This window comes from Amia ocellicauda, chromosome 22, assembly GCF_036373705.1.
Source record: "Amia ocellicauda isolate fAmiCal2 chromosome 22, fAmiCal2.hap1, whole genome shotgun sequence".
Lineage (NCBI taxonomy): Eukaryota > Metazoa > Chordata > Actinopteri > Amiiformes > Amiidae > Amia > Amia ocellicauda.
In genome coordinates, this window is record NC_089871.1 from 14,476,116 (window position 1) to 14,619,801 (window position 143,686).

Below are 143,686 nucleotides of genomic sequence, written 5' to 3' on the forward strand. Positions count from 1 at the left end.
AGTTAATTTTGCTCCTGATAGAGAAGGAAGGGAGAGACTTCCTTAAAAATGACGTTCATGCTTAACTCTTTTCTTTCTTTAGTGTTTGTTTCTTTCTTTCGAACTCTTGCAGGCCAGTCTTGTTGTGGTAAAAGTTAGGTTAACCTTAGGATACCCCACATCCTCTTGAGATCCATTAGATTCAGTTGCCATTAATGGGAAAAAATACAATTCTGAAACTGATTCTTGATCATATTGCACATGAAGATTTAATTCTTAATTAATTTACTTTCTGCTGCAATGTGAAGTAAATATATTCAAGTATATGTAGCGGTTTCAGCCCACTGCACGTATTAGGACACCAAGTTCCTGTTGTTAATAAAATAGACATTTCTTTTTTGGCATCTTTTATCATTCAAGTTCTTTTATGTTGAGTTGGGTATTTTCATGAAGAATTGTATAAAGATACAGCCACCGAAAATCAAACTGTGGGAGTCAAAAAGTGTTTTCTCAGGGCTGCACAATATTTCCACATACAGAAGCAGTTTCTGATTTTGATTATTGTATTTGAAGCTTTGAATGTGGAACCGTGAACTGATGCTTGGATTGCTGTACATGGTTTCAGGTCTAGTGCTGCTCCAAAGCATACTGAGTTTCCTCAACAGTTACAGGCCTTCCTGAGGTGCTGAGAGTCTGCTAGTGCAATCATTTTCAGCACTGGCACTGGATTTATAACTCCTAATTGAAAAAACGTGTAGGGTTGCGAGAAACATTTGAGGCAAGATGTCAGTGTGTGTAATGCTATATTTTGTAGACCCTTGCTGTATTCTCTGTCATACCTCCCCTCCTGTCCAGTATAAATCTAACATCTTGTTCCTGCAGTCACAAAGGAAGAATCGCATCCTATCAACTACAGTGTCTGTGTGTTTAGGCAAACCTTCTGACATTCCTCACCGGACCTCGATGAAGATCTCATGTAGCCTGAACTCTTGTAATGTTCCGATTAACCTTTTTGGGAGCGGATCGTTTATGTGCGGATTTCACCTTGTATCTGTGAAATAAATCAGGTGTTCGTGACTATGCAAGTTTTTCATTGAATCAAACAGAAATGCCCACGTCATAGACCAGTGAGGAAACAGGTGCTACAGGGGTCAGAGAGGGGTCTGCTAACAATGAGAGAGACCACCCTTCACCACCTGCCTCCCCTTCCACCCTCTGCCATTTCCTCCCAGCAACACCCCTGGCAACTTGCTGTCAGCTATACCACCACAATAACCAGCAAATACTGGATCACCGTAGGGTATTATAGGTGTGGTTTGGTGAGTAGTTGATGTTAATGTATCAGCATTGGAGCCCAACGCTGGTTCAAAGCTGGATAGCAAGGTTGGGGTCTATCTAACACATAACTTTGCTCATCTTGGATCCATAGTGGGTTTGGTTCTGATGTTACTACAGTTACCGTACAGTGGACAAATATATACATATTTATCCGGGAGATAAAAGCCATGATGGCAAAATGTTATTGCAACAGGATAACCCCAATTCCACAGACCAGTGTCTGTCAACCTCCCCATCGTAAGTCAACTGTCTCCCAGTGCCCCCAGCCTGCTTGCACTTTAACCTCTCTGACCTCACTCTCAGCAACCAATCCCAGCCTCTCACCTGATCCCTGCATCAGGCTGGAATATTTACTCATCACAATCTGAACACAAGGTAGGCACACACACATGCACACATTAAACATGAGTATGTTTCACACACACACACACACACACACACCCCTACATACACACGCACATACATATATTGGAAGTTGTTAGATGTGGTCAAGCATCGCAGTCCACCCAGTAAGCTAGTACATCAAATGCTTGTAGTGTATTTATAACACACCCTGGTGTGAGGTTGTGACTTTCTTATTATGATTTAATGAACACACCCTAGCTCTAACTACACATATAACTCATGGGACTGTGTCACGTGTCTTGCATGATACTTGTAAAATCAACAGTTCACCTGGAAAAGGCACAGACAAGAAAAATTTTACACTTATTTATTACATTGCATATGGAATGCTATGGATGTAACACGGATACCTCAAGGCAAAAATATTACCAAATAAGGAAGACTCCTTTCACCAGTGAAAAAGGGTTATATTGTAATGCCTTCCAGAGGTATGTTGTGTAATGTTTATGTTTCTTCCTGGCTTATCGTCAAAGCTGGGCTGAGATGACAATGGAGGATAGGGAAAATCACACATCTTGCGTGATCAAGAGCTTTCTCTGGCATGAGCTCATTCGTCTGACAGTGGCAGCTTGTGTCTCAGAAACTCAGTAATTGCAGTGACTAACAAGGTGATTTGTTTAGCTATTGCTCCATTTCCCATTTCACAAGTGTCACTAATTCTGATCCAACCTATATAGGTTGTAGAAATACGTATTTATGTTGTTGATTTGTAACAGTATCTTTCAGTGATACCTGGAAATGACAAGTGATTTCAATGTGTTTATGAGATATATCAATGTATTTTAAACTGAGTATATACACAAATGAGCAACCCTCTGTTGTAGCATAGCATAGTAATCGTCCAGCTATTTATCAAAATGGTTCCAGCATGCTTTCAGGGCAAAGGTGGGCCAAACCCTTATTAAATACACAATGAACTGTTGCCTTTTGTATTTGTCAGTACTTTGCAGACAGTGTCACCCACGTGTATAATGGCAACCATCCTTGATTTAGAGGAAAATTAGTTTGCCACCTGGATAGGGTAGCAACAGGCCGCTTAGAGAGCAGCAGGAATCGGCAGACCCTCAGCGAGCCCATCCACACAGCTGAGAGGGTTTCAATTCTTGCTGTTGTTTTACCCGCTATTAAAAAGCCCTTTGAGCCAAAGCCCCTGAGGACCGCCAGCGATTGTTCAGCTTTATTAAGTCCGACGCACACAGAACATCTGTGTGCTGCCGGAGGCACAACATTAGATAATACAGAGGGACCGGGAGAGAGTTGCTATTACAAGAGGGGGGGGGCGGTACATGGGGTGAAATGAGGTGATTTGTTTTGTTGAAGTGGGATTGGCGCTGACATTGGTCTGAGTTCAGAAATAATACAAATACATTTGGTGCTTGGAACCAAAGTGAGTGGACCATATCACATATCACAGAACACTTTGGTATTTCTGACATTATTACGTGGGTGGATTGCTTGAACTGAGTCCTTTATGGCACCTAGGTGAAACAAAACCTTTTTTCCACCAAAGCTGCCACATTCGTCAGCACTCTGCTGGGTAAAAATGTGACTTGGATCTACGCAAGTGCGAGTTCCCTTTTTCTCCATCTGCAAATCAACATCACAGAATCCCTGTAGGCAAACTTTTACATCTCAGTACATCTGTCCGGTACAGCCTTTTAAGTGGATAAACATGTCTTCCTTTAGCAGGGACATTTCTCCGCAGCAGTGATTGATTGTGTAAAATTGAAAACAGCGTTTGGTGAAGGTTTTTTCCCACTTCTTCTTCAGAGGGAAATGTCTGTATTCCATGTTGCTTTGGACATTCGTTTGCGGCCGTTGTACACACTTGGCGGAAATTTAGGAAGGAGATCTTAGAGGTACAATATTAAATTATACAGTTCCTGTCCATCCACAGCAGCTCCACACTTCTGTATTAAACCACATGACGACTCTTCAGCCCATCACACCGCACTGCTAGCAGGAACAATTCGGCCTCCTCCACTGCCTTCATGGAAAGAAGACGATGAGGGAAAGGAAAGGTCTGACACTGTAGACGGCAGATGTTTCCACTCGCTGAAAATCACAAATATATTCTGTTCAGCTTTCTGCGTTCAGAGAGGCTGCGTAGCGTTCAGCGAAATGCAGGAGGGTGAAGTGATAGGGGGTGTAATAATTCAAATTGGAACTATTTTCATTATTCGTCTGATGGAGAAATATGTGCTTGTGTTAAAAGTATATTTAAAGGTGTGTCTCACACAAATTGTATCAAACTAGAATCGTGTATGGTTGGTGCAAGTCATTAACTGAAGCACGTAGCCATGGTAAAATCTGAGATAACCGAGCAAGACTACATTCAAAGGCAAAGCATATATAAAGTTAATTAGGTGCAGTGTTATGCATTTTGCAGGATGGTCTATTATAACATGAATCAGTTGCTTTTGCCCACAGAGATGTTGGGTAGCTGTCATGTTTGAATGCTGGCTGTGACGGCTGGCACATAGTGTTAGATTTTGCACTCAGTTCCTAACCTTTACTGAGCAAACACTGCTGACACTGTGGTTGGGCATGGCATACCCCTGAAGTTCATCACATTTGCACCCCAACACTGTCTCCGAAAACAACCCTTCTAATGTGCCTGTTATCTACTAGTTCCAGAAGCACGGAGAGAGAGAGAGAGAATGTGACAGAGAGGGAGATAGGGAGAGAGTTCAGCTCTCCAGACAGAATCCAGTAGAAAGCAGAAAGTCATCCCATCATGTGCTGATAGAGAGATTAGAAGAAAGGGAGCAATACAATATTTTTTTTGTAAATACGCCGATAAATACTTTGTGGCATTCCCACACCGAGTCTCAGACATTCAGTCACAATGTGTGATTGCTGATTAACAGTACAGAGAAAAATGTCAGGTATGATGCAAAGCATTCTGGGAAATATCCAGCAGAGGTATACTGCACGCTTTATGGAAGCAAATTCTCATTGCGATGATGATACCTTTTTTTAGATTCACCCTTGCTACTCTACGTATCCACCATTGTGTTACTAAACCACGGCTCCGCAGTCCCCAGTGGGTGACAGAAATGGCTCCCATTGATGCCTGGCCCCCTCTATCAAAGCACATCTAGCCAGAGATGCCCCATGCCCGCCTGACGCCCCCTAATCCCAGTGACAATCGACCGACCCTGCAAAAACACACTGGCCGACTCAGTTGGTGAGTGGCACGGTCTGGCCTCAACACCTGTGATCTCAGAACGATAGGATTTTATCTGAACTTTAGGCAGGGGCTTTAACTTGATTAGTCTATTGAACCCAATAGGATGGCATGTTGGAATAAGAGGTAGGCTCAAGCTGCACAAAGGGAAAGTATTACGTTAATGTTTATGAAATGCATCTTAGCTGTATTCATGTCCCGCAATGGTCAAGCAGCTGCCCTCTAGAACGAAAAGATTTTATTTGCCTAGGGCTTTTGATACACATCCAGATAACACTGTAGAGTATTACAGGATACAAAAAAAACTGTTGTAATGAAGTAGTTACAGTTACGTTACAGTTGTCACCTCAGATTAAATGTGCCAATCCACCTCTAAGGTTTCTTTTTAAAAGGTTTAGTGCTAATTTCATAGTGTTGAAAATCCCTCGGCGAACTGTCCAAATATCTTTAGACATTAAGCTGATCCCTTTGTTAGGCAATGTGGACGCCAGAATGTGGCTCATTGGACGAGCCATGTTACTGTGGGGACGTTGTCAACGTTAGGGTTTCTTTTTTAATGGGTGTGCAACCTCACAATGTGCTTGTGTCTGGAGTATATTTCCAAGGGGGTCCAGGGATCAGAGGATGGCAGTTTCTAATAGAAGGGAGCTGCAAAACAAAACCTGTTCCCACAAGAAATGAATAACAATGTTGACAGTTCTGGATTTCAAAGGACAGATTAGGAAGGATTATGGTTCACATTTTTAATTTATAAAAGGCTAATACTAAGAAAACTGAACTACAGCAATCACCAGTATAAACAGAATGTATACAGTACAGCCCTGCAGTTAAACCAAGGTTAGCATTTATAAGGAGAGCTGTAACTTTCACTTTTTCCATTCCCTTTGCCTTGTGATTCTTAAATATTTACAGTGTCGGGTAGTAATAATTTCAAGAGCCTCAATGTTTCCTTTGGAGCTGTTTGAAGATTACTCTCTTCTGAGTTAACCTCAGCAGACAGGTCTGTCCAGTCACAGACTCTGTCTCTCGCTCTCTTCTTCTTCTTTTTAAGCAAACATTATCATCCAAACACAGACACTCGATTCTGCTTTTCTTTGGCATGCTTTGCAGAGGAATAAAAGAGGAAACTTTGGAATTGTCATCACCTTGGTCCAGTGCCTGGGGGTCTTGTGGAGCGTGGAGTGGATTCTAATAATGCAAAAACTGCCTTTTACGACAGGCCACCCCAACCCACTGACCTCTTGGTGATCGTGCATTTCTCTCATTAAAATTTTCAAAATCACCCAGTCTCTGAATCTGACCACCTCACTCAGGGACATTCCTCCACATATTATTTTACCTGGGCATAAAATGTCATCTGACCAAACTCCTAAGCAGCTTCATTATCTTATTTCTGCAGGTTATCTTTTGCTACGGCCCTCCTATTTGTTTGTATCATCTTTTAAGCACGTGTGATTTCTAGACATTTGAAATAATTTCCTTTCCATTCTCCCTCTATGTGTTCCCTCAGCAGCAGCAGCAACAGTTGCTAGGGGAGCAAGAGATACAATTTATCGATAGAAGGGATTATTTGTTAAATAAACCTTACACAGTTTTAAGATCCATTTGATACACATGTTTATGTACATATACCAACGTGGCAACACACCTTGTCAAAAAGCAGGGAGAAGAATAGTACTGAAAACATTTAATTTGCTTGCTGATAGTCCGTTGTTATAATGTATATAGAACACCCCTGGGATGCACTTTAAATTATATCATATAGAACACCCCTGGGATGCACTGGAATGAGAAAGAGGGAGAACAACTTCTCTCAATTCCCTAGGAACAAGAGCATGGAACACAGACAAGAGTATGGAAAAAGTGGTCCACAGATATTATCAGAGTTTACAGTATCCTATACAGATGTTCTCTATCCAGTTGGATGTGGATTTTTATGTACATTATACATTATATTGAACTATATCATGTAGAAATTAGAAGCAACACAACATAGACATAGTGCAGTGTGATGTATGGCTGGGCAACATTGTAGTGTTTATAATTAGAAGCACATAAGCCCTTTTCTAAGCTGCCATGCTGCAGATAGGCTGGGGTCTATAGGAACAGGCTGAGGCCCATACCTAATGTTTGAGATGTTTCAGAGATCTACTGGGATTTCTTTTCTGAGAAGAGAGCCGGAGCGCCCTGCCGTGGAGTTAACTCAGTGCTTTGTTTAAAGCCATGGTTGCAATTTCAGGCTTCTGCAGCTTCCATTCAACTATGGGTTTACATGCAAACAATAGCATGATATTGGGGGGGCTCTGCTGCCAAAATACTTTATTGTGAAAGAAAAAACAACAACTTGAAAAGCAGACAGAAGCTTTCAGTAATCCGATGGCTTTCAGACAGGACTCATATAGGTTGTGAATTTGAACTTTAAACAAACATTGTGGGATATACATAGATTAAGCCAAACTAAAACCATAATCAAACATTTGGAAGATAATGTTGCTCAGTTTCTATGCATTACAAAGTCCCTGTGTTAATTTGTCTGCTTCCTCTTGCTGTTGGAGAGCAGTGCAAATTAAATATCAGTTTGTAACCCACCCCCTAAATTATGCATCATTTAGATTCTCAGTCTAAAATATTACTCCCGGTTTTCAGAATTAAATACATAAATGTGTTCTTTAATAAAATATTATAATACAGGTTTCTTGATGCTTTATGAACCTGTGAAATACATTTTGCGAACCTGCAGTATTTTTCAATGAAAACTTGCTGTCTTGTTTCAGCCTTTTCAGACAATAAGACTGACCTTTCAACATGGGACTGGACACATTGCTATGCCTATCTGAATAAAGCCTTGCAATTTACAGACATCCAAATAAACCCTGCTACCGAATCAGATCAACTGTGTCCTTTGATGAAGATGACAAATCTGAAAACAAATGTGCATCTCAGTGAGAAGAGAGAAAACGTTGACAAATTAAGAGTACACAGCTGAAACTCTCAATATGAGCTAGATAAGAATAACAAATTAAAACCAGAGCAGCTGTATATACACAAGATAGCAAGACAAAAAGCAATTAAAGGATTTAAATGGATACGCCTTATAGGTGATGATGAATGAAAAAAATAAAGACAATATTTTCCTTGGCAGGCATCTATCTTTCTGTAGCACAACCCTGGGTTTCCATTTTTGGCAAAAAACAGATTCATGTCATCTACCACCCACTCATAACTTTGAACCTAACAGTTTGGAGCATTCCTGCACAAGGGAAGGGAAAACCAGAAGAAAGACCCCAGATAGCTGTCAAACGATACACGTGAGTGACTGAAACAAGAGCAGTAAGTAAAGGCAATGCATCCTTTCCTTTCCTTTCCTTTCATGATCTGAGATCCCCCCTTCGGCTGCCCACATCCTACTGAATTAACAAAGTTCTTAAAACGTAATATTTCCTCTCTGCTTTTTAAAACATTCCCAGCCCCCCGGGCTCTAATTTATACTTCAGCAGACGTGTGCTCAGGACTGTATGTCAACACCCTTATCATCGGTCACAGGGTTAAATATGGAAACTAGACCTTTCTCTGTTTCTTCTTTCTTTTTTTTTCTTCTTTAAGAAAACACAGCCATCCAAATAAGGAGATTGGCTGAGGGCTGTTAGGGAATCCACTCCAAGCCATTCCTTAGAAAGGCTTCAAATGAAAGATCTGGAGGGGGGGGCATTCAGGGGGAAGGGGAGATGCGGGGGGGTCACCGGGGACCACGGCTCTCTCCAAAACCTAGAGTCGGGTGTTTGTAGGAGTTTAAAGCTATCTAGGCAGCACTGGGTCTCAGTCTGTATCCCTGGTGTTCTCTCCCTTACTCTCTCTCTCTCTCTCTCTCTCCCTCTGTTTGTGTGGGGCTCCAGCATTACCATTGAAGGCTCTCCGGTCCTCTTTTTCTCCTGATTTCTTCTTGTTGTCGACTGAGCTGCTTTGATTTAATTTGATTTCTTTTTTTTTTTGGTGTTTTGGTTTTTGGTTTTTCTTCATTTCCTTGAGCAACCCCAGACCCCCAAAACAAACGCCAAAATGGAAGCCATCAAGAAGAAGATGCAGATGCTGAAGCTGGACAAGGAGAATGCCATCGACCGCGCGGAGCAGGCAGAGTCCGACAAGAAAGCTGCGGAGGACAAGTGCAAGCAGGTAAGGATTGGGATAGGGATGGGGAAGACAGGGTGGCTGCATGGTTCAGGAAAAACCCAACTGAATGCACAGGAACTCCAACCTTCACGCCCCCTTGCACATATTTATCTTATACATCAAGTCACCATAGGATCTGCTGACTTCGAACATGGTTTTACAGTGGTTTCCTTTGGCTTCAGCATGCCTTTACTGTGATTAACTACACTGGTCCGCAAATAAACTGCGGTCTGCTATTGTAAATAGACCCATAAAATGTTGCACAGACTCCGTAAAAATCCTACAGTAAATCTAAAAATGGTGAACTTGCATAAGGGTGGGTGAATTATATTGAGAATAAGTCTGGTTAAACAAAGGTCTTTAAGAAAAGGAAACCCACAAAAATAAACTATAAAAAACTGAAGTGTGTCATCATAACACTTGTTTTGTTTGTTTGTACATAACAGAAGTCTATGACAGACCATTCGCATCTTATTACTTGTGATCCTCTAGTGATAATTTCAGAGAACCCCCTTTAAAGTCATGTATTCTCTAAAACATGATAAAGTCTGAATACATAAAAGAAGAAGAGAAAAAGAAAACTAAATAAAGCTGATGAACATGTACACAGTGTATCTGTGTTGCACCACTGCTTCCGCTTTGAAAGCCAACAACAGAGATGTCTATCCATACGGTATGTGCTTGAACATGAACTTCTGATTTCTCAGACCAAATCAGTCATCAGGCTACGTCATGAAAAAATACTACACATTCTTCAGCTACTTTAAACTGCCTTTGTGTCATAGCCTAACCCTTTCCTGCTGAGTTTTGTACTGGGCTCTGTTTATTTGTAACGCAGCCAGCCAAAGTAATCAAACCCCATATAAGGAGAAAGGACTGTAAAAATGAGAGACACCTGGTGACTCTATTGGCTGGCAAGGCATACTGTAGGCGATATGACTAATTGTAGAGAGTTTGGAGACAGTAATTAGCACACTGTGAGTAAGAGTGTCAACAGGTGGTGATAGATTTGTTATTTCAGCAATTTTAGCATGAGAACATAATTTGGCACCTAGTCCCAATCTATCCACAGCCTCTGTGTTTAGTCTCGTCTTGACCTAATTGCTTGACCTAAGCAATAAATAAATACACATACATATTTTATACAGTAAAAATAACGCCCCACACACATCCCAAGCTTTGTCCTATATGTTTAACTCACCTGAGCTTTGTCATTGCTGTAATGTTGTACCAGATTGGAATAAAGACTACAGAAATAAAAAGTACTTTTAACAAGCTGTAAATTGAAAGTTTCCTCCTGCATTGGTATAAATGCTCTGTTCTTTTTAATGTGCCTTTACCATGGCTTTGTATATGAAGCTCAAATTAGAGAAATTAAAAGAATGTACATATGCAAATATTTATTCTGGGAGCTTACTGGCCACAAACACACCCAATGAAAAGGTCAGAGGTCGTGAGTGTGCTGAACCCATGCTGGTGTTGGCAGGCTTGGAGAGAGTGTGTTTTCACCTCGCAGCTGCAGGCCGCAGTCTCCCTGTCAGGACAGGGAAAGTGTGAAATTGCACACATTCTTGAAACAACTTGTTAGTGGGACACAGGGAAACAACCAGGATCTGAACTTGAGATGTGCTCTTTCGCCGGCTACAGAACTGTCATTGTTTCAACAAAACGGCAAACACAACTTTTGCTATTTTATTCAAAGCATATCAAGTCATCAAATCTACAACTGTGTCTTTGGAAGCACACAACTCTCTGCCACAACAGACAATATTCCTATTGTTAGTATTATTACATACATTCTTTGTAATGAAAGGAAGCAGAGAGACACAGCGTGCGACTGGGATGGGAAAGGTATGGCTGGCACCCTGGAATCCAACATCACAATGCCAGCTGCTCCTCTGTTCTCTCCTGGCTGAAAGTTGCATTTCTTTGTGGTATATCATGTGTTTGTTTTGTTTGTTTATTTGGGGCACAACTCCTGAACAGACTCTTAGGTTTCCAAACTACATTAAAGCGTTCGGAAATGCCAACGGGACAATGGACTTTCAAAGGCATGCCAGAACTTTCTATCAAGTTTGGGTCTTTGCAAAGACGGCCACTGAGTTTGTAACACTCGCTGTCACTCAACCCATGGTGATGTGGACAACAGCTCCCCCCCCACTTCTCCAGCACAGAGAAGGGGAGTGAAGAAACTTTTCATACATGACTATACACTGAATCCATCCATTTTATTTCCAAAGTGCCGTCCCAAATTCAACCGCACCATGTAGAACATGCCACAATCAGCGTCCATTCCTCTGCCACCATCCCTTAGGATTCCGATGAAGGTATATTTGGACGCACATTAGGAACTACGAAGGTCATTTATTCATATTTCATCACTAATTAATTAAACTATTAATTTACAACCTCAATTGAAATCATCCGCGATTAAAATGTACAGGGTTAGAAAGAACAGTGGGCACGGATAGAGCAGCTGTGCCCTGTGGACAGACGCACCACAAGAGGAGCTGGAGTCCTGCCTGACAGGTGTCTCCATCACCAGCGATATGACAGCAAAAGTGACGAGCAGGCTCAAACAACACCGATATTTTTAGCGACGGAGAGATAGTCTGCCTGGAAGCCTGGGGATTATCAAGGGCCACTGGCGAGAGTTAAATACACAGAGCAGACTTTGATAAAGGATACTTAACTGCTGTCGTCTTTGAACATTAAGTCAGCAACATTCTGGAGGGCTTGTTAGTGGTAACTATAAATATACTTAGCAATCAACACCCCAGAACAGTGGCAGACATTCAAACAGGAGTCATCCAGGGTTGAATTTACATTTTTGTACCCATCCACCATTTCAAAACTTTCCAACTGGAATGTAAAGTTATATATTCTTGCAGGAATGGCTAAAATGTCAGATGTAGCCTTCCTGATCTCTCCTGAGAATGTCCTTTATACTCAAGATAATGCCATTTTTATTCTGCAAAATGAATACAGATGAATCAGGATTGTTAACAACAGATTTGTGTTAAATTCATGGACAACCAACTGAGAGAATCGATCAACTCATGAAAGAATTAAAACCAGTGCCCTGAGATGGTGAAAAATGAAAATCATGGAAGATTCAACTTAATTTGATTTGGCATCCAGATCTTTGACTCGGTTGTAGATGAAGCACTTCCTTAAAAGGAAAAGGAAACAGTTGATGTGTTATTATTTTGAAACAGATTTAAAGTGATCTAAAGCACTTTTCCATTGAAATCATTGGGATTCGTGAAATGGAAAAAAAGTGCAATTACTTTGACTGTATGGCCTAATTTGGGCCTGAACAGCAGAAACTCACCAAGGACCTCTTTAGATGTTTTCACTCAGACTATGATTCTAAAAATATATACACTTTAGTATACACTACAAGTCTCCTTTATTTTCCATCCCTTTTAGACAAAGTTTGTATAGGTTTGTATGCAAAAGCTGAGACAATAAAAGGCATTCTTCATTAGACTAATCAAGTAATAATGTTTAATGAGGCTGTTCAGCTCGATTGAAAGCTTGCAGGTTATAAAACCCCACTTCTTGACTTCTCCGGGTCACAAAAGCTAATGAGGGATAATTCCTTTAAATCTTTACAGCCTTAATAATCGGCAACTTAGAAAGACAGACCCGCAATCTGAAGCAAATCTAACGGAAAAGAAAGAAAACACTCTGCTGCGGGACACACTGGCTGTAGCGTTGGCTCAAAACCACACATTTTGAGTTTTGCACAGTTTAACATCAGGTATGAAACATGAGAATACACCGTGAATGAAAAAGAAAGAAAAGAAAAAGCCGCAATCAATTGATCTACTCACTTTTTTCTTTTTACCATGTGTTTCTATTAAACCGCTTTGAAAGACATTTTTTTTTCTTTTTATGTCAATGTTCAGGCTGCCTCAGAAATATTAGGGAAAGTTAGAGCACAGAAAAAGGGAAATGTGATCTTTGGTACCTTGCTCTGACATCAAGGCATCATGCTCTGTACCTATTGTAATATCCCATTAGCAAAGCCATTATAGCCATGATCAAAGAAATGATATGCTCAAACTTGCACACAAAGACAAAAAACAACAAACAAAAACTGTGTATGTCAAACAACAAAGATTAACAGTCCATATACACAACCTCTGAACTTCTCCAGCACAGACCAGTGCATTTTTAAAACCCTTAACCTTGAATTGCTTAAAATGATAAATATAAATGCATCTCTCTCTCTTTATCAACACCTAATTAATCCTAATAAAATATAACTGAAAAGTATGAGGAAAGTTAGCCTTTTAACATTTAACCTCAAGTCCGTTTTTTATCAATTAAGGTTATGGTGAGAAGTAGAGATTGAATTGCAAATAACGCATAAATCTGCAACTTGATCAGCTATTGTTCTTTCTGCTGACACTGGGAAAGGCAAATGGGGCCTGATGTTTCCTTTCATGATAAATTATGACCATGAAGGGCAAGCTTAATGAAATATTGTTTTACAAGAGAAACAGCTTCAGGCATTTCCACTCTCCCTTTTTCAAAGCGATTTTTTTATTTTATCTGTGTCTAACTCTTCCAATCCCTTTTCGACAGAGTCTCCCATTCCCGAGTCTTACTCACCTTACTGACTCTCTCTCCTTTTCTTTTTCCTTCCCCTTAGCTGGAAGATGAGCTGATTGGCTTGCAGAAGAAGCTGAAAAGTACTGAGGACGAGCTGGACAAATACTCTGAAGCATTGAAAGATGCCCAGGAGAAACTGGAACTGTCTGAGAAGAAGGCCACTGACGTGAGTACAGGAGCCTGGGAGTCAACTGAGCCATCATCCCTAGATACACCACACCCTGCCACCCCACCTCCCCAACTCTAGACCAGGGCTTCTCCACAAACAGGCCATTGCACAGCAGGCATTTATAACAGTCATTTTAGTCATTCATATATATATCAATATAGGTAAGAAATGAATAGTTTGAGACAAAGTGCCAATATGGAACAGATCTACCGAACTGATTCCTACACTTTCTTGCACACAAATGCATTTCATCATGTTGTGAAAACAATACATGTGAATAAATTGAATGTGCAATAGTATTACATACAGGGTATCGTAGTCCAAACTTCACTTGCAATTTTATGAAATTTCTAATAACACTATAGACATTTTACTTGGCATTGTTAAACTGGATGGATACCACCTGTTTGGACTGGATTTATTTATTACACTCTGAGTCAATTAAAAGACAAGCCTGACTACTGTTAACAGCTGTGAGTCCACTTTGATCACGCTCAGACTCAATCATGCTCCTTTCAGCACAGGTATTTTACATTCTTCTCTTCGATCTTGAAAGATGAGAACAAGAAATGCACACAACTTGGGTGCAGAATTAGGCTTGGCGAAAGCGATATGTAGTATATATATTGTTCCAGTCGACAGGGAATCATGGGATTTGAACAGAATCTGTACTTTGTGTGCCAGCATTATGTGTACCTGGCAAAGTGATTGTTTTAAAATAACATCATAATTGTACTCTTCAAAATAATATTCACTGAATTGATGGATACCAGTTTTATATTATATAAATTATATGATCCACATATTAATGTGTCAAATCAAATTTAAAACCTGATTGTCATTTCCTCACCACCAGACCTATTTTAACCCTTACAATGACATTCTTAAAATAGTAAAACGGTCATTAGAAAACAAAACAACCACTGATTCCAAAGATGTAACAGAACAAAAGATGTCATTGTATATTGCCCGCTACAGAATGCTCTCAAATGGAAAGATTAGCTAAACTGATTGAGTCCGGGGTCAAAGGGTAAACATTTTAATTCGCTGCCTACGGGAGTCATGATGTCACCCGACTGGAGTATCACTCACATACTTCAGCTATCTTCCACTGGCAGACTTTGATATATATATATATATACCTTAAATAAATGTCTAGTACAGTAACTTGAGATAGAGACAATTATAACAATGAGATTAAGGGACACTGAAAGCCACCAGGCAAACTCTAGGATTATTGTTGTTTTTAATGTTGCAGGCAGTCTATCTGAGTCAAAATGTACTGTGCCTGAAAGTTAAAATGTATTTTTTTAAGCAGCAATTAAGCGAATATAAAATGTAACTCACCGTTGCCTGCCCTTACAAAAAATTAAATAAATGCTTGCACTGCGGGAGTGAGCTTTATCAAGTGAATGCATTGGTTTCACAGCTCTGTGGCTGACAGGCATAAAGCATGGGTGAGACTCCCCTCCTTGCCTTGTAGAAGTTGAGGAATTCCAAGTATGCAGTTAATGCAAACAGTGAACCTCATACTCCTATGCTTAATGAAATCAATGCTCTGCGCTTTTCCGGTGGGTAATGCACAGGGCTAGATTGTTCTGAGCCATTGCCCACATTTCCATTGGAAAAGTGTCAGGGATATACATTAAAATCCTGTGGATTCTTCAGCTCAAAGATAATGGGGATGGGGATTTAGTCTACACTGTATGGACTACTTCAGTAAGACCAGCACACATTTGACACAGTGTACATTCCTAATAGGGAAAAACAAACACACACACACACACACACACACACACACACACACACACACACAAAGGCAAACATCTAGTTCAGACTGTGGTGCTTTTAAAGCGATTTATATTTTCTTTTTTACTTCTCTTTTTGTTAATGATATAGAAAACATGAAAGAGTGACCACTGCTCTCATTTCCTCACATTCTCTTTATATTCACCTGAAAATGAGTCTACATGCTTCTGCTCAAAGTTAGAACAAAATTATGTTTTTGTTTATTCTGAAATCATTTTTGGAGATTGAAGAGGGGGTGATCCAGGGAGTGATCCATTAACTGGGAGGGAGAAACCTTCACACAAAGCCCCTCCAAGGCTCTGAACAAAAAATACATGACATTAAAAATGAAAACTTATGAATATATGTATAACTTGGTCTTCTTGTGTTAACTCGCTTATCCCACTGCTCTGTGATGTGGGCTCATGCTCTCAGTGGGCCTTCAGCCTCAATAGGGAGCGAAAGGCAGGAGGTGTCACTGAGATAAGACAGACTTGGGGTCAAAGTTCAACTTGGGTGGTGTCTCTTTGTAGCGGACCCTTGTAGACTGGACTTTTCTTTTTTTCTCTAGCACCATTTTGTCTTGGTGAGGTATAGAACAGACAGAACACAATTCTAGACAAATGTACTCTAGGAATCTGATACAGCGAAGTCTATTGGATTTCTGCCTGGTGAACAAGAGAGACACAAGTAACTTGAGCATTACATTAATGCAGGTGGGAAAAAAGAATGGCAGATTGATGTCTGCATAACTGGAAGAGACAGGTCAATATTTTAGAGGTGGGCCAAGAGGGATCATAGGACAAACGAGATGTGCTTGTCAAAAGTAAGGCCATGGTTGAAAGCCAGGAATTTCAAGCCTGTATACCTTTGTTTCTGCACTGGTTGTGATAATTGACCTCCCTTGTCTGTGCCCCAGCCTCAGAATACAATTGCAAAACTGAAACCTAGTTTAATCATTACTGTCAATGTGGTTGGTGACGCTGCGTTACGTTGGTTTCTAACTGGAACTAAAAAAACTATGCAAACAAATGGAAATGAAATAGGAAAATAGCCTGCTACATAGCAAATCCGAACTGTAGATTAAATTGGTCGGTGTTGCAATTGCAAATTGGTTTCCTGCAAAAACGTAGTCAAAGGAAAAAACAGAAACAAATCACTTGAGGAATGTGTCGCCGCCTCACGGCTGCAGAGGACTCAGCATTGGGAATCAATTACACATTCCTCAGGAGCTGCAGGGAGCACAGCCAGACACTGTAGGTGTGTCTGTGTCTGGCTGAGATCACTTAAGGTCCCTCAACCCTTTAGAGACACTGGACCCCTTTGTCCCAAGAGAAACCCTCCATCAAGTTTCATCACGACCTTGGCTGACTGTACCAAAACGGTTACTGTGTAGTTACAAATAATGCCCCTCTATAATGTATTTTTAAAACTTATTTTAATTGCACTTGCACTTTATTAGAAGCCCCTGACGCATCCACTGGCATTTTTGCTCATACGTTTTCAATGCAACCGGATATTTCAAAACGTGTATCGGACAAATAACTCTTAATTAAGTAGATTCTCCTTTTCCCCCAAATAAGTGCAAAAGGCAGCACATTTCATTGGGAATCTACACCCTGAGGAAAAGCATCACCCAGACACGCCCCGCCCACTTTTAAAGCGTGACGTCAGCAGAAGGAAACTTCTTTCCCAGGATTGGAGGGGTTTAGGCTGAACTTTTCTTGAGCAATCCTGCTTTTTTCCCTTTTTCTACACTGGAAGGATCCCTAAGCCTCCCTAACGCGTTAATATTGCATTCCAGAGAGTCAATGAGAGAGGGACTTTAGCGCTTTTTGTATTGAAGCCATCCAACCAACATAGCCGCTGAGATCATACTTAAAACAACTTTTATTTTGGGGACAATCATTTTACTTTCTGGTTTTTGCACTTGAAAAGTCGATTTAGAGAACTTTTGCACCATTCCAAACCTTTTTATATATATATATATATAGATATATCAATAAGAAGCTGTATATATTGAATTTTTGTGAATACATTCCGGTTTTGTTAAGTAGTTTTATTTTTTTAATATAAAGTCCTATACTGTAGATTAGCCTTTTTTTTTCCCGACTCGTACGGAAATCATGGCAGGTTTGAATTCTTTGGACGCGGTGAAAAGAAAAATCCAGACTTTGCAGCAACAAGCCGACGATGCAGAAGACCGAGCCCAGATCCTGCAGAGAGAACTGGACAGTGAACGCGAACTCCGGGAGAAAGTGAGAAAAATGACTTTATTTCACTTTATTCAGTAGAAGAGACACTTCTTGTTATGCTTGCATTCCTCGTTTAATTTATTTATCATTTTCTAGGCAACTGCACTTGTGTTAGACTAACAATGCGCTGAATAACATTCCTAAAAGCCACGTACATCCATTGATAGGACCGGTTAGCGCTCTGGGGCGGCGCAGCGCGCACAATGCAAGGCGTTGGTTCTTAATCAAAGACTGGCAACATTAAGGTCGCGTCCGTGTCCCGCTGTGCTGCGCAGGTCTGCGCGGCTCCACCAATGGGATCGTCGGGATTCTGCAGATCTGCGCAGAACTTCGGAGATCTGCGCTACACGAAATTGAATTCCCACAGGTCCAAGTGCGTGCCGGTTGTAGAATACGTGTCCAATTGTAATAGAAATATGAAATTTACAGGTATTCGTGTTTGTAGTAAAGTCGATTTTATTTGAGTTTGATTTCACATTCGTTTCTACTTTAATTGCATTTTTAGAAAAATCAAAAATCAAATCAAACATCACCAGAAGTTTAAATTTAAAGTGGATCGATTATAAGGACGCGAATTTAAAGCATTGAACTTAATTAGTATCAAGAAAGGACACAGTTTCGCGGCCAGGTACTTTTGCAAGGCGGGTAACACCGTACTAAAATATCCACCGACTTTGACCTCGTTAGAGAACAAACAGAACAAAACTTGATTTTCAGTAACAAATCATGAAACTGCACGGTTACCTTTTTTGTGTGTTTCGGTTAACGATTTAGTGGTAGAGCATTAAAAAAAGAGCACCTGGATATTAGTTACTGTAGTTGTCTGAGTCACGGTAAAAGGATGTTTGTCTTGGGATGCAGAATTAGCCTGTATAGCTTGGGAGTCAAAGGGCGATCAAACCATTCAGAGTACACTAATAACTTAATTGTATATTCTAAGATAATGGGCAATTATGCAACATCTTGCATAGGTTCAGACCTGCAGCTGTGCAAGTCATAGCCACAGGTATCCAAGTATACTAATTGAAAACAGAAATCAGCTCTCTGTCACTGCAGGATTACTCTTTTTGTTGTAAGAGATGGGTGTCTCCACTGGCCACATTTGTTGATGAGTACAGATCAATCAAACATATGAATGTGTACTCCTACATACCTGGTTGTGTAAAATGCAACTACTTGGCCAGATGTTTTTGGTTTTAATTGTGGGCTATTTCCTAAACTTATTAATTTTAAGGGTGGTGGGGGGACCAATTAAGTCTAGAATTGTAGCAGATAAATTGTAGATAACCCTAGGGATGGATTATTCCAATTTGAGGACTGTATGCGAGGTCTGAGAGGGGTTTCGGAACTGCAGATGGGGTGGGGGGGGGGCGGGATGATGTAATCTGAGCAGCACTGCAGACAGCCAAGGGGGGTGTACAGGAAATTTCCCAGGAAAGCAGCTCCTGAAATCTCTGCAAGCTCAACTAAATAAACCTCATAAAGCCTTCTGAAAAAAACATAGTCCAATGCAATAGAAGCCTCCTGGAATTCAGTTCTGATCATTTGATATCTACAGTATTTGAAGCCACTGGTGAATCGGCACCCTTAGCATTGAGCTGGTGAACGAAAGTGTGGTTTGAACCGGGCCATCTGCGCTCAAGGCCTTCAGACACACCGCAAAGCCAGCTAAAGTGACAGACAGACCCATATTGTTAACCATAGGGATGATCAATGTACTCTGTGGCCTCCCCAGGGGTCCTAAAACCTAATTGAGAACCTGTGTTGGTGTTTAGTTTCAGTGTTTAATTAATGGCTGCCATTCTTGCAGAACCTTGAAGGATATTCCTGTTGGTGGATTGTCTTGTGAAGCCAAAGTTCATATGCTACAGCTGCAGAATGTCTCCCAAAAAAAGAATGAGAGTTTATTTAGGCATCATATTTTGCCTCTGAAGTGGCCTTAGATGCCAGCAACACCCTCCAGACCTAGGCAGAGAGAGATAAGACAGGACTTCTCCACATACTTTTAAATGGGTGACTCACTTTTTGTGAGATTAACTGCTTTCTCATAAGCTCATAAGGCTATGAGTTCATTCTATGGGGTAGGTTAGGGCACAATGATGTGTCATTTCCTTCATAAGAATTATTTGGCTGCTGGTTTTTTTAACGAATGACCATGCGGATGCCTGTAGCAATGAGGTTTTTGTGCTTCCCTCTATTATATAGGTGAAAAGTGCTTGCATATTTGCTGCCCTGATTGCATTTGGAAAGCCCTCTGAATGTGTTGCTTGCTGAATTTTCCATTCCAATTCATTTTCAAATCAATTCAATTACAATTCCAGAAGAGCCTATTATGTCAGTGGCAATAAGAACTGGAATTGAAAAGGGAATTGCAACTGAAAAAGTGGAATTGACCCCAACCCTGGTTACTTGGAAGCCGCGTTGTTAACTTTATGGAAGCTCTGGGCCTCTTTTGAATAATTAATTACTGTAAAGGCTCTGTGGAACAACTGCTTCTGGTTTGTTTTTTAAATTGATCTACTATCATTTGTATAGACCTACTGTATACAAAGTATGTAACATGGACATTCTGAAAAACTGGATTTTAAAGATTAATGTGAAATTGGATTATATTAGACCCCTACTTCTTATTTTTGTCACCCCTATGCTAATTGTAACATCAAACAAATCTGTGTTACTTTATTTATTTTTGTAATTGCCCTGTTCTTTGGGGGGCTATTTCCAGAGGGGAGTGGCTGCTAACAGACCTCAGTACATCCCCTTCCTCGCCTGATCAATCTTGAAAGCTAAGCTGTGATTCTTACTGCTGCGTTTCCTGTCCTCTCTGCCCTGGGCCAGATGACCAGCCAGATAAGCAGAGGAATTCAAGACAGGATCTATAGATTGAGGATGGCCAGGGATATAACTTAAGTTTAACATTATTTCTGTGAAGAAACTCTGGCTTGCCTGGCCCTTGAGTTTACGAGGTTCTTGCGAAGAATCCCAGTAGCTTTTGGAATGGCAGAATTCCAAGTCGTCCATTCTGGATGTCAATCTGGAATTTCACAGTTGCGAATGTTTGGGGGTACACCTTTTTAATGCAGCACGAAGTTCATCTCCAATATCAAGCACTATTCTGTACAATAAAGTAAGATATTCAAAAGCATGTGCCAATAATGAGCTTAATAATTTTCAAGAGTGTTCACCAATGCATGAGTTGGAAGGTATGCAGTCAATAGATTCCAGATGCATGTGCCTCTCCAGGACTCTGAAAACAAGCAGAGGACTTCCTACTCTGGGCTGATTGAAAAGGCTGTCAGTACTCTCCTTAGTGTCCCACAGGCTGCTTGGGTGAATGACTCTTGTCTCTGGGTTCGTGCTGCCGAGGAGTGTAATGTTGTACACAAATCTTATGATGCTTGACAGATTTGAGATGCGTAAGATAACGGCCTTAAAAGTTGACATGAAATACCTCCTATACATCGCCTATACGGATTGTTTTGCAACCACGAAGGATAAACACATGAAATGATTGCATGGCTTGGAAAGGCCACCCTTCCTGGTTTAATGGCATGTTTAATTTGGAATGGGTCTATGGGAACATGGCAACGCTCCAGGTTTAGTTTCTACTGCTCTGCAGCGTGGAAGCCAGTGTACGACCACTCATTATAACATAAACATCAGGGCTACGATCTGGAGGGAGAGGACTGAAGGAATGTGGCGTTTCCTGTGTGCCAAAACCGAAACCATGGTGACCATTTGTCCCACTAATTTTGTTACATCTAGCCTCGCCCACTGTTCCACCTTTCACAAATATTGAACAGATATCTTCTTAGATATTATTATGAATAATTTAGTTCCTAGATGTTTAGGATTAATGTATCCCCCCCTGATTTTAAATGTTGGATCTGGATCTGGTTGAAAGAATGCAAATCATTGTGATGCAGGCGATAGCAGGCTAACGTAGTAGCATTCAATACATGTCATGTCTCGTCTTAAAAGTGAGCATTTTTATAAAAATGAAAACGCAACATAAATTAAGACTTGTGGTAATATATTTCTTGGATAGATTTCGGCGTACAGTCTGGTCTTAGGGTATGGAGGTCACTATGTTGTTAAGAGGCTATAATACCGTTTCATCTCTAATTTCTCTCCTCAGTTTTATTATGACCAAGCTGCAGTGAAAGTCTGATACACGATTCTTTATTTTTCAAAGATGTTCCTGAACAGTTGTTAAACTTCCTGGAGTTTGGCTTCTCTGTCTGTTCTTGCTAAGGTCACAATAGGCCTGTGAGCAGTGGGAGGGGAGGACCGCTACAATGTGTCGTAAAACCAACAACCATTTGGGAAACGGCCAGGGACTGAATTAACTATACAAGTCCCAAGTCCTAAATTTAGTTATCGCAGAGGTCTGACAAAATATGAAAGGAAAGCAGGGATAAAAGGGAATCTCTCTCAGTGGGGTGCAGTCTCGCAACAACAGTTTGCACATCTGTTTTCTGAGCTGTGCAGAAACCCTGAGTGAGATGTATACATATTTAACTTTTTGTGTGCTGTTTAGGAAAATCTGCTCTGCAAGGAACAAAAACATGTTTGTTTTATTTAATTTAAGTTCACTGAGGATTTTATGTTGATTGAAGATTGAACTGAGCAGATATGTCAAGTTCTTCAGCTTTTAAAATACCCCCTAGCTACCTGTTTTTGTTTTGTGTTTGTTTGAAATCATGAATGTAATTCTGTGGAATTGTGGTTCCAAAAATGTTCCATGCCTGTATACCTCCAGTTAGTCAATCCTGAGTATCTCAGGTTAACAAGCAAGTAATTTGTTTATATCTACCAGGTTTTTCCTCCACTACATTTCCATACCAATCATATTTGCAGTTTGGGTGTTATAACTTCCAAGCTTTAACAAAGCACCCTTTGTAGAGACCAGCATGCATGCATGTAATGTTTAAACACTGCTTGAGACCTCAGATGTGATATTCTAAACACTAGCCATTCTTTGCCTTTCAGACATTTAAACAAATGGTGGGTTGAAGTATATAAATGCAAACAATTTTGCACTGAAGTTATTTTTCATTAACCAAATCAAAGATTAATATGAATGCCTGCTTTGCATGTTTTAAGGCCTGGCCTGTATGCCATGTTTTATTAATGGAACACTAGGTTAGTAGTAGTGGTGCTGGGAGAGTGTTTGGGAACGGAGATTACTGTTGCAGAAAACTGTTCAGAGAGTATCGAGTGTACCTTGTCTGCAGCCAGGGATTTACATAACTGGGGCCCAGGGAAAGGGAATGAGCTGATCTAGATCTTTGTTGGTTTTACGACGCACTGTATCTCTTTGCATTGTGGAGTGAGTATGGCTAGTGATTCCAGAGGATAACGGTGCCACCTGCAAAATAAAACCCCCCAAAACCAAGGGCTTGATTCACAGCCTCATTCCCAATTTTCCAACTTTGCAGTGGCCTGACTCTGAAATGTTAATCCAGAAGCTAGGGCCCTGCAAAAGCAAGCGGTATGGAGGTATTCGTAGTGAGCCAACCCAACATTTCCTGATATGGGAGCCAGTGACTCATTTTTTTTGGAGCTGTGATAACTGGTTTAAACATGTTATTTTACTGTCACCGTTATAAAGTATTATAGCAGTAAATGGTTAGTGTAGCGGTGTCTTCTTGCCTCTGGCTCATTTCCAGGGAGCCTAGCAGTTTCATGCCATTTTGCTGTAGACTTTTATGTTAAGCAGGTGATAGAGGAAGTATTTCATCTACAGAAAGCTTTGTGAAGTAATTGCAAAAGTCCAATTTTATCTCTGTTTTAGTGCCGGGAATGGATCTTTTTTCTATGTGGTTTTTAAGGATCCACATGTGAGTGGGATTAGTGCAATATAATATCTGTTGCTTTGTTTTTGTGGGGGGTGTTGTGGGGAAGTGTTTTCGGTTTATTTATGATTCTAACTTTGTCATAGTACATTACGATAGTGAAGACGTCTGTTCCAAAAAGTGAGGCTTCACCATTTTGCTGCCCCATTAATTAACATGGGCTATGTTCAGCGATTTCATAAGAAAAGGCCTGAATTTATTTACAGATTCTCCTTTGGATCTGAGAGGTTGAGGCTAAACCATCTGGAATTTGAACGCCGTCGCTTTTATGCTTGAAAAGAAATAATCTTGATTCTTTGTTTGAACATGTATTTTGCCATGCAAATTTAAATTACAAAATTTAAAAAGCAATTGCACAAATACAATGACAAGACCGCGGGTCTTTTTCGTGGCGGGGGTGGGGGGGGCGATCCTGCCTTGTGGTTTCTAGGCATTCTCCACGAAGCATACCAGATTAGACCTGGCCAAATTTCAAAGGCCCGAGATATCTTAAATTAAATGGGCTGCTCAATAGTAGACCAAATTCCAATCTGAGTTGTAATACTTTTATCTTAAGTGCATAATTCTAGGTTCTTGTAGGCCGTTCCAATATATTTTCTTGTTAATTTATTTTGGCTTTACACATTCATTACACCATTTTATTGACTATGCCTTTAGAATGCATGCCTTTAAAAACTCAATTAAGTGAAGAATGATAGTGTGGGGAATTAAAAAAAACACAATGAGTGAAGGGGGGGCGGGGGGTGGGTTTGCTCCTTGTAGTTTGTATGTCTTGCTTTTCCTGATTCCCAGTTCAAACAGATGGTTTCATTTAGATTCTTGTGCGATTACTCTTACATCTTCCTGACATTCTACCACAAACATTCTCTGGAGTCTGTTTTACCATATAAGGCATGTGGCTGAGGCGGGCGGCTGCAGGGGGGGCTGCTGGGGAAGGGGGCGGGGCCGGTGGAGGAGAATGCTGACCCTGGAAAGAGAGGGAGGATGTTAGCGTGGGTTGATATCCTGTCACTCTTCCCTTCCCCAGCCCCCCCCCTTTCTCTTTCCTCTCTCTTTGCCTTAAGAGGGTCACCATATGAGATACAGACTACGTTTTATTTTTTTTAATTAAGCATATGAATCTCATCTTGGAAGTTTCAATCATCCTTTGTGGCAGACTTCACAGCAATCTGTGTTGAAAGCATTTTTCTCATGACATTTATAGTCCCCTAGATTTGTATGTGTATTTGTTTCCTGCTGATGACCTCCCTGCTTTGGGCTCCATATGGAGTGCCTCTTGGTGGTGTCCTTTCTGTCTATATGGTTATATTGGATTGAATAATCAGAGTGGACCCTGCGCTGGTACTTTGTTTTTCTTTCCTGGCCGAAGCAAAGCTGGAGATATGCCACTATCTTTTCTTTTGGATGTCTCTGGTCTGCTCTTCCCTCAGCAGGGAAGTAGCAGAGACACTTCAAAGTTATCTGTAATGTTAGTTCAGGGCAAGAAAAGAACCAGATACATTTCAAAGTCGGTGGTGCCTGTTTAGGCTTTATTAAACCACCTCCACTGTGGCGATGTCACACGTTTAACCTTCATTTGCAGAGAAGAGTATCAGATTACCACAAACTGCATATTTTATATAGAAATATGTGTTTATTTTCTATTACAATGATGTAGCCTAGCTCTTTTTCTGCATTTTTTTTGAAAAAAAAAAAAAAAAAAAAAAAAAGACAATAGCCAGAGGGAATTACTGTAACAGAAGTCAGCTGCATAATTTCCTTTTATTCTGTAGACTTATTACTGAGGTGTTTGAGAACTACTGGAATATCCCTACTTTATTCCACAGGAAACTGGGTAGGGGGAGTTTGGACCTGAACATGATAAAGTGCTTTGAAACAGTCTTGCCTTTATACCGTTGACATTTTTGCATTGCCTTACCATGAATAATGGCTTTCCCCACACTAGACAAACAACTTTGGTTGATATTTTTGGAACGAATTTCCAATTCTTGTCTGGTGTCTCTGTTTTTGCTATTATTAAAGTTGTTCTGCCATTTTTTCAGACATCTTGCCACATATAAAGTTAACACTGGCCTGACAGCTGCATAGGCATCATTCTCTGTCTTTGGTGGCCAGATTATGAGATCATCTTTATCCTTTTCTCAGATTTAACTTCTTTGGCTTGTTTTTGTCCTCTCTGCTTATTTGAAAACCAATCATTGAGGAAAATATCGTTCCTGGTTCAGGGTTGAATGTTTGAGGCCTACTACAACACTCTCCAAGCCAATAGAAACTTGAGTGCAAAACTGAGCAGATGTTTTTGTTTTCATCATGAATAGACGAATAAAACCCTCGATCTAGTGTGAATGGCTGCGTAGCATCCTCTTTAGTTTTTAGTTGCTTTTTTTTCTTCTAATGTCTTAAGTTAAATTTAGTTTGAGCTCAAGAGAATGTTAACCATCAGCATAAATTGGTTCAACCCATTTGGGTGTCTTTAACAGGGGTGCCAGGGTTTGGCTTGGCATGAAAAGTAGTATGAGGGAAAGTTTAAAAAAAAAAAAAAAGAAAAAGGCCACCACCCCTCTTCCCTGTTAATGCATCATATTGCATCCAGTTAAGTAGGAGCTTAGAGAAACTGTTTATGCATTGAAGGCTCAGGAAGCTTGCCACTGCGGGTTCACCAAGCGCTCAGACTGGAAACTGAATGTTCAGCCCAGGAGGGAAGAGAAGAGCACTCTCTACAGATGGCCTAATTACAGTTTTCTCTTTTACTGACTAAATCCTTTCTTTCTGGGGCATCTGAAGTTCACGCCTTAGAATGGAGGTTGCAAATCGAGACTGTAAGCTCTCTTCGGTTTCTGCATACTGAAAGCCTGGGTAACTAGTTGTAAATTATAATATATCTTTTTACAACACAGGTTGTGAAGGAAATGTATTTCTGTCCTTTGGTTTCAATGACTTACAACTACAGCACATACACACGTGCACACACACACACACACACACGCAAAAACGGAAAAACAAACTGTTCGCATTAACCCGAAAAAACAGGAATCAGTTTCCTACCTTTGTGTGTAAGCAGATTTGAATTCAGCACTCATTTAGTGTTGGCCCACCATGATTGAACCCTGAGTTGACCTTGATAATTGTTTCGTAAAGAGATGGGAAAAGTGGAAATAGGTCAAATGTTTATTTATGATTTAAAGGAGGAAAGTTTATCTTTTGTCTTATGCAAGCCTTTCATAAAATAGTCTTGGGTATCATGCTGAATTGGTTTTATTTTCAATAACTGAATATCGTAATTTATACATTTTTATTTAGAGGTAGGCCTAATCTGGAGCAGACTGAGTGGAGTGTGGGGCGGGGTGCAGTGGGGGGCAGCAGAGAGCACAGTGTGACGCGTTGTGCTCTGTTCGGTCCGCAGGCAGAGGGAGATGTTGCTGGGCTGAACCGCCGCATCCAGCTGGTGGAAGAGGAGTTGGACCGTGCCCAGGAGAGGCTCGCCACCGCCCTGCTGAAACTGGAGGAGGCTGAGAAGGCAGCTGATGAGAGCGAGAGGTCAGTACTGGGCAGGGAGCGCCGAGAATGCTGGGACTGATTGCCTTTACTGGGATATAAAGATGAACATAGGAATACACTGACACTTGTTTTTGATGGAGATGACATTCATTTATAGCCAGTTGGTATCATAACCTGTGTGTTGTAAACAGTTCTCTTTTGTAATGGATCCAAAAAGATGTTTCATTGTAGAGTTCCTGTATTGCTAACGTTCAGAGTTTGCAGTGGGGCGTCCTGGTCCTAACTTTCCTCTTCCTCCGACAGAGGCATGAAGGTGATTGAGAACCGGGCGATGAAGGACGAAGAGAAGATGGAAATCCAGGAGATGCAGCTGAAGGAGGCCAAGCACATCGCTGAAGAGGCCGACCGCAAATACGAGGAGGTGAGCAGAGCAAAAACGCCCTGATGTACACTGCCATTAAGTTTCCCACTCTGGCCACCATCTCTCGTCTATTAAGACTGTCGGCTGTACTTCGGAGAATATCTTGACTGTGCTGAGCATTTTGTTTGGCTCTCTCTCAGGTGGCGCGTAAGCTGGTGATTCTTGAGGGCGAGCTGGAGAGAGCTGAGGAGCGAGCTGAGGTTTCGGAGCTGTAAGTTGTTGTTATGCATTTCTGAAATGTGTCAAAATGGATTTTTCTTTTATTTACAAAAAATAGAGCTCCTTTGGTTTTTAATTGAACTGGAGATAAGGTTTACTAGGACTCAGATGTGCATGCAGCTTTCCTTCCCAAAAACCTTTCTCTCCAATGTTGTAAACCTGTCTGACCGCATGTATTCACAGTAAATGTAGTGACCTGGAAGAAGAATTGAAAAACGTCACCAACAACCTCAAGTCTCTAGAAGCCCAGTCTGAGAAAGTAAGTCTCCATCCAACGAGCTTTCCTTTAAACAAACAAACAAACAAACATCTTTAGAGGTTAAAAGGCTTACACCATTAAGCATTCTAGACAATGTCTTATGAGGCTGGGAAACTTTCATTGTGGACTCCAGCAGAGTTCATTGCTCCCTCAAATCAACCGCTTCACCCCTAATGGGGTTAGGTAGACCCTGGACAAAAGCCACAGAGACCTTGATTTAAAGGAGGACTCTGTCCATTTGACGTGTGAGTGTCTGTTTGTGTGATGAGGTGTGTTCCCCACCGGCAGTAGGCCCGGGTGGATGGGATCCTAAAAATGTGTTTTTATTGCATCACTGTCATAATAAACAAGCCTGATGGTTGAACCAGAGCGTCTGTAGACATGATAGAACATCCCTTTACTGCAGGCATGGGGCCAGTTGGACCATGTTTTTTGCATTGGTCATTCAGGGGGGATAACCTGGAGCTTTTTAAATGTATTTCTTAGTGTAGATCTTGATTGTTTCCAAGAGTTCATTTTTCACACCTTTTGTATTTATTGTGCAGTACTCCGAAAAGGAGGACAAGTATGAAGAGGAAATCAAGGTTCTCAGTGACAAGCTGAAAGAGGTACGGATCTCTTGTTTTCAGGAACATGTCTAGTGCTGGCCTAACGTGGCTTTGCTTATACAACAAGTCTTGATCTCCAGTAATGACTAATCTCTCTCGCCTCTCTTGCTCTCTTCTCTCTCTAGGCTGAGACCCGTGCTGAGTTTGCAGAGAGGTCAGTGGCCAAACTGGAAAAAACCATCGATGACCTGGAAGGTAGGATCACCATATTTTTCTGTATTCAGCAGGGTTTGTCTGCTGTTACTATAGAGAAATGCTGGATGTTCGACACTAGGCCATAGCAAACATTGGCTTCTCCGAAGTGACTTTGAGGTCTCGCACTACTTAATTTATTTTATTAAAAGGTTATTTCCATAGTTAACAGTATTTAAGCCACAAGTGTTCTTTTTATCTGAAAATACATTAGTTTTGGCTCCTGGTTGGTTACAATACAATATTATTGTCATAATTAGTGTTACTTTTTGTTGTACATTTAGTAATTTGACAGAAACCAATCTGCGTATTTTGTGGATGCTGACACTCAGATTTATGCTAGCACTTGCAAATCGATATGTTTTTGTCCATAAAAGTATACATTTTTATGGTTACAATTCAGGCATTGGCAGTAAACCAAGAAGTACACTTTACTGGCATTTTTCAAACCAGTATTTGTGAGTTTGGTCCTTCTGGGAGTAAATCCAATTCAGTAAATTCTGACCATGTGGGGCTTAATCATGCATCTGGCGTTTGGATCTAGCTATAGGTGTAGAAGGGTTTTGTTTCCAGATTGTTTTTATTGATCATAAACAATTGAAACTTGCCTTGAATTGCAGCAACTGTCTCCTATTCTGTAGCGTTTGCTCTACCTGAGATGGAACCCAACTTGGGTTTAATGGCTGGAAATGAATTTCCTAAAGAAAGAGGGGTGGGGGGGCATCCTCCTGCTGAACTTGTGGATTTCTTTTTTTCTTTTCTTTTTTAATAAGCCTGCTGTCTCACTGTATCCCCCGAGTAAACTACTATGTGAAAGGAGCAGGGCTGCAGAATGGTCTTTTCATTATCATGCCAGGGGAACTGAAGTACAGGGGATGGGTTGGGGAGGTTACAGATCACACCAATTAATACTAGTGTGTGTGATCAATGTACAGCAGTAAATTCCTGCGCAGAACCTATTCCATTAGAAACACTCTGAGACTCTTGATTTTTAATTTTGAAATTCGAAATCGAGGGCAGAATCGACTGGGGAAAGCAAGTACTTTTAATATAGCCGATTTTAAAGAAACTTTTTTTTTTTAATCTGCCTAGAAGTCGAGGATCTTAACTGACATTTGATAGACTGCAAAATGTACTTTCACACATCATTGAAATTCTTATTTAACGATCGAAATGTGCAGGACTTCAGTTTTAATGAGACCAGCATCTGGGCATGACTGGAAATGGTCTTGCCTTTAGTAAAGTAAACCTCTCCAGTTTCTAAAATCAGTATTCAGTCCCATTCCAGAGTCAACTGCCAATCTTAGCTACCAGTTGCACTTTTTAGTAATCGGATCAAACCTCCTGGAGTATCGGTTATTCTGATGGAGTTGAGTGTGTAGTTTACCTTGTAACTTTTATTGCTCTCTCTGACCTTTTGTTTTTCCTTTTTTTTCTCTCTCTCTGTGTCCATTCCTTGTCTTTGTCATTCCTTCCCTTTCTTCCATCGCTCATCGCTGCCCCTCTTCTTCTTCTGTTGCTGCTGTTCCTCTGCTCCTCCTGCCCTTTGACCTCCAGATGAACTGTATGCTCAGAAGCTGAAGTACAAGGCCATCAGCGAGGAGCTGGACCATGCCCTCAATGACATGACCTCCTTGTAGACCCCCTCCCCCCCCCCCCCCCCCGACTCCACGCTCCACGGCAGCCTGTCCTATTCAGAACGCCTGTCCCTTTTCAAAAAAGCCTTCCCTCTTCCATCTTCAAACACTGGCCATTCACTACCATGCCTTTTCTTCTGACTTGTCTGCCTGCGAGACCCTTTCTGTAAAAATGAAGCTCTAATAAAGTTCTTTCTGTCCTACAAAATACCCATTCATTTCCTCCTTCCTTCTGCTTCATATCCACTCCAGTGTGCTACCTCATGACGTCCTTTCATTAGGCCCCAAAAAAAGAGCATTTGGACACTCATGTGACTGCAAAGTTCACCTTTTTTTAAATGTTTTGAACTCATAGGTTTAATTTTAAATCCATGAATATTTGATAACTTTTTTTTTGTTCATTCCCTGTAATGGAAAGACAGTCAAAGATTAAACCCAAACCATTCAAGGTATAGTTAATTATCAGTTAACTAAATGACCTGAATCTGCTCAAATCCAACAGTGGAATGTGTTTGTGTGACAGGGAAGTATTTAAGTCTTATTTATAGACCTGTATCCACCATATTGGAAAAAGTAAGTACAGAATTATTGGATGTCTGCTTTGGCTTCTTTTACCATTTTTGGAATTCCACATTCGATCCATCAGTTTACCAGACCCACTATACCCCTGTTAGATCTAATCGGGGGTGTTTGTGAGTTGGTGATTGTCTGACCACATCAATCGGCTCCCTGGGGTTCTGTGTTGACTCAACCCAGCCGAGTATTTCCCTCGCAGCTCCAGAGATTTCTCAGGCCGTGATCACAGTATGCTTTTTTTTTTTTTTGGTCTCCAAAATCATTTGGTTTTGAGTGCAGTCATTCCAAACCCACGTTATTGGAATGGGGACTTTCCTTTGAAAGGGCATGGTTTAGACAGCTACATTTTCAGTCCTGCTTCTAACAGCTTGTTACCAGGGCAGTTTGGTATGTTTGTGTTTTAATTTCAAATGAAGGAAAGGTCTTTTTGACAGAGATTCCAAAAGTGTACATTCTTCTTCCTGCCATTGTTTTGCGTTCCTGCCATTTGTAATGCATTGCACTGCCTATACCTCCTAATCTGTAATGCACCTGGTGGTAGAATAAGGAGAGCAAAATACACATGGGTCTCACAAGATCAGTTCTCATTCTAATTTTAATACCACAGTTTACTGCTTTGGAGCATTGCTATACAGGAATGAGTGCGATGTGAATTTGAAGAGATACCTCATTCACAGGCACCTTTTTGAAGGGAAACTGACCAAAGGTGCTTGGCATGGCCCTTGCAAACCAACATATGCCACATGCTTGGGGAGTTAAAAGCAACATAATCATATGGTTCCACTGTATATAGTAGAGATGCTTATAAACTTAAATGCATTTTTTTTCTTTTGGAGCTGGAATCGGTTACAACTAGTGCTGGTCAATATTAGAGGAGAGTTTGTCTACATATATATCCATAAGCCACACTGAGATTATGCTCAAGGTTATGACTCGACAGGGTGCCTTTTGTTTAAATTTGTAGCTCTACATCACTACATTTTGCATAATGAACTTTGACTTTTTTTTGTTCTAGTAATGTATGATAGACTTTAGCTTAGGATGAAATGTAAATCAGTTGTATGACCTGTAAGAGTGTAAGATTTGCCTGCTTTTTTCTCCCTTAAGATATGCCAGAGTTCAAAGTTGATTTGCCTGTGTTGGAGGGTTTCATCCCTTTCATTTTGGTTTTCTTTAAATACTGTATTTTGTTTTTCCATTTACAGAAAAATTATCAAGTGCCAAAGAGGAGAATCTTGGGATGCATCAAGTTTTGGACCAAACGCTGCAGGAACTGAACAGCTTATAAACAATAAATATAGAGACCGGAGAAGAAGAAGAAAAAAAAACTAGCAACATTCCATGGACCTTCCATTTCATTCCAAATTTCAAGCTGCAGTGTCTTAGCCCCAGAAAAAAAAACGGGCCTAAAAAACAAGTGAAAACCTTAAACCTGTATCTGCAATGTTTATATATAAAAAATTAGAAAATACATCGCTTTCTTTCTCTTATCTATCTCCACTGACAAGTACAATACATGCCGCGCCCTAGACAACATGTGCCACCCCGCTCTTTTCCTCCTACAAAGATGTTTACAGAGTTTTGTTGTTAGTTCTGGAAATTGTGCGTTTACAAATCTGTAAATTACAGGGACAGTACACACACACACTCACACACACACTCATTCACTTGCACCTGGGATGTGTTTAGCATAGAGCATGAGAACAGAGGACAACTCTTTGAAAGCAGAATTCAATATTTTAATGGTGAGCAGCTAGAAAAAGATGGTTGATTTGAATCGTTTCTGTGGGAAACCAAACCATGTATTTTGCTGATCTTTTATTTTCATATTGGAGGAGTCTTGTACCTTTTCCTCTGAAGCGTTACAGTTTATTTTCCCGCTCCAAGTTGAAACCAAATAACTTTTGGGCTCTTAGTGAGGTGCTGTCCCCTATGCCTTAATCTTTGTTTTGGAACAGAAATGTGAACTTTGTCACCTATCATGCTCTATATCCTGTCAGGAGAGATGGTTACATTTTGGTTTTAAAGTTATTTCAGGCGCAATTATGATCTAGTTATATATATTTTCTTTCAGAGACTGTCTTTGTTCTGATGCAGATTTTGCTAAATCATTTTCCTGGTGTTGTATTATGAAAAAAGGTGATAACTGATTCAAATTTAACCACAACACTGGAATCCCAGTATAGTAAAATATGGAAATGTATATAGTAGGTGACATTAGTAATTTGACAATTCCAATATGGTTCCACCTGCACAGTTACATCCAGTTCTGCTGGAAGAAATATCTCAAAGCCAAAGCATACTCTCAGTGCATTGTTGTACCAGGAATAATATTCTCATGTTTTTATTATTTTTTAATTATGAGGTAGGCTTTAAATTCTTGGGCCTCTGAACAAGTACCTCACAATTGCCTCACTGAACTTGTATTAAACTGTTTCACTTTTTTCTTAGCTTTCAATCTAATAAATTTTTACAAAAGAAAAACCCACTCTGCATGTCACTGTTATTTTTGCTTTGGTTTGTGTCCATTTCTTATTGTGCCGTAACAGTTTAAGAGGTTTGTTTTTACAGGTCATAATTTGGAAACGATGGTTTTAAACAGGGATATAGGCCTCCAACTAGCAATGGTCCAATTTATAAAATGGGCCAATTAAACAAATTAGTAGAATTAAGTAGTTTAACTCAGCTGGAATGAAAACTTGAAAGATACTGTGGCTGTCCTGAAACAGCTGGCAAATAAGTTCCTTAAATATCCTGAAATTTTTTAGTGTGTGTTTTAAGTTCTGTGCTGCACTGTATTATCGGGCTTTAGGGTTTATCAGTGGTCCTCTTGTGCCCCATAGTGGATATACCTGAGAACTGTAATTTGTACTGGAAGTGGGATAGAAACCTATTACACTTTCTTTGCTAAAGGTCAACCTTTACTTTTCCATAACATTATACAACATTTCCCCTAATTTACTTTTGTTATACTTTGTGCTGATATCCTGCCGGTGTGAACTAGATAAAGGTGAACTGTAGATAATGCTGCTCTCAGTAACTGTTCTGTTTTAGTACTTCAGATTGAAATGTATTGATTGTATACCTGTTAGCTCAGTATAATGAGTATAATAACTCCCTGCTGTTCCTATAGGTTATAGTGACTGTCATTTACTATTTTGATGCATAGATGCATAGACTTTACCTACTCCCTCCCCCTACCCCCGAGTTTAACCAATCAAAGCCGGTTATCTTAACGATTGACAACATGCGTCACCATTCGTGCCGTGCTTGCTCTGCGTCGGCGGTTATTTCTGTTCGAGGCGAGTTCAGTTAGAAATGGCGGGTAAGTTGTCCAGAAAATATGAACAACATTTCCGAGAGACATGGTTAAAGGAGGATGATTTCAAACTTTGGCTGAAGTCTGTCCCCGAACACAACTTAATGTAAGCTTTGTAAAACTACACTGAATGCAAAAGAGTCGGACCTGATTCCGAGAGTCGGACTCGCATTGCAGCGCTGGGGCTAGACCTCAAAAAACTCACTGGAACTGGTATAGACAATGCACCGGTAATGTCAAGGAGAAGCAATGGTGTATATGATGTGGTGTATTAGGGTTGGAATTAAATACTCCATGAGTCGCCTGATTGGGATTTACTTTTTATTTTAACGGTGTTTATTGCAGTGAAGACCGAATGAGTACCGGTGTGAGGTGCAGAGGGCAGAAGGTTGTGGGAGCTCCGGGCGGGTGGGCCAGAGTGGCGCAGCGGAGACGGAGAAAGAGAGGCCCCGGGGGCTGCCCTTGATAACTTGTTTATTTTATTAATTGTCTGCTTTTTAAATATACATGAGAGTACTGTGGGGATCGCAGTCGGTTTAAAAATTACAATAAATTGAACCTTCTGTGTTGTTTATTATAAAGATAACTTAATTTTTTACATTTTTGTTTTTATTCCCAAAAATTGCATCTGATCCTTACAAAAGCAGTAGGATGAATTCTGAAGTGTTCAGGGCTCTATTATCTGATCAGAATCGGCCAAGTGCTTCAAAACTCATTGGACGGCGCTTCACAGTGCAGATGGACAATGACCCGAAGCATACTGCAAAAGCAACCCAAGACTTTTTAAGGTGAAGAAGTGCAATGTTCTGTAATGGCCAAGTCAATCACCTGACCTGAATCCAATTGAGCAGCATTTCACTTGTGAAGGCAAATCCGAAGGCAAAACGCCCCAAGAACAAGCAGGAACTAAAGACACTGCAGCATCTGCTGATGTCTATGGGTTCCAGACTTCAGGCAGTCATTGACTGCAAAGGATTTGCAACCAAGTATTGAAACTCACAATTTAATTCATGATTATGTTAGTTTGTCCAAATACTTTTGAGCCCCTAAAATTGGGGGGATCACATCTAAAAATGGATGTAATTCCTACACCGTTCACCCAATTTGGATGTAACTACCCTCATATTAAAGATTAAAGTCTACCCTTAAAACACGTCTTGATTGTTTCCTTTCAAATCCATTGTGGTGGCGTACAGAGCCAAAACTATAACAATTGTGTCACTGTCCAAATATTTATGGACCTAACTGTATATATTAACATTACAAAATATGATTAATAATTACCACATGCACATATGTCACTAAAAACATAAATGCATTTGATAGTTTTAAGTTATTGTACAGAAGCAACCATGATGGTTTAGTATTTTAAGTGCTGAATGCCACTTTCTTTGTCTAGATTATTGATGTTTTTTTGCTGTATAATAACTGTCCTACAATTACTACTGTTTAAGTACTACTTCTACTATCCATATTCCAACTGATTTTATTAAATTGCCTTTCCAATGCCCACTGTCCTCTTTTTGAGCTTTGTATATACACTCACCTAAAGGATTATTAGGAACACCATACTAATACTGTGTTTGACCCCCTTTCGCCTTCAGAACTGCCTTAATTCTACGTGGCATTGATTCAACAAGGTGCTGAAAGCATCCTTTAGAAATGTTGGCCCATATTGATAGGATAGCATCTTGCAGTTGATGGAGATTTGTGGGATGCACATCCAGGGCACGAAGCTCCCGTTCCACCACATCCCAAAGATGCTCTATTGGGTTGAGATCTGGTGACTGTGGGGGCCAGTTTAGTACAGTGAACTCATTGTCATGTTCAAGAAACCAATTTGAAATGATTCGACCTTTGTGACATGGTGCATTATCCTGCTGGAAGTAGCCATCAGAGGATGGGTACACGGTGGTCATAAAGGGATGGACATGGTCAGAAACAATGCTCAGGTAGGCCGTGGCATTTAAACGATGCCCAATTGGCCCTAAAGTGTGCCAAGAAAACAACATCCCCCACACCATTACACCACCACCACCAGCCTGCACAGTGGTAACAAGGCATGATGGATCCATGTTCTCATTCTGTTTACGCCAAATTCTGACTCTACCATCTGAATGTCTCAACAGAAATACCTCGGTTGTAACGAGTGGTTATTTCAGTCAAAGTTGCTCTTCTATCAGCTTGAATCAGTCGGCCCATTCTCCTCTGACCTCTAGCATCAACAAGGCATTTTCGCCCACAGGACTGCCGCATACTGGATGTTTTTCCCTTTTCACACCATTCTTTGTAAACCCTAGAAATGGTTGTGCGTGAAAATCCCAGTAACTGAGCAGATTGTGAAATACTCAGACCGGCCCGTCTGGCACCAACAACCATGCCACGCTCAAAATTGCTTAAATCACCTTTCTTTCCCATTCAGACATTCAGTTTGGAGTTCAGGAGATTGTCTTGACCAGGACCACACCCCTAAATGCATTGAAGCAACTGCCATGTGATTGGTTGGTTAGATAATTGCATTAATGAGAAATTGAACAGGTGTTCCTAATAATCCTTTAGGTGAGTGTATATCTTAAACTGGTGCTTGGAATCATAGTTTCATGAAGTGGATGGGATGTGGTTTATTGTATGACTTTTGGTAGTTGTGTGGGATGCTGATTGTCATTTTTCAGATTATTTTTTATCATTGTAGTGACATGTATACATCCATGAAATTGCCATCAGCGCTCCATTTCAATATTTTGGATATCTTTCGGTTCCGTCACTCTCATGTCTGCAGATGTTTGAAAGAGAGTTATGAGTACATTCACATTACAGCCCTGTTGTTGCTGCACATCTGCATTACGAAAGTCCCACGTCGTTTTTACATTTGTGACTGTTGATTTAATTTTGGATCTTGGTTGTTTTCAGTATAGACACATTCTACACACTGCCTGAATGCTATTCCTGTCTGTTCTCATGTCTTGTCCTCCCCCAGGAGCTGTAGAGACCAGTGCTCCCCCTGACTCTGGGATAAGGGTTCCCATTGAGCAGCAGCACTGGGAGCAGGAGTGGGGCTGTAGTCTGAGGCAGGATAAGGAGCCCACAGGTACTGAAGACAAAAATAGTCTGTCTGAGCAGCACGGGACTAGACAGAGTGAAATTGAATTCAGGGGGACTGCTGTCTGTCCACAGGGCAGAGTCACAGACTGTGGGTTTAACACCGGGACTCGGCACTGTGATCTGCATGTTTTAGTGGAGTACCTATACATTAGGCCTATAAGTAATTGGGAGCTTCTGTTGGAAGAAAAAACAGTAGACACTGTGGCCCCCCAGGACTGGATTCTGACACAACTGCTACCGGCAGCAGGAGGTGCAAATCTGGGGCGACGTCCCGATTTACCGGACTTATGTGTCCATTGACTTGTTCCAGACTCTCCATGGCAGAGACCCGTGACAGATCGGACAGCGACTCCCCTTCCAGAGACGCACGTTGCAGACCACATGGTCAGATTGGCACTGCATAGATGGCGGGGGCATTTTGTTACGACACACACAGCACTCGTTGAGATAAAAATCTCAAAACGTATTTGTGCTCCCCCTGACTCTGGGATAAGGGTTCCCATTGAGCAGCAGCACTGGGAGCAGGAGTGGGGCTCTAGACTCAGGCAGGATAAGGAGCCCACAGGTACCGAAGACAAAAATAGTCTGTCTGAGCAGCACAGAGAGAAATTGAATTCAGGGGATTGGAGTCTGTCCACAGGGCAGAGCCACAGTCTGTGGATTTAACACAGGGACTCGGAACTGGGATCTAAGTGTGGACCCAGTGCAGCTGGTGCTGAGCCAGGCTCTACCAGTACACAGTGTGAGCCCAGTGTTGTGTCTCAGCACACTAAGACAGAGGACAAAGTGGGAAGTGCATACGGTTTTGAAAAATTAACTCTGTTATCTTAGACTATAGAATATTACAGGAGGTCTCTGTATGACTAGGACTGTGTGACACTGAATCTGTTGCCTTGAGAACAGGGACGAGGGAGTGACAGTACAGTGAGGGGTGTGGAAGGCACGGTTCTATCACCCAGCAAATGGTAGTGACCGGTAGCAAGCGGTTTAAATTCCAGATATACCCATGTAGGAATGAGCCTTGGCGAACCCAATGTGTCTATTGCCTTGTTCCAAATTCTCCATCCCAGTAACAGATCGGACACAACTCCCTTTCCAGGGACACATGTTGCAGACCACATGGTCGGCTGGGCACTGCATGGATGGCGGCTGCACGTTGTTTTGACAGACATGGCACTTGTTGTAAAGGGCTCCTCCTATTGGGGAGTAACAAGGTTCGTAGGCTACAGGTCATGGAAATTTGAAAATCACAATATCAAAAATACTGAAAAGTTTTGGACAAGTCAATGGAAAAAAGTCTAATATACAGTCATTTAAGGATGACAGAGTATTGTTTTATTTTGCTCTCAGCAGCATTGAAGTCTACTGACATTTTAATTTTCAAACTGTTGCTGAGTACTGAACTTCACATTTTCCAGTTCCAAAAAGCTCAAATGGACACACCCAAAATCAGGCTACTTGTATTAGACGTATTGCATTACTTATGCCAAATGTATATTACATTTAATGAAAAGCACTCTGAAGTATGTGCACAGGAGTCGGTCAAAGTGTAAACTGCTTATTTTGACATTTCTAATAATAGAAGTGGTGTTTGAGCAGTCATTGGATAGGACAAAATAAAACTAATTATTATTGCTGCCATGCCGGCACAAAGGTTTCTGATTTTTTTCAGATCATCTTCAAAGATGGCTAGTTGGATGACATCGGTATAGTAGGGATGTAAAACAAAATACTTTTCCTTCCTTTTGTTCAAATAATTATGTTTTGGCTCTCAAAGTAATCAGTTCTCACTACTCCTGCAAATCATGTGAGAATTAAGTGCTGAGAGAAAATGTGCATATTTGTGCACTTTCTGCTTAGCACCACATTGTCTTTCACCAATTACAGAACAAATCAAAATGTAGAACAGCGATGTGTTGCTTTTTGATTAAAGCTAAAATAAGCATCTTCAATCTAAACAGCAACATTTCCACTATGGGATCTGGGACAGTTCAGCTGTGAAGTAAGAACAAGACACAGGTTGTGAATTTGATCTATCTAGTGATCTAGATGAAAACAGAGTGGGTGCCTTCGGATTTCACAACCTTCAGTATTACTAGTAGTACAGTGTTTTAACTTCTGACAGTGGAAAAAATAAAAATGTAATTTGAATTTTGTCAATTAACTGCTTCTTGATAGTTTACAATTTAGCTATATGCGTTTAACATTTAACACCTGTAAAATGTCATTATCAATTACTCAATAAATTGAGAGCCAAAACATACATGGAAATATAGATCTTTTTAACATGTTTGTTTGTGTGTGTATTTACATACCTGGTACCACACTGCCATATCTAATCCACTAATCCACTTTCACATCGGAAAGTTTTTTGTAAGAATGTTATCAATAAATCAGTATACATACAAACACACACTTTGATTTATTGATAACATTCTCACAAAATAATATGTAGCCTAGTTACTGATGTGAGAATAACTTGCCCATGGAAATGTGTGAAATTGGATTTGTGTTTGACAGGGATATGGGAAAGTGGTACCAGGTTACTGCAGGACCATAGTCAGGAAATTTTAAACCTTTTTAATTTTTTGTGTTCACAAGATTTTTAATTGAAATTCCTGTGCAAGACAGAGACATCAACTTTTTTCTTGTCATTTTTGTTCCGGCCTTTATTATGTCATCATTTAAAACCAGTTAGTTCATTAAAATAATAATAAACTGTGATGTAAATACTGTATAAAGCAGTTGCTTTATTTTTTTAAACAAGCATCAGTACAGTATAGAATAATAAACTAATTCTTAAAACGTAGAGTAAGTGAGTCATGGAAATGTATTTTTATGTTTTGTTTTTATTCCTGGAATTTATTTGTTCTAAATGTGTATGAACCCTGTTTCAATTAAATTGTTTGTCTGAATCTGCATGATTAAAGCAACATGCACAATCAGCCCACATCTGACCAATATCTTCCCAGATTTTGTTTTTGACAAACAGATGGGTACTTTTGGAACTGTTAATAGAAATCACGTCTTGTGGCTTGAAAGTTCTCTCCCTTTATGCATGTATGTATGTATGTATGTATGTATGTATGTATGTATGTATGTATGTATTTATTTATTAGCAGATGCCCTTATCCAGGGCGACTTACACAGTTTGTAAGATAAAGATTGATAAAAGAAAAGTTAAAATGTGCACTACCAAGCAATATTAAACTATTAAATATTAAACTCCACACTACAATAGAAAGTACACATACATATACAGTGAGGGAAAAAAGTATTTGATCCCCTGCTGATTTTGTACGTTTGCCCACTGACAAAGAAATGATCAGTATATCATTTTAATGGTAGGTGTATTTTAACAGTGAGAGACAGAATAACAACAAAAAATCCAGAAAAATGCATTTCAATAAAGTTATAAATTGATTTGCATGTTAATGAGGGAAATAAGTATTTGATCCCCTATCAATCAGTAAGATTTCTTTTATACAGGTAACGAGCTGAGATTAGGAGCACTCTCTTAAAGGGACTGCTCCTAATCTCAGCTCGTGACCTGTATAAAAGACACCTGTCCACAGAAGCAATCAATCAATCAGATTCCAAACTCTCCACCATGGCCAAGACCAAAGAGCTGTCCAAGGATGTCAGGGACAAGATTGTAGACCTACACAAGGCTGGAATGGGCTACAAGACCATCGCCAAGCAGCTTGATGAGAAGGTGACAACAGTTGGTGCGATTATTCGCAAATGGAAGAAACACAAAATAACTGTCAGTCTCCCTCGGTCTGGGGCTCCATGCAAGATCTCACCTCGTGGAGTTTCAATGATCATGAGAACTGTGAGGAATCAGCCCAGAACTACACGGGAGGATCTTGTTAATGATCTCAAGGCAGCTGGGACCATAGTCACCAAGAAAACAATTGGTAACACACTACGCCGTGAAGGACTGAAATCCTGCATCGCCCGCAAGGTCCCCCTGCTCAAGAAAGCACATGTACGGGCCCGTCTGAAGTTTGCCAATGAACATCTGAATGATTCAGAGGAGACCTGGGTGAAAGTGTTGTGGTCAGATGAGACCAAAATCAAGCTCTTTGGCATCAACTCAACTCGCCGTGTTTGGAGGAGGAGGAATGACCCCAAGAACACCATCCCCACCGTCAAACATGGAGGTGGAAACATTAGGCTTTGGGGGTGTTTTTCTGCTAAGGGGACAGGACAACTGCACCGCATCAAAGGGACGATGGACGGGGCCATGTACCGTCAAATCTTGGGTGAGAACCTCCTTCCCTCGGCCAGGGCATTGAAAATGGGTCGTGGATGGTATTCCAGCATGACAATGACCCAAAACACACAGCCAAGGCAACAATGGAGTGGCTCAAGAAGAAGCACATTAAGGTCCTGGAGTGGCCTAGCCAGTCTCCAGACCTTAATCCCATAGAAAATCTGTGGAGGGAGCTGAAGGTTCGAGTTGCCAAACGTCAGCCTCGAAACCTTAATGACTTGGAGAGGATCTGCAAAGAGGAGTGGGACAAAATCCCTCCTGAGATGTGTGCAAACCTGGTGGCCAACTACAAGAAACGTCTGACTTCTGTGATTGCCAACAAGGGTTTTGCCACCAAGTACTAAGTCGAAGGGGTCAAATACTTATTTCCCTCATTAACATGCAAATCAATTGATAACTTTTTTGAAATGCGTTTTTCTGGATCTTTTTGCTGTTATTCTGTCTCTCACTGTTAAAATACACCTACCATTAAAATTATAGATCATATAGAATCATTTCTTTGTCAGTGGGCAAACGTACATAATCAGCAGGGGATCAAGTACTTTTTTCCCTCACTGTATATTAAAAACATGGCTTGTAAAAAATAGCCCCTAATTGGTTAAATAGCATTTCAATGTAAAGCACTTGGATAAAACTCTATATACATTTTAAATAATAATGACAGGCCAAATATACTGCATATACCAGGGGTGTCAAACTGAGTTCCTGGAGAGCCATAGTGTCTGCTGGTTTTCTTTCCAAGTTCAGGTCTTATTTACTTAATCTAACGATTTACTGAATTAATTTTGTTTGGCAAGGTTGATGGTTTAATGTATGCATTTGATTCAATTTACAGTTGCATAGACAATATTAAGTTATATCCCTTCCTGGGATGGGACAAGGGTATTTGCTAATGGAGGGAGACAATTACAAAAGGGCGAAATATTTGTGGTATTGCTTTTGTTGTGTTCTATGGTCTGTTCTTCCAAAAACAAACAAAAAAGCAACAACTAACAATTCAATTGAAGGTTGAATTAAGTAATTAAGAGCTCAGTTAGAACTAAACAAGAAACACTGGGGGGGGGGGGGGTGTTGTGTAGTAACAGGAGAAAATGTAAAGTTCAACAACTTTATATTAGAGTCCGCAGGGAACACATGTACGTGGATCATAGTACGATATTTATCTTCTTCTACTTCCAGACCTAATTACTTCCTGTCCTAACTTGTATTTAGTATTAGAAATGACCCCACCTACTGACCACATACGGTAAGACATCAAGGGGGGGGTTGGCTCCATGACCGGGATTTAGAATCAGTGATGCATACATCTTTTTTTTTATTAATACAATTTTCTAACTGTACTTTAAAACTTCACTTGCAGTTGTGCAAGCTTTGAGTTTGTAAAACAAAAATTCTATTTCATTCCTGTCCATTGGATGTCCCATTAACACCAGATTCACTTTTTAGCAGCCTTCAGTTAACAGCCTGTAATATTGATGGACACAATGGTGAACAACATGTCCTTTTTACACTTTAAATACACTGTGATGAGATCATATTAACATAGATATATTTTATTCCTCTACCCCCATGTCTCCTATCCTACCCTCCCTCCCCCATCATTCCTCTACCCCCACCTTAATCACATAGCAATAAATGTCTGTTTTTAATGTTCTGACCTGCAGTACATGATACCAGCATAAAAGTATTTCAGACTCTGGGAAAACATTTGCCAAAGCATTGATTTTAGCAAAATCTTTGTCCACCGTAAATGACCCGAAGTAATGAATGGCAACAAGTTATTAAAGGCTGATGTGTTCTAGCCACAATAAATAGTGATGTGCAAATTCATATTCACAACTATTCAGTGGTGTCTTATGGAAGGGGTATGGAACAACACTAACAATAGAAAAATATATTTGCAAATGAAATACAGCTGCAGTAATTTGTGTCGATGAATCAGCAAAGTGGGAAGAAATTATGGAAACTGGTTCACCTGGCAAGAGAGAAGAGGACTTCTTCAGATAGCAATGATTTCACAGTTTGTCTTTATCTCATGCCAGGTGAATCAGTTTCCTCTGTGTGTGTGTGATCTGTATTATGCATGTTGGCCCAATGTTGCAGGCACTTCTCCATCGCTAATTATTTATGTGATTGTCAAGGGTACTTTTACTTAAGCTGAGGAACTACAGGTTCACAATCCCTTATCCGAAACCCTTGGGGCCAGATGTGTTTCGGAATTCTGAATTGTTCGGATTTCAGAAAGGTAGTACAGTAGCCTATATGTACTGTATATTACGGTAACACCCCAGCACTGTGGCAGAACCCCGTATGCAAACACATTCATATTTTTTCAAGAAACCTTCAAACATAAAAGCAAACAATATCGGAGAGCACCTGACACACTGTGTCTGCTAGGAGCGCTGAGACACAACTGACACCACGTACCTTCGGTTTTCAGAGTTTTTTGTATTTCAGAATTGCGCATTAGGGATTGTAGACCTGTACTTCTGTTAAAATTAGCAGTCTAAATTTAAAAACATAATGTGACAGTACAATTAATAAATTAACAATTTAGGGTCTGCATGAATTGTTGTACAATTAATCTTATATGATTACATTTGAATTAGTGTATTAATACATTTAGTGTATTTGTAACTGTTTGTAATCCCTTCTCTGGAGAATATTGCTGATAAAAGACAAGATCTTCAGTGAAAAGATGTCTAATGTTTTATCATTGTCTTCTGCTCTTCCTTAACAACAACCTTGTTAATAAGCTCTTCCATTTCTGTAATATGCAAAACATGAGAATGTATTACATTATTGCTCTTGATGTATCACATACAATTAAAACATGATGCATGATTCACCTGTATTATTGTTATTAAAATGTTTACTCAATTACCAAAGTAAACAAGGTGGTTGTATGATGTTGATTCAGGATCTAACACACAGTATGTAGACCCTGGGACATTATTATTATTATTATTTATTTATTTATTTTTAGACACCCTTAGCCAGGGCGATACAAAAGTGCCATAAAACAGTATAGTTAAAAAAATAATGCAATTACAAGACCCAAATTACACAAGTTTATATGAAAATATATAGTAAGCACAAAATAGAAGTCCTACATCCTACATTGTAATGGCTAATAAGTGCATACAAGGTGTGAAGTCATATTTAAGAGTTATGGGGAAGGTGGCATGGGGAAAATCAAAATAACAGGAGTGCATTGTTGTACCAGAAATAATATTCCCTTATGTATTTTTTTTTAATTCCAGTCCTAAAGTTTATATATAGTCCAGCAATGGTCTAATTTATAAAATGAGCCAATTAAACTAATTAGTATAATTAAGTAGTTTAAGCTCAGCTTCAATGAAAACTTGAAAGATACTGTGGCCGTCCAGAAACGAGTTGGCAAATACATTCAGGATATTTAAGAAACCTTTTTTAATTGTGTGTTTTAAGCTATTTGCTGTGTTGCAGTATTCAGGTGTTATCAAACTTTAGGGTTTATCAGGGTATCAGCGGTCCTCTTGTGCCCTCTAGCGGACAAACCTGAGAACTGTAACTTGTACTGGAAGTGGGATAGAAACCTGTTACACTTTCTTTGCTGAAGGTCAACTTTTACTTTTCTGTAACATTATACAACATTTAATACTTCATCCTAAAACAGACACACTGATTCAGTTGAGTTTAAAACTGAGCCTTTATTAAGTTTATTAAGATGTTTAGATACAGAAAGTGCAAATGCAAGATATGTTCCCCATTAACAATCCCATGACACTACTCAAAAATGCCTTGGGAGCATTTCAAGTTGTAGAGAGAAGAATTTTACGGAGTGCGTTCTTGTGCATAGTGCAATCACAGATCCATACAATTCGCAGTAAAATCAGTCTTCATTCAGAACCACCTCCCCAACTCACTGATTTCCTTTTTATTCATTTTTTCACCCTTTTCTTTTCTGAATCATCGCCTTTGTGTCGATCAAGCCTGGCCAGTGGCGACTGCCCCAAGTAGAGACGCAGGCAGAGAAATGGACAGATCTTCCGGTAGAAGTGTGGGATTAGAATGGCTCAGTGTTGTTTTCTTCTGAAAGAGCAGCCTGTGGGGACAGAAATCCAATCCAAAATCTATTAAAATCACAGAGTTAAAGCTAGACTGAAAGCAAGGCATGCCAGAGAAGAGTGCTGGTGGATTCGTAGTAATTAAGAACGATGCCTCTTCTGAGGCTACAGGTCATTGTGTCATGGATTGGTGAGGAGGATGCTGGGTAAAGTCAGTATAAGGGCCCATATCTCCTACCTTCAGTGAGGCGGCACTTCCCTCCTTTGGGTTGGCACAGGACGTAGGAGCAGCCGGCACACGGGACCACTCTGTGCGCGTGGCTGAAGACAGTTGTGATCCTGTAGCAGCCTATGTGTTAGAGGGCAGGAACAGGAAAGTTACAGCATGGATACAAATCCTGATTTTGTGAAAAGTGTCACACACAATACAGTGAGGGAAAAAAGTATTTGATCCCCTGCTGTTTTTGTACATTTGCCCACTGACAAGAAATGATCAGTCTATAATTTTAATGGTAGGTGTATTTTAACAGTGAGAGACAGAATAACAACAAAAAAATCCAGAAAAACGCATTTCAAAAAAGTTATAAATTGATTTGCATGTTAATGAGGGAAATAAGTATTTGATCCCCTATCAATCAGAAAGATTTCTGGCTCCCAGGTGTCTTTTATACAGGTAACGAGCTGAGATTAGGAGCACTCTCTTAAAGGGAGTGCTCCTAATCTCAGCTCGTTACCTGTATAAAAGACACCTGTCCACAGAAGCAATCAATCAATCAGATTCCAAACTCTCCACCATGGCCAAGACCAAAGAGCTGTCCAAGGATGTCAGGGACAAGATTGTAGACCTACACAAGGCTGGAATGGGCTACAAGACCATCGCCAAGCAGCTTGGTGAGAAGGTGACAACAGTTGGTGCGATTATTCGCAAATGGAAGAAACACAAAATAACTGTCAGTCTCCCTCGGTCTGGGGCTCCATGCAAGATCTCACCTTGTGGAGTTTCAATGATCATGAGAACAGTGAGGAATCAGCCCAGAACTACACGGGAGGATCTTGTTAATGATCTCAAGGCAGCTGGGACCATAGTCACCAAGAAAACAATTGGTAACACAGTACGCCGTGAAGGACTAAAATCCTGCAGCGCCCGCAAGGTCCCCCTGCTCAAGAAAGCACATGTACAGGCCCGTCTGAAGTTTGCCAACATCTGAATGATTCAGAGGAGAACTGGGTGAAAGTGTTGTGGTCAGATGAGACCAAAATCAAGCTCTTTGGCATCAACTCAACTCGCCGTGTTTGGAGGAGGAGGAATGACCCCAAGAACACCATCCCCACCGTCAAACATGGAGGTGGAAACATTATGCTTTGGGGGTGTTTTTCTGCTAAGGGGACAGGACAACTGCACCGCATCAAAGGGACGATGGACGGGGCCATGTACCGTCAAATCTTGGGTGAGAACCTCCTTCCCTCAGCCAGGGCATTGAAAATGGGTCGTGGATGGGTATTCCAGCATGACAATGACCCAAAACACACAGCCAAGGCAACAAAGGAGTGGCTCAAGAAGCACATTAAGGTCCTGGAGTGGCCTAGCCAGTCTCCAGACCTTAATCCCATAGAAAATCTGTGGAGGGAGCTGAAGGTTCGAGTTGCCAAACGTCAGCCTCGAAACCTTAATGACTTGGAGAGGATCTGCAAAGAGGAGTGGGACAAAATCCCTCCTGAGATGTGTGCACACCTGGTGGCCAACTACAAGAAACGTCTGACCTCTGTGATTGCCAACAAGGGTTTTGCCACCAAGTACTAAGTCGAAGAGGACAAATACTTATTTCCCTCATTAACATGCAAATCAATTGGTAACTTTTTTGAAATGAGTTTTTCTGGATTTTTTTGTTGTTATTCTGTCTCTCACTGTTAAAATACACCTACCATTAAAATAATAGACTGATCATTTCTTTGTCAGTGGGCAAACGTACAAAATCAGCAGGGGATCAAATACTTTTTTCCCCCACTGTAAATCATGACTGTGATTATTATTCGTTTTCTGCATTGTTTGTTCACATTTAAACGTTTTGAACCAGGTTTATTTGGGAGCTGTGCTTTGTATTTAAAGTACTTGGGAATACAAACTGGACTTCTGTCGAAGTACAAGTCACCATCACAGCTATGAACTACAAATCAGCCCTAGAACAGTGGACCCCTATCCTGCTGGTTTTTGTTTGAACAGAGCTCTCAATTACTTAATTGGACCCTTAATTGAAATAATCTTTTTACATTTGACTTTTTCAATTATGTAACAGGTAAAACGTTGGTTTCCTAATAATAATTAAAAAATCCTTATACAATTTAATACTAAACTTAAATCCCCTACTGTTTACAATATTTAAAAGACAGATTTCAGAAATTAATTACATTTAGGTTTCAATTAAGTAAATAAGAGCTTGGTTTGAATTAAAAACAGCAGGGTAGGGGGTCCTCCAGGACCAGGGTTGAGAACCACTGCCCTAGAAAACCAATCCCCCCGGGGAAAGTCTCACCTGGACACTTCACGTCCATGAAGTAAGAGTTGGGACTCTGTACCAGCCTCTTCTTCTTGTGCCTCCTCCTCTCCGCCTCATAGGAGGGGTGCATCAGGTCCATCGCGAGCTGCAACAGAAAAGAGGGTCGTTTCCCAGTCCGACAGACGTTTCATTTGTTATCGACCCCTAACTTCAGTCATCAGTGTGAAAACAATCCAGAAACACAGCAGAAATAAAAGTGAGTTCATTATTTTGTAACTTATGAGTCTGCTACTGGTTTTGTTTTTTTAATAATTCAAAAGATATCCCTCAATATGTTCTCCCCCGTTTAGTTTTACTCCTCAATTCATGATTTGAAAGACATATTTCAATTACATGGGGGGAATACTACATCCAAGTGTAATACAGTGTAACAGCTGTGACTGCAACATAAACTGCGAAATGATCCCCCTGCTGCTTAACGCCGGTCATTACAGGATTGCGCGCCAGGGACAAGTCAGGACATGTACTGACAGCCAATTTCATACAACGATATTAAACCAATCTGTGGCGTTTGTATAGAATAGAATAACATCACCCAGTCCAGTAAATCAATTCTACAGTGATACAAAACTAAATAAAGATAAATAAATTACACCATCACAGCTGCCACTGCACCCAACTGTCAAAAAGCAAAACCTTTAGCCTAATTTAAGATTTCATTTCGTTTATACAGGTTTTAACACTCGTCGTTGCGCAGATAGGCTTTATGTACTTTTCTAGACTCGTCAGGTCAATATTTTGTATCAGTGACAGCAAGCACTTGATAGAGCGGGCAAACATTTTGAAAACATAATAAATCTCCATTCTCCATCCCGTGTATCACACAACTGAAACTAGCCATTATGATGTCGAGCATTTAGTATACATACAAATACTTTCGATTTACACATATCTAATAGTTCAGATGTGTTACACACTCGTCTCTGTGTTTTAAAGTAATCGATGTAAAACTGGTCATCGGTGCTCAATCGAAATACTTACCGGCATGTTGTATTTGCTGTTGATCAGTGTCCTGCGGTGTGTGGAGGCTCTGTCAAAGTGCAGTAACACTAACACCCCTGGCGTGTCAACTGCACACACACGTGTATTTCATGGGGTTTCCCCGCCTACTCCGCAGGGCAAAATAACAATACGTCATCCTTTCCTGTTTCAAGAATATAGGAAACTTTATTTTACTTACATAAAGGAAATGGATGCCATATATGATGAAATGACTGGGGGTCGGGGGTGCACCATTAATTAATGATACAACCTGGTTATAATTACTATAATTATAAATATTATAATTGGTAATGCATTATACAGCTACATGCACGTATTGAATCACAGAGATTGAACAATTCTAGTTGTTTAAGGTATGTGGCGCCGTGCTTGCCACCCGAGTATTACTTATTATTACCTTAGTTTGTCTTATTATTATATTATGTATGCGTGTGTGACATCGGTACCCGAGCTGATAAAATGATAAAATGCCTGTCCTGCCTTCCTCATCAATTCAAAAGAAACTGCTGTCGCGTTGGTGTTGTGCAGGCGTCTGCAGTTGTGCGCGGAGCTGCGCTGCTCCACCAATGGGTTCTGCACATCTGCGCACATCTGCGCCACAAGAACGCCACCTGCATTTTTCTTTAAGTTCAGAACTAACTTAAAGGACTATCTAACTTAGGAGCCAAAGTTGAAAGCAATGTGTTACTAATAACTCTAAATGTTGTAAAGTAGGTTTAACAGTGTAGTCAGTAGTCAACAATGATTCGTTTAATACAATTTAAAGTGAAACTGAAAAGTGCATTACACTTACAACATGTACACATGTGGTTTATTAACAATGGTGCTGTTGCCCAGTAAAATAAATTACATTTAACAATGTAAGTAGTACAAATTATATTCAAAAGGTTTAATAGCTGCTAATAACTACAAAGGCCGCAGACAGCTCTACCAAGGAGGTCCTGGTGCCAGACTGCGCGGCGGGTCACACTGGGGGCCGGGCTGGAGCACGGCCTCCTCACTGCGGCTCCGCTCGCCGCACATTGGCGCGCAGTTCTTTGTGTAGGGTTTTTACACAACCAAACTGAGTTTCCCGCTAATTTGACCATATTCCATATTCAGCATGTACATGTACCACACACGTCTGGACGGTACATCACGTAAAGTGACAGGATTCTGGGCAGCAGGCCTTTCCTCTGCAGCTCCCGGAGCACGATGACCCCGGGGTTCGGGCCGTCTGTGCTCGTCTGTCAGCCTCTCATCGAGTATCTCTTTGTGCGGCGACTGCGCGGCCAGACGCATCACCAGGCCGCCAGTATTGTTCCTCAGGTCATCAGCTGCTGCAGAAGCTGCGTCACCACATCCATGATGCAATTAGAAGGATCAAACTGCAGCCTTTGCGATGCACCTTCAGCGGCTCCTGCTGGTTATGCAGGTAGGACTTGTGCATCATCAGCTCCTGCTTAGGCTCCTGGGCTGCCCCCTTGTCCTTGTGCCCAGGGGTCCCTGCACTGACAGCGCTGAGTAGAGGCACCTGGGCCGCTTCGGCGGATGGCCTACAGCCTCCTCCTCGCTCAACTCTTTGATTTTACTTTGCTGTGCGGTGAAGGAGCTCTGGAAAGTCAATTAACACACATGTAACAAATACACACACAACGCAAATTGACACAAGCACACAGCCCACTAGGACAGCACAGTAGCACAACTCTTCAGAGCGGCACAGTTCTGCAGATTGACTCACCTTCGGGCGGCTTGGTCATTTTCTTAGCCAACCGGTTAGCTGAGCCTCAGTACGAACACATTTTGGGCTTTTGCAGATCAACTATTGGCCGGCTAACAGTACTAGACAGCAATCTGGGTTATCTAAGCCAGCTCAAAAACAAGATCGGATTTTGTGAACAAGTAATCTGGTGAGTGACTTTCTACATTTGTATAATGTTTATTTAATTAAGGTAACGTATCTGTTAATCTTGCGTACCCGTAATGTGTACAGTACATAATGCAAGCTTGCAATGCAGTGTTTCAAAGCAATAAGGGTACAATAGTGGGGAGATGAGCAACATTAAGAACTTAATTGGTTAATTGGGGATACCATTGTTAATCCATACAGGATCCTGTCAAGATTTCTACCAGGTGTATTACAGAAGAAAGTATACACTGATCAGCCATAACATTATGGCCACCTGCCTAATATTGTGTAGGTTCCAAAACAGCCCTGACCCGTCGTGGCATGGACTCCACTAGACCTCTGAAGGTGTGCTGTGGTATCTGGCACCAAGACGATAGCAGCAGATCATTTAAGTCGTGTAAGTTGCAGGGTGGGGCCTCCATGAATCGGACTTGTTTGTCCAGCACATCCCACAGATGCTCGATTGGATTGAGATCTGGGGAATTTGGAAGCCAAGTCAACACCTTGAACTCGTGATTCATCAGACCAGGCCACCATCTTCCATTGCTCCGTGGTCCAGTTCTGATGCTCACGTGCCCATTGTAGGCGCTTTCAGCAGTGGACAGGGGTCAGCATGGGCACCCTGACTGGTCTGCGGCTACGCAGCCCCATACGCAACAAACTGCGATGCGCTGTGTGTTCTGACACCTTTCTATCAGAACCAGCATTAACTGTTTCAGCAATTTGAGCTACAGTAGCTCGTCTGTTGGATCAGACCACACGGGCCAGCCTTCACTCCCCACGTGCATCAATGAGCCTTGGCCGCCCGTGACCCTGTTGCCGGTTCACTGCTTTTCCTTCCTTGGACACTTTTGGTAGGTACTGACCACTGCAGACTGGGAACAACCCACAAGAGCTGCAGTTTTGGAGATGCTGTGACCCAGTCGTCTAGCCATCACAATTTGTCCCTTGTCAAAGTCACTCAGATCCTTACGCTTGCCCATTTTTCCTGCTTCTAACACATCAACTTTGAGGACAAAATGTTCACTTGCTGCCTAATATCTCCCACCCACTGACAGGTGCCATGATAACGAGATTATCAGTGTTATTCACTTCACCTGTCAGTGGTCATAATGTTATGGCTGATCGGTGTATAGGCTATAGCAAAATACGATTTATTTTTGTGTGGACGCCTTTGTGGCCCACTTCACCAGGGTTTAGTTTCCCACTTATATTTGCACAGACGAGCAAACCAAGACCGACAATCCAGAACCTAGAAATGCTGCGGTCAGGAACACTAAGGATCTGTCTCAAGGTAAAGACTCAGATGCAAATAAGGAGTGTCACAAAGGGGTATATAGACAAAGAGCGAAGAGCAAGTAGATGCGTAGCAGGTGACGTAATTGTTGCAGGGATAATTCAATAATGACTGAGGACGTTGAATATCCAGATGACAGACAAGGGCGGCAACCATCAGTGAATTTGGGTATAGTTGGATTGAATGACAGTCAACTCAGCAGTCGGTTTAATGCAGCAGTAGCAACAGTTGGAAGTGAGTACTGTATTTATTCTTATTTTAAATTACACATTTATACTTGATAAAAAATATATATTTCTAACTTCTGGCAGCAAGTATGAATGTTGTGTAATACCTAAGAAAAACATTTTGTTTAAAAGACTGGAAGTTGCAGACATTCTTACTGGTTTTATTTTATGGTGGTTATTGTAAACTGTGGTTTTAATTTGCAATAGTGTAGAGATTATTTCCTAAAAGTGGCCTGTCCTTACTAGCATCCTGGCCTGTGACGCTGCCAGTCTGCCCCTGATTGGGATTCAATTCTGAACCCGGGTGTGATGGCGCTCTGCCCTTTCTGTGTCATTGATTTAGTGACTGCCCTCGACTTGCTCCTCTCTTTATCATTTTAAAACAGCTTTTTACTGCTCTTAATTTGGATTTATCCTATGAAACTGGACTGGAGAGCACATCTGTTATTGCATCATTGAACCAACAGCAATAATCAATGTAGTTTTATATATATATATGTATATAATTGTGTGTGTCTGCGTGTGTACCGGGATTGTTTTTGGTTGTTTAGGTTTTCTTTTCGAATGATTTCTTAAAGATCTGCTGGGGTCAGAGGTATGTCCATTATGAAGGAGAAGTACTGTTCTACAGCTGAGCAGGGGCCCAGTCTTTGTCAAAGCAAACCCAAATGTCACCCCACCATCTGATATCAAGTTACAACTCACTACCAGAATGGTTTGTTTTGCTTTGTTTTTTGATCAGAAAAAAACTTTTATAAAATAAACCTGATGGCTTAACAAGGCGTGCCGGTGTGTCATTTGTGATTTAGCAGGTGGGTTAATGGTTAATTGTGGAACTTCGCTTTGGTATCTGGGCTCTGGAAATCTAGTCCTGAGTGAGTGACTGGGGATCTGCTAGAATTAGTTTTGCCACTTCTTCAGAGTTCTGGCACACACTAGTACCCTAACCCCACCCATTACCTTAGGAATCCTCAGAGACAGCCCCCCAAACAGAGATATCCAAGCCTGCTTCGTCCTCCCCCAGCAGAGGGGACAGGCACAAGTGAATCAGCCGCTGCTCCTCCAGCACATCGAAGCTCTCGAACTCTGGAAGGAGAAAATCCCCATTATACTGGGAGAAGAGGAGCGGACTTGAACCATAGCTGCTATATACATGGCTGCCTGCCACGCCCTGAGGGACAGTGTGTCGACATCTGGCCTGCCACACACTGATACCTGCGTGTTAGTGTTAAACGAGGGGGATATTCTGTCCATATTCCAAACTATGGATGTTTTTGTGAATATTTATATTGTGTGTTTTTTGTTTGTTCTATTTAATGAGGAGGAGAGAATGGGGGGGTGGAATGGGACCTGTTCTGTTTATTATTATGATGATGATGATGATGATGATACAAAGTGCATCATGCATTTACAAGGAATTAATATTATACATATAATTATCTCTATCAATACAAGAGGTACATAGTGTAATGGTTAAACAAAATACAGCATATAGCATGAAGCAATACATTAATCAATGTATTTGTAAATTTAACAGACAAAAAATGTACATTCTATGTCAAAGTACACTTTTTTATTCTCTGTTTGTTTCTTTCCTAAAAAACTCTCTGCATTTATTTGTATTTCTTTGAAAATATCTATTTCATATCATCACAACTACAGATCATAGGTATATGTTCAAATACTGTCTTCAGTAATGCTGAACTGTAATACATATAAAAACATAGATAGACCTAAAAAAAAAAATCGCATAAGACTACAACTGCCAATCTCAATTTACAACACAATACTGGATATCTGTTTTTAGTTGGGTAGATGTATTGCTATGTGGGCCCATGGCTGAGTACATTACACATTTAATACAAGATATGGTGTACCTAGGGGTTTAATTACATAATTGAACTAACAGTTTGCTAATCAATTATAGCACATTCCCCAGGCCTTCTTTTATGGATAATTCCAAAAGGCTTAGAAAATGCATTAATAAAGGTTGTGCATCACTGCTCTTAAGGTTAACTTAGGTCAAGATACTAAAGGGAAGGGGTATTGTGTTCCTCCATCAGTTTCATTATGAAAGGGAAATTGAATGAGACATGTAAGCAGTTTTTTTATTTCATTTTGTGTATTATTATTTATTTTATTCATGCCATATGCATCATCTCAAAGCTCCAGATGCTCATTCTACAAGACAGAAGAAGTGCAATAGAAGAAGTAACCCAGAAAGTACAATAGCGGTTAAGAGTTGATTTAATTACAAGCAATTAGACAATAAAAGATGAGAAGGACAGGACATAACTCCATGTCAACTATTCACACCACATTATAGGTACAAAACAACCAAACTCTGAGTAAAATTGATAACCTTTCGCTTTTCAACAAAACCTACTGTTACTTAATCTTTGTCACTACCACCCATTTCTGACGTCTCTAAAGGGGGTTGGGCAGGCTGACCGGCTACCCAATCAGAATTTCCCTTTGGTTTGATTGACGCCAGCCACACTGGACTTCCGGAGCCACGACGACGGGGACGGTCCGCGCCGAGATGGACGTGCCCTCTGGCCAATCAGAGCCCACTCTCGCCGGGATTGGTGCTTCTACGCAGCTATTGGCGAGTACCGGGCGGGATTTCCGCACTAGCGAGTAATATGGCGAAGACTTACGATTACTTGTTTAAACTACTATTAATCGGGGACTCGGGAGTCGGGAAGACTTGTGTGTTGTTCAGATTCTCCGAAGATGCCTTTAACTCCACGTTTATCTCCACTATAGGTAGGTGGGGGGCTTGTGCTTTGCTGTGCCGGGCGAGGGAGAGTTAGGGGGGGGCTGTAGCTTACTGCGCCCAGACATCCCAGCTAATGTAACCAGTTCTGTATAGGCAGCAGTCCTGAAGATAAAACACTGCTATAGCAGGAGTTAAAGGGAAACTGTAGTAATACTGTGCAGTGTGGCATGCCGGGTAAACATAGAGGCGTCGTACGTAGCCAGGCGTCGTATATGCCCTGGTCTTGGTTAGACTGGTTTCGATGGAAATCTGTTATGATGGGGCACAAAGGTCTTGCTATTTCCTTGTGCAGTGACCCCGTGGTGTAGACTCAGCCCTACTGTATGCATGTGTGCACTTTCAGCGGATTAAAGAGCCCCACATCGCCGTGCCCTCTTTATATGTGGTCTCTTGAGCTCGTATTTTGCAAGGCGATACCTCCGCTAAAACCCCAAACGACCCCCCAAAAAAGTTTTGTCGGAGTGAACTTCATAGGAAGTGCTGTGAAGTTTCTATCCGGTTTCGTTTTTAACAGCGGCCGGTGGTGGCGGTGCAAATTGCAGGCTGCGGAAACGCAACTTCACCAGGGCTTGTGCTTCCTATCTCTGCCTTTTTCTTATTTTTTTATCAGTGCCGACTGCTTTTTATATTTAAATACATTGGTCTTCTCTGCCTGCATCAGCATTCAAAGCAAAAACGAGCAATCATCCTTGGATATAGGCCTCGGCATAGATTCTCCGCTACTTCTGTTTTGTATTTAACCACATTACCCAACGGAGACATTTGATCTGAGCATGTCTTTTAGGTTTAGGTTCCTGTTGAAGCCTCGTGTTTTAACACCATGTGCAAAAGCCAGACCGAACTGAAATCCATTCTTTGAATTTATACACCCTTTGAATGCACCTGGAGGTCCAGCATATACTTTGAACTGGAGTTAATCTGGTGGTAAACCTGTGCTTGCCTGACATCTGAGCTGTCAGGATTGGGCTGCTTGTGGTGCAGAAACCGTGTGAAGCTGTGTGCCAGTGCAGGCCCCTGAGGGCCATTAGGATGCTGCACTATAATAAAACCCACTTGCTTTGATCGCTTAAACGTCAATGTCTGCCCCCACAAAGAGGAACTTGTCAGAACCTACAGCAAACCCAACACAAATGCATTGTCCGGAGTTATTTGTATTCGTTTCTTTTTTCTTCTCTTGCTGCTGCAGTCTGCAACAGAACTGATGAGGATTTTGAATCATGGAGGAGTGTAAACCGAACTTCCTTTCTATGAGCATAACACCGCACTCGTTAAGAAATGCAGATACAAATCAAACTTTACAGAAAGTAGAACTGTTTTATCTTTGCTAAGCTAGTAATAGGCTACCTGCTTACAGAAGAAAGTATAAATCTATCAAAATACGATTTGTTTTTGTACAGACTCCTTTTTGGTCCACTTCACCTGGGTTTAGCTTCCCCACTTACATTTACCCTCTTCAATTCATATGCATTCTTCATTGGTTTGGCAGAGTATTGCAAAATCTTTCTTGGAATTACAAAAGAAAAATGCTTTGCAAGACCGTGGTTTCTGATGTAAACAAATAAAATATTTTCAGAACATACTTGAAACAAAGGCAGGTGATGTCATGCATTTTGCTCTGCTTCTTCCACAGTTGTGTCATATTTACTCTGACCCTAAGGCTAGAGGAATAACATTGTAAACATGCCAACCATCTGGTTTGGTAACAACCCAGAGATGGGTGGAGTAAAACAGTTTGCATTCTGTAGTTCAAATCCAGCTGTTCAATAAGTAACCTCTGGGAAAAGAGTACTCTTATTTACACCAGTCATAATATTGTGTTAGCAGTGTCGTTTGGTCCTGTAAAGCAGTGCGCAGACGTGTACCCGAGTCCAGAAAGCAAAGTGTTAAAGGGAGTCTTGCGTTTGTGTGTTGTTGCCGGGCAACATCCTCTTAGCCTTTCACTGAGCATCGTTCCTTCTATCCGAGTCTGGTTTAGCAATTAGAATGCTATAGTTATTACTTTTCAATATAAACCTGTGTTGGATGCATGAGCAATAGAAGAATGAAATGTAAGGTACTGCACATCTTTGTTTTGCATTGAAAGCAATTTGCCTCCCATACAGCAGGAGATTTTATATTCTTACAGGAAGTTTCTCCTGTAGCAGCACTAGATATTAATAATTGTATGTAAAGAGGGATTTTTTTTTTTATCAGTGGGTTTCAGTACCTTCAAAAATGTAACTGTATGATGTTGGTTCTCATTACACACCATAGTAAATATGGCACACACTTCACCAGCAAACGTGGAGTAACCGCACCATATACAACAATGGGCTGCCACTTGGACAGTAGTCCTGTTGGGTTTGTGGCGATCATAGAAGCATACTCAGTTGGTAGCCTAGATCTCCTAATGTGAATTCACAGTCTGCAGATGAGCTGTGATTCAGGCTACTAAAACTACAGAAAGTGTGGGTTAGGTATGGACAAGGACAAAATGAACTTCTATGGAAAATAATAGCACAGTTCATGAAGTGCATATCTGTAGATGTGTGTGGGGTGGGGGGGGTACTGTGGTGACTGCCGATTGTCCATTAATAAGAACAGCAGCTGTGAGAGGTATAAGGAAGTACAACATCTGCTACAGTCCTGCATGGATCGCTAAAAGTGCAGCTGTGAGGGGAAACAAGACAGGGTCTGTATAGGAACAGGGATGAGAGGCGGAAAGATGTTGGCAAAAATTGTGGGGGAGGACGAAGACTGGAGCAGTTACATGCCAACCTTGTGCATTTTGTTTTAATTTCACGGTTACTCTGCTGTGTACAGAAACGATTGTGTATTTGCTTATTTTCTTATCCAAAATTTGTTTTGTGTAAATTATTATTGGTAATGTATATTTTTTATTCTCTTCCAGGTATTGACTTTAAAATTAGAACAATAGAGCTAGATGGAAAAAAGATTAAGCTACAGATATGGTAAGTTGTGAGTGGCTGTCTGTCTGCGTATGTAAGTGCTGGACTGGGGGCTTTGTTGAACATTGTGATCTTATGACATTGACTTGTCTCCCTAAGCAGTGATGAAGTATTGCAAATTATTGTAAAGAATTCAGATCTGCGTAAGATCGAAGTACAGGAAGTGTGAGCAGATAAGGACTGGGTTAAGGGTTATGTGATGTGGCTGGATTGTAATTGGACTCCTTTGCAATACACCTGCTTTTTTCCCTGCGCTTAGAACTCCACACAGAAGTGTGGACTGCATGTGGAAATGCTTTTAGTTCGCCCCAGTCACAGTATAATGCTGAACCCTGCCATATTTGAACCAAAACAAACAAAACAAAAACCAACCTCCGTTCAGAGAGATGAATATCACCATGCCATGTTCAAAGTGGGCACACCCTTTGCAGTATCTGGTGGCATGGCCTGATGCATGGTGGAGATGTTTAAACAGATAGTTGATGTGTAACCTGGGCATTGTGTGGCATTGCAATGGTGTGCAAATATGACTGCTTCTTGAAAGAGCTGGGCCCTCAGTTTTGTATTTAGTGTCATTTCAGTGCCCTCTTCTTGCCCTTTGGTTTTATAACGAGATACATTTGCATACACATACAATGACTATTGTTGTAGAGGCACAAGCTCAAGAACCTTATGTAAGCATGGACCAAAATCATTCGCAAAAATATATAAATAGGTGTGGTATTGACTACTAAGACAGACTGCCACTTTCCTATGACTGAAACAAGAATTAGCTGCTCAATGTGACTAGGGATGCTTTAAGAATATATAAAATATAGCTGTTATGATTTTTACTTTGTTGGGCCACACTTCTCTTGTTTTCTGCTGGTAGATAGCAGTGTTGAGCCTTGTTGATGCCATCTTGCCTATGTTAATCCGCTTTGCTTTGTTTGGCAGGGACACGGCGGGCCAGGAGCGGTTTCGAACAATCACAACGGCATACTACAGAGGTGCTATGGTGGGTGACAATGTTTTCCTCGGAACAAGCTTTCCATAACCTATTTGTGAGGATGCCTTTCCCTTTATGCTACCCATGAAAACGAGAAGTAACCAATTAAACTCAATTAAGGCTTGCATTCCTTGGGGGTGTGAGTTATTCCCTTTGTCTGAATGGCATACACCTGTTTCGCTTTGTTTTATATTCTTGCTCCGTTACTGAAGCTCATGTATTCAGATTTTCAGCATGTTAATCTGAAGGATTCTGTCTTCTGTATTAGTGTTCTGGGGAATGAAATGCTTAAATGTGACTTGCATATCAGGTTTTTACTGTGGAATAGCCAATGAAGTCCATAATTGTTTACTGCTTTATTAAAAGGGACAAATTGAATGCTTGCTTCAGCAGTAACCTCCACTTGGGTTGGGTCTGGACTGTTCATGATCGTTTGTAAAGTGGTTGTGTGTAGAGGTGCAATCAAATTGTCTGTATTTGTCTTATTCTTTCTTAATTCTAGGGAATCATGTTAGTATATGACATCACCAATGAGAAATCCTTTGACAACATCAAGAACTGGATAAGGAACATAGAGGAGGTATGCTCTGAGGTTTTAGACCTTGCCTTGAGTTGCAAAATGTGTTCATGGGTCTTAATGGAGTTCATTGCTCCGTTTGTCCGTCTCTGTACTTTTCCTTCAGTATGAATAAACTTAAGTACTGATTTTCCCATCCCTACACATTTCGTTTGTCACCATATGGACATCAATGAACAAGACAAAAGGGAGAAATCCTCTCCAATGATTTATGATGTTATGCTGATTTGTGTTGCAGCATGCATCAGCTGATGTTGAGAAGATGGTCCTGGGTAACAAGTGCGACGTCAATGAGAAGAGACAGGTTTCCAAAGATCGGGGAGAGAAGGTGAAGTCGAGGATCAATGACCAAAGTCTAACTTTTGTGTCTTTGGAAGAGTTTAAATCATAGGGGCTTTTCCACACCTGCAGTTTGATGCGGTTCAGTTCGGTTTGTTAGAAGCTGTATATGAAACCTCTGGCAGTGACGAATCCCACCAGGTTGTGGATCGAACCAGACTGGCATAGACCACTAGAAAAAAGTGGTCTTGGTGCATTTGAAAGCAAATTCTGTACGTTTGTGAATGCTCCAGCAATTTGTTCATAATATGAAAGTAAACTGATTCTGGTTCAGTTCAAGATGCAATCCACAAAGAACCAAACTGTGGAAGTGACAGACTTGAACAAAAAGGAAAAGCCCAACCTTGTAATTCGTTGAAGCCCTAAAGACAACTACAAAAGGAAAGATTTTCATAATCACCTGATTGATTGTCTGTGGTTGATGTATCAACTTTGTTAATACTAGAAGTGCCAACATTTCGAACTACCTTCAAGCGCCATAGCCGGTCATTATAACCGATAGCTCTTTAACAGCTGTGATATGACAATCAAAGGCAAACCATCGTATAAAACTCATAAATTTTATTCATGAACTTCAAATCCAACATTTACATAGCACAAATGTGATCATAAAGCATTAAAATTATTGCTATAAATAACACTTTTTTTTTTTTCTAAACGTGCACACTGCAGTCAAAACATGAACTATATAGCCTACAATAAGCAGAAAGCTCAAAAACAGCATACAATAAGAGAATGAAACAAGTGTAAACGTAAATATTGCAATTTGCAATGCAAAAGCAATATTTTATAGTTCAAAAATTACTATTGCATTTATCAAAACATAATTGTACACTACAGTAAACATTTTCAACATCGTGTAAATACGGTGCTTGTATTCACTGTAGCTTTGTATTTCAAGAATCAATTTACTTAATATATTTAAATTTTTATCCTGTATACCTGACAGCTCGGTACAGTCCACACAGTACACGTTTCTGCACTTTCCCTGCATGAGCTTGTACCTCACACTGGATTTCGACAGCAACGGGTATGCGCAGTGTATTTAGGAACACTGAGTAATTCAAATTTTAATAACCAAAACGGTCATATTGACAGGCTCGCGCTTCTAGTGTTAAAGGCGCGGCTCTGTGATCGCTGCCTTAGTTCACACATTCTAATATTCTTCAGATGTTGCTGATCAATCTCCTCTGAAAAGAAAGTGTTTTCCACTGAAATACGCAATCCTCTTTCAAGAAATTTAAGCTTGATTCAATTTTCTTGGTGTGAAACAAACCAAACGTAGTGAACTCTGTGTGAAAGTGCCCATAGTCAGTTTTTTTTTTATCATATTTTAGCAGTGTGTGATCAAATAGTCTTTTCAGTGGAGTTGTTCAGTATTTTAAAAGGTAATGGACTGTATTTCAACTGTGTAGAACAAGTCATAGAAACAAATATATAAGGTCTGAATTTACTTGACATAATCCAGGTTTATTGCTGTTCAAACTCATAGTGGGAACTTGAGAGGCTTTTGAATTTCTATCAGCAGAATATAATGTCTTTCATGAGCATTACTTCAGGGACCTGGAGACAGGCCATTTTCAGAGGTGATAATTATTACTTGTCACTAGTTTGTTGCACTTCATTAATGCGTAGTTAATTTCCTTCTTCTCTCAGCTGGCGTTGGAGTATGGTATTAAATTCATGGAGACCAGTGCAAAGGCCAATATCAATGTGGAGAATGTGAGTACAGCTTTTGGATATTTAATATGTGATATAGGTTGCCCATGGCAGTTTGGCATGTACAGATTGGGATGTCAGTGCACAAAGTTGTAAAGATTCAGCCCAAAACCAAAGTTTTAAATTAGTTTCCCTTTTTTTATAAATACATTTGCCTTTTATTAACATTTCAAAACACTTCTTTAAGGATTAAACTAGGACACTTGCCCACACCAAGAAATGTTACCAACGCACCCTGATACAGTAAAATAAAAATTGTCACCACCACCGAATGTCCTTAACATATTTTAACATTTATTTTTAGGCTTTTTTGACGCTTGCCAGGGATATCAAAGCAAAAATGGACAAGAAATTGGTAAGAGTACTTTCCACCAAAGTCATTGTTTGAAGTACAGGTTTCAACCCTAAGTGTGGCAAAAAAAAGAGGCCTAACGCAAGTTAAACGGGGATGGAAAATGGGATTTGAAATGTTAATTGCCTCTACCCGTTGTTAGGTGTTGGCCTTTTGTTTATTGCTGCATTGTGCCACACATTAACAACGTCCTGATTTCTGTTGCCTTTGCTTGCCTACAACCACTAAGCAAACAGTAATCTGGAAGTATTGTAGAACCTTGGACTAGCTTTTATCACTGATTCCAGCAGCAATCGCATATTTTAAAAGCAGTAATGAATCTCCTATGAGACAATAACAATGTGTTCAGTTTGCAAAAAGTGTTCAGCCTTTTGTGTTTGGTATTGATTTGATCTGTTTGTGTGTTCAGGAGGGGAACAGCCCTCAGGGCAGCAGTCAGGGGGTGAAGATCACCACAGAGCAGCAGAAGAAGAGCAGTTTTTTCCGCTGTGTCCTTCTGTGAGGACCATGGCCTTACTGTCCACCCGGCGGCTGGACTGAACTGGACTGTGCTTGCTCAGAGCACTCTCTCTCTCTCTCCCCTTCTCGATTTCCTCTTTCTCTGTCCTGATCTCCTCCTCTCCGCACCGTGAGCTGTTCTGCCCCTCTCCACAGCAGACAGCTGTAAGAGATTATGCCCCTTCTTCTTTTCTTCTAGGTGATACTCAAAACTGTTTTTACTTTTGTTTTTGTACGATGGGGGTAGGGGTGGAGAAGGAATCTTCCAAAACCTGAAGTATAGATAATATTTATAGATGACCTTTTTTTTTTTTTTTTTGGCTTCTTAATGGTCTTCTAGAATCAGGTATTCCAACATTCTAGAACATGTAGCACTTTTTAGTCTAGACTGCATGACCCTTGACCCTTTTTGCCATTTTCTGTGTGGCTAAACCGACCAAGGTTAAGGCCTACAATCTGTCTACTAATTATTTGGGTTTTCACAAATACATGCCACATCCAAAGTGAGTTGTAAGGCCAGGGGTATGTGGCACACAATTAAAGATGGGCTGAAAAGGTGAGGAGGTTCCTTTGGATGGAATGATGATGAGTGTTTTAAGGTGCTGCAATTCTTAGGTCTTCAGCTCTGATTTGATTTGCCCAGATGCCTATTTTAAGAATGGCCTGCCCAATATGAAGGCCACCAGCCTTACATTGCTGAAATTAAACTGTAGATTAACAGCTTTGATATGTATGCAGTTGTCAGTCTTTGATTTTAAAGTAATCTTAAAGCACTTCCAGTCCTAAAGCTGCCAGCTCTGTGTTTTTAAAACAGTGAGGGTTCTGTGCAGACTGTTGGGCCATTGCATTGGGTTGGGAAAGGGCAGTTGTGCATCTCTGTAATATAAAATCGCAGAATCTGTCATTTCAAGCCACAGGTCAGCAGTAAGTGGCATTTAATTAAAATTTATATCACAAGTTACCTCATATATCCCACCAATTCTTACTTAAACCAGGGGTTTAAATGCATTCCTACAAAATAAAAAATGATTTCTAACAAATACCAAGTTCTACGCTTCATCCCGACCCACCCCTTTTGCACATGAATATGAAAAACAAAAAAGTATACCCAGCCACTTACTTGAAAATGTCTTCTTTCAGAGCCAGTTTACATTCCATTTTTTAATTTAAGGTGTTTGTGGTATCAAAGGTTTCTTTTTCTTTTTTCTCTCTCCTATCTGCCTATTCTGTACACAATTGTAGGGTAAATCAAGGTAGAGCTTTGATTTATAATGAGACTTTTCTCTCCAGTTAACATTCATTGTAAATTGTGCTCCTCCCTTGAAAATGATCTTTCCCCTGCAGTGCAACCCCACAACTGCTTTGAGTTTCTGAAAAACGCAATACTCAGAAACTAAACTAATAAACAAAAAATCGCATTTCTAGTCCGAAGTTCTTTAATTTATTAAACATGGTAAAGTGCTTTTAAAAAAAATAAATTAAAAAAATATGAAAGCTTATCTTTTCAGTATTCCCAGAGCTGACTGCCACGTTATATTAAGTGTTCGGTATTGCTGAATCACTGCACAGGCCTGTCGAAGTGAAGTGAACCCCAAAGAATGTCCTTACACATCCAGAGTAACATCAAAATGGCTTTTGGTTGAGAGAAATATTGTTTATTTTATTGCTATCGATGTTTCTGCTTGCAGATCTGTACTTGACATTCCAACACCTTGGTAGAAGACCACATTATAGTAAATTTATTTCCCAAATAATGTAAATATCAAAAGAACATTTTCCTTGCCTTTCATGCTTGCACAATGTTATTACCCTCCCCCCCGTCTGTTCCGCACTTGAGCTACTATGTGTTGTATGTACTCGGGGGCCAAGTGTTTTGAAAGTGTAAGAGAATTTGTTTTATGTAGTTGATACATTGAATATATTGAAAACCACTAGTCTGAAAATGAATTGTACATCCCATATTTGATGCATTCTATTCTGACTGTGCTAGTTCTTTTTGGTTCATTTATATTGTTCTTTTTTGTCCCCTTATATCAATGTGTGCCCTGATTTTCTTACTCCACTGATGCAAAGATTCAATCGAATTTGTGGCACCACCAAAGCAGCTATAAAAAGCCAGAGAGTGTATTGTAAATGGAAGAACCTTTCAGAACAGAAACAAAACTAATAAAATTATACAAATTAAAACTGTCTGGGAGGTAGAAGGCCAAAGTCTGCTTTATTTAATGATATGAGATCAATAAAAATGATATATTTTAAGAAAGGGTACTGTTTCAGAATGAACCTTGCTTGTCTTTGACTGTTGGAACGGTCTTGGTGATGGGACAGAGCTTAAACCCCGACCGCTGGGGGCTGATGGTCTTTTAAATGGTCTTAAAGATTCTTCTTGCTTGTTCTCATCTCTGTGTGGTAGGGTGACGTTCTCTAAGCATTTACCAGTTCTGGAAGTCGTATAACTAGCTGATGTTGGAGCCTATGTTGAACAAATTGGTTTAAGACTTTTATTATGACTTATGATTATTACATTACAAGAACAAAGTTTTAAATTAAGTGTTTCTTACCCAAGGTGGTGTTATTTAAGCTTACTTCTCCCACTTACTGCCAGTAATATGCAGGATATCACATTTATGTGTAATGTATAATATATATAACTCCCCATATGAAACCATGCCTGAAGGTTTTTTTTTTTTTTTTCCTATGTATTTTTATAGGATTCCCGCCATTTTACAAAGGGTCACATTTTCTATGGAAATGTGTATATATACAATCAACATTCTGGAGACCTCTGTATTTCAGTCTTGTAGAAAGCATCACAAAGGCTAACCTTCTTGACTTTTCTCCACTTCTGCAATTTAACAGATTTCCACAGAAAAACGTCACTCAAAACTTGATAAAGTAGCTTCTTGTAATTGTATTCAGTAGTTTTAGTAATTAACCCATGCCTCTTCTACTGGTGCTGTGGACATGTTGAGGTTTTATTTTATTCATACATTTCAGTCTGTTACCAGTTTTTCTGTCTGCCTTGAATGAAATCATGTAATAGTTTTGTTTATATCCAGTTTTGCTTCAGTGCTACAATGGTTAGTTTGAATCCCTGTATTTATTGGACTGTCATTGACTGACTGCTTTCTGTGTCATATGCATGGGTTTTCTTTAGACCTGAGGGTGGCGCTGTACTAAAGTCACATTTTGGTGTGGGGTGGGTGCTTAACCGGGCATTACTTCCAAGGAAGGCATTTCAAACCAAAACCTATACATTTCCTTTGAGAAAGTGGGTGGACAGGTGGCATGGAGAGAGCTGTACGGGAATGGAGAAAAAGATGAGTGTTGGCAAATGATTGGCACCAAAATTAGTTTGATTTACCTTTTCTAAGCTGTAGGTGGCACTGTAGGTGCATGGGACACATCCCTTTTCAAACCCTCTGCTTCATGCGTTAACACTCCTATGTGATAAAGGTTTTGGCGTGGTTTATGGTGGTGTGTGGTGTATCTTTATTTTGTGAATCTATGGTCAAGTCTGAATGAACCACCTGGAATGAGTAGGCTGAGAATGTGAGAGAGATGTCTCATCAGGGTTGTCCATGGTCAACAAATCTGCCAGACCTGGTAGAATGTATTGACCATAACCTTGAGCACAGTTACTTTTTTTTTTTTTTTTTTTTTTGTTAAAGGTTAAATACCTTGGTACCTCTTCTATCATAATTTGGTGGTGTTATTATACAAAGTATAAAAGTGCCCCTATGATGTCTGCCCATTTTGTCTCTTACTAATTTACTAAAATGTGTCCTGTAAAACTAGACATTTCTGGACTGGTATTCAAAGGGGACATTTTAAGATTTCCTTGCTCCAGAAATTCCAGTTTTGCCTTTACCTCAGTTTGTCAAAAAGGCTTACGTTACACTCCTAAAATTACACCAGCAAAGTAATCTTGGTAACAGAAACCTAAATACAGATTTGTTTGAAGATTTCTATCCAGAAAGGGGAAGGGATATTAAAATACAAACTGGATGGTTTGTTTCAGCAGGTCTCTGTCTGCTGCTGCATTTAGTCCAGTTCCAGGTTTGCGCCATTGCTTTTTTTTTTTTTATATATATATATATATATATATATATATATATATATATATATATATATATATATATATATATATACTTGTTAATCACCTTGTGGTAAAACTAATGTAACCTATCTTAAATTACCTGATACTTGACATTTCTTGCTCCTTATAACTATGCATCAACTGAATAATAGAAAGCCTGCATTTTTGTAAAAATAATAAAAATTCAACCTGTAGAAGCTTTATATTGTGATGTGGAAAGTACCACATCTGTTGTAAAAACAACAAAAAAAGAAAAACATTCCCTTCTGCACCTTCATCTTTCTGGTCCTGTGAGTTTTCTTTTCTTCCATTTGTATATACTTTTGATTTCTTCACATGGGTTTCAGTGGCACTGTTCTCAGTTTATTTCCTTTTGCATTTACCTTTTAAGCCAAGGAGGAACTTAAAAGGAAAAGGAAAAGCCTCTTCTCTGCATATACAATTCGAAACAATAGACTTAATGATACATTATTAAAAAATGTTTTGAAAACGGTCTCTTGGAAAGGAGCATCTCGAGTAGGAGGATTTGGTGTGAATTGCAATAAATGAAATGTGTAGTTATCTGAAAGTAACATCTGCAGCGGAAAGTATTGGAAGCTCTGATGGAGAGGGTGATCAGAGAAAATACTGTGCTTTATTAGAAGCTGTTACAATAGCCATACCCCCTTAAAATTGTATCAAACTGAACACCCATTGCCAGGAAGGATACTTTGCTTTATTACATGGCTTTTATAGAGGTGCTATACCAGAGTTTACTTCAATAATCCTTCGGTCTAAAACCTTTAACATGAAGCTTGTTTTTTGTTTTTAATCTGACTTTATTTTTTATTTTTGCTGAAGTGTTTTTATTTGGATTATGTCACATCATTGACATTTTTTTGTCGTCACCACATTTTGGTTTTTCATTGTTGCTGATCCTTGGGTATGTGGGGAGAAAATTCTAATGACATTTTGAAAGCAATTGTAAATAACATGAACCTGAAAAAAAAAAAATCTATGTTGATTGTACTGTAATTTCTACAATCTTATGGAATTTCTCTACAGCTCTGTAGATATGTGTACTTTTGATGATTTATTAAAATAAGATTCTTTTAAAGCTTAAGTGTGGATTGGATTTATTTGTGGAGATTTACATAATTTTGTTTTAATGGTAATGTCTGTTACACTTTCAGCTTTTAATATTGCATTATAATTTAATTAGATGCACTGGTCCCCACCATGAAATGTAACCTGTACATAAAAATGTATCTGCTTTTGTGAATGAAGGTTTATGCACCAAGTAAGAATGTATTTATTAAATGTTCTGTGTACTGTGAACCATTGTTTTAGTGAAATGTTACCCATACAATTTTGGTAGGTCTGGCTGTTTTTATTTTTATACCCACGTCAAAGAAACGAATCCTGAAAACATAATAAATTCCATACATGCAGGTGACGTTTGGTCACTACTGTGTTGAAAACAAAATGAGTGTTTCAGTTTACTGTGGAAAAAATGAAAGACTGGTGTGCTGTGAGTAGCTCCCAGAACAGCCGGTAAGGCAGCGCTTCTGACCAGGTTTGAGGGGTGGCTAGTGTGTGACATGGGAAAACATCCAGCAACACAATAGCTGTTGGGTTTTGGGTAGATGTGAGTTAATGATCTTTATCTTTCCAGATTATAGGAACTCATGAATCTTTTCACTCCCTGTCAGTCACAGGTGTAGACTTAATTATCATGACTGTGTTTTAAAAGCACATAGTCAGACCTCTGGGAAATGCCAGTGTCTCTTGGGATTGGGGGGCAGTGTTTTGTGTCTGTTTGTGTACATCGCAGTGTGAAATAAAACCTGGCTAAATGGCCTACATCTATTTAAATATGTATTATATATATTTTGTTTAATGTGCATTTGTGTGTTACAAAATGTTTGGGCATATCTGAATACCTGAAATACAGGACCTGGGAAGTTGTAGCCCTAAAGTAGAGAAAGTGTGTGTGTGTGTGTGTGTGTGTGTGTGTGTGTGTGTACGTGCGCAATATATATGTGTGTGTTGCCTATATATATATGGAATACCTTATCCATAAATTCACCATTGTGTATTCTGTTTAACATTAATGTGCGCTAAATTATAAAATGTAGTCATTTCATATGAACACTTTGGTCCTTCAGCAGGTGTCAGCTAAGATGATTTACAACGTTTCCCAGAAAACGAAACTAGCTCTTTATGTTAGCAGTCTTCAGTCCTCTACCAGGTGGACGATACTATCTCCCCCAGCTGCTGTTAGGCTCAAAAGTATTGTGAACCCAGGTCTGAAAACTGCCAACCTGCAAATCTTGCAATTAAGTTATTAATTTAGCATAGAAAAAAAAAAAAAAAAAAAACCCTCACATTACCCAACAGCGTGCCTCTCGCCTGATTGGTCGCTTTGATGTAGCGCAGGTGTCCGTAGTTCTGCGCAGATTTGCGGAATCCCACCGATCCCATTGGTGGAGCAGCGCAGACCCGCGCAGAACTTCGGACACCTGCGCTCAGCAAACGCCACCCTTGCGTCGCTCCGCCCCTCGCACAGGTAAAGGTGAGACGCAGTGAATGAGAAGAGACTCATTGAAAGGTGTACACATCCTGAACAAGACAGGAAAGGTAAGTCTTTTTTATTAGGGTTTCTGCGCTTTGGGGATAGCAAAGAACGAAACAACTGACAACTCAATTTTAATTTTAAAAAGCAATAAAACATGGAAGTAAACATCCCATTGACTTTCTATTGATTTACACCTACGTGATTGCCCCCGTTGTTTTGGGTTTACTAAGCAGTCGGTGCCTTTTACTTAAAAGTAGTGATAGAAATTGCGTTTTGCATTTCAGAAATATGAGACTACATGGCAGTCTATTTTGTAGATATTTGCTGTCTCAATCACTCCTTCCTGTCACATTTCTTTGCGCTTTCCGCCCGTTTCTACCTTCACGCAGTTTGTACAGTTCATGTTGACTCAGTTTTAGCCTAGTGTTTAATCATGAGCTTTTGGTTTTTCTCTACCTTAACTCAATATGGAGGCCTACTGCTATTACCAAAGTTGTTGTATTCCTGAATGTGGCATGTAATGTTAGAAGACGTAGTAAATCCTTATGTTTGTGTGACAGCATACAATAAATGTGTACAGATGCAATGCATCGATTTGGATTGTAAATGGTAGTGTAAAATAAACGAATGAAGAGTACAATAGGGTAAAACTGAAAACTGGCAAAATCTAATACAGTCTGTAAGGTAAGTAGTCATGCTGTCCACAAAGGAAACGGTTATATTCCTTTTTGTTTCTTTGACAGACAGAGATTAGATTTTAAATATACAGACGTGTGTGTGTGATATATATCACACACACACACACACACACACACACACACACATAGGTATAGCTGGGAGCTAATCTTTGTCATTCTAGAAACGGTGACACTGGCAGTCCTGAGAAAGGAGTTTGTGTATTTTTCTTTCCTGTTACTATAAATAGTTGTGGAGTGGATTGTCAGCCAAGACAGTATGTCAAGCGATCTGTACTCCCTCACCAAAATAATCATTAACACAAGGGACGTTATAATTTCTCTCTGTTCTGGGTGACAGGATTATTTCTTCTCTTGATCTACTAGAGATAAAAAAAAAATGGGATGTGTATTTGCTGCTGATGAGATTTTGAATATTAAAATAAACCAGGGTAAAAATAGCCCCTTTTAGTTTGCATGCTTTGTGGACATGCCACATTCAAATCTGCGTTATGACTTTGAGATAGCACGCCTGGATATTTCCTTTTTCCTTCCTTTGTAACCGTAAGAAGGTGTGAACACATTGTAGTAACAGTAAATAGTCTCTTGTATTTAAACCTGTTTGGCTGAATCTCATCCCAAACAAACAGAGTTGTTTTTTTCTTCAAGGTCTTTTTCATCACATTTGATAGTTTGTGCTGTAAGTCTGTCGTCTTATAGTAGTGGCATTTAAATGTGTTGCTGTGCATTTCCTGTCGATACTCTACCCTCCCTACTTCTGATCAGGTAGGTTATTGCTGGGATACATTATCACCAATGAAACCTGTAAGCAACAGAGCTCTGTTGGGACTTGTAGGATTATCGTTTGTTGTCAGGAAGGGGGGTTGAACAATCCTGAACATAATTTATAAGACGGAAGTAGAGTGCTTCCTTGAGAGAGACACAGTGACTGTCACACCTGCAGGGCTGTAAATCACTGAACAAGAAAGCTTTAGGCAGGACTGTCTTCAGGGCCAACAGTTACTTCAAAGTGACTCTGTGTCATTAACAGACCTGATGATGACCTCACTCCTCCCCGCCCTGGCTTTGAAGAGAGATATGTGACTCTCGTGTTACTTTGTCAGTCCGTAAAGCACAACAACCATAGCTTTGTGTCTTTCTATCCTTCAAGGTGACTGTGGTGCACGTTATTTTCGGGCAGAGGTCTCTTTAAAACCCTGAGTAAAGTGTAGAGGAATTTTAAGATGCCAAATGAAGTTTCAGATAGTCAAACCCTACTTTGGAAAAGCATGGTAGGGGGGTGACCGTGGCGCTAGAAGAAATACTGAGCATGTGAATGCTGAATAAACCAAGTGACAAGCTTGGCGTATCTGACATAGGAGTTCTCTAGGTTCCTTGATAAAGATGGGTACTTTGTTGATTTGTCTTCAGTCTTTTATACTTGCATTGTGACAGTTTCATTCATTTTTATTGCATAAACAAAATGATCACGTGCATGAAAATCACACCCACACTTTTTTTTCCATCTTTCTCTTAATGACTATATCATGCTGTGAATCATGTTTGTGTAAAATTGTCATCTGGTGTGGCTCAGTTTGACTGAACGTGGAAAACTGGATTCATTGTATAATGAAATGCATCAAACCTCATTCAATCTTGAAACCCCTAGCTTGCCTTTAACAGATTATGACTGTCATTTTCATACTGAATATAAAGTTTGCTGTATTTAATTGCCTGCCTGTCCCTAATCCAGTCTAACTGCATTTCAAGGGCCTCACACCTGCAGGACTTACTCTTAAGGGAGATTAACCTTCACAATGGACAGGGTTAACCCCTTTGAGTTTTAAAGCTGTCCCAGAGTTTAAATGCGTGTAGATTATATCCGCAAAACAAATCTGAAATGTTTCTTTTAATGACTGGAAATAGAAATCATTACTTTTTTCAGGTTCCTGAAAAGGAAGGTGATATTTACTGACTTCCTCTCTGACAATTGGCTTAATGTTCTAAGTCTGTCACATGACCTGAGATTTGTATTAATTTTAAACTCCATTCAGAAACAAATTACATTGGTACAAGGTCATAGAAAGGAGTGTCCAAATCAAAACTTTAGCGTACCTGCTATTAGCAAATGATCAGTTTCTTTCTTATTTTTTTAATGTTTTTATTTATGAGCCGATGCTCCTACTTAAAGCTTATTGCAAAATAAGACCAGTAACTGAAGCTGGGTTTGAATATAAGGAAGAGGCTCCTGTCAACCAAAGAGTTGTCATCTGTTACTGCAGTTGTAATCTAGGAAGGGTATGTAGGTGGAGGTTTTAGACTATGTGTGTGTGTGTGATAATTTACAATTTACACAACATGCTACATCACAATACGTCTATAATCTCAACTGTACTCACAATAATTCCCGTTCTCCTACTCAACAAATAATCAACAGTCACGTAATTGATATGTTTTAATCGAATTTTTAGTGGGTTCTCCCAGTGGTTAGTCTTGTTGTCCGAGTGACGCAGTGCTGTTGTACCATATGCTCCCGTAACAGAATCTGCTACACCTGGCACTTTCAGACCCACCCCAAAAGCTTTTCAGTATCAAAATAAGTTATCATCTTGGAAATGACTGTTTGGAATTTCCCATGCACTGCTTGTGATGTGCTGTTAACCTGCTATAGGTGTTAGAGTTGAGAGGAACTCTGCTTTCTAGCTTAGGCTTTTGTTTTTATGCACGGAAGCCAGTGTGTCAGTCTTGCCATTGAGCCGATGCCCTGTCTCTTCAGCAGATCTGAATTGGGATGGACGCAGCACAGTGCCTGAAGCGTGAGGAGTCTATGAAGTGGTTCATCGAGTTCCAGCTGGAGAGCGTCGTCAGCGGCAGCGTGGTGCCAGAGTGGTTTCACGGCATCATCACGAGGAAGTAAGACCCCCAGTTTACTCTTAGTCTCCCATTCTCCCTTGAAAGAGCACTCTTCATTTCTGGGCTCAAAGAAATCACATGGTCCAAAAGCTAAGGCTCAAGAGGAATTGTCTTTTTTGATTAGTTTCTTTTGAGTATGAAATATCAGCTATACAATATTTGTTTCTGTTTGCACCTGTGTGTTTGTGTATATATATTATATTTGAGGCATTTTCTTTACATTTAACACTGAATTCTGGTCTTTACCTACTAATTTCCTTTTTATGTATATATTTATGCCTACAGTTGTTGGTTCTTATTGTTCTCATTGGAAATTAGCTGTTAACAGGAAGCTGTGGAAGTGATGTTTTAATTTGATGTTGGAGATTTATCTTATTTTACTGATGTAATTTCTCTACTATATAAATATTTTAATCTAGGGGTGGGTAGTAAATTCACAAAAAAAAACTCAATTGGGGAGCAATAATAAAAATTAACTAACCCCTGTTTGACAGTACCTTTTTATCCAAAGCAATTTCCAATTTATTGGATGAACAATGCACAGACATTTGCAGAGTCACTTATAATAGGATCTTGCCTTTCCACCTTGCGAAAGCGTGGGCCACAGGGATTGTCAGCATTGGGAATTCGAATCTTCCCTATTTAAAGCCCTCAACCACTGGACCAGCAAACCTCCGTGCAGGATGCCTTTGTCCGCCTCACTACTGCATGAATGTTATTGGGCAGTGGTGCATCTCTGATTGGACTGTGCTTATTTCTCCAGGACTGCAGAAGACTTACTAATGTACAAACCCCCAGGCTGCTTCCTCATCCGGGTGAGCGAGAGCCGCATTGGATACACTCTGTCCTTTCGGTGAGTGAGGCCAGATGTTTACGTGAAGTAACCTAACTGCTGTGCTTGCCAAGAGTCACAAATGATGTGGATTGTGCAATGCTAGTACCACAAAAAACACAATGCAAATTTTTTTTTTTGTAGTTTATTAACTGTACCGTTCCTTTGAAAATGAATTGTGGTTTCCTTCCCCCCACTCCACACAGTGCTGTGGATCGCTGCAGGCACTACATGATTGACGTGCTGAAGAACGGTCAATACACGATCGTGGGAGAGGACACAACTCACAGATCACTGCAGGACCTAGTTGACTTTCACCGTAGAGTCCCCATTCTGCCCTTCCAAGAATTGCTCCTTTCTGCTTGTGGGCAGGCAAGTAGTGTGGACGACTCGTCATGCCATTTTTAATATTGATCAATAATGCAGATTTCAGAATGAGTTCTTTATTGATTTTGGCCAGGTGCTACAGCCTTGTTCTTGTTGGGAGCTGCTCTTGGCGTTGTATTAAAATAATGGACGAAAACCTTAATCCTGTTCTATATCTTAGCCTAGTTTTTCCTGTTACTCCCGAGTGTGTAGCTATGGAATTCTAATAGAAATATTAAATTCAGGGTGGCCTAGTGAAGTATCCTGAAATATTTATGAATTTGTAGATTATAACAACATCTTTTGGCTGAACTGCACTCGTGTGTAACTAATGAGTGCACTAATTACTATTTTGATTAACAACTGCATTAAAAATCAAAATAAATGGGTTCTCTTTAACAAAAAAGTTTCTGTTCCTGAAATCTGAATATTTCTCCTGTGATGCATTAATAGTGGTATCCCTCATTGCAGGTCTCCAAAGACAGCACAGATTATGCCGAATTGCTGTTTAACAAGAAATCTACAGAGTCTCCCTCCACCAATCTCCCAGTGCCCAATACCGAAACCACTTCCTACTTCTTCGACGATCAATCCTCCTCAGATGACCCCCCGCCCCTTCCGTTCCGCTCCTCTGAAAGCGATGCAGGAGGCGTATCCCCCACCATAGCCAGCTCCCCTCACTCCTCTGGTAACCAGCTGTACCCCTGTCTGGCTTATGAGATGGCGGCCATGAACTTCACCGACACTGTAAGTCTTGCAACGTGTGTAGCAGCAATAGTGCCATTGGTCAGACACAGGAGTGGTGCTTTATTTCCCTGTTGTTGCTTTTTGTTGTTGTCCTCTTTAACGGGGTTAAAGCCGGTCAGAAAAGAACTGGCATCCCATCCCACAGGTTAATATGTTCAGGTAGGTCACAGTAGGAGGTGAAAGATGTTACAGTTGTACTTGTGTCTATTGCAGACCAAGCCTGCCCAGCCCCCCAAGCCCGTACCTTTGCCCAGAAAGAAGAGATCCCAAAGAGTGGAGCCGTCTGATACCCAGGCTCCTGGGCTGCCCTCCAGGGAGTCTGTGCCGCAGAGACCGGTAGTAATGGCCAAGGAGACAGACCAGCCTCCGTTGACGAAGCTGGTTTGTGCCGAAACGCCTCTGAAACAGTGCAGTCCAGGCATCAAGTCTCCCTCCTTTGATCGTCCGGGCAAAGGAAAGGGAAGCATCAAGCTGTCTGACGGAGAATCCATGAAATCGACCTTCATCCACCTCATGAATTTCAAAAAGAAATCTCAGAAAACAAAGAAGGCTGCCGAGGAGCACACGTACGCGGAGCTCCATGAGGATGCAACACCGCGGAGCACGAGTGTCGAGACGGAAGACTGCGAAAACATTTATCAGGAGATCTCCGGAGACCACTTGGCCAGCGAGCAGGACAACGCCGATCCCTCAAGGTTTTCCAGAGCCACGGCCTGTGGGCACGATGGTCCCGTCACATTCCCCGAGGAGGGGCAATCTCTGCCTGGGGAGTACCTACACCCGCCCCCCTTTGCCCCGGGCTACTGAACAGCCTTCCCTTGTCAAACTGACTTCGCAGAGCAAAGCATGTTGGGATTTCATTGTGTGTAAGGAAAAGAGCATGCTTTTGAAACTGTGACAAAATGCATCTCTGAAGCTCCCTTTTCCCCTGAAGTGTTGCTAGGAAAGTCTGAACATATTAATTTACACGGCCGAGGAATAGACTGAACTCTAGCCAAGTCAAATCAGAGGCAAGTGCCTCGACCGGATAAAACAAAAACCTTCTCATTCTTAGTATCACATATGATAGTTAGGATCTCTGAAATCACTACTTTTTAACTTCTATATGTTCTATATGTATTGATAAATATAGGCATATCCATCTTTTGGGTATTGTGAATGCCTTATGTACTCCTGTTATGCAAAAAACTTCTGATTCATGAAGTATGTACATAAATCACCAGTTGTAGCAGTGTTAATCTTTGTGCGCCTATCAATTATGCACTTTGTGTGGGGATATGTAATTGTAAACATTCCTGCATGGAAACTGCTATTAACATTTATTTGTATTAACACAATTTCTTAAATATCGATTTTCAAAGGTTTGAGAAGAAATTGTGAATGAAGTATAGCCTACATTGTTTTACCAGCCATATACTCTTTGAAAAGGGGAGGATGTTTTAAAATATAAATACCAGAATTGTAGATGTTGGAATTCATATACATATTGTATATACTGACATCTAAGTGGAAATCAGTCAAGAGTCTATACAATTTAGCTTGCAAGTAATAAATGAAGTATTTCCTCTTTTGATCCATATCTCTGGGTTTGCTGAACTGTGATGTATTTGATTGCACTGTTATTGTGAAATATACTGGGATTTTTCAAATGCTGTAATGGCAGAACTGGACTATTTTATATTAAACAAATCAAACACGAGACATGGGCTGATCAGCAATATGAGAATCTAGTTCCCCAAAGTGCTCAGAAGTTCTAGGGAAGTTATGCCTGCATATTAAAATGTGTATATTGTAATTCTGTACATACTGAGCATTCATCCGTACCTCTAATCGTACCATTTAGATTAGAATTGCACCTGTATTTAAATTGGAAAATGACTGTCAATGTGCAGGGCGTATGTTGGCCCTTTTTCCTTCCTGGCAGTGTACTTCTTGATCGTCAGCCAACAAAAGAAAAGTCTCCACGTGACAAACAGGTAACGTTTCGCATGTATTGGGGAAGCAAACACAGATGGAGTTTCCGCCATTATGGGAAAGTGTTTGGGTCATGTTTGCTTTTGTAAATATTTGCCTAAGCCATCCTATTCAGAATTGGCAGACTGAAGAAATAGCTGCTGCCCAAAATTCATATAACATACTGGGCTTGCAGAGAATTTGCTACACATTCGAAGAAGTGTTAAAGTCCCGACTGATTTCAATATTCTCTCCAGCATTAAAAAAAAATTAAATAACTACATGAAAGGACAGGAATACCATTTGTCAGACCTTGGAACGGCTTGGAAACTGCATGTGCTTTGTAGGCCATTCTAAAACCCCCGCAGTCCAGCAAACATGGGTTTATTTGGCATTACTTCATGAGAGACTGGCGGCCCTGTGTAATTCAATCCTGTAAAACACCTGCTTTATAACCAAGCTGTAGACAATAGATCCAATTAACTGGAGGGGGGAATAGGCATCCTGGTACACCCCTTTTGTGTGCCTTTCCTATACAATAAGACACATGCTTCCCTTATCTTCAGTCATCTTCTTTCACATTCTCTGGTTTCGCTTTCTACGTCGCCGTCGGTCCATGGTCTATATTTCCAGGGCTGCGGTGGGAGCCCTCGCCGCCTGCCCTTATATTCGGATGTGGAAGGTACTGTTAAGGCAAAAGAGTCATTATTAATTAGTATAATAATGATAAAAAAGCAAACCCAGCAGGATGTCTCGGTTACAGTTCACTGGGTTTAGTGCAATTACTACTGTATACAGAGCAATGCTGCCATCAAGTGGAGAATATTTAGGATTACATACATGGCTATATATGGCAAGCCAAATTTTTATTTTCAGATCTCGAAATACAATTTAATATAAATTGAATTGCAGATATCTCAAACTAACTCCATTTCAATATATCTCAAATTCAATATCTCAATATCAGATACATAGGACAGGACGTCAATTTGAGATGTCTAAATATATTTGATTGTCTAAATTGAATTTGGGTTAGTTTGAGATATCTGCTATTCAATCCAAGATCTCTTAAATTGTATTTCGAGATCTCTCTAAATGACAGTTTGGCTTGCCGTAAACTATATGCATAACATTACAACCGAGTGTATGCTGTCTGTGTTTGCTGTGATCGATAGATGGAGGAGGAGATGCGGGGCGTGCAGACCTGAGGAAGTCCGGTGCGCGCACGATCATGTGCTGGAAGTCCTCCAGGGAGAGCCGCCCATCGTTGTCCAGGTCGGCCTCGTCGATGACCTTCTCGCACACCAGCCGCACCTCCTCGGGGGTCAGCTCATTGCGTGTCAGCTTGTTCAGCGTCTTCTCCAGGTCCGACTTGCAGATGAAGTCATCGTTGTTGAAGTCTGGGAGGAGGAAGGGCAGAGAGAGGGTTCTTTGATTGCTCCCCGTAGCACAGATCACCCAGAGGCCAATGCTTGTGGTTTCCCAGGAGTGCTACACCTGGTGTTTGGGCATCTATATATAGATCTGTCTCTTTGAATGATGGTCCAAGTCTGTTAAGTTGTCACATAAGGTGCAGTTGCAACTACGTCCAGAAAACTTTGAAGACTCCAATAGCACCTAACCCTACTAACCTTAATCCTAACATCCCCCCTCCCAGCCTTACCTCTTACACACTTTGCCAGGATCAATATTTTCTTTTCTTCTGTTTTTCCCCTTTAGTAAAAGTAGTACTTCCTGAGCTGTGTGGCCTTTTAGTAACACAATAGCCACTGGTACATTGTGCAGCATGTCTCTGCTCTTCATCACACGAAACTTAAACTTGATCCTTGTCCCTTCCCAATCGAGGGAGAAATCACAAATTCACGGACATGCCATTGTCACTCATTTGTAAGCTTAGCTACTGCTGCCTTCCTCCCACTTCTTTTAACTCGTCTGAATAATACATGAACACTTTCCTTGACCCATGACCGCGGCCCCGTGCTGTAAAACAGCTTGATCTGTCAGCATGTTTTAATTAGAAAATATTGGCACACTAACACGCATGAGTCTTTCAGAACCAGCTCTGGGATATAATGGGCTAATAAATTATTCCTGAATAGCATCAGTCTTTTCTTCTGCAGTTGTCTCAGTTAAAGCTCGGAGTATAAATGTCATTTTTTTGTTTTGTTATAGAGAATGAAGGTCTTCCAATGGGTGATATAATATGGGAGACTTGCTGCAGTCTGTTTCAGATAAAATAAAAATAAAAATGTATTCTTGGAAGGAATTATTAGGAATAAAGCAAACACACACACACCCACAAAACCATAACTTTGTAAAACAGAAAAGATTTTCCATTTTTGTATCTGCTTTACAACCAATGGCTATAAAAAGACATGTATACAATGCATTCACATTTTCACAAATGTATTTTTAAATACAACCTACTGCATCAGTACTGACCATAAATTTTAAAAGCATAGTATGCTTTCAGATCCCTTGGTGCCATTTCACTCAGTACTGAGAACATGTCCAAGAAATCATCCAGGGTCATGTTTCCCTCTCCATCTTCTGAGAAAACCTCCGCTATCCTCTGGCGAAAGGGATTGTCCTGTGATTTACACGAAATGCATCTTTTTAAAAAACAGCCAGCCAATTAGTTAGCTAGCATTCACAGAAAAGACAATGTTTTTGAAGTCCATCCCAAATTTCTGATCGGAGAGAATGAAGTCACATATATTGTAGGAAAAACCTTTTTTCAATTTACTGGAAAACAAAAGATCAGACCATGAGTTTAGACCCTCACAAAATAAACCTGTATGAAATCTATTATGATGCCCATTAAGAAATGATTTAGCAACATTAAGAGTGATATTTCTGCAAATGCATGGCTCTTCTTAGTTTTTCATACCACTTTGGCAGACGCTTTTGGCCACGTTTATGGGCTAATTACTCCAATGGCTTCTACAGCACAGCCATTCTCTATGCAGACCGCACCTGTATTGTGTACAAGCTGCCGAGTAATGGCCCCCTATTGCCCGTGTTGGGAGCTGTACTGGATAACTTCAAGTTTACCGGGCTCGAGTTACTCATAACCTCTCCGAGACTCCTGTCAATTAGTAGCCGGTAAATTATTGAAGGGGAGGCCGGGCGCATGGCATTGGCAAGCTATGCCAGGACAATTATTGGCCCGTACCTTCAGCTCTGGCATGCTGCCAATCAGCTCGTATGGCACCTTCACATCTGGCTTGCCCGTGTAGTCGAGCGGAACAAGCTGAGGTGCCAGGTCTCGGTAGCGGTGAAAGAGCCTGGAGGAAAAGAGATGCAGCAGGTGGCTTCAGAGAATATCGATCAGTCCACAACTTTATTGACCCTTGGTCACCAATTTCAGGTTTCATAAATTGCCAGCTCTTATGAGAAAGACAAGACCAAGCATTGAAAAATGAACATTTACACAGACTTTCTTGTCAAGTTCAAATAATGTCATGTATATATTTCATAAGCACAATTGGTGAAGCAACGCAGATCCTGATATAAGTAATACGCACTAGGTAGAGCTTTATCTGTTTCCCTTCTTCTTGGGCATTATCTGGATTCACAAGGAAATCAGAAAAGTTCCCAAAGGAGTTGGAGACCTTCAAAGACTTTGAAAAGTCAAGACATCCATCAAGGTAACTCAAACAATGGGCCATGGCCTTGAGATATAATAGAAATGAACTCCAGTTAAAGTGTGGTATTTAAGACCACTCTCCTGTAGTGTCAATTTAGTGTTTAAAGTTACACAAATTACATTTTAGGGAGGTTGCACATTTTGAATTACTCTCCTGGGCTTAAAAGTTCATTGATGCAAGACCTGCTCAAATACAAGCTCGTGGTTTATGACCTGGGCGATGTTTTTTGTCACGATCCTCTCAGATTCCTTTTTTTTTTTGTCTTGGTGAAATTGCATTGCTATTGTGCAACCTATAGCTCACTCCTTCATACAGCAGCCACGGAGGGCTGTCTTAATGCTTTGTCGACAGAATTACCAAAAGTTAAAGTGTCAGTCCATGACCATCGATTAGTCACCCGCACCTCGTTCCTTACCTTAGTATTTCTTTTCTGGTGAAAAACGTACAGTCCTGAAAACCAAGCAAACACAAAAAAGCTGATTTAAATTGTGAAGGATGTGACATAACATTGATATTAGCCAAAATTTAAGTTCCAACTAAGGCACACCTCTTAAGCAACATTAATATAATGACTGTATTACATGTATAATGTATTACCACTCTACTGCGAAAGAACTAATATACTGTATAAAGACTTAATTGTAGTAAACTTTTACTTGAAATTCCTTTAGCTGATCAGTCGATACATGTTAGCAATACACGTAAAACTGACATTTTCAGAGCTAAATAAATAAAGATCTTATTTCTCTATCTATAAAATTAAAAATTCATACCTATTGCCTTTGTTAATGAGACAAAGACCCTGGCATAATCCAGTCTTTTTTCTGTCTTTCTTTCTTTTTTGGCTCGTTTGCTGAACCTTTGGATTGTGGTAAACTCAAATAGCCATTGCTTTAATTCAGTGCTTTTATTTGCTTTTTTATTTGCTTTCGACCCATTGCTAATTCCAGCTGTGGTTTCCTAGGCTGGTGTTTGCATTCAGTTGACAATAGCTTAACACACACACCGATCATAAACTGTCTGGCTTTAACTTTGACCAAACACACCCTGAAAGCATGAAGACATAATTAATCAGAAATTCTTGCCTTATTAGAAGAAGGAAAAATTAAACTGGTAAAAAGCTGATGGCACTTTTGTATGTGGAGCCACTCCATCAACGTTCAGTGCAATCTTTTTCTTCACTAATGTGGGAGCAAAAGAGACTGGTTTCTAGAAGTGTGCATTCAGCAGGGATGAATACTATACTTGCATTCTTGCTGGGCTTATCTTAAGGTCTTGCATAAATAGAAATACATGCTTTCTAAAGCGAAACATTGTACAGAGTTCATGGATATATCACAGAGGGAGGGGGACTGTTGTGTCTGTAAAAAGCAGGCTCACAGAAGATGATAGAGAAAAAGACAAAAGCAAGATTAAATCAAGGGGGTATTCAGCTGAGAAATAAGAAAGTTGAAACTGACCTGATAAGCGTCTAGCTGCTGTGCTGTGAAGATGGTCTGCTTGTTCCCCATTTTTGCACAGACATCTCTTGCCTAAGTGCCATTGCAGCGTTCCTACACAGACTGCCTTTTATAAAGACCTCTGGATATTCCAGATTTGAAAATGCAGGAACAAAGGAGCCCTGAAACAGGCAGGGGGATCAGGTGTCGGTCGCCACTGGCCCCTTTAGTTCCCCATCATAAAGGGAGCATTTCATCGATTTCGCCCATCTGAATAGAAGCCCCTTTGAGAATGCACAAGGGCTGACGTTCAACATGATGCACAGGCAGGTCCAGCCCCGAGCCGCGCTCTGTGCATCGCGCCTACCTCCCGCTCACCCCTGACTCATGTTACAGCTGCTGAGCGGTCATTGTGAAGTTGGCTGCAGGTTGTCTCCCTGCCGTCCTGAACAGGGTGTGGGAGCAGCCAGCAAATGACGACATTGCTCAGAGCAAGGTGTTGCATGTTGTAACGTTGCAGATACCATGGACAAATATCATGCAACTTCAAGGGTTGGCAAGCATCTGGAACAGGATAACATCAGCTTGGGTGCAGTGTGATCTTTTCACTTGGTTGAGGGCCTGGAGAACAATCTATAATTGTAGCAATTAAAACCTTGATCAAATCAAAGCTTTGCAAACTCAAATAATATATCTGTTTATTTTGTTGATCAGCAAGGGATCTTTCTACTATATGCAAACTTGCTATCAAGTAATGTTTATAATTTACACTTGGCAGGTGGGGCGGAAGAGTGAGTCATGGATGAAGAATACATTATTTCTAAACTCTTATGTATTTATTGGTATTGGATATTGTGCTAAATACTGCATTAAAATGTAAAATAAACAAATCAACATAATAAATCTTCAAATTGTAAAAAACATAAACAAACAACAAACAACAAACAAAAAAAGAACTCAATATTGATTGATATATTCTAATAAAATCCGCACCTCACAGCAAAATACAGTTTATACATCCGTGATTTTTCCTCAGCAATTAGGAGGTAGTCTAGTGTATGACCTCATACGCTCCCGCCCGCCCCGCCCAATCATGAATTATTTAGTATTGTTGCTCATGAATAAACAACGTCGTGCTTAATTCTATTTACCCATTCTCCGGCTGAGGGTTGTGTGTTTTATTTGGACGGCGGAGAGGCGATTCTCGTTTCATTTTTACGATGTCTTATATCCCAGGACAGCCAGTAACTGCTGTTGTGGTAAGTTTCTTGCAAGAGAAAACTTTTCTTTTCCCTGCTTGTGTGTGTTGGACTTGCGAGAGATTTCGGGAAGCCCGTGCTAGGCCGAAAAGAAGCATCGGTGTTGCATACCACGTCAATGCGTCGGAGAGGCACTGACTTCCCGCAGTGGAGAAATGACATTAAGGCGTGCCCATCAAAAAAGTTTGGATGTATTATTTAAAAGGCGTAGTTTAACGTGAAGTGATACATCACGAATAGCTAACCGTATGTTAAACTATACTGACATGCAATTATAAATTAATAAGTTCAAAATAACATATTGGTCGATTTATATACTAGCAAGATCAATCGTGTTAATCACATTGGTGGTTGGATATGCTATTTATTTATTTATTTATTTATGTATGTATGTATGTATGTATGTATGTATGTATGTATTTATTGTTGGAAATGAAAAATACTTTCCACTTTCTACAGTATCCCAGTACATTGTGAAGAAATACGCTGAAACCTCAGGTCTGGGTTTCTCAGATTAAAAAATACACTATATTGAACCACAGTGGGTTTGAACCCTTAGCAATTATGTTTTAGAAACTTTACAAACTATAGTAAAAGCATGTGAAATATGCGGTATATGGCATTATTGTAGAGTTATGTCTGGGACACCAGCTGCTCGCTTTGTTTGCCCGGAGGGGAGTGGCTGCAGTCGCACTTTTCCCCATTTAGCTGTTATATGATAGTAAAATGCTGTACCTTTGTTCAAAAGACTGTGTTTTTCCCCCTCCTGATTTTTTATACCCGTAATTGTTTCTACATATAAGTTTATGGGAATAAGTTTATGTATAACCGCAAGAATTGACCTACATGCGAGGGATGTGGCAGTACAGAGAATTGACTTAGCTTTATCTACATCAGTTAATGTTCAAATCCTAACTCAAATAATGAGTTTGGCTGATCTCATTCTGCACTGTTGAGTGAAAATGAAAGTGGGGAGTGCAAAATACATGATTAAAAAAAAACCTCTCAAGACAGGATGGAAAATCTGAGCAATGGGATAGCAGGATAGGATTGCCTCCTTCAATTACGCTCATTTTGATGTGCTTGCTTTATTTTGACCAAGAGTGCTTTGTGGAACAAGCTGTGGACCTCTAATTAGCTCTAATTATATATATTTTTTTCTAACACTTTTTTTCTATGTGTAAGGGAGCAATGCTCTTTTTTTAAAGATTTTTTTTCCCTCCACTTGAAAGATCTAGCTGGGTGTATTGATGTGGCACTTGAGGAGACAGTCTTTGAACACTTCACCATGGCAACACACTGTTTTTTAAAAAATATTCTCATGTGCCTGTTCTTCAGTAGGAAGTGACATCACCTGGAACTGTGTTAGGACATGCGCTGGTGTTTGGCAACCACGGTATGACGGTGCTGTGCAGTGGAATGGAGGCTGTTAGCGAGAGTCAACACGTCCAATCACAATTCACAATGGGTTGGGCACAGTTGAAATAAAAGTGGTGCACCATATTTATAAATTCATTTTCTAGATAAAAGAGAGCAAACGCAAAATGTCTAAATGAAAAATAAGCCAAACGGGGGAAACATTGGTTAACATTCAACAGCAGTTTGTGCTGGTATTGCCTTAACTTAGACTACCATCCTTGGATTCTCCAGACATTTTCTTTCAGCCAGTGTAATGCAATATCTTTCATGTAGGGAACAGGCACTAGTGTTCGGCTGGCATATGAAGGCATCTGGCACACACAGATGCTGCTGCAGAGTGCTCTGTTCCAGAAAGGAAGGCCCCTGAGTAATTAAGCCACCCAGAAGGACATCTTTAATGCGTGAAATGGTCCATGTTGAGCTCTACACTAGCAGGCGATTAGGGCACATTCTTGAAGGGACTGGAGAATGACATTGTTCTTTAAATAGCTGACAGCACCCCAGCACACTGCCGGCCCCAAGTTATTCAATACAAGTGGAATGTGTGTCAGATTGCTAATAAGCAGCTGAACTAATATGCACCACGGCTATGGATGCAGGAATGAAGGCCATGTTTAATACAGGCATTTATTTATAGTATCCATGGCCAAATACTTTTATGATGCCTTTTTTTTATATATATATACATTTTTTGGTCAGTTAAAAATATTTAGAACTGGTATTTATTTTATGTTAGGCTTATAGATAAAAGTAGTTTTTTATTTATTTTTTATTATGTAGACATGTAAACAAAGGTAGAGACTGTCTCCCTCTCAGACAATCTTCTTGGACTTTGCTCTGCCAACTGTTAAGCAAGGGCGGATGTGATCTTGAGATTGCAGTTGCAGAATTTGCAGCCTGTCGCATGCCTAGTGTAAGGGGTGGGGGAGAAAACAATTTGAGATTAATTGTCTCAGGGACTGATGAACTGAAGCCCAGATGTTTACAACACATAGGCCTGCTTTGTGCATCGACATGCTGTAAATAGTGCCAAGAGACGACATCTCTCTCATTTAGTGTAGAGACACTTTTCAGTGCTTGAGCAGTCGGGGTAGATGGCTGGAAGGCCTGGCTGTGTTATGTGTAAAAGCATTGTCGACTGATGCGTGGGCGACAGCCTGCAGGCCCGAGATTCCAAGCAGATGACAACGTAGGACATTTTCTAATATCCATGGGTGTGGTGATTCACTTAATATCTCATGTGTCTGCCATTATATGGAGGAGGGGCAAAGGTAGCCACTTACCCAGAGTGCATTATTATTAATTGGAATATTATCATGATGTGAAGTTTTCAAAATTTGTATCTAGGATAATTTCATCATTGAGGTGGAAGATATTTTTTTGTGAATAAATAAATTAATTTTTTTAATTTGTATCTTGCAAATACTTGATTTAATATTGTAGATACATTGTGCATTGAGTAGGCATGTGTTGTTCAAGAGAGCTGATAGAAAGATAGATGTAGAAAGATAAATGCTGATCAAATGAGAGTTAAGAACCTCCTCAGTATAGTGATATGTTTTTCATGTACGTGTATTTCAGCAACGCATTGAAATCCATAAACTGCGTCACGGTGACAACTTGATCCTGGGCTTCAGCATTGGGGGAGGAATTGACCAGGACCCGGGGCAAAACCCCTATTCAGAAGACAAGACAGACAAGGTGTGTGTGTGTGTGTAGGGGGAGTTGCATTCAGAGGCAACAACAGGATCAAGGCCTGGATTGAAAAGTAAAACTGTGGCCCATACAGCAATCTCAGATTCTGGGAAACAGAAAATGTCCATCAAATGTCATACATGAAATTCATTATCAGTTGCTGTTAATATTTTAATATGTGCATAGCCAAAAAACAGATAAAATATATAAATAAAAGTGGGTTTATGGTAAAATCCCCACGATATGGAGTATAAAGACCTGTAAAGCGATGACTTAAGATTGTCATAAAATGTTTTCACTCGTTTTCACACTTCTGTTGCTGAAAGATGACCTTCAATGAATTAATGCTGTATTTTCCGGTTACTATAGGGCATCTATGTTACCAGAGTGTCCGAGGGTGGACCGGCTGAAGTAGCGGGTCTGATGATTGGGGACAAAATAATGCAGGTACAGGACTATAAACATTCAAGGCCTTGATTGGAAAAACTATTTTCAGTGATTAAAAAAAAAGCAAAGCCAAGTCTTAACAAGCCTATAAATATTTGTGTACCCATTTGAAATGTATTTTTCAGTTGTTTGTTTTCTGCAGTTGTACACCATGTGGGATAATTACCTGTCAAACTAAATATTGCAACCGAGGATAAAAAAACAACAACATACTAATAGTCAGCAATAGAGATCTTCTTTCATGTTAGCCCCTTTGTTTTATTTGCTCGAGCCTATGTCATTAATATGCAGTTTGTCATTTTTCTTAAATTAATTCCTTAAAAGTAGCAGAGTAGGGGATTGTGTTTATATTTGACTTCCAGGAGAAGGAAGGAGTAGTAAGCACAATCCACTCGTTTTGTTCCTGCCCACACCAGGTGAATGGCTGGGACATGACCATGGTGACCCACGACCAGGCCCGAAAGAGGCTCACTAAGAAAAACGAAGACATCGTCCGGCTCCTGGTGACCAGGAAGTCCCTGGAAAACGCTGTCCGGCATTCCATGCTGCAGTAACTAGTTAATAAGGAATCCACAGTTTCAATCCAAAGTTTTCTTTATTATAAATGGGAGTTTTGTGGATGTGAGCAATAAGGCCTATTATGCTTTGCTTACCTCTAAACTTGCTCATTATAACAGTGGCACAGATAAAGACAGAGGAGGTGATTCCTGAGGCCTACTGGCATGTTTCCACTGTGGGTTACTGCCACTGCAACACTGTGCCCCTGTAAACTAAAGACATGATGGTCTCATACAAGAGTACAGGTCTTGTTTAATCTAATTTGTATTTACAATGAAAGAAAAAATGTAGAATTTATTTAGATGTTCTACAATTTTTAATGGTGATTTTGTAAATTTAAGTACCACATTTATGCTGCAGTATTCTGAATGCCTTAAATACAGTTTCTCTAACATTCCCAGGGCGTAGCTGTAGGATAAACATCAGTGGTCATCATATAGGATTTAAGTGAAAACTAAAACTGTGGATTTTTTTTTTTTTTTTTTTTTAGTTAATTAATTCTATATATATGTGCCAAAAGCAATAAGAGTAAACAGTGCTTCAACTACATCAAGCACTTAGAGAAAGTGGGGAATTTGTTTGTTTTGATATATTTTTTATTATATATATAAATGATACCAAAGTAATATGAATAGTAACAATGCAGCCAATGTGCACAAAGTCAAAGCACTACATTAGCCATAATCTACTAACTGAGGTGGGTTGGGGAGTGAAAGACTAGCCTAGGCCATCTGGCTCGACAACATTTGAACAGCTGAGGATCTCTGCATTCCTAGTCAAACTTAGTTATTGTGAATTGGGTTTTTCACAGAACAGTTGTGTTAACTGGCTTTCAAGATTAAAAGGCAGCTGAGACCAAGGAGTTACTACTATAAACTGAATAGGATTCCAGTAAATAACTGACACAGCCAACTAAGCGATCATCGATAAGGCAAACATTACTTATAAATCAAGCTCAAAGCAGTACCCACGGGTGGATCAAGTTTTTTTTTTTTTTTTTTTTTAACTCTGCCTACGGGGGCACTAATGTGTCCAGGGTCCCTTGTAGAAGACCCTGTATTAGGATGTAGAAGTACCCCCCCCCCATATCCAGTGTAGAAGCTTACAAGGGATGGGGTGATTCTGAACAGTGCAGGTGTCCAGAGCAAATTGTTCTCCCTCGATGTAGTTTTACACTGGAATAGCTTTGATCAAGGTTTATAAGGTCTTCTTTCTGTTAATACTATGAATAAAAACCACATAGCCTTATATTCAAAGGAAAGGTAAAGCCGTTCCATCATCACTGCATTATAAATGTCAAACTGACACACAGTCATACGTGGGTTTCTCATTGGACTTTCTATCCACTTTGAATATTGAAATTGATGCCAATATGAGAAACCAAAACCTTGATCTCCTTTCACCACAGTGCCTCCTGTGTATCAGATATGCATGTTGTCTGTACTGCAGGATTCTGACACTGTAAGTGGCAGATTCAGTTGCTGGGGTGTTCCCCACTGTTAGAGAATAGACAAAAAACACTTCAATTAATAAATTAATTCTTTGCAACAGAAGCAATTTTACATTATTCAGCCGTTAAAAGAGTGAGGATTGATTGTTGAAACCCTTTATATGAGAGAAAAATCAATTACCTCATGTAGGATTCACAGCCTTCTGCCACCAACGATGGGGGTGTCATGTTCTCCAAACAGCCTTTGGCTTATTAATGTCTAACACTAGGTATAAACACTAATCCATTGTATGTTAAAGCCAAAACATTTGTTTGTTTCTTTGGGGTATGAAACTGTAAAGGAGAATCTAGTCTCCACTTCTACATGGACATCTTACAGCAAAACGGGACACTTTCAGGACCTTCTCACCCTCCTTAACAACAGTACATTCCTTATTTTTGTCCTAATACTTTTATATTTTACAACTTTTGTTTAAAAGATTAAAAAAAAAAAAAAAATTATGTACATTTTAGTGCTTCCATTTTGTAATAATTCACTCGATTCACTTTTTTTTTGGTCACTTATTAAAGAGCAAACGTTCAGACCTGTGGTAGGATTGATGCAGCTGTCTGGCAGTCGTCATTCGAGCGACTAGTGTTAGTCTGCTGCTAAGACATGTTTCTGATGAATTGTCACCTGCAGTTATTAAACAATACGTACAACATATGCAGTCTTTTTTTTCCCCTTCTTCAATAAAACTGAGTCTTTAACAAACATCTGGGGAATAATGTTATTTATAACATTACAACCATCCGAGACTGGTAAATAGGGTAGGGGGAGAACAGTGTTTTCGGGATATCGTTCACATTCACACATACGGAATTAACTAAAACAAAATATTTATTTTTGCATAGTTTTTTTGCAAAATATAAATGTACACCTAGCTGTACACATTATCAAACAAATCAATTGCGTATACAAATTACAAAATTGAAAAATCAAACAATTTAAAAAGATTTACAATTCTTCATACAGTATAATAAATAGTTGGCTCTCTACTTCTACAAAAATGCATGTAGAAAAGCATTTGTGAGTCATACATCATTGTACACCTAGTATGTTAAGCAAAAATTAAGACTGCTTTCGTGTTCTTCAAACTAAATATATACCTCAACTGTGGTAAATGCATTATTCGTATAGTGTTTATTGTGTTAGTCTTTAAATATTACACTATTTAGCGTTTCAATTATTAGTTCAGCTTCTAAACCTGAAATTTGGTATTTGATGTTTACCACGTCATGATAAGCATCTCTAATGCCACTGGACTGAAAGATTTACTGTTAAAAAGGCCAAAATAATGTCCACGTCTCCCTATTTATAGTAGCTAAGATCTACTGCAAATAATTGGTCTCTTCCCTAACCAGCATCTTTGCCTCGGTGGGTGAAGAATTAAAATTTCAAATTCACCCTTGGACTTCCAATTAAAGTCTTAAATAAACCTCCTATGGAAAAAGTGGTATAAAATATGTTTACTTGATTTATGATTGATAATCAAGAAAATATGTACCTCATTACAAGATCTGTATTCTGTTTAATCTTTAATTTTGGCATAAAAAAAATAGATATACATTTGGAAAAGTACTAAATTGTAAAACCCCAAAAGCGAATGAATGAAAACATTTTGTAGATCATTTTAAAAAGTGTTGAAAGCCTGTTCTATCACTGCCTACATTATTTTGGATAACATGTGCAGGAAGAGCTGGAAGTGACCAAAATGCCCAGAGGATGAACACCCTCTTGCCCACGGTGCAGGTGCCTTGAGAGCGGTCATGGAAGTTCAAGAGGAACCGTGCTATTCTAGACCCTGGTACTCGAGGGCTTTGTGCCGATATAAACAGTAGTGCTGAACCATGAACAAAATGTCAAAGAATATAGAAAATAACCCTAGACCAAACTTGGTAGGGTCTCCAAAAATCAGCCTCCATTGATCTAGAATGAAAAGAAGGAAAACAAAAGGTATCATTGCTATTTTCAGTGGAATGCATGAACCTCAATTAACAATCTACCATCTGCTCTACAAACATTTCCGACATCTGTATCTGTTCACCCTGAGCGAGAGAAAGACATTCTGGCTTACCATTGTTGTAGGACTGCAAGATCATCTGGATAATGCTGAAACTCCCTCCGGTGAAGTCCAGTAGAACGTTTCCGATGCTCCAGCCCTCTGTGCTTTGCCTTTGGTAGTTCATGTAGGCCTGAAAATAGGAACATACTGCCCATTCAAACCACGATTACAAGAGCTAGGAAGACTGAACACATGGGGAAGAACTGAAGGAAAGGATCCCATCCAAACAATGAGGGGAAGCAATAAAAAAAGGTAGGGTATATTGTTAAAAATGTAGAATTGAGAACAAGGGCAGTGATGTTCAGACTGTACAATACACTAGTTAGAGCTCATCTGGATACTGTGTGCAGTTCTGGGCTCCACACTTCAAGAAAGATATCGCTGCTCTAGAGGCAGTTCAGAGGAGAGCAACCAGACTTATTCCAGGTCTGAAGGGAAAGTCCTACTGAGAGACTGAGGAACTGAACCTTTTCACCCTGGAACAGAGGAGACTACGTGGGGACTTGATCCAAGTCTTCAAAATCATGAAAGGCATCGACCACATCAAACCAGAGGAGCTTTTCCAGATCAGCAGGGACATACGGACCCGGCGACACAAATGGAAATTGGGCTTCAAGGCATTCAAGACAGAAAACAGGAGACACTTCTTCACACAGAGAGGCGTCACAATCTGAACAAACTCCCCAAAGATGTGGCTGAAGCTGAAAATTTGGGAACATTTAAAAATAGACTGGATAGCATCCTTGGATCACTCAGTTATTAATGGACACCAAACGAGCACGAGGGGGGGAAAGGCCTCCTCTCGATTGGACACTTTCTTATGTTCTTCTTATGATCCATTGTTACTAGATCAGTAAAGTAACCACAGTCTATTACCCTATGTTTCTCCTGTTTTGCACCCATCAATACAATACACACATGCTTTCAAATATACATGAATTAAAGGCTTACAGAAGGATTACACAAGCTATACAGGAGAGATTTCAAAAATAAGACATAGATATTGGGATCCGTACCTGAGGAATGTATTTGACCAGCGTAACACCCAGTTTGATGTAGGAGAAGTAGTAGAGGTACTGCAGCCAGCTGATCTTATTGGCCACCGCAACGAAGAGAGTGAAGAGCGCGAAGGCCCAGGCGATCACCAGGAGGGCGATGGCCACCTTGGACACTCTCTGGCCTCCTCTCTGACTCAGACACACACAGGGGCAGGGTTTGGTGGTCAATACTGCACCAAGACAGCCACGACAACACTACACAACCTTGGCACTGAAGAGGATCACTTAAGCAAGTACCAGCATTCTGAACAATGTAGCATTTTAATTCTCTACGTGATAAGTAAGTTACCAATATGTAAGAATGGAATCTAGTCAGTGTACTGATACACTGTGATAGTTTCAGGTTTGTATTCTTATTCTACTGGTTTCTGGTACAACTGTCTAGGTCAGGGGTGACTAACCAGGATTGTGGCTCTCCAGGTCTCTCTAAATTATCCAATCATTGGATACCTTAAGCACAGGGACAATTTGCCTAATTAGCCCCACAATTGGTTCAATAAAGCAGTTAACGACCTGGATGAAATAAAACCTGTAGGCCCTGTGGCTCTCCAGGACCAGGGTTAGCCACCCCTGGACAAGGTGATGTGCGGTAAATACCAAGTGTATGAGGTCATTTATTTTATAGAAATGTCTGTTAAAGCACATTGTGGCTGACAGAGGTGTAAATGCAGAGTTTCACTTCAAACTAACTGACCCTGCCATATAAAGACATAAGACACATGTGCAAGAATGGAGATCATTTTTTCAAATACTTTTTCATACTATAGACATCTCCCTCTACAATAGGTGCACTTTATTCTTGTAGGATATTAGTTAAATATATTTTACGTTCTGTAGTTTCTTCTGGTTATGAAGGCAGAGCACTGTGCTTTTACAACACTGAGTGGTTTATAGCCCTGCTCCTGGAGGAGTTCCTACGCTGCTGGTTTTTGTTCCAACTGAGCTCTCAATTACTTAATTGAAGGCTTAAATTTAACTAATAAATTATTTTAAACAGTAGGTGTTTTAAGTTATGTAGAGAATTGTACAAAGGACTTATTAAAATAATCTACTTTTTTTTATTACACGATATAAAAAAAAAAGTCAAATCTAAGCAGATTATTACTGCAATTAAAGTTAGATTAAGTAATTGAGAGCTCATCTGGAACAAAAACCAGCAGGGAAGGGGGTCCTCCAGGGCCAGTGTTGGGAACCACTGGTTTAAAGAACAGTCTCGTACTCACCTCATAGATCACACACTGACAGATGTACACAAGGGTCAGCACAACAGCATGCAGGCTGAAGAACACATCATTGGCATCCACTGGATTCACGCCTTTGGGGTCGGATTTCAGGAATTCCTCCTGGGCAAGGAGAAGGTGCAGGTGAGAGGGAGGAAGTTGGTAGTTCTGCACAGAGGGGTATATTTTTATCAAGGGCTATGTGCTCAGGTCGATGTCAGCATTTATTCTAGTTTTGTTTTAAAGGAAATTCAGATTTGCACCTTAAAAGCTTGTAAGAAGCTGCTCATTCATGGGGAGAATTCCAAACTCGCAGAGAAAAGAATGAATAATCACAGAAGACAATTGACAAAAACTATATATAAAAAGAAATGGGGAGAAAAAAAAAACAGATGGGGAAAGTAATATTTGTCACAAAAGAGCCACTGACTTACTTTCACATAGGGCACCCAGAAGAGAGCGACATTGAAAATGCTGTATGCAATAAATCCAGTCAAATTGAGCGCCAGGAAGTCAAAATTGAGCCCCACAACACTGTTTGGTAGAATAAGGAAGGGAATGAAATATGTAATTCTTCATACACACTTTCCCTTACTCTAACAAAATATGAAGTCCGATTATACTTGGACAATGAAATGAACAGAGTCTAATGTTCAGTGGTAGCAAAGGTTAACACTGCACAGAAAGACCAGGCCGCATAGCCACAATAGCAATAAACACTTCAAAAACAGCTGTCTTTGTATTACTCACATTACGTGTACAAATAGAACTAGCACCAAACAGGACCTTACAAAATAAGGAAACGCCAAATGCAAAATAAAAAAATTAGTTCAGGAAGGTACCTTTTTCTTCTCCAGTTCTCATAGACTTGGGGGTAAAAAGAAATAGACCAAGCCAGGAAATAAATCCAGCCGATCACTTGGCTGATGATGTCGAGGACGTTGCTTCGTACAACCATAAAGCGGATTCTGGTGAGAATGCTGGAATGAAGATTGAGGAATTCAATTGGATTGTTACAAATAATAAGTGATAAATCTTGACGCAAGCATTAAAATGGCCCTCAATTACTTTTTTGTTCTGCTACAGGTTTGTGCTACTCAATAACTCGCCTTGTAAGATTAGTGGTGTTGCTGCTTAGATGAACGGTCACCTGCCCAACATCTAGTGCCTGCACCTCAAAGCTTATGGAGGTTTCTTCAGCAGGCAAAACCACCTGGAAAGCAGAAAGCACTGTTAGAACATGGAGAGCACAGCAAGGGCTCATTCTGAGCTTCTGCGATTCTCGGTTTCATCTTGAGTTTGAAGTATCTGAGACATGAACTGCTCTCCTAAAAAGAAAAACAGTATGTTAGTCCAGCTACAGTATGGTAACAAAACAATGTGGCGAATTTCCTTTTAGAAGAGCAAATCTCAGATACTTCAATCTCAAAATGAAACAGACTACTGCAGAAGCTCAGAATAAACTTGAAATCCAACACGGATGTGGTTAAATAAATAAAACAATCATCATGGAAAATGTATGACGTTTGTCTTGTGTTTTCTCTTATATATTTCAGGGAGAACTAGAGAGAGCTTTGTGCTTCTCTTGGGGTAGACATTATTTGCTTGATGACAGATTACCACAGATTAACAATGCAGAACAAGTACACCATCTTATACCATGTTTATTACTACTATGCCAGTATTGCCAATCGCACAAATAAGTTTTGACCTAGAAAATAGCCATGACGTACAATAGAGTTCTAGCAAAAAGAAATATCAAATAGAAGTCCAGTATTCTCTATGGAAGAGTGTTGGGTCATCTCACACCAGTTTATCATGCACACAATGGGAGACCCAAATGTGCAATTTCACTTTTCACACAAACTAAACGGTGACCGTTATCTCTTGGCTTCAGCACTAAGCCTGTGGTTGGACTTCCCCATTTCGAGCAGCTTCACTTCTTCTTAATGTTTTGTCATCAGCTTGACTATCTGTAGCAGAATTATGTCACCCCTTGCTGTAGTCCCAGGGGAGCAGATAAGACTAAGGTTGTTGCTCATTCTGCAATTCACTCAACTGTTGGTCGCCTTCTCAACTCAAAAGATGCTGTTGGTCAAAAACTAATGTTGTCAAAACACTTGTATCACTTCAAAATAATGTAATGCTACATTGTGTAGGGGGTGGGGGGTAATAATACTCTTCCATGTTTCCATACAATGCTCTAAGGTGTTTGAGAAAGCATAACAGATATTAGTCCTATATCTTGTTGGTATTTCTTGGTTTATTTCACAGGAAAGAAAGATAATAGATTTAGCCCAAGGTTTTTTTTCCAGAGCATGCATTCAAAGTTTGTAGCAGAAAAGGAGAGATCCAACATGACCTGACTGTTGTAAATTTGTTCAGTAAGTCTAAGGAATGTTCGATTTCAGTGTCTGGACTATTTCCATGTCATCAAGTGCCAGACAGATATCCACTTCACACAGTTCTGCGGTTTGAGATCAAAGCGACCGCTGCTTACCTGCTCTGGCAGCTTAACAATGGAGGCATTTTTCGAGGAGAAGGTTACGTTTAAGGTAATGGCAGCTGCCACACTTAACGGAGCACTGCAATGGAAAAAGGATGAGGCACAAGATTAACAATAACATTATTTTCTCTAGAAGGAGGAAGCAGACCAGTTAGCAGTTCCTTTTCCTCGGAATTCCCCCCACCTCCCCGAACTGGACTACTCAGACTGAACGGTCCACTATCAATCATGAAAAGCATCAGACACCTCACTGATAAACTGCTCTCATTGAGAACCTACAGTCTGTGGTAACCTTTACACCGAAGCAAAATAGATTATATTTAAAACACACATGCACACAAACACAATAAAACCTTATACAATCTTATACAATAACAGCTGGAATCTTTTAAATCTCAAATGTCTAAAATCAAAGGGATATTTCAGGTATTTTCCCATTACTCAAGCAGACTCAAGCAGACTCAAGCAGGAAGCCATACCTTGGCACCATGGTCACATTCTTCGAACTTCCGATCTCCAGGGCTACAGTGGAAGGCACAGACAGAGACACACTGGCATCTGAGAAAGAAAACGTGCACAACAAAGAAATGATTCAGACGGCCAGCAGCATCAGGAAAATGACACCACTATTTCTGCAAGAAGGCACAAATTCAAGGCGACACAAGTTTGCTGACTAGATCAACCCTTGGTCAGTACCTGCCACAAAGTATCACAACACATGACGTCATCCTGGGTCTACAGACACACTCACCGCAGAGCCGCAGGGCCACAGCCAGGAGGGCCAGGACTGAGAGGGGCCGCCCGGCGCTCATCTTCCCCGGAGCACAGCCTGCTGCAAGGGCATCAGTCATGAGGGCAGTGCTGCCAGATTCAGTTCAGCACAGATCATGAAAATGCTTGTTTCTGGTGTCCGGACTTGATTCATGGAGTCAGATTTGCATCAGCACAAGTAAGAGCTAGATCAGATTTCTGAAACATGGTTATCTAGCCAAGAGCAACAGTGGAGCGTAAGAAGAGACGCACCTGGAGGTATATTCATTTTTACACACACACACACACACACACACACACACACACACACACACTTTATGAAAACAGGTGCAAAGTTATAACAGCCCTCATAGAAAAAACACAATATATCAGTCACCTTTCTATCAAACACATACAACATACCTATTTAAAGACTAGTTCTGTTTAGTGTTATAGCTCTTCAGTACAATAGAGACAACTGCGCAGCGTTAGTCACACGTTAAAAACATGTCACGTATATTTGTGATTCAGACGTGCTGACACATATGTTCACAGCCATACTGGAAAAACAAAATGAGAAAAAACTGAAAATCTATTCACACAAGACACTACAAACACAACACGGCAGCTCCTGGACTGTCAGTGTATACAAGTTGTTGCCGGGTGTAAACGCATGCAGCACGACTGACTGATTGGGACTGATTATCTCACACACAGCTACACAAAACCCCGTCAAATGACATCTAAAGAAAATCAAGACATCTTGACTTCTTACCTCCGATCGCAGACTGACGCTTCCTCACTTCCCTCTTCTCAGTCCGCCTGGCAGGGTCACATGATACGGGTCAGCTGACCAGCCGCCTCGTCGTTTACTGTATGGCTTCCTTACTGGGGTACGCTGCGCAGATCTGCGGAATGCCAGCGCTACCATTGGTGGATGGGCGCAGCCCCGCGCAGAACGGCGCACATCTGCGCCACACGACCTCATTACTTATTCAGACCAATAGGGATTGAGTGCGTCTGCTTTCCAATGGGGTTGAGGTGGGGGTGATTCACATTGAAGAAAACCATAAAATAAATTAAACAAAGAAACAAGAAGTATGAAAAAGGACGTGGACGCGATGTAGGTGAAATAGTTTTGTTTAAACGGAAAAGTACTTCTGTGTGTAGCTAGCAAATACATACCCGAAAAGCTTAGCAAAAACGGATTTTGTATGATTTGAATAACTCCCATGGTTAAAAACTTATCTCAAATAAAAAGCTCACCTCAGGCCACACGTCAAGTCACGCTGTTGCTTTTGCGGACCTTTATGCAAACTACGTTTACTGGATCTAGTATAGTGCAAGTGTAGTGGTCATTAAATATGGAAATAATAAAATCAAACTTTTAAAATAAATAATGGTGAAAGGAATACGACAGTACCTATACGTATCCAGCAGGTGGCAGCACTGGACAAGGTAATACGTTACGGCTGTACACTTCCATCAAAGTGAAAAATGATAACATTAGTGCATTTTATTAAATTCGTCTTGAGCTTCATGTTGAGTCTTGTTTCACAAAGTCCTGGTGTAAGGCCTTATTTTTATTCATTAAACTAAGCAACAGTGAAAGGCCATTTATAACACTCCAATACAATCTTTAAACCCACGCTAAGTAATACGATTTAATATCAGTAGCATACTTTTATGTTTGTATAATAATAATAGTATACAAATATAACACAAGTATTCTTTTATTTCACTATTATTCACTACTTAATTCACTATAAAATATCTGAATAGCTACTTTTATTTAACTTATTCACTATTTTATTAATAATGTATAAGTAACAATTACTTATTATAATAATACTAATTATTATTACTTATTATTATTATAAGTTCTTATGTGTTGTTATTTGAGCGCCATCACGCAAGAGAAGCAAGCACGTATACATACACTTTTAAATACAGTATATTTGTATTATTTTTCTAATCTATTATCGCTAAACCAAGAAAGATCTGATCCACTCTTTTATTTATTCAATGTCCCTCAGGATAGTCTGTATTCTAACACATGCTGATCCAATTCTCTAAAACATTGCAAGTGCTATATATTTATACTGGATGTATCATGCTGCTCAGGCCATGAGCATGTCCCTTTGCAGCAGCACATATTATAACAGGACAGCTGGTGCGTTCATAAATGCTCTTTATTGAAATGGAAAGGTTCACACAAGTCTCAAATCACAGAACAAAAAATGCTAATCAAAATCGCAGGTTGACGTTGTCACTTCAGATGAATTTCTTCTAATACAGAAATAAAGCCATACAATAACATTGAAGCAGGAGTAAAAGTCGTCTGATCACCTTTCTTCGCTTGATAGCAACATACCTCCCCTGTTTCTGAAACATGCAGACAACTAAGCAAGACTTGCAACAAACTGCGGCAGTGGGCTGCTGATCTCACAGGAGGCACTGCGACTTCTTAACCTGCCGGGAGGCGGAGGCAGACCCTCCTTGAGAGACGGTGCAGGAGTAGCTGCGGTCGCTGTCCCAGTCCGCCGCGGACACGCTGAGGAAGCTGCTCAGGCTGAAGGTGCCGTCGTCCTGCACCGAGGCCGGACTGGTCACCACGCCGGTGGTCACTGGACTCCCGTTGGCCGTCCAGCTGACGTCGGCGTAGCCCACAGACATCTTACTGGCCAGGCACACCAGAGTGGCCTCGCCCTTGTCCAGCTCCTGTGTGGACGGGCGGTGCAGTGTCAGAGAGGGCGCCGGGAGAGTTTGATCTGAAGTGAGACGATCAATATTTAAAACTAGAGCACACCTGGCACTGGCCTCTGTACAATGCTGTATATCAATACACTTAATTATGTAGTTAATGCATAATTAATAAATACAATACAAACCTCCTTAACTCCAGCCTAGCTAGAATATAAGGTTAATTGTTCACACACATACCGTATATGAATAGTGAATATTATATGAATATATTATATGAATATTGTTTTATATACTATATATTCATGTATAGCCTATATACAAGTTTCAGCATGATGTAATTCAGCATTAAATCAGTGTTGCAGTCATCTTTGAAATGCTGTAAAATGTTAGAAGAAAATGTTGAAGCAATTCAGCTTTAAAAAGGAATAATGCCATGTTTTTTTAAATGTCTAAGAAAAATTTAAATATTTTTACCGAAAGTGACAAAAGCTTCACTAGCTTTGACAATTTTTGTGAACACTTTTGCTCAGATTAACTAATGTTCCTACCTCTAAAATAAATATATTTAATGGAGATATTTCACATTTTAACAATACATACCTCAACTTAACTCAATTTAACATGTGAAATACATGAAAAAAGAAACCTGGCCATTTGTTATAAAGCGGGTGACAAAAGTGAGAAAAGCGTCACAAGCTTTGACTATTGTTTAAACACTTTTTTGCACAGATTAACTAATCTTCCTATCTCTAAATAATTTGATATACTAAAAGGCGATATTTCACATCTTAACAATACAAACCTCAATATTTAACATGTGAAATACATGAACCATTTGTTATAAGACATGTGACAAAAGCTTCACAAGCTTTGACTATTTTTTAAACACTTTTGTCTGATTTGTAATTAAAGAAAGCATCTGCACACACCATCAAACTTCTAAAAGGAGAAGAAAATGTATGAAAAGAAAACAAGGAATCTCAAACACTTAAAATGCTGCTTTTTGTTAGGTTCATCCAATGTTCATACATTGATAATTAGTGCAAGAAAACTGTTCTCCCTGCAAGTCCAAAGAAGTAAGCAGAAGTTGAAATCAGCTCAGATTAACTAATCTTCCTACCTCTAAAATAATTAGATGTTAAAAACTGAAATATCTCTTTTTAGTAAAATACAAACCTTAAAATGTAACCTGTGAATTTAATTAAAAAAGAGACCTGCCCATTTGTTATAAAACAACAAAAACACCAACATATTTTCAAATCAATCAACATTTCCAAACCTTCAAACACAAAGTCACAAACACAATCACAGAAATACACATGCTGGTAATTAATTAATAAAACAAAACACCTAAGCAAAAAAAAAATTGCAATTCTGATTTTTTACTTACCTTAATGGAGTAAAAAAACAACAGCGGTTAGTAAAAAAACAAAACAAAAAAACCCAAAGACTTAATATATTTGGTTGAAACCATTTTTTTACCCAAAAAATTCTACGCAATCCTCTCCAACAGAGAGGAGAAATAAAGCAAGGCTGTTTAAAATCAGAAAACACACATTAACTGGGAAAAATATCATTTGAGCACTGAAAACGTGAAAGAAAGAGACTCCTCACCTGTGACAATGAGCTTTGTCCCTTGGCCGAATACCACTGTGGTAGAGATCAGATACAGACTCATGCAAAAACTCCCCCTGCTGAAGAGTAGAGGGAAATGGGGTGTGGGGTTTAAAGTATATCTCCCCTCCATCCTGGCAATAAATAATTTCCTTTCCACAATCCAAAGTAAGCCAATGCAAGTGTCCATATTAAGTTACAATACTGTTTTTTTAAATCCACTGGTTGACAGTATGTATTAACCAAGACCTTGCACACACGGATCAATCACAGTTGAAAGCTTAAGCCATTGCTCCTGATGGGTTAGAGTCCCACGTTGACTGGGTCTTCCATTTGACATCCTGGGACAGCAAATCTGATGTCAAGCAAGGGAATAGGCCTCCAATTCTCAGATTAAAACCATGCCTTTTTGTGTGACATGACTTGTGTGCTCTGCTGTCCTAGGTGCTGAAATGGCTGAGGAAACAACATGCTGAGTACAACTATGCTGAAAACTGGGTGTCTTTTTTGGCATGCTTTCAAAATATAGGCCTGATGTTAACTGGGAAATTAAATCACCAATAGTGAAGTGTTTCATACCTAAATAAGGGTATAGTCCCAGTAGATTTTTCTCATGACCTCTATCATGGTGATAGGTAAACCCAGGCACCTCCAAACTGCTCTGGATTAATGGAAAATCTGTGTCAGTCTGCGCTCTGGATCTTTAACGTGTCTGGATGAGGACCCAGCTCCATTGGCAGAACTTGTGTCAGTGTGTTTCTAGGTCAACACTGACTGAAGTGCCACGTGGAATGAGTTTGAACCAGCAATCATGACAATCCATCGTCCCAATGTTGTAGTCCAGTACAGGGTGACTTCTTGATTGGGACTCACTGACAAAACAGGAAGCTCCTGTGTCCGGATTGTCAGAGGGCGGACGCCTGGAAGAAAAATACAGTAAAAACACAGAAAATGAATAAAGAATTGTTCTCATTTACTATTAATGCCATGTATCATATATCATTCTGTAGGTGTATTAGGTCTTACATGAGAGTGCAGAGTGACCCCAGCATGTTGGCAGTGGCTCTGTGAACAGGTCTCTTACTGTCCAGCTGAGAGAGGAGCAGGTCTGGAGTGTGAGGAGAGGAGAGGCTGTGGGACCCGACTATAAGGGCCAATCAGTGGGAGGCAAAGGGACACTCACTGCTCAGCCAATCACAGGGGCTCACTGGGGGGTTTATGCAAAAACAGCCAGTAAGAAAAGGTAACTGAACTCGTTGTTCTTTCAGCTGGGACAGTGTGACCCCATGGGAACTCTGACAGCAGTGTGTTCAGTAATGGCAGGTCTGACTGAAATGCAAAGCAGATGTGAAGAAGGGCTTTGGGGAGGTTTCTGTTATGGCCTGTATCACTGTGATACCCAAGCTTGGGCAGGTTTATCATGTACATTACAGTAATACACTCCCAAGTCTCCCGCTTCCACATTGCTCAAAATTAATTGACAGTCTGTGTTACTCTGACATTTGGATGTGAAGCGGCTGGATGAGAACCCAGGTCCATAAGTGGGAGCACTGAGACTGATGTGGAAATATAACACAAACTCAGGAGAGGAACCTGGACTCTGCTTGTACCACCGAACCCAGCTGTCTACTGTCCCAATGTTACAGTCCAAGGTGGCAGTTTGTCCTGCACTCACAGACAGAACAGGAGGCATCTGTGTCACCACTGACACACAACTGACACCTGGAGGAACAAGAAATGGAAACACAACAGTAAAATAAAGTTTAAATTAATATACTTATCATACATATATCTGAAACCAAAGCTAAAATATTGAAGGAAAACAAGAAGCTCAGTTCCTACATGAGAGTGCAGTGAGGAGAGTGCAGAGTGACCCCAGCATGTTGGCAGTGGCTCTGTGAACAGGTCTCTTACTGTCCAGCTGAGAGAGGAGCAGGTCTGGAGTGTGAGGAGAGGAGAGGCTGTGGGACCCGACTATAAGGGCCAATCAGTGGGAGGCAAAGGGACACTCACTGCTCAGCCAATCACAGGGGCTCACTGGGGGGTTTATGCAAAAACAGCCCTTGAGAAGCACTGACTGGAACAGGACCTATGACTGACATAGGGAAAATTTTGTAAACAGAGCTGAGTAATTCTGAATGGTGAAATAAAGTCCAATCAACTCCTATTGGTACGAATCTGTCTTAGACATTGAAAGGAGACACGGTCGTTGTTGAGCAGGAAATTCAGGACAACATGGTCGAGCTGGACAGTCGGAAGATGGGCCAGTGATGGGAAACAGCCAATCAGATTTCCTGAATGCCGACGACCTGCCTAAACTGTGCTAGAGCTGCTCCACTGCCACGGAGACAGGGACAAAATAATTGGGAGGAGGGTCAACATTAAAGGATTTAGAGGGTCTGAAATAAGGGCTTGTGGGAAGTAGGCTTTGGATGGAATTTGGACAGCAAGTTGCTAGAGCAGTGTATTCCGTTTTGGTCTACACTAAGTTTAAAATAATGGCTTTTGCTGAATATTCATCACAGGGAATGCAAACATTTTCTATAAGCAGGGCAAATAAGATGCATGTTGTTTCCAGTAGTATTTTGAGCCGGCCCTGCTCACTCATGTTTACGGCGTGTATGTGACATTTTGGTAGACGTAGGTCAAATGTAGAGAAGATAGCATCATGAGAAATGTTCAACTTGGTGTTGATAGAAATAATGTATTCATGTGATGGCAGATTAGGTATGGGTATATTTACAGGGCAAAAGCTTGGAGAACTGCGATTACTAAACAACCAACATTATAATTACAGTTTTTGACAATTGCTTACACATGATTTCTGAAAGTATGGCTCCTTTTCTCTAAACTCAACATACAAAACCCCAAAATACACACACAACATGTGTCACAGCTAAATGTCACAGCTCTTGCAAAAGCAAACACTTCATTCAAAACTATTTTAACCTTTCAAAATGCTGTTTTTGCATCAAAACTCTACACACAAACCATCAAATCATTAGCTCTTATACACACCAACTACACACAGATGTGACAAACATAAAACATTATCTTGTGTCTTTTGCATGTTCAGTGGAGTGCATGGCAGTTTGTCATAGCACTCACATGTACATGTATGTGAACAAATATATACAGTATGTATGCATGTTCAGTATATAATTACACTATCAATAGAAATGCAAGGGGGGAAAAAAATCAAATGTATTTTCCTCAAAACATTGTATTTTCATCCAGACTTCAGGATGAACAGTAACAGACAAAACAAATACAGTAGAAGATAGGCTTGTTACTATAAAGAAAAAACAAATTAGGGTGCATCCGGTCTCCTATTTGGGTCTGGCCACAGCACCTCGTTAACATCAGAAGCGCGGTTGTGTCTGGCTAAACAGCGGGGGAAGTAGTGTCTGGAGTGGCGTATCCAGCCCTGGCATGCCCCCTTGTCTATGTCACTACAGGCCTCCGCCATCGCCTGGAGAAGGGGTATGCGTTGGTGGGGTTGGCGATTGTATATTTTCCAATGTCACGCCAAAAAGAAGTCTTCTATTGGGTTTAGAACTGGAGAATATAGTGGCAGGTTGAGCATCAAAACTTGCGGATGATCAATTTACCAATTGCAGACCAGAGCAGCCTGGTGGAAACTTACATTGTTCCAGTTGACAACAACCCTGGACAGCTCTGGCCCATTCCTCTGGTCATTGGGAATGAGGATATTATGTAGGGTGTCAAGGAAGGTGATAATGTGGGCAGTATTGTAAGGACCAAGAGTGGCATGATGAAGGACAGCATTCTGACTAATGGCTGCACACATTGTGATGTTGCCACCATGCTGTCCAGGGACATTGCCGATGGCGTGGTGTCCTATGAGTTTTCTTCTCCTGTGTCTTGTTTTAGCTAGGTTAAAGCTGACCTCATCGACATAGATGCTCTGCAGCAGCATCTAGTTCTATAACTCTCTGAAATAGACAAGACAGAACATTATTGTATGACAGTATTAATAGATATAGCAGTCAATGTATCACAATATACTAGACTACAGTACCAATGACAGGATAGTATAGCTTACGTTCATAGCGCAATGGTTTCACTCAGAATTTTGCTCAAATGGTACTCCGTAGAGCTGCGAATATGAATCCGATGGCATTTCAGGAGATGGCCAAGTACAGATAAACTCACCCTATTTATGTTACTGAATGCTGTGTTGTCAGTAATGATGTGGTGTTACAGTTGTCGTAAACGTATGCTGTCGTTTGCCATGACCATATTCACTATGTGATGTTCCTGCTCTGCTGTGAACAGTCGGTTTCTTCATCCATTGAAGGGTCGTCTAGCAATTCTGCAAAGACATGATGTGCAAGGGTGCAAGATTTCCTCCAGTATGAGATGAAATGTTACTGTAATTCTGTAAGTGTGGCAGTGCTGTAAGTACAGTAGCATGGTATAGAGGTTAGGTTTACTTACCTGTAACTTATGTTACAGGTAAGACTTTTTGTCACCAAGAAACAGCACAGCTCTTGCTTTAAGTAGCTTTTGTCTACGTGCCACCAATTCACACAACTGGCTCCACCTGGAACAGAATTCCTGCTAGTCCTTGACTAAATCACCTTTCTTCAACTGGTTTACTTTCACCAACTCTGCAGCTGAACTGAATTGACTTCAATGAAGGCAAACTACAGACAAGATTAACTTCAATTTAGGTAAAGTTAAAAGAAAATGAGGAATGCTAAGACTGGTCTGAAACTAGGAAAACAACAAGATGGCTGCCTCTCACCTGTACTGTCCTGCATCTGTCTGTAGCAACTTGTATATACTTCTGTTCTTACTCTCACTCCTCTTCCTATAACTCCCTCTCCAAAATTGTTGTCCAAACCAAGAAAGCCAACCTGAAGCCTATTTATAGTGCTCAAGCTCTGATTGCTAAGTGAAGAAATTAGCTATAAGTGTTTTCACACGTGAGCACTGGGTGTAGGTAATCGGTAAATGAGTGTGGCATTTTGAATGGCAGTGTTTTCCAAAAGAGACACTACAGCTTTTAGTTTTGAATGATGTGTCTAATGTAGAGAACTGTGTTTTGAAAGAAGTGTGTTATACAATTGCAAACTGAGTGTAAAGCAGATAATGTGCTTGCAGTTTTGCAGACTTGGTCTGAAGATTAGGTACTTGAGTTAATGGTTTCACCGAGTGTGCCTCAAGTACCACTTTTAATGTCTAAGTGATTGTAAAAAACTAACATTTGTACTTCCCTCGCTGAGACCCCTGGGTGGCAAGAGGCACTAGGCTGCAGCCTATGTAGCCTATGCGGTTCACACGGCCCAGCTGAAGAAGAGCCGACGGGGTTTTCCAATGTGGACAGTTGGACTGAACACTGTGTTTGTTGTGGTCAACTGTCACAGGGACAGGAACTCAATACTGGGGAGGAGGTCTTATTCTGACTGTGGCTCAATAATAATGAGATGAAAGGGTCTGGAATGGGGATTGATGGGGCAAGAAGTGTGAGAAGGAGGGCAGTTGTGTTTGCAGTTTACTCAGTATTGGGCATCCTAATGGAAGTATTACAGACACTGGGGTCTACTCAATCCAAGTCACAGGAAGACAAATATGGTGCATGAATGTGATGATTACACTACTGATATTAACTCTGGAGTAACTCACTTAAAGCACAGGCAGGTATTCAGCATGATCCACACTTTGGGAAACCATGGCACAGAAACTATATCCATAGTACAAGTATTGCTGAAATCAGTGCAAACTGATCATGGTAATTATGAAGGGTGATTTGACAGGGTTTCTACAGAAAAGCAGCCATGCAGAACTGACTGAGATGTAAAGCAGAAGTGAAGAAGAGCTGTTGGGAGGTTTTTGTTAAGGCCTTTATCAATGTGATACCCAAGTAGCGCTGTTCCATACAGCACAGTAATACACTGCTGAGTCTCCTGCCTCAACAGGGCTCAGGATTAACTGATAATCATGTTTTGTCTGGGCTCTGGAATTGAAGCGACTGGATGAGAACCCAGTTCCATAGGTAGAAGTTGTGTGAATGTGTTTGTAAGTCAATACAAATCGAGGAGCACCATCCAGAATCTGTTTGTACCAATAAATATAATTATCCACTGTCCCAATGTTACAGTCCAAGGTGGCAGTTTGTCCTGCACTCACAGACAGAACAGGAGGCATCTGTGTCACCACTGACACACAACTGACACCTGGAGGAACAAGAAATGGAAACACAACAGTAAAATAAAGTTTAAGTGATACATATATGTGAAACCAAAGCAAAACTAAAATATTGAAGGAAAACAAGAAGCTCAGTTCCTACATGAGAGTGCAGTGAGGAGAGTGCAGAGTGACCCCAGCATGTTGGCAGTGGCTCTGTGAACAGGTCTCTTACTGTCCAGCTGAGAGAGGAGCAGGTCTGGAGTGTGAGGAGAGGAGAGGCTGTGGGACCCAGCTATAAGGGCCAATAAGTGGGAGGCAAAGGGACACTCACTGCTCAGCCAATCACAGTGGCTCACTGGGTGGGGGGAGGGGGAGGGGGTTATGCAAAAACTGGCTTTGATTTGACACTTTGACACTTAATAATCCATTTACACAGAAATATGAGGATTATTCTTTTTTCAGTACCGCCACAGGACCATAACATGTTTTTAAGATGCATTTGTCAAAGAATTAACAAGAAATGGACTTAGCATTAGCACGTCTTCTCAACATTCTTCTCTGCATTTTGCATGCTATAGTATAGAAATGTATAGTTTCAAGCATTCTCCCCTGCATTAATCAAACGTCTCAGTTTACTTTTCAAAAGCTAAAAAAGCTTGAATCAAATTTTAAGATTTTCCTTCCTCTTTCTTTCTTTTCATGTTGGTCTAGAGATAGATGTCCAGAACGGAAAAAGAACCCCAGCTCAGTCTATTTCCTGACCGGTACAAATTAAGTAGTAGATTGCCATCTTGGTTCAAAATTCATTGCAACTGCTTCACCTGCCCATCTCCCTCCAGCTTGCTTCTCTGAGGGTCTTCACATTACCCTGCCTGTTCTCTGGTTCAGCTCATACCTATCAATAAAACACCAAAGTGCATTAAGTCATGAGTTGCTGTGTATATACCCACACAGATATTTTTCATATAGAACAGGACACCACCTTATTTAACTGAGGAAACTACAAATTATGGACCAGATTTGAGTTAGTTTCATCTGTCTTGCATATTGGCAAGAAGAAGAATGGCCTGCAAGGCTAGTTCAGTATTAGACCTGACACCAGATTTTGCATATGACTAAAACATTTATTTTCCGAACGCAATGCGAAGCTGGAAACATTGCAGATGTGAGAAGTCTTGCTCCCTGAGGGGGTCTTGGTGGACAGCTGTGTTTCTATTACAGGGCCAGGGGCTATCCCGCTTGCTCTCAAGGCACAGAAATGAAAGTCATTTACATTGAGATAAAAAAAGAAAGAAGGTTAAGTAGAGCAGGTGTCCATCCGCTTCTGGAAAACACATTTCTCGGTTCGCGCTCAAGTGCTCGTCAGTGGCAATCACAGATTTTGCAACGTGGCTCGAAAAACGCTTCTCAGACAGCTTCTGAGCTTTTACAGGCTCGAGCACCGTGTGTTGGAGGATAATTTGTGCCAAAATTAATAAATAAATTAATATTTAAATATAAAATAAATAACGAAATACATTTAAATTTCAATTTTTACTGTATATTTATTTTGTATTGTATGAATTTATCTATTTATTTATTAATTTTGGCACAAATTATCCTCCATAACTGTGTGCCCAGAGCTTCTATTTTGTCTTAATTAGATAAAATGGCGCAAAGCACATAGATGTCAAAGTATGTTTTGCAGCACAGACTCAATACTGAATGTTGATATGCTAAAACTAGCAAACCACCATTTACAGTGAGGGAAAAAAGTATTTGATCCCCTGCTGATTTTGTATGTTTGCCCACTGACAAATAAATGATCAGTCTATAATTTTAATGGTAGGTGTATTTTAACAGTGAGAGACAGAATAACAACAACAAAATTGATTTGCATGTTAATGAGGGAAATAAGTATTTGACCCCTTCGACTTAGTACTTGGTGGCAAAACCCTTGTTGGCAATCACAGAAGTCAGACGTTTCTTGTAGTTGGCCACCAGGTTTGCACACATCTCAGGAGGGATTTTGTCCCACTACTCTTTGCAGATCCTCTCCAAGTCATTAAGGTTTCGAGGCTGACGTTTGGCAACTCGAACCTTCAGCTCCCTCCACAGATTTTCTATGGGATTAAGGTCTGGAGACTGGCTAGGCCAATCCAGGACCTTAATGTGCTTCTTCTTGAGCCACTCCTTTGTTGCCTTGGCTGTGTGTTTTGGGTCATTGTCATGCTGGAATACCCATCCACGACCCATTTTCAATGCCCTGGCTGAGGGAAGGAGGTTCTCACTCAAGATTTGACGGTACATGGCCCCGTCCATCGTCCCTTTGATGCGGTGCAGTTGTCCTGTCCCCTTAGCAGAAAAACAACCCCAAAGCATAATGTTTCCACCTCCATGTTTGACGGTGGGGATGGTGTTCTTGGGGTCATTCCTCCTCCTCCAAACATGGCGAGTTGAGTTGATGCCAAAGAGCTTGATTTTGGTCTGATCTGACCACACCACTTTCACCCAGTTCTCTTCTGAATCATTCAGATGTTCATTGGCAAACTTCAGACGGGCCTGTACATGTGCTTTCTTGAGCAGGGGGACCTTGTGGGCGCTGCAGGATTTCAGTCCTTCACGGCATAGTGTGTTACCAATTGTTTTCTTGGTGACTATGGTCCCAGCTGCCTTGAGATCATTAACAAGATCCTCCTGTGTAGTTCTGGGCTGATTCCTCACCGTTCTCATGATCATTGAAACTCCATGAGGTGAGATCTTGCATGGAGCCCCAGACCGAGGGAGACTGACAGTTATTTTGTGTTTCTTCCATTTGCGAATAATCGCACCAACGGTTCTCACCTTCTCACCAAGCTGCTTGGCGATGGTCTTGTAGCCCATTCCAGCCTTGTGTAGGTCTACAATCTTGTCCCTGACATCCTTGGACAGCTCTTTGGTCTTGGCCATGGTGGAGAGTTTGGAATCTGATTGATTGATTGCTTCTGTGGACAGGTTTCTTTTATACAGGTAACGAGCTGAGATTAGGAGCAGTCCCTTTAAGAGAGTGCTCCTAATCTCAGCTCGTTACCTGTATAAAAGACACCTGGGAGCCAGAAATCTTGCTGATTGATAGGGGATCAAATACTTATTTCCCTCATTAACATGCAAATCAATTTATAACTTTTTTGAAATGCGTTTTTCTGGATTTTTTTGTTGTTATTCTGTCTCTCACTGTTAAAATACACCTACTATTAAAATCAAACCTACTGATCATGTCTTTGTCAGTGGGCAAATGTACAAAATCAGCAGGGGATCAAATACTTTTTTCCCTCACTGTAAGTGTTTATAAACGCACTAGTACACACAAATTACCTGTTACCTACCACTAATAAAAATAACAATATTGTAATAATCATAGTTATTTTGTAAAGAAATGCTAGTGTTTCCTATATTTCAGTACTGCCCTCTGCTGTATGACCACATCAGTGCAGATTGACAGGAAGACCTCTAGGGACTGAATACAAGGTTGCTTGCTAAAAGTGGTACAGGTGTTGTTAATCTACAGAGAAACCAGATATTGTCAGCAGGCAGCAGAATCAGTAGCCCTCGGAGATCTACACAGAGCCCACATTCACACAGGTCTTTTTCAGTGCACCCCCTCTTAAACTCCACACAGTGAATGCAACACCACTTAGCCCCCAGGGGGAAACCTAAGACTTGATATGTTCTTGTGCAATGCCTCTACTCAGCACTTAAGAATAAAGAATTGTGAAATATACTGTTTTACTAGTATAGATCTGCCTGCCACGGACAATTTAATCTAATTTTGTCAAAACAGTTCCCTGTTGATATAAGCTTAATTGTAATTATTATTATTTTATTTTTGTAAAGGCGTAGTCTTCTCTGAAATACTTTAAGGCACCCTCCCATAATTCCCCAGTGGCAACAGAGCACTAATGTAGTTTAATTATTCTGTTCATGAATAGTGTAGTGTTGATTTCAGTGGTCAGTTGTTGAGAAAGCCCTTAAACCAGGATGACCACCAACTGTTTCTCTCCAGGTCATTTGCATTACATACCAGTATGCGATACAGACCCTTGCGGGACAGCTAGAGAACAGGTACTATGCTCAACTGAGTTTCTAACACAGCGTGAGTAATGTAATAATAGTCCTGGTAGAAAGAATGTAGCATGAGAGAGAGAGGAAAAAAGGATCAAGACTTGCTTATGTTTCTTTACCATGAATCATGTCTCAGAAATAAAGTCATTATGAACTGAGTCCTTGTGTTGCCATTTTGCATAGCTGAAAAAGATGACTGAAATGAGTTTGGATGGGATTAGCCGAGGAGGCGCACACACACAAAATACTTTCAGTTAAATGAAAGCAATGACAGCAGATTTTGTTCCAATTTTAATTACTGTCATTATTTACTCGACTAGGCTTATCCAGAACTTTGATATTTTCGTTTTACAGCCCATACCTCACAATGTGTTGATGCCACAAAACTCACAGAACATTTCAGAGTCTGGAGAAAAGTGTTAAATTAATCCAATTGTCTAATTAGACCAATTAAGGAGCCAAGAGCTGGGCTGGAACAAAACCCAGCAGACACTGTGCCCCCCCAGGACTGGCGTCGAGCACCCTATGTTAACAGTTCATTTTAACATTTTGCACAATCAGTTTAGGTGCACAATGAATAACCTGTCCTAAAGCAGCATTCAGGGAATTACAGCACCAGGCTGGAAGCTTCCCAGAAGGACCTTGATAGCTTCGCTGTTTCCCCTGTGGCCTGCTTTAACAGTACCACTGGAAAGCACTATAGATAGTGTAATTTATTTTGGTAACTGAGCTCCACATTATACAAGACAAGCTGTGACACAGGGGTTGCAGTGTTAGTTATTGCTGGAATGCTACAACATTCAGCCCAGGACTCCACAGGTGCTGGGTGGCAGAACAGGCCAATAACTTATTCCTTTTGTGAGATCTTTCCTTTGGCTCCCTATTTTGTACTGTAGCTAAGGTACACTTTTTGCATCGAATTTCACAACTGAAGCCCCTGTTATGTAGATTACTTTTCTTTGTTGGAACATCTTGCCGAAGGGAAAGCTCTTGTCGGACGAGATTCAGAAATGGATGACATGCGCCTACACTTATTTTTTGCAGTTTCCAACAAAGACAATAGCGTATGACCACCCAGCAGTTCTGGAAGCCCAGTTTTGGCTTGGCTAAGATGGAATAATACATTGTTATTGTTTCTACCTCTGTAAAAAAGCCGGCCCCTCTCTATATAAGCTTGTTCGTGAGAATCTGGCCTACATACCCCTAAAACTTGACCGTGTCAGGAAAAACAAAAACAATTTGCGACTCAAGTGGATCTGCAGTAAAAGAAGCTTGCACAACAAGCAGAAACACAGGCCAACTCTGAAGCCATCTTCATTCCATTTTTCAGATATTTTCAGGCTGATTATCAAGAACGAAAGAAAGCAAAAACGAAGGCTACCTTATTTCACAAAGCTGTGGGTTGCAGAGTAGGCAAACAAAATGGGGAGGGCTTACGAAAAGAACTGAAGGAATCAAACCTTTTTAACATCTCTACCTTCCTGTCTCAGGCACATTAGGGTCTGCAGTTTGTCACCCTGATATAAGGTACCTCACGGTTCTGATGCACGTCTCTAAAAGAATAAAGTTAAACGTGCAAATTCAAGGATTTGCTCATCAGCTTTTGCTAGTTAACGTTTTCTAGTTGCCCCTGTTTTAATCCGTTACAAAAAAAAAAATGCCTTTTAGCTTTGGGCACCACATCAACTTATTAATCTTAATGTTCCCAGAAAGCACTGAGAGAAAAGTATCAGGGTGAGCAATATACATCTAATCACTGTCCATTGTTACCAAGAAACAGCAGACAATCACCTTCAAAATAGCACTAAAACAACACATCAGGAGGCTGTCCTACAATCAAAATAAATGCCTTTCAAAGTGCTGACATATGTTAAGCACTGTCACACTGAACATAAGTAGAATTAATGGAGCTTGTTTCATGCCAACTGCACACTTCAGTTTTGGAAGATTAGCAGTTCTTGGACATAGGCTTGGAGCATGAACACGATTTCTTTGTTGTTGCTTTTTTAAAATTCCATCCACCAGTGACACTGTGCAAGATCACAGCCATTTATCAATCAGGTAGAGCTTGATGTCTAATAAGTACCGGGAAAACAGTAGGCTTGTGCCAAGTATCTCTCTTTTTACATTTGTTTTTATGGCAACAGAGTTCTTACACAAAAACAACAATGAACCACAAAAGGAAATGCAATGACATTTTGTCAGTACTAATTGAATTGATGTCAAATGAAAGGTCTGACTGTCATCCTGTTATATCTGTGATCTTTATTTACAGTACAGATGATAGCGCTATAAAAAAAGTTAATGCATTTGTTTGGTCAAGTTAAACCTCCGTTCAGTGGGATATTAATGATAAATACTTCTAATGCATAGAAATGACAGCATACATACATGTTAACCAGTAACTTTCAAATGGGGAAAACCTATTAAAAAACTGAATTACAAGGCAAAATCACATAACTTGCAAGGGATCAGTCTGTGACTTAAAGGACTGGAAGGGTCTTGTAGGTACTTACAATAGTGATGTATAAGATTCCTCAAAAAACATTTTGGTTATATCTGGTCACCAAAAAGCACCAAAAGCAGCCAATAGCAATTCGACATGATCTACACAATGCATTGATCTGTGGGTAAAATGCATGACTTGGTATCTGGTCAGTGAGGTTTTTACTGATGTATTAAGTTTTCTTTCAGGTACGCTAAACCAGGGAAGTCCCCCCCATAAAATAATGATCTGTTATAGCATTCACTAACTCATATGGCCATATGGACTTATGTGACATATATCCTTCTGGCCCTGTTTTAAAGATGCTCTACACCCCCACTCAACAATACACCCAAATAAGTCTAAAATTGACAATTTGGAGCTTATGTTGCTTGAATACTGGCTTTCAGAAGTGACCCTTGACCACTCTGTCCCCTCAACAGGTTCTAGACATACAGTTTTTGAGGCAATTGGGTGAGAAGAGGACATATAATGCCAAAAAAACAAAACAAAGTTATTGAAATGGCTGTTTGAGACGCTGCTACTCCCTGTAGCTTGTTAACATCAAACACCAGCAGTAAGCGAAACAAGAGCTGACAGGGTAGCATAGAAAAATAAAGGAAGGCCAAAGTCGGGGGGTTTATATGTGATAGCTTCTGAACAGCCAAAACATGATCTGACCTGAGCATTGCAAATTCCAGGAATGGTGTCCAAATGTTAGATTTTCAAAAAGAAAAGAAAAAATAAAAAGGGCTCAGACTCAGAAGACATAAATAACACCAGCACCATGACTTTTGAAGAACTATTGTTTCCAGCTGTCTCTCTCTCTTTAAGAGACAGAAAAAAACTTTTATTTCAAAAAAATGTCAAAACATTCCATATTTGCCTCCAAAAACTGGCACAGATTGACATTATCTTTCCACTCGTTAGTGCCAAATCATTTTAAAATATAAGAGACACTAGGGAGAGTAGGTTAATAATAAAATATATATTAATGTGGTGACTTTGAAATCTCCTAATTTCATTCTAGATTTGTTCCAGGTTGTTTGGAAATCAGTGTTGACCTGGCCAAGAATAATTTGAATATTTATTCTTCGTGCTACTTTCTTTAAAGAAAACAACAACAACAACAACAACAACAACAACAATTTTTCCTTTTTTTTATGATGATGAATCCAACACCGTCATCTTCCATTTTAATTCTGGCTATGGCAGAAGTTTTCTTTACAAAACAGCATAGCCTACGTTTCATGCAAGCTTAAACAATCAGCATTGTGCATCTACACAAAAGCTTGCAGCTAAAGACAAACTTTTCTTCTCCAAAAAATACATCACTATGCTTCACCAGGTGCTGCTATAAAGTGTTGAAGACAAAATGCACAGTTAAATCCTCACAGCTTGATTGAGGCCAAGCAAGCTGGCATTCCTCTATTAGTGAAACTGTAAATCAGAAACCCTACACTGTATGACTAGGTTTAAGATATAAAGATATCAGAGGGGCCGAGTACCCTAAGTACTTTCCCTGGTTAACAAACTTCAAAACTTCATTATGTTAACGTTTAGATACGGAAATGCCCGTACTGCAGACCTGGCTAGAAGCTGAACAAATAACATCACAGGAGCAGTGACAGTGGTGTCTAAATTACTTTTTCCATCCACAGTTGCTATAGGGAGTATTCACCCTCCTTTGGAATTTTTCACATTGTGCTGTGTTACAAACTGACATTTTCATGCATTTAAATGGGATTTTTCCATTTGATTTACACAACCTGCTCAACACGGTGAAGAGGCAAGATATTTTTTACTTGCGAGACAACAGTTACAGCCAGCAATTACAGCTGTGAGTCTTTTGGGGTAAGTCTCTACCAGGTTTGCACATCTGGATTGTGCAATAGGAACATAAGAACATAAGAGAGGGGGCCATTTGACCCATCGTGCTCGTTTGGTGTTCATTAATATCTAAGTGATCCAAGGATCCTATCCAGACTATTTTTAAATGTTCCCAAACTTTCAGCTTCAACCACATCGCTGGGTAGTTTATTCCAGATTGTGACTACTCTCTGTGTAAAGAAATGTCTCCTGTTTTCCGTTTTGAATGCCTTGAAGCCCAATTTCCATTTGTGTCCCCGGGTGCGTGTGTCCCTGCTGATCTGGAAAAGCTCCTCTGGTTTGATGTGATCGATGCCTTTCATGATTTTGAAGACTTGGATCAAGTCCCCACGTATTCTCCTCTGTTCCAGGGTGAAAAGGTTCAGTTCCTCAGTCTCTCAGTAGGACTTTCCCTTCAGACCTGGAATGAGTCTGGTTGCTCTCCTCTGAACTGCCTCTAAAGCAGCAATATCCTTCTTGAAGTGTGGTGCCCAGAACTGTACACAGTATTCCAGATGAGGTCTAACTAGTGCATTGTACAGTCTGAACATTACTGCCCTTGTTCTCAATTCTACATTTTTGACAATATACCCTAGCATTCTGTTTGCCTTTTTTATTGCTTCCCCACATTGCTTGGATGGAGAAAGTGAGGAGTCCACATAGACTCCTAGGTCTTTCTCATGTGTTACTTCATCTAGATCTGTACCTCCCATAGTGTAATTATAGTGTACATTTTTGTTACCTGCATGTATTACCTTGCACTTGTCCACATTGAATTTCATTTGCCAGGTGTCAGACCACAACTGAATATTATCTAAGTCCCTCTGAATAGCCTGTGCTGCCAAGATTGTATCTGCTGAGCCACCTATTTTAGTATCATCTGCAAATTTGACAAGTTTGCTAACTATACCAGAGTCCAGATCATTAATATAGATTAGAAAAAGCAAAGGCCCTAGTACTGATCCCTGTGGAACTCCACTAACAACCTCACTCCAGTTAGAAGCGACTCCTCTAATCGACACCCTCTGTTTTCTATACATCAACCAGTTCATAATCCATCTACTTACATTACCCTGAAAGCCTACAGCTTCCAATTTGAGGATCAGTCTTTGGTGTGGAACCTTATCAAAAGCTTTTTGGAAATCTAAGTATATCATATCATATGCTTTCACGTGATCTACAGCTGCAGTTGCATGTTCAAAAAAATTTAGTCTGCCTCGTCTAAACCGATGTTGACTATCTCCAAGAATATGGTTTTCATTGAGATGCTCCTCTATTTTTTGTCTAATCATTTTTTCCAACATTTTACAGGTGATGCAGGTGAGACTGATTGATTGGTCTGTAATTTCCTGGCTCAGTTTTGTCCCCTTTCTTGTGGATTGGTATGATATTTGCTGTCTTCCAGTCAGTGGGCATATCCCCTGTTCTAAGTGTCATTTGGAATAATCGAGTTAGCGGCCTATAAATAATTTCCCTCATTTCTTACTGTTGGAAATATCCCATCTGGCCCAGGTGATTTGTTTGTTTTTAATTCTGCTAGTCCCTTTAGTACCTCCTCCTCATTTATCCTGATCTCTCTTAGGGTTTGACTGGACTGATTGTCAACCTGTGGCATGTCATCTGTTTTTTCTTTTGTAAAAACCTCTGTGAAATACTCATTTAGAATATTTGCCACATCTTGTTCGTTTTCCAAGATACCTCCATTTTTGCCCTTTATCTGTTTCACCTCCTCCTTTATTGACCGCTTGCTGTTGTAATATTGAAAAAAGCTCTTTGCATTGGTTTTAGCTCCAAGAGCTATGTTTCTTTCTATTTCCCTCTTTGCTTTCCTGATCCCTTTCTTAAGATCTCTTTGCAGCTCAACATATTCTATGTATTTTGTTTCATCACCATCCCTTTTGTATGCGCTATACAACATTTTCTTCCTCTTTATATTTTTTTGCATACCTCTATTAAACCATTTTGGCCAGTGTTTTTTGTTCCTCAATTTGCTAAGTTTTGGTACAAATTGCTCCTGAGCCTCAAGTAGTATATTCTTAAAATATACCCATCCATTTTCAACTGACTCTGTATCCAGTGTGCTCCAGTCTACCTCTTCTAAGTGCCATCTCATACCTTCAAGGTTTGCTTTTCTAAAATTGTAGACCATTGTTTTAGACTTGGACCTTGTTTTTTGAAAGAATGCCTCAAAGCTAACCATATTGTGATCACAATTTTCCATTGGTTCTCTAACTACTGTCCCCCTGACTCTATCTGGGTCATTTGAAAAGATCAAGTCAATACATGCGCTCTCTCTGGTTGGTTCCCTGACAAATTGAGTTAGAAAGCAGTCATTTACCATCTCAACCATTTCGATTTCTGCTTCTGTAGTCCCCACTGGGCTTTCCCAGTCTAAGTTTGGGAAATTGAAATCCCCCATTATAACAGCCACATCCTTGCTACATGTAGTCCTGATTACACTGTACAATGCAGCATCTTTCTGAATATCTGAGTTTGGTGGCCTGTAACACACTCCTACCACTAATCCTCCAGATCTCGTGTTCAAAAGTTTCACCCACAAAGATTCTGTTCTGTTACTGGGATCTAATACAAGTTCTTCAGCCTCATTGTCATTTTTCACATATAATGCTACCCCACCCCCTCTTTGATTTTGCCTGTCTCTCCTAAATCTCCAATATTCATCCATTAGCCAGTGGGATTTTACATGGGCCTTTTTCTGACATTTCACTCTTCCATACAGATCAGATTTGTTGAGTACTTGAGCTGTTATTGACACTATAGTTTCACACATACACACACAGTGAATGACAATATGAAACATGGTCTCATTTATAGCTGGCAATAGTCAATGAAAAGCTGGCAAGATAAAACCAATATCTACAGTGGGATATTTATTTTCCTGTGCTCTAATCAGGATAGGATAGAAGTCCGTTTAAAAACCACTTCCAGTCATATGCTGCCAGCTGGAAACTCAAGCGAGTGAGTGGCAAGCAATCCACAGTCCCACACAAGACTTCCTGTGAAACACATTTCCCCTAAACCACATAAGAAAAAAGTATCCTCCAGTACTAAATAGTTTACCACACAATATAGACAGCTGGAAGTTCCCAGATAATCTAAAAAAAAAAAAAAAAATGGTCTCACATCTACCTTAAATAATTTCCCTGAAGTTATTGAGTGAGTATCAAAATGTCCCCCACATTCATAGGTGTCCCCCCCGCTCCACCCCAACAAGGAGGTCACTCAATTCCCCTGCTCAACAATTTGGCAGCACGCAAAGCCCCCCACTCCCCCACACAACAACGCACCCCCCCCACCACAATAATTGTCCCCCTGCAATTCTGAAACGAAAGTTACAGCACTGATTATAGAAATGATAATATGGCACCAGAGTTAGTTTTTAGTCATTTCACAATACCAACACCATGGATCTACATAAAATGCCTTTCTGAGAAACCACAGCAATGCTTGGGTTTTGCCCAGAACATTGACAATTTAATGGCAGTACATCAACATCATTTCTGGTCTCTCCATACCTCTGAGGCAGACGGGGACTCACTTAACAGAGCATAACAGAAGCTCATCTGATTTTGTAAGGAGACCTAGTGCTTGAAGAAAATTTACATTATGACTGCCCCACAACAGGCATAGAGAGCCCCTGTCTCTCTGCTCTGACACAGATCACCCCTGAATACACAGACCTGGCAGTGGTGTACAGTAAGACCCAGGCTTCCCTTTTGCCACCACACCGACCTGGGAACAGTGCCATTGACCTCCTTTTCGGGCACCTCTCCTGCAAGAGGGCGCATTTACCCTCTCTCTCTCTCCCAGGGTCACAGGCCATGGAGGAGTACATCAGGGAGGCTCTGGACCTGGAAATCATCCGTCCGTCCACGTCACCTGCCACGGCCAGCTTATTTTTTTCGGTTCCAAGAAGGACGGCAGCCTTCAGCCCTGCATTTACTACAGGGGGCTCAATGCAGTGACTGTGAAATACCTGTACCCACTCTAAGCACATCTCCCAGGTGCACCAGGTGCTCCAGTATCTGCTGCGCAACGGGCTCTACATCAAGGCGGAGAAGTTCCATCACCAGTGTGTGAGGTTCCTGGGTTAAATCATGAATGTCAGTGGTGTGCATGTGGACCTGGAGAAGGTGAGCGCTGTCACCGACTGCCTCAGCCCCACACCATGAAGGAGCTGTAGCACTTTCTGGGATTATAGCAGTTGCCTCTCCTCTAACCTCTCGGTTAAAGGGATCCCCCCGGACTTTCTCCTGGATAGACTCTGCCACTGCCACATTAGCCCATCTGAAGACACTGTTCATTACAGCCCCATCATCAGACACCTGGACCCCTCTCTCCCGTTCATCGTGGAGGTGGACGCCTCTGAATCCAGAGTGGGTGCTGTTCTTTCCCAGAGACATGGACTGCCACCCAAGCTTCACCCCTGCGTTTTCTTTGTCACCGCTGTCACCAGCGGAGTGCAACTATGATATCAGCAACCGTGAGCTCCTTGCTGTAAAGCTGGCTTTTGAGGAGTGGAGACACTGGCTGGAGGGCGCTGCGCATCCCTTTTTGTGACTGACTACTGGAACTTGGAATACATCCAGTCAGCGACATGACTCAACACCCGTCAGATGTGCTGGGTGCTCTTCTTCACCCGTTTCCAGTTCACACTCCCCTACCACCCGGGATCAAAGAATGTCAAGGCGGACTCCCTCTCTTGCCAGTTCAACTCCTCTCCTGCCTCTCAGTCTGCAGAATTCATCCTGTCTCCTTCCTGCATTCTGGGTCCCATTCAGAGGCGCATCGGGGACTAGATTCAGCGTGAACTCGCCTGTGATCCGGCTCCTTCCAACTCTCCAGCGAACTGGACCTACATCCCGTCATCCATGCACCTCCACTTGCTGCGCTGGGTGCATTCAACTCCTGCCTCTGGTCATCCTGGTGTTGCCCCCACTGGTTCGGGGAAAATTCTGGTGGCCCGGTTTAGTGCGTGATGTAACCTGGTTTGTCGATGCATGCTCCACCTGTGTGTAGTCCAAAGCCTATAGACACCTCCCTGCCAGTCTGCTTGAACCGCTTCCTGTCCCTCACCGTCCGTGGTCCCACATTGCTGTGGATTTCATGACAGATCTCCCCAGATCACAGGGCTACACCGCCATCCTGATGGCCATCAATCTGTTCTCCAAGGACTGCTGGCTCATTCTTCAAAAGGGACTCCCCACTGTGCTCGAGATGATGGAGATGCTGTTCAATCCTGTCTTCCATGTCTACGGACTGCCCGAGGACATTGTCTCCGACCGAGGTCCCGAGTTCTCCTCCCGTGTCTGGTCTGCCTTTTTCAAGGCACTAAACGTGAATGTCAGCCTCACATCTTGATATCACCCCCAGTCAAATGGACATACTGAGTGCCTAAACCAGGAGATTGGTAGGTTTCTGTGCTCCTACTGCAGCATATCCCAGACTGCCTGGAGTCGCTTCTTGCCCTAGGCCGAGTATGCTCAGAACTCCCTCACCATCTCTACCTCTGGCCTCTCCCCATTCTAGTGCACCCTTGGATACCAGCCTGCCCTGTTCCCCTGGGATGAGGAATCCATGGATGTCCCGGCACTGGATGAGTTGTTTCGCCGCAGTGCTGCAGTCTGGCAAGCGACACACACCCGGCTGCAACGCGCAATCCGATGCCAGAAGACCAATGCAGACCACCACCGCCGTCCAGCGTTAGAAGAACCAGCAAGGGTACTGTGCTAATGGTTTTTAAATTGTTGCAACTTCCATAAAACACAAGAACAACAATGTATTGAGTCCTGGAGTACAGAAGTAAAAACAAAAACCTCAGATAACTCATAAAAGCTTGAGTTTTTAATGTTTTCCATTTGGGCAGAAGGTTGAAGAACATAAAATAGCAGGATTTCCATAAAAGTAGTTGATCTCCATGGTGCTACTTCCAATACCAGATGTTTTTCAAAGTGTTTAGATTTAGTTGGGAAGTAATAATAATAATAATAATAATAATATACTGTATTGCTCTCAGCATACAGCTAGTGAGTAAATTATGATAAATTGTCATCCATTAACCTACATCATTCTACTGTTTACTGTGCTTCTTGAAGATCTCATGTTCCAAATATATAAACAATCCAACATACTTACAAAACTGCTTCAATAAGCAGCTTAAACACATGCTATTCTTAATTTTCTCTGACAGCACTGACTTTCAGAGAATCTATCGAAGAGATACATATTTAAAACACTAATGATAGCATTTCCAAAAAGCAAGGATGAAAGAAAATGATATTACTTTTGTTGTTTCGTGATATGGCAATTGAACTATCAACGATCACTATATGTAGTTGATGACTGAAGAGGAACTCACAATCGAACCGTTTCTTCTGGACAATATGAACACACTGTCACTAGACTTAGAAAAATGCTTATTTTCTGAAGCGTATGGAAAATGCTAGCATGAGCATTAAATAAAAATAAAAATGCTCTGGGTTACGTTTAACCCAGAGAACCTGACTCCCAAACTCCTCATGCGTGGACACTTATTCTGTCAAAGCTTGACTGATGCCCATGCCACTCTCCTTCTGTTTCCCCCTCTGTCACAACTCTTTAAAGTGTATAGAATTACCCACTAGTCAAACTTGATTTATGATCTTCAGCTTTAGAGAACTAAAAGGTAAAGTTTTATCAAGCAGTTCAAAATCCATAACCTTGCAGTGTGTACGTTTGTTCTTTTTCTTTCTAGTATTGCAACATGTTCCTATACATTAAATCATTGAAGGTTTTTACTTGATGTGTGAAGCAGGGGCCCTAACATGTTGTAGTATAAATATGTTCTGCCTTTTCCCCCATGGGTAAATGCCCCCCCCCACACCTGCCCAGCTCTTTTTTGTTAAGAAAACTGAAAAATGTACACAGCACAAACCAAGCAAAATACTGGTGTGGGCAGGAGAAGTGTCTTGTTTTAGACACTTTACTAGTCCTAACATGGGATTTCAGAGTAACCAAAAAATGTGCATTATTTTTTCTGGATCAGTGATCAGAGGAGGTGAGATTCCCTGAGGCTGGAATCAAACTTTTTTTTTTTCCAACAGTTTTAATGCTGGCAAAGGTTTTCAGATATATGCTTTAAGATATTCGGCCTTATAGCAGCAAGAAATATTTTATGTAAATTAATAAGGGCTTGTTTCTTAAAAAGACCTGCACCAAAGGGCTTTGCACTTACTATTGGCATTTATATTAAATAAATAGTGAGTGTAAGTGTAAATATATATATATTTGTGCACTGACTTTCTACATTGTTCTATGATCATGAAAGTTTTGAAAATTAAAATTGATTGCTACCAAATTGTATAATGTTTAAAACTATTGTTGCACAAGTGATGGTATGTGTTAGTAGGCTGAACAGATACTAGTTTTGGAGCCACTGTTTGTCTTTACTTTTCTCAGCGTGTGAAACAGACATCGCCCTCTTTATTCAGATAAAGCACAAATCGAGCCACAGTTCAAACTCTGACAGGTGTGTAAATATGAAAAAAATTTCTGAAACCCATGTCAAAATCCACAATGTTATCTACAGACAGGTCACATTAAACAGCTTTGAAAGCAAGCTTACAATTCAGTGGAAAAAGCATATAATTGTTGCTTTTTGTAAGCCTAAACAATCTTACACAGTTACGAATCCATCATAAATGTTTTAAGTGTGCCTTAATGAGAATAGAAACTGTGCAGATCCAATCCAGATGCAAAGACAACCATGTATTAAGTTGTGTAGTTTGGACAAGTTCAATAGCTGTATGTAACAGAAGCTAAAAAGACTATTTTGGCCTAGACTCAACTGATGAAGAGAACATTGACCTGGCCATGGGAAGGAAGCCATGAGAAACCCTCCCCCCACTAGGTGGAATGAGCCAAACACTACTGGGTGTTTGGCATGGTGGTATATGGCAAGCCAAATTGTCGTTTAGAGATATCTCAAAATACAAGTCAAGATATCTTAAATTGAATTGCAGATATATCAAACTAACTCCATTTCAAGATATCTCAAATTCAATTCGAGATATCTCAAATTGATTTCCTGTTCTATTTCAGATATCTTGAAATAGACAGGAAGTTCATACAAAACATGGCATTTTTTACAGGAAGTCAATTTGAGATATCTCAAATTCAGTTTATCTGCAATTCAATTTAAGATATATTGAATTGTATTTTGAGATATCTCTAAATGGCAATGTGGCTTGCCATATGGTGGAGGGATGCAAGGCAATGCATGCTGGGAAGGTATGTTTTTGCTGGATAATGGCAGATTGATTTTAATGGTTTTAATGCACTTTTTCATTAATGCATTGACTGTTCAATTTTTCTTTTAAATGCATCAGATTTTTTTGTTTTTGTTTCTTTTAAGGTTTTATTTGTTTATTTGATGTATCTGATAAATTTTCTGTTAATTTCAATGCATTAGTGGTTTTTGTTGGATTATTTTTAAATATTTTTGTTGTTTTGGCAGTTTGCCATCTTTACACCAATTGTTTTGATGTTCAACGCACTTTTGAGTTCACTTTTGGAAAAAACATTTTAGAATTTTAAATGATTTTAGAAATGGGTTTTAGAATTGGTTGTTAATTTTTTTTAATCATAAGTATTACAAATTTGAATGTGTTTATTATGCAATGTAAAATACGTCAAACAATAAAACAGTATTTTACTGGTAAGGCAGATGCTGGGTATGAGATTGGGGTTGTCCTCCTCCAGCACACCAGTTTAAAATTCCATTTATTTAGAAAATAGATATGAGGATTGTATGTGCATCTGATCAAGGAAGAACTTTTAATTCAAACCGCAATTACTTATTTGCCATGTTTACAGAGATTGACAATATTATATATGCAGGAAGTACAGTAGATATTATACCTGCTACCAGTTAACAGAAGTTTTATAAAATACATAATGATAGAAAGATAGACAGAGTAAAATTAATAGATACATACTGATAGGGAGAAATGTACTCACAATACATAGGTGGACAAGGAATAGTAATAATTAAAATAATACCAAAAAAGTTTATTCAGCTCTAATGAAGTGCACCGGAGATGGCCATTATGACACATCTAATGTTTTTCTAAATAACATAATATCTTACAGAAGATTACTCTTTGGTTACCGGGCATCTACATTATGTCAATGAGGTACCCCAAACTTTATCATACTGTCTTCTGTACGCTCTATGGCCTTAGATGAGAATGTTTTTCTGAAAATCAGCTGCACCAAAATACTACAACCAGCCTCTCCGGAGCAAAACACAAAGCTTAAATTCATGCATGGGTTACACAATCTTGCTGCAATAATGGTGCAAATATATTTTTGACATCTAGACAGGGCACTGTCCCAAATCAATACCTACCTACCTACATACATACATACATTAAAAAATGTCACCCCCAATAGCATGAAATCACCATGAAAACATGTTTTGCTGTGGTGGGAGATTGCTCCCTGTTGGGTTCATTTTTGTTTGATTACATTCTCTGACTAAAAGATAAATCATTAAAAAAACAATGTCTCTAAATAATGGTATTGTTTATTCTTTCATGCTTCTGGGGGCAAAGCCTTGGGGTTAGAAGAGAGATGCCAGAAAGTGCACCTGAACACAAGAAAAAGGTGAAATGTAGTCTTGGAGACTTCATTCTTAAAAGGGCTGCAGGACAAACTGCTAAAGCACTAAAGCAGACACTGTGATCAATCGTATTCTCATTCTGTCTGGAGGAACGGTTTGTCAAAATGACATTTTACTAAAAAAAAAAAAAAAGATAAAAATACACCCAATAACCTATGAAGGGAGTTTAAATCACCATTAACCTCACAGGCTATATATTGGTGTTTCAGCCTTCAGCTCAATTAGTACAGGTAGAAAACAGTTTTAAATTATTGGCAAGTACTGTAAAGGAAGGGTGTGCAATTTGCAGATTCCAAAGCCATAAATCAAGTGCCTCTGTGTCAGTACAGGAACACATTGAAAGACAAGACCATAAGTCATACTGTAAAATAATGCAATTAAAGAAGAAAAAAGATAAAACATCTTCAATCAGCAGAAGAAAATGATGTGTTTTTTTTTTCTCTTAAGGTGCTTTGAAATCCAAATTATAAACAACATGGTTGTGAACAAAAGGTTTGGCAGATGTGAAGGAGTTGTCCGGGGTGATGGAGTTGATTTAATGTTGTGATGTTCAGCGATATTACAATTAAAACGCACACAAGGAAATCAAAACAGCCACAAAAAGATATTTTTGCAATAAGGATTCTAAATATTTAGCTGAAAAAAAAAATGGATAAAGGTCAATGAATGTATTAAGAAGAAAAAACTAAAACATGACTGGAAAGTCAGTTACCCAGAATATGGAAAAAATACACTGCTGACTTGTGAAGTGACTGAAGTGAAATAATATGTTATTATAGCTTTATAGAAACAATATTAATCCACTGTTTGGTGAAAATGTGATTTGCATGTGTAGATAACTCTCTCTAAGGAAAGGACACAGGAAAGAAAAATCTGAGATTACATCAAATAACATCAAATGCTACAATAGGTATTTCACAGTAGCAAAGCAGTAAAAAATGAAAATAACATGAACGTGTTGTCGTCTTTCCTTTTGGAGAGCTGAAAACAACATTGCCGTGATTTGCTGAGATATCACGCTTACCTCCAAAGGTCAAGCTGACTCATTTACCAAATGTAAAAATCAATATGACAGTTTTTTATTATTACTAGACTGTGACACTGAAAGGTCTTGCGCAAGAGATTGTTTGGGGTAATCAAACCAACAATTTTTGCAATGACGATGACAAAGCTGATATGATTATTAGTGGAATTATCTTTGCTACTTGACAGTATACCAATTATTACTCTATAATAAATAGGTTAAAGATAAAACACTTCAGGAAATGAGGCTACAATGAACTATCTTTATACATTTCTGCAGAACGAAAATACAACACCTTTCAGGAATGGGTTCAGTTGCAGTAAAACGCAACTACAATTAAGTCAAACTGACTGAATTAATATAATTATGATTAAATATTAGGGGGTGGGGGAAGCATTTTGACTTTGAGAGAAAGAGAAAGGTTTTTCCAGTCTTCAGTCACAAATTGAGATATTCGTTTACATTTGCATGACAGAGGAAGCATTAACACCCTGTCATAAACTAATAGAATGATATAATCAACATAATTGATAGGACTTAACCTTTGAATTACATCCCAGGAACTTTGGAACATCAGGTTTGCAACCTTCCTTATTAATTTCTGGCAGTGGAGGTTCTAAACCATTTTCACAGGGGAGGCCTGACTGTGGCCAAGGGGGTGGGGGGTGTGTGCATCATTTTCTCTGTTTTGTCCGTGCTAGCGGGGTGGGGGTTTGTGATGAAGATGATTTGTCCGTGGTGCTAGTGGGGGCCGACAGTGTTTTTTCCGCGGTGCTAATTAGGGGGGCCACAGGGTGGCCAAGCTTGCTGTCACGGGGGCACTGGCTTTCCCTGGCCCACCCTCAGAACCACTCCTGCTGGCACTTCCTCATAACTTACCTATTCAGAACGCACCTACAGACCCTACACTCTAAAAGTTGATGGTTCTTCAGTGGTTCTATTTAGAACCTTTGGGTTCTCCATGAGTTTATTTTAATTAAAGGGTTCGTTTAAGAACTGCAAAGTCCGTCGTAAACACAAGGGATCATTTAAGAACCATTTTTCATCATGATCGCGGTTGATTTAAGATACATTTAAGGTTCTTTAAGGATCCTTGTTTGCAAGGAACCTTGGTAAAAGGTCACCTGATATGCAAATGGGGTCACGAGAGAAACTTACCCAAAACTTTATTATAAATGCACTTCATTTGTACATCCGCCGACCCCCAACCCCGGACCGCACTTTGACAGTGCTTCACCAACGCCCCTCCACCACAGTATACTCCACAGTATCAACCCCAGAAACCCTAAAAGGTTCTTATTAGTACCTTTACTTCTTAGAGTGTATCATCAGTTTATCTGCTTTGTAATTATAAACTTGTGTAACCTGCACTGCTGCACCACAGAAAATTGGATCATGAAGACATTTTGATTGATTATATTTTAGTAATAACACCCTTATAAAGAATATATAACACATGGCTCTATAACCACCTTAATAAATCAGCAGATTTAAAATAAAATAAAACAATAATGAACCTATCCCCTAACCTTAAGCTTAACTCTGTTTCTATCCCCAACCAAGGGCTATAGCAAGTGTTAAGAATACTTACAAGCCTGTTATGTCATGAAGCAAAATATTTATGAAGGATTATGAATGTGGTTATGTCATTATACACTTTGATCATCTTCTCCAGAGAAGGTGTTTCTACTACACGGCTCCCTGTTCCCAAAGTCTATCCTGTAGTAATCCTTTCCCTGTGATCACAATTTGCCATGTAGTATTTTGGCTTCACTGCTATGCATTTGCAGGGGATTGCATTGCTAAAACGTGATTATATTATGAGCAGAGCACCAGTTGTTTACACAGGGAGAGACTGTAAACTGAGCCCTGTGAATGCAAAGAAATGAAAATGAAATATAAAATGTCCCCACAGGCAAGGCTGGGGGAGTTGGTGGGTGTGAACAGGTATAATTGGGGGAGGGGGATGTGTGGGAGGGGGACTGGAGTCTGTTATATAAAAGTGCAGACTCTGGGATAAGTAGAAGGAGAAGACAATTTGATGTACACTGACTGATACTTAACATCTGCATCTAGGTAATTGTAAGTACATATTGCTCTTTATGTAGTTATGCAACTGTTCTCCAAGGAAAAAACGTACTCATAAACTACAGAGAAAAACTGTTTTGCGCACTATTATGAAATGATGAAATTGGATTGTTTTTTTAAATTTGATTGAAAACAGTTTAAAGGCTTTTAAATTGTGTGTATATATATATATCGAATGTAATAAATAAATTAAGAATGTAGGCATTTTGCAGTAGAATAATATATACCCATAAAGCATGCATTGATTAAGCAAGAAGTGATTGCAATAGCTTACAGTAAAATACTGAAAATCCTGCTTCTGGGCACTGATTAATTATACAATAATTCATAGGTAGTATTAAAAAATACTTTGTTGTATTAATTGTATTTTGTACGTTGTAGTTAGTTTCACCATTTAGTTTTTCCATGTTAAATGATATCTGTTAAATGTTATTTAACTGATAAGCAAAGTATTATTATTATTACTTGATTTCTTAGCAGACACCCTTATCCAGGGTGACTTACAATTGTTATAAGATATCACATTATCTTGTACATTTACCCATTTATACAGCTGGGCATTTACCAGAGCCATCTAGGTGGTAAAGCACCTTGCTCAAGGGTACAACCTCTGTGCTACCACCTAGGATTGAACCCACAACCCCATGCTCCAGAGTCCAGAGCCCTAACCACAATCCACTAATTGCATTAGTTCTTTCCAAACAACACGAAAGTAGTTAAAGATTACAGTTAATTTACCTATATCTATTGAGACTAGCAGAAGAGTATCTGTATACACTTTAATTAAGGCATTTATTGCTTGTAAGTACAGTAGTACATTTTGAAGGTGCAGTTAGATACCATTCAGAATAGAGATTATGAACAGGTTTATTTATGCTTACAAACTAATGTTGTCTGATGTGGTTGTAATATGTTGTAATATGAAGGTAGCCGGGTGTCAACTTTAATCCCCAATTTATGACAGAATTCTGGGCGAGCGGCAACTTTGATCCAGCCGTTCGCAGGCGCCTGAGTCGAGCCCTGGACAATCCTGGCAGTTTTGCAAGTGTTTAATCCAAGGGTCAAAGATATCACACATACACAGGGTTGATTGCCAGAGATGCAGATAAGATCTGCAGTAAAGCAAGCCAAAGTGAGCTGACTGAAGATCTCTGTTTGTGTTTGCAGTTGATCCAATCGCCATGAAGTACAGTGCCTTCTTCTTCCTTCTGCTGCTCACATGCCTGTATCTCAGCCTGGCACAAGGTAGGTACCAATGATGGGTATGAAACTTATAAAAAATCCTAAAGGAAGAGAAACTTTAGGGAAATGAACTAGGCTGGTGAGTAGAGGTATACATAAATTAAACAAATATATTGAAAGAACAGACTGCAGGAGCATATATAGGATATAGCTTGTTTTTAATCGATTACTACTTCATGTTAACACCTTGACATCTTTTGTCTCATGCAAACTCGCAAATTGTCACTTTTTGCTCTGGATCAGCACTTTCAAATCAACATCTCAGGATAGAGATTGCCCAGGAAATGTAAAATTAACTGCAGGTGTAGAAGTGTGCATCTTGTTAAAGATCCTTGCATACACAGGGACAAGATCTGACACCTTTCACAGTATTGCAGCATTTTCATCTTGCAAAATTAGTGAATGATTTAAGACCTTTAATGACTCAGTTTGAAAACAAAGTCATTCTCACAGACACCATCAAGAAGAGAAATTTGGACTGGGAAATTAAAAGTACTTTTTTAGGCCATCTGAAATTTCTCTGCAATATAAAATTATAGCTTACATCAAAGCACAAAATTGAAAGCATGATTGTCTCAAAACAAAACAAAAACGTAAAGGTTACAGAAGTCCAGGATTACCTGTGATAAATACAGTGTGAAATTTTGATTAAACCTGTTCTAAATTGTCTCTGAGGTCACATACTTTACAAACATTTACACCAACCACAGCGATTCAAATGATTCAAATGCTCCATATACAATGAACAGTTCAGAGACAGTTATCATTTGATTATGATACTGACAAAGCATTGGTTTGTTTCAGGTTCCTATGAGAATTGCTGTCTGAAATACGTAAGGAATGTGCCCAGACACCTCCGCAAGACTGTGACTGCTTACCGTATACAGGAAACGGATGGGTCCTGCAATATTCGAGCCATTGTGTATGTATCCAAAGAGAAGCCACAGTTGCTCACATTTAAATTAATGAAATGTATATGATCTTTCAATATTGGGTTTTCATGGCAATTTGAAAAGGGTCTCTTTCTCCAAAATGAACAAATAGGCTTCTTGAGTTTGCATCAGGGAAACAAGTTTATGAAACCTGAAACTCTGGTTGCCATATGCAAAATAGAAAAACAAGACTGAATTGGGAACAGCATGATTCCATATAATCTTCTCTTTTCTTGTATCTTTAACAGGTTTATCCGGAATAATGGAAAGGTTTTCTGTGCAGACCCCAAAATCCATTGGACAAATATGTTAATTAATCGACTTAAGAGGGCAAATAAGGAGAAAAAAGTGAGTGATTTTACTCTCTGCGGGGAGAGAACGCATCATGCCCACAAACACAAATCTAGAATTTTGGGCCACAATGCAGCAAGTTTTATAGGGCATTTCTAAACATTACATGACTAAGAATTCAAATTAATTCAGGTGGAAGACACAAAAAAAATAAACTGTAGATTTTATTTTCAGTAATGTCAATGCTACTGGGAAATAATAAAAATTAAGAATGTTATAAAATATTACATTTGTTTTCTTTTGCAGGTCAAATCCGGAAACTTATAGAATGGCGGAAGTAGGAGCCTGTATGGTCCCTTTCTCCAAGTATTATTTCAGCAATGTTTCCTGGCAGCAATAGTGATTGTACTGAGAGTAACTGACCCACTTTGAACTTCTTCTCCAGAGTCAATACACCTGGTCGCCACTCAGCGATCCGCCATGCTGAGGTAACCAGCCCAGCACAATGGATAATCCAGACAATTACAAAGCATCTGAATCATACAAGGTCCTTGTCTAGAAGGGCAGATACATCTTGCATACAATTTTGTTTTGTTGCATACACACTAAACATATATTCATCTATATCTGAAAAAGGGTCTTTCCAAGCTTTGGAGAAAAAGTATGCTTGCATTTGTCCACATGTATCCTGAATGTGAAACTATTTCAGCTTGAATGAAGTGTATATTAGTTTTCAAATATCTATTTTCTTATTTTCTTTGTTTGTGTCCAATTTAAATGGGAAACAGACTGAACTCTGGTGGGTGCTTTAAGGGGTTAATGCAGTTTTCAGTACTCCTGCAGATTTAGACCTGTTAGACCCGTGATTATGGGCTGCTAGTTATGAAAAACAAATATTCCAAAATCAAATCCATTACTGCTTTAGTCAAAATGATTGCCATCTTTACTAAACTGTACATTCATTATACCTGAGCAGGACCAGGGTTGGATAGCAATGCTCCATTTTCCATGGTGTTGAACTAGTACGTAATTTATATTGATCCAGTGAGTCTGATATTGCATTATCACCCAACACCAAAGTACTTTTATTGGTTTATCGGACCAAGTATAACTGGTCAATAAAGTTGCTGATTATGTATGGATTGCCACTTAATAAATCCATTTGTCCAGCATTCACGCCAATTCTTAAATCTCTGGAAATCAATCTTAAAATGTCTTTGCTTGTGATATAAAGTAATATAAATCAGTAATAAGGAAATAGTAAATTAATCACACACACGCAGGACAATACTCATCTTGAATGTATGAATAGCTTACAAGTACTGCAAGTACATTTTATGGATTTACTGTGCTTTATTGGAAGCTTTTAAAAGTTGGCAGCTAATCTATAATCAATTGTTGTTGGGGCAGATGGGTTTAAGCGCACTTGCTACATTAAAATCTGTATGTAAATAAATATATAGACTATTACTATTTGCAATCTTGTACTGACAAAGCAAAAAACAATGTAAATGGACAGAATGTGAAAAACCTGTTATGAGTTTATTGCTACTCTTTGAAATGAATGTCTGTGATATACAACTATTGAACTTGTGTCATTTCAAACAGTGTGTGATGTTTTGGAAGAATGTTTGTGTGAGACGTATTGTAATTGGAACCACTGCAGCTCGATGAATGGCTTGTGAATGATTTCAAGTGCCTGCTATTATTGAGCCACCATGGTGCAGCTTTTGTTTTTGGAAGCTTTTTTTATCTTTTCTGTGGCAAAATATATTTTGTATACATATAAAATAAAATTAACTTTTGTGAATTACCCTGTGAGCCGTATCTTCTGAATTGTTTTCACAAAAATCTCTTGAGTTTTTAATTTCCTTTTTTTAAGCAATCGAAAGCTTTGTTGCCATTTCATATGAATCATTTATGTTGTATTATACAACACTGAGCACATAATGCCACATGGATGAAAATCAAGCATTTATTTTATCCCCCCCCCCCATCTGGCTCATCCCTTAGTAAATATACCACCATTCATTAAAAAGTAGTTTCTTATCATATTGCATTCTAGTTTAAGTCACTGTGATATAGGTGTAAGTCTTATCTACACTGGGTATATTTTCCATTTATCTATACATGTATTGCTCCCACCTTATTAAAAAAAATAGACCCAAAATGTGGCGCGTAATATTACTCATTATATTATATTATTTGCCAGCTACATTCCTTCCTTCCTTCCTGCAAAACAATGGTTCTAATCTCCATATTCTGGTAATGCATGCTTTAAATGTGTGCCAAACAAATACACTTAGTTCTCGGGTCAGTAGTGTAGAAAACTGCGAATGAATCCAGCTGGACGATATTATCTTACTTTCACACACATTTTATTAATCGGCAACGTCATTACAAAGGCTCAGCAATAATGGAAAACAAAGTAATATGCCGGTAGTCTGCTATACACTGCGTAACAAAACAGTAAATACAAATACATATTTCAAATTACTAGCTTCATTATAAACATTCGCAAAACTAACAGCACTTAATTTACTTTAATTGAGATAACCTTTCAATATATATCAATGCAGAAATTAAAAGTGACATGTCTAACCCATACTAGGAAATAAAAAAGGTGAAAATGTATGGCTTATGTATGATCACTATTGTCTGTATGGAGTGGGGCTGCATTCTACCCATACTATACAAACTACATACCAACATTTCTATTTAAATTTCAGTTTAAATGTTGGTATGTAGTATGTGGTTTCAAATACAGCCTGGGTTTCTTATGCCTACCTTACAGCTCAGCTCTGAACATTATCACACAGTGTTATCACAGCATTCTAGAACATAAGGTTGTGGTTCGGTAATGGCGCACCTAACTGTTGCATTGCTTATACAATGTTGTTGACTTTATTCTATTAGACATAATACTGCAGCAATGATACAGAAACTTAAACATAAATTGTATATATTGTATGTACTAATTCAATATGTCAGGGTGTTAGAATTTAATATTATTTATACAAAATAACTTCAGTTGCATTTTTTATTAATGAAGACACGTGTAGGAAGAAGCCACCTGTCATAGTTTTCCATTTGATATAACTGCATTTGAAGTTGTTTTACATATTTATGTGTTGTCCCGCTATCACTTCACATTGTCACCATTTTCCAGTATTGTCAATCAATGTTCGTAGAAATGCATCAACTTTATTTTTGTGCTTACAAAGATTAATACAATGCGAGGCTACAACCTGACATTTCCAGACAATTTCACATAAGCAGCACATTGTCAACAAATTGTCACAACGTTACATTGATAACTGCGACCTATCTTTTATTCTATTGGGAGCTGGGACAGAACTGTAATCAAACTCATGAGAAAGTTGTTGATCGTATGACAAATTATGTTGTTTCCTTGCTTGTTTGTAACTATAAATACATAATTTCGTACACAAATGCACAGAAAGGTATGGAGTCCAGGGAGGGACATGAGAGGAATAATACATATCTCGTGGGAACGATTTAGTATCTTGTGCGCTCGATTTAGTTAACTCGTGGGAGTGATTTCGTATTTCTACTTATGTGCCCTATACAGATGTATGCGAGGAAGAATTACAAAATCTATATCTTGCATGGTGTCACGAAACAATTAAATCCTGCACATGGGATACTAAATCATTCCCACAAGATATTAAACTGTGAGCACAAGATATTAAATCAATCTCACCAGAAACTACATCATTCCCACTATATACTTATTTTTCTCATTTACCTTCCCAGGCTGCGTACAAAGGCATTCACATTAGCAGAATCACTTTCCAATCTTTTTTCATCCTTTCCAAAAAATTTAAAGTTACTCCACTCTTAAGCTTGCAAATAAAGCCCAGCTAAAATTATCGAATAGTTCCCTATACCAGTGTAGCTTGATCTGAGGCTTTACATTACTGATGTGGAGATCATTTGTGGAGTTATTAAATTTTTATTTGTAATTGGTTTAGTCTTTTTCTAATTTAATCTAAAGCTTTCAGATTGTGATTTGGGATTGGCAAACATCAATACTCTTACAGTATTATTACTAAAACACAACAGATTTTATTCATAAAAATGTGAATTCGTTTATCTGTTAAGATTGTTTTTAATAATTTTCATTTTACAGATTATAAAACAAGAGAGTGCCAAAAACATGGAAGAAATCCAGATAGTTACATTTATATTTAACCATTTTAACTTAACATTTTCAAAGCGGTGGTTTTAAAAACAAAAGCAAAAAACACAAAAAACCTAAACATCTACATCTACAACCTACATCAACACAACTTATATAGACAGGCAACCATCCGAAATCCAAATATTAAGCATGTATTATCATTAACCTTCCTTATCTTTGTTGCTTTACTGTAATCTGTCATAAACTGTCTGCAAATATTTTTTACAACTCTGGAGGTGTACATTTTCTCAGTGAATATAATTGTTCACCTGTGAGACCATGTGCAACAATGTGCCTTTTGTTACTGAAACAGCAGGGGCAAGGTCTGCTATATATAAATGTCGGTGCACATTAAAGGCTTTTGGAAAACACAATATTACTATGACATGCTCAATTTCTGTGTTCTCTAAAACAGCTTTCTCGATTTAAATAATTTTGTGTGCCACAGGCTATTCAACTCCGTATTTTCTGTGCACATTTAACTGAGTTTGAAGGCGGGTAAAATACATACATTATATATATATATATATATATATATATATATATATATATATATATATACATACATACATACATACATACATACATACATACAAGTTAATATACAATCGTTATATAGGATTAGGAAACATTACAGTTTTACGATTATTTTAAAGTCTCTTGTTGAAGCCTGCATTTATGCTACCTGAAAATCCCACCAACAAACAGGGGCTCTCTAAAGACAATGGCACATTATATAAAGGGGCAGGTAAGACGGGCCCCTGGCCATTTCTGCTCGGAGGGACAGGCTATCTATCTTAAGCCAAGTCTTTGGAAACTTCCCTTACATACTTAAAAGCTTCTGGAGCATAAGAAGTAACATCAAAATGAGAACACATTTTTGAATAACATTTGCACTCTAGTATTTTGCCATAAACATTTTAAAGAAAGAGGGGTTTTAGATTTCCCATAACACTGTTTTCTCCCCATGAGGAAAGAGAATTTTATGAGTTAGAGCCGTTGCATTCTGGTACAAGGCTTAACTAAGGCATAATACACATGCCCCCCATTAAATGTTTTATGAAAATAAACATTTATTATTGATAAATTATTAAGTGAATAAGAAGTATTGTATTATTGTATTGTATTTTTTTCTCTACCATCCTAGCTGGCAGATAATACCAGTTAAGAATTAATAACATAGCAATCAAATAGTGTTGTAAATATTGATTCTAATCTCTGAACCCTATTACACCAATAATATACCAAGCCGATTAGGCCTAAGAATAACATCAGAATTTGAAGCTGTGCCCAGTGTGAAGCTACAGGTGTCGAAATCAACGTCAAGGTTAGAAATGCAACCTTGACCCAAAGTTTATGGAGGACTCCAGTTCTCAGCCCATCCCAAAGCAAAATGCAAGTCTAATATGATCTGAATAAATTGAATTCTGCTACGAAATTCAGCTGAATAATTCAAATACTACAATCAAATTATAACTGTAAAAAAACCAATAAGCTCATTCCTATCTTGACCTGTTTGCTCTAATTACACCTCACTGCAACCCAGTCCCTCCTTTAAAGTAGTCATTAGTAAAAAGTAGTAAACCTTAGACCTCAATGGAATTCATCCCTGCCATTATCCTAAAGGTTAGGTTTGACACAGGGTTACGATTCATTTTAGCAGGTAACATGGGAAGTAAGAGATTCCTTCTTGGTGACTCACAAGACCAGGTTGCATGGGGTTAAATTGTAGTAATTGTAGAAATCTGCATGAGTAAAGCTAATTTTCAATTACTTTATGACTGCCGTTATAATTAAGAAAACGTTCAGTTAAAATAAACACCTAGGTATTGGAGGTGACTCACCTATAAGCATCAGTCAAATGTCATTACACGTTCCAGAAACTCCATTATTTATGGCATCCTTAGATTAGTTGTATAAATGAGATTAAATATTTCAGCTCAAAATCATGTTAAATTGAAGCAGTACGTGCTCACAGAAGAATGTGTTTTGAACACTTACTATCAAGAACAAGCTTTGGCTGTAGATTTCCAAACAGTGAACAGGTTTCTTGGATAATATTACACCTTTTATTTGCACAGCTTATTCAACAGGAAAGTCCACAGACATTGTGGATTTACCACTAGTACTACCACCAATTATCACAAGGGTCAGGTTTGACACTTAAGGCTCATTTTAGCAGTTAACATTGTGATTTATGAGATACAATTTTTGGTGACTCACAGGAGGAAACTTCTGGAAGGCTAGTAAACCCAGAGCACACACTAAGGTAGAAAAAGAAAAAAATATTGTCAGCCTAGGCTAAATAACACCAAAAAATGTCAGTTACAATGCTGAGTTACAAACACAGCTGGTTATATATCTGGAGCTATTTATTTTCACAGCTGCTGTGATAAAACCACATGAGAAGAGAGGAATTAATTATACATTTTACAATCTCTTAAATCCAGTGCCTTTTAAAAGACATTTCCAAATTTTTATTTTTATTTGAGACATATTGATTATTCTTCTATGGTTATAATTTGGGATTTAAAATGGGATTCATAACCTTTGGTCCTATTTTTCCCATACGTATGTAATGGTTTCACACGCCAAAGTCTAGGAACCTTTGCTCAAAACCCTAACCACCAATGTCTCTCTAATAAATTTAAATAATAAAGAATGACCTATCTGCTCTTAACCTAGATTTCTCAAGAAAGTATTCATATTTTTACTGAATTATATATATTTTTTAGTTTGGGATCCACCTGGCATAGGAAAACTCAATCTCTAACAGGTTCTAGGAGGTGTCATAAACCTGACATGGATATTTGAGGGCAAAAAGGAGCAAATCATAGATATGCAAAGTTGTCATTGTGTATGCCTAAATAGCCCTCAAGAATTGGATGCTTTCCACTTTCTGAAGCATCATCCCAGCCGAGGAAAGATTTACGAGGCTTCAAGTTTAACAGGGTAGAGGATGTTGACTTTCGTAATCATCTTCGTCTTGCATCACACAATATCGCCCACAAACAACGGTTGATGTGGATCATATGTTGGCAGCAGAGTGAAAATAAGTCCCATAAAGTCATATGGTTCAGTCAAAGGTGTGAATCTGCACAATCACCTTGTTACCACTTCAGTCAGTCAAACAGAAGAGTGGGTATAGTTGTACTCAACAAGCTCATAAAAAGACATCAAGTGAGCGGCTACGTGTCCCGACTTGTATCTTGAAATCCCATCCAGAGATGCTTACTGTGCATACAATGCTCTATGTGCTGATAACCCTGAAGGAAAATTTAGCAGAACCTCATTTATAACTTTCACACAGAGACTGGGGATGAGAAGTGGATGGTTGCTTGGCTTCATGCCTGTGTTTGATTCAAACAGTCAAAGAAAAGCTTAGGATAATTAGTGCACGCATTAAAAAATATGATGAATTGATCATAGTTTGTTGATAGTAAATTAAGTGATTAATAAGTTATATTTTACAAGTAAGAACCATAGCAAGCTTTGATATTACATAAGCACGATTGTTTGTATGTGTAGCCCTATACCTTTTTGCAATTATTGTATGTCAAGATAAGTGGTTCTGCTAGGTTTATTTTACATTTAAAGTAGTGAAAACAAAACCTCACTCTGACGTTGAATTACTGCCTCTTCAGTGCTTTTCTTTTGGTAATCGTGGGTATAACTAAAGTCATACTAAGTCAATTTGAGATTGTTTTCTATCTGAAAGAAATCTGCATCAGTAAAGCCCCTAGCAGTTTTTAAATTACTTTATGGGTGCACTGTTATAATTAAGAAAACATACAGTTAAAATAAACACCTAGATGCTGGAGTTGACTCACCTATTAAGCATCAGTCAAATGTCATTATATGTTCCAGAAACTGCAATATTTATGGCACAATTACATTAGTACAGTGGAAATTAGATATTTCTGCTGAGAATCCTGTTAAATGAGAGCAGTACGTCCTAACAGAAGAATGTGCTTTGAACAGTAAGTTTCAAGAACAAGCTTTGGCTGATTACTGAAGTGAGGTTTGTTGGGTAATCTTACAGCTTTTGTTTTCATAGCTTATTCAACATCAGCAAAACAAGTTCACAGATATTGTGAAATTACTACTAATAATATGAATAGCAGTGTGTTGATGCATCCAGTCTTTAAGATGTTTTCACACATGAAATAGAATTCAATATCAAAATTAAATACAAGCTCTGATGTTGGTGAAATGTCAACTCCTGACATTGCAAGGTTCAAAGTTTCCAATTTCCCATTTTTCCTTTACATTTCGATGCTGATCCTTTTTGTTATTATTGATATTATAATCTGGACCCTTCTGAATCTACAAAAGGAAATCCAAAACCAGAAAATGCACAGTTACACAAAACAATTAACCTTTTTTATATTTTTACAGGTTTCAGATGAAGTCTTGGCTCAAACGGTGAATACTCAGACAATTGAAAGTTTAATATTGCTTTTTCAATGTTCTTGTGCATCAAAATATACTTTGACACCTATGCAAGAGTCGTATGACAACTCATCTTCCTTGTGCACGATTTAATGCACACAGCCACTGTATTAAGCAGTCAATTATTCATCATGTTGCTATTATGTAAGTGTAACCTTATCTGTCCTTGCTGGAATGCTTGGGAACGTGGTTTTACACCTAAAAGCTTTTAACTAGAATCGTATGAATGAGCAACCTCACAGATGTTGACAGATGTTGACAAATTTAGGGGTGGGACAGAAATGTGGTTTCAAGTCATCGTTGGAGCTTAAGTATAACAATACAAAAATAAAAACCAGATAATTCTGCTATGAATTCTGGGACACAATGAATAACTGATTTCCTCTGCAGTCATTAAGCTTGAGTTTAAACCCTCACAAGGAAATCTAACCATACTCCTAGAAATAATGAATGGTAGGGTCCATTTTAGGGACTACTAAGCTCTGTCAACGCCAAGTTTTACAGAGGAATCTTAGCCAACTACTTCATTAATGGAGTGAGTTAAGGAAGATCCATAATGAACACACTGTCCTGCGTTAACGAGATCCAAGGCCCTCTCACGCATTCCACTCAGATTCATTCTGGCACCGCATTAGTGTCAAATATCAGTAACTCTCACTCAACACGCTGATTTCACAACCTATATGTTCTCCTGGTGTCCCTGGCAGGCCATCTTTCCCTGTCGGCATCTCCAGACCTGTTTCTTGGCACAGTTCACTTCATAGCCCTCGTGTTGTCTTAACCAACAAGACAAAACAAAACAATAAGAGAATAAGAACAAAGAGCCACTTTGCCATCTCTCTCTGGTATCCATGCTAATACTTTTGTTGGAAATCTCCTGCTCTGATTTGGAAGGGAAAGGGAATAGGAATGCCCTTGAAAGCTTATTTGCCTTGACTTAAACTCTGCAGCTGCCATTGCCCAAACTTGTTCACCTGAAATTGTACATCTTGTCTTTAAAAAAATATATATATATACATATATTTAATACAATTTTGAAACAAGGGAACAGAAACACACAGATCAGACTCAGGTGTAGCGTTTAGGCTTCTGAACACTCACCACAAGCGTGTTTGACCGCAAGCTCATGCATGTATGCGAACACAGACACAAGCACAAATTGATTCAATTACTTTGAGCTGACAAGAATTAGGCATATACACACTAACAAAAAAGGTCATGTTAGCTTTGTTATGATGTGCGTTTGTGTACGTGTATATTTTTTGGGGAAAGGTCAGCAAATAAGCAAAAATAACTTGTTCCAGATGTGTGCCATTTCAACAATCTGATCGGTTTTCTTTGAGATCAGCACTGTAGTAAATTAAGACTGGACTTGCCCTGTGGTTAAGGCTGGAAATCAGCCCAGAATGATATTTCATATATATAGTTTAGGGTAATCCAGTAATTATCAGAAAAATGCAAGGTGCACACTTAAAATACATAGTAGAATGTTTTGAACTGCCAGGAAAAATTTATCCTCCAAGCTTTTGTTTCCTATTCACATGCATGCTGAATATATTACTTTAAATTCATGTTTTCCTCAAACCACATTAAAAAAAAACACATGCATGCAGACACATGCACATTTAGATATAATACAAAAATAAACTCTCAAACCAAGACAAACAATTAATGATCATAAAGATACCTGTATTTTAACAGGTCCACAAGTTATAGAACTTCCAGTTTTATATAATAAACAGTCTGAGGTGCCAAAAATATATTAAGGCCTTGATTAAATTAGACATCAACCCATCCTCTTAAGAAACACGTTGTTTCATGTTTTCATTGTGGCAGGGGCTTCTCATCACCCAAAGCCGCCTTTGCAAATCAGGATTGGAATTTGTAATTGGTGGGTGAGTGCAAGTTTTAAAACAATATGGGTACCTTGTCACAGTTTTAAACCTGCATGGTTAAATGTTCATTTGTGCTCACCTCTTATAAGGGTCTGATTATTTATTGTCCCCAACCAATCAGAATCACTGCATGTGTGTCGCCCAAAAACAAAGTTTTAGGAACATTAAACTTGGAGCAGAGAAAGCAAACAAATAGTAAATAAGTTACATTGACCTCCAACTACCTTCAGTGTTCAATGTTCAGAATCAGTGTTCAGCTGTACTATAAAGCTGCGAGCAAACGCTCATATTTGCATTTCATTTACACCGTTTTTCATAGTGCCGTGGGACTCTGTTACGTTAAAGGCTTAATGATTAATGGTCCATCTGTGACAAGCATTCTTTAAAAGCACAATTCTATAAGGGGAGGCGTTCATCTGGCATTAATGATATATTATAATTAGGTTTTGGCACCAAGTTGTTACAGATGTTTCCTAGGAGGAACAAACATACTCTGCACAAAAGTCATGGAAACCTACAGGAATCGTTCTGCATGCAGGAACCATTTACAGTCTAATACTTTTTGCAATGAATGTGGTGCATCACTACATTCAAACTGATCAGTTTCGCAGGAGTAAATTGGCCACTGGAGTTCTTAACATTAATTTTCCAGTCTGGACAGAAGGGATCAGACCTTAGAGCATTCACAGGCATTTTACACACTTACCTGGATCTTTCTCCTTATTGCACATCCAACTTTGCGTCATTGATTCACACTAGTGGAAATCACTGGCAGACTACTCAAAAAAAGGATGAAAATCTATTTAGATGTGCTACCCTGCCCTCTTTACCCACACATAGTTAGAAAGAAGCAGAAAGTTGAAACGCAAGAATTTATGGAATATGTGGGGCTTAGTGATTTAATGTTGTTCATATCTGAGTGACACGTGTAAAGAGTAAGGGGACCCCTATTCTGGAAACCATTACATACGATTTTAACAGGAAACACAACAGATATCACATGAAGGAACAGACACCTTGTCAATGGGAGTATTATTCTGAGGCAAAGTGGAACTCATTAACTAGCAGCATATTAGATAAGAGACATGTGACAATAAATATTCGATTCATAAAAAGATACTGAAGTATCACCAGGGCCTCTTTAGGAGATGCTGCTATTGAAGGCATTATCTGTGTAACTCGAACATAATTGCAATCTCAGGGCCATTAAATTGCTGATCTCCATGGGTTGATGGCTGTTTTATGGTTAGTTGCCAGACAAATTTACATTGTACTGCTTTCTATATACAGATAAAGTACTTTTTATGGTGTTCCTCCTACATGTTTCATTTTTCTCTTAAAAGGCCAGTTTTTATTATAGTCCAATAAACCTATAAACTACAACCTAAGCCTCAGAAATCTGGATAATAAATCTACTGATAAGTATTTATTGCAAAGATTAGATTTTCACAGATTTTCATTAGATTTTCTTGGTTCGCTGTTAACCCAGACAGCAGTTTATAATGCCTTTTCATAAAAGCCAACATGAAAGTCAATAAACCTGAGAAACAGAAACCCGTTATGTCACTACTGGAGTAATGGCGTTATAAGTCATATAATTAGCCACCGGCAGTTTTGTTTTTGTTAGTAATATTCAGCATAAAAAGCATCAGACCGTTTAATTCCAAAAGCGCATCACCAAAGACAATTAAAACAGAAGACCTTTAATCCAATTTCACACTACCAGACCTATTAAACTCCCGGGATTAAGGTTAAGATTCTTTCATTATGAAGCAAGCATCATGACCCAGTTTATTTTGATGCCTTTCAGCAATTGACTTCAATGTATCTAAAAGGTAATTAGCAAAATTCCCCTTTCATCTGCTGACACTTTGACAGATCTGTCTTATTAACACCTCTGTCTGATGTTACTGTTGGAGTCTAGTGCGGTGAAAGTCATTTGTAGACTGGGAAAGGAATAAGACTAGATTCAGGACAGGCACGTATGGTTTTAAAGCAGGCGTGTCAAACTCAAGGCCCGCGGGCCGAATAGGGTCCCCCAATGGTTTTAATCCAGCCCCTGCAAAGGTGGTGTATCAACTACAATTGAAAACTACAATTCCCATCTGCCCTTGCGAGGCATGAGGTAGGGTTTTAACAGCCAATCATAGGCTGAGTTACTGTCCG

The 143,686-nt window shown here is 39.8% G+C and overlaps 9 protein-coding genes across 17 annotated transcripts; 5 read left to right on the top strand and 4 right to left on the bottom strand.

The window, feature by feature from the left end:
• The first annotated feature begins 8,693 nt into the window (after positions 1–8,693).
• Positions 8,694–33,670, top strand: tpm4a (tropomyosin 4a). 4 transcript variants are annotated; one of them, XM_066695993.1, is made up of 9 exons: positions 8,694–9,082; positions 13,743–13,868; positions 27,176–27,309; positions 27,574–27,691; positions 27,832–27,902; positions 28,094–28,169; positions 28,715–28,777; positions 28,903–28,972; positions 32,388–33,670. In XM_066695993.1, the coding sequence occupies exons 1-9, from the start codon at positions 8,969–8,971 to the stop codon at positions 32,468–32,470; spliced, it is 855 nt and encodes a 284-aa protein (XP_066552090.1). In that variant the 5' UTR covers positions 8,694–8,968; the 3' UTR covers positions 32,471–33,670. The 4 variants fall into 4 exon arrangements, with proteins under 4 accessions (XP_066552090.1, XP_066552091.1, XP_066552093.1 ...); XM_066695994.1 differs by lacking the exon at positions 32,388–33,670 and adding an exon at positions 30,527–30,816; XM_066695996.1 differs by lacking the exons at positions 8,694–9,082; positions 13,743–13,868; positions 32,388–33,670 and adding exons at positions 17,371–17,917; positions 30,527–30,816.
• Positions 33,671–45,554: 11,884 nt separating this feature from the next.
• On the bottom strand, positions 45,555–49,608 carry LOC136718430 (small ribosomal subunit protein eS27-like). The gene is made up of 4 exons (XM_066696161.1): positions 49,468–49,608; positions 48,463–48,571; positions 46,170–46,280; positions 45,555–45,969 (listed from the first exon to the last, which is right to left on the bottom strand). The coding sequence occupies exons 1-4, from the start codon at positions 49,471–49,473 to the stop codon at positions 45,941–45,943; spliced, it is 255 nt and encodes an 84-aa protein (XP_066552258.1). The 5' UTR covers positions 49,474–49,608; the 3' UTR covers positions 45,555–45,940.
• Positions 49,609–55,510: 5,902 nt separating this feature from the next.
• On the top strand, positions 55,511–68,298 carry LOC136718427 (ras-related protein Rab-8A). The gene is made up of 8 exons (XM_066696160.1): positions 55,511–55,669; positions 58,573–58,633; positions 59,567–59,627; positions 60,121–60,198; positions 60,434–60,523; positions 62,191–62,256; positions 62,558–62,608; positions 63,015–68,298. Exons 1-8 carry the CDS (start codon positions 55,546–55,548, stop codon positions 63,105–63,107), a joined length of 624 nt encoding a protein of 207 aa, XP_066552257.1. The 5' UTR covers positions 55,511–55,545; the 3' UTR covers positions 63,108–68,298.
• A 1,458-nt stretch (positions 68,299–69,756) lies between these two features.
• hsh2d (hematopoietic SH2 domain containing) lies at positions 69,757–76,990 on the top strand. Of its 2 annotated transcripts, none has more exons than XM_066695849.1 (6): positions 69,757–69,821; positions 73,210–73,346; positions 74,110–74,199; positions 74,385–74,550; positions 75,016–75,291; positions 75,505–76,990. In XM_066695849.1, the coding sequence occupies exons 2-6, from the start codon at positions 73,225–73,227 to the stop codon at positions 76,096–76,098; spliced, it is 1,248 nt and encodes a 415-aa protein (XP_066551946.1). In that variant the 5' UTR covers positions 69,757–69,821; positions 73,210–73,224; the 3' UTR covers positions 76,099–76,990. The 2 variants fall into 2 exon arrangements, with proteins under 2 accessions (XP_066551946.1, XP_066551947.1); XM_066695850.1 differs by having other exon boundaries at positions 73,213–73,346.
• A 576-nt stretch (positions 76,991–77,566) lies between these two features.
• On the bottom strand, positions 77,567–82,478 carry LOC136718203 (calcium and integrin-binding family member 3). The gene is made up of 6 exons (XM_066695851.1): positions 82,355–82,478; positions 81,310–81,344; positions 80,420–80,531; positions 79,687–79,834; positions 78,449–78,644; positions 77,567–77,929 (listed from the first exon to the last, which is right to left on the bottom strand). Exons 1-6 carry the CDS (start codon positions 82,403–82,405, stop codon positions 77,908–77,910), a joined length of 564 nt encoding a protein of 187 aa, XP_066551948.1. The 5' UTR covers positions 82,406–82,478; the 3' UTR covers positions 77,567–77,907.
• Positions 82,479–83,435: 957 nt separating this feature from the next.
• On the top strand, positions 83,436–89,867 carry tax1bp3 (Tax1 (human T-cell leukemia virus type I) binding protein 3). Its single transcript, XM_066696354.1, has 4 exons — positions 83,436–83,592; positions 86,593–86,712; positions 87,076–87,153; positions 87,570–89,867. Exons 1-4 carry the CDS (start codon positions 83,554–83,556, stop codon positions 87,705–87,707), a joined length of 375 nt encoding a protein of 124 aa, XP_066552451.1. The 5' UTR covers positions 83,436–83,553; the 3' UTR covers positions 87,708–89,867.
• ctns (cystinosin, lysosomal cystine transporter) lies at positions 89,641–97,664 on the bottom strand. 4 transcript variants are annotated; one of them, XM_066696353.1, is made up of 11 exons: positions 97,576–97,664; positions 96,802–96,882; positions 96,530–96,608; positions 96,045–96,129; positions 94,654–94,757; positions 94,387–94,524; positions 93,979–94,078; positions 93,548–93,667; positions 92,283–92,453; positions 91,279–91,396; positions 89,641–91,130 (listed from the first exon to the last, which is right to left on the bottom strand). In XM_066696353.1, the coding sequence occupies exons 2-11, from the start codon at positions 96,860–96,862 to the stop codon at positions 90,994–90,996; spliced, it is 1,113 nt and encodes a 370-aa protein (XP_066552450.1). In that variant the 5' UTR covers positions 96,863–96,882; positions 97,576–97,664; the 3' UTR covers positions 89,641–90,993. The 4 variants fall into 4 exon arrangements, with proteins under 4 accessions (XP_066552450.1, XP_066552447.1, XP_066552448.1 ...); XM_066696350.1 differs by having other exon boundaries at positions 96,802–97,034; positions 97,576–97,652; XM_066696351.1 differs by having other exon boundaries at positions 96,802–96,965; positions 97,576–97,650.
• Positions 97,665–98,974: 1,310 nt separating this feature from the next.
• LOC136718234 (immunoglobulin lambda-1 light chain) lies at positions 98,975–103,149 on the bottom strand. Its single transcript, XM_066695904.1, has 4 exons — positions 102,963–103,149; positions 102,516–102,842; positions 101,121–101,150; positions 98,975–99,571 (listed from the first exon to the last, which is right to left on the bottom strand). The coding sequence occupies exons 1-4, from the start codon at positions 103,000–103,002 to the stop codon at positions 99,246–99,248; spliced, it is 723 nt and encodes a 240-aa protein (XP_066552001.1). The 5' UTR covers positions 103,003–103,149; the 3' UTR covers positions 98,975–99,245.
• A 25,286-nt stretch (positions 103,150–128,435) lies between these two features.
• LOC136718218 (C-C motif chemokine 25) lies at positions 128,436–132,782 on the top strand. 2 transcript variants are annotated; one of them, XM_066695887.1, is made up of 5 exons: positions 128,436–128,498; positions 129,672–129,749; positions 130,551–130,668; positions 130,927–131,026; positions 131,276–132,782. In XM_066695887.1, exons 2-5 carry the CDS (start codon positions 129,686–129,688, stop codon positions 131,294–131,296), a joined length of 303 nt encoding a protein of 100 aa, XP_066551984.1. In that variant the 5' UTR covers positions 128,436–128,498; positions 129,672–129,685; the 3' UTR covers positions 131,297–132,782. The 2 variants fall into 2 exon arrangements, with proteins under 2 accessions (XP_066551984.1, XP_066551985.1); XM_066695888.1 differs by having other exon boundaries at positions 128,436–128,492.
• Positions 132,783–143,686: the final 10,904 nt, after the last annotated feature.

Coding starts and splice junctions, on each gene's coding strand:
- tpm4a (XM_066695993.1), top strand. CDS start 8,969: ATGGAAGCCATCAAGAAGAAGATGCAGATGCTGAAGCTGGACAAGGAG. Junction 13,869..27,175: donor CTGAGAAGAAGGCCACTGAC/GTGAGTACAGGA, acceptor TTCGGTCCGCAG/GCAGAGGGAGATGTTGCTGG. Junction 27,692..27,831: donor CCGACCGCAAATACGAGGAG/GTGAGCAGAGCA, acceptor GCTCTCTCTCAG/GTGGCGCGTAAGCTGGTGAT.
- LOC136718430 (XM_066696161.1), bottom strand. Junction 46,281..48,462: donor CATGGACGTGAAGTGTCCAG/GTGAGACTTTCC, acceptor TCTAACACATAG/GCTGCTACAGGATCACAACT. Junction 45,970..46,169: donor GAAGTGCCGCCTCACTGAAG/GTAGGAGATATG, acceptor CTGTCCCCACAG/GCTGCTCTTTCAGAAGAAAA.
- LOC136718427 (XM_066696160.1), top strand. CDS start 55,546: ATGGCGAAGACTTACGATTACTTGTTTAAACTACTATTAATCGGGGAC. Junction 55,670..58,572: donor CACGTTTATCTCCACTATAG/GTAGGTGGGGGG, acceptor ATTCTCTTCCAG/GTATTGACTTTAAAATTAGA. Junction 60,199..60,433: donor GGATAAGGAACATAGAGGAG/GTATGCTCTGAG, acceptor TTTGTGTTGCAG/CATGCATCAGCTGATGTTGA.
- hsh2d (XM_066695849.1), top strand. CDS start 73,225: ATGGACGCAGCACAGTGCCTGAAGCGTGAGGAGTCTATGAAGTGGTTC. Junction 74,200..74,384: donor GGATACACTCTGTCCTTTCG/GTGAGTGAGGCC, acceptor CACTCCACACAG/TGCTGTGGATCGCTGCAGGC. Junction 75,292..75,504: donor CCATGAACTTCACCGACACT/GTAAGTCTTGCA, acceptor TGTCTATTGCAG/ACCAAGCCTGCCCAGCCCCC.
- LOC136718203 (XM_066695851.1), bottom strand. CDS start 82,405: ATGGGGAACAAGCAGACCATCTTCACAGCACAGCAGCTAGACGCTTAT. Junction 79,835..80,419: donor GCAGCATGCCAGAGCTGAAG/GTACGGGCCAAT, acceptor TGTAAATCACAG/GACAATCCCTTTCGCCAGAG. Junction 78,645..79,686: donor CTATGCTTTTAAAATTTATG/GTCAGTACTGAT, acceptor TCCTCCTCCCAG/ACTTCAACAACGATGACTTC.
- tax1bp3 (XM_066696354.1), top strand. CDS start 83,554: ATGTCTTATATCCCAGGACAGCCAGTAACTGCTGTTGTG. Junction 86,713..87,075: donor CAGAAGACAAGACAGACAAG/GTGTGTGTGTGT, acceptor CGGTTACTATAG/GGCATCTATGTTACCAGAGT. Junction 87,154..87,569: donor TTGGGGACAAAATAATGCAG/GTACAGGACTAT, acceptor TGCCCACACCAG/GTGAATGGCTGGGACATGAC.
- ctns (XM_066696350.1), bottom strand. CDS start 96,901: ATGACTGATGCCCTTGCAGCAGGCTGTGCTCCGGGGAAGATGAGCGCC. Junction 96,609..96,801: donor TGTGGCCCTGCGGCTCTGCG/GTGAGTGTGTCT, acceptor TTTCTTTCTCAG/ATGCCAGTGTGTCTCTGTCT. Junction 94,079..94,386: donor GAGAACTGGAGAAGAAAAAG/GTACCTTCCTGA, acceptor TCTACCAAACAG/TGTTGTGGGGCTCAATTTTG.
- LOC136718234 (XM_066695904.1), bottom strand. CDS start 103,002: ATGCTGGGGTCACTCTGCACTCTCCTCACTGCACTCTCAT. Junction 102,843..102,962: donor TCTCCTCACTGCACTCTCAT/GTAGGAACTGAG, acceptor TTGTTCCTCCAG/GTGTCAGTTGTGTGTCAGTG. Junction 101,151..102,515: donor ACCTGCCCAAGCTTGGGTAT/CACAGTGATACA, acceptor CCACAGTGGTAT/TCGGCCAAGGGACAAAGCTC.
- LOC136718218 (XM_066695887.1), top strand. CDS start 129,686: ATGAAGTACAGTGCCTTCTTCTTCCTTCTGCTGCTCACATGCCTGTAT. Junction 130,669..130,926: donor TGCAATATTCGAGCCATTGT/GTATGTATCCAA, acceptor TATCTTTAACAG/GTTTATCCGGAATAATGGAA. Junction 131,027..131,275: donor GGGCAAATAAGGAGAAAAAA/GTGAGTGATTTT, acceptor TTTCTTTTGCAG/GTCAAATCCGGAAACTTATA.